Source organism: Salvelinus fontinalis, chromosome 9, assembly GCF_029448725.1.
Source record: "Salvelinus fontinalis isolate EN_2023a chromosome 9, ASM2944872v1, whole genome shotgun sequence".
Taxonomy (NCBI): Eukaryota; Metazoa; Chordata; class Actinopteri; order Salmoniformes; family Salmonidae; genus Salvelinus; species Salvelinus fontinalis.
The window spans coordinates 5,761,132-5,904,938 of record NC_074673.1 but is presented as its reverse complement, the minus strand read 5'-3'; the positions used below and the strand labels follow the sequence as shown (position 1 = coordinate 5,904,938).

Sequence of the window (143,807 nt, the reverse complement as noted above, 5' to 3'; positions counted from 1 at the left end):
TTGTGTGTGAAATATGTAAGTTGAAAACGTTTGTTAACAGCACTGTGTGTTTCACTAGCCTTGATTTTCTCGAGCTTGCAGCTTGGGCCCACTAAAAGTTGAGTGAACTAAAAATGTTAAGTTCAGGTAACACTTTGACTGAAAAGTTGAGTAAACTAAAAAATGGCTGTGGAACCAGTTACTAAATATATATATATATATATATATATTTTCTTTTTTACAGTGTAACCTAACGTAGCATATAATACTAAAGCAGTCAAACGTAATATATCATACTAGGTGGTTGTGTTGTACTGACCAGTACACAGTGTTCGCGGGGTCCGACATGTCAATCAACCTGCTATCTGCCAATCACGGGAATGCCTGGAATGTTCTGATGCCGGGCATCGTGGTGGTTGGCGGAGTGGCGTGGAGGGGGGTTGGGCAGGGGGGTGGAGCATTGGAAGTTAAGACCAGGTTCACCCTTTGTTCTCCCTCTTTCGTCTGGGCTTCACAAGAGAAGGTCACGGTTGTTTTGTGGGTTAGCTTTCATTTATTTGGCGTGGGCTACGGCCAAACAGTAGCCTGTGTAAAGTTAGGTCAATAAACCGTCAATTCGTAAACTCAAACCTCTGTCTGGATAATTGTTCCTTTATGATCTAGTCAGGTCATTACATTGGTGTCAGAAGTAAAAACGTCGATAAAAGTTAGCCAGCTAGCTAGCTGACTTCTGTGGCTAGCTACCGTAGGTGAGAACGGGGTTGAAAATGCTTCGAGGGAATCCGAAAGTGAAGGTGGAGGTAGGGGACGATTATGGCCAATGAGGTACGTGTGAATGGACGTCGGTGGGTCTGGCTGAGGAGATCGCCAGGGCGTCGGAGCCCAGAGGCCGCTTGAGGGAGGACATTAGAGTGATGGCGGCTGAAGCGGGCATGAGCGCTTTGTCGACTGCTTCGCGCCGATTCTGGTGGGCGGACCGAAGGTGTGACGTCGATGAGGAATCTGGGGCTCAGGATGTAAACAAACATTACATTTACATTTACATTTAAGTCATTTAGCAGACGCTCTTATCCAGAGCGACTTACAAATTGGTGCATTCACCTAATGACATCCAGTGGAACAGCCACTTTACAATAGTGCATCTAAATCTTTTAAGGGGGGGGGGGGGGGCAGAAGGATTGCTTTATCCTATCCTAGGTATTCCTTGAAGAGGTGGGGTTTCAGGTGTCTCCGGAAGGTGGTGATTGACTCCGCTGTCCTGGCGTCGTGAGGGAGTTTGTTCCACCATTGGGGTGCCAGAGCAGCGAACAGTTTTGACTGGGCTGAGCGGGAACTGTACTTCCTCAGTGGTAGGGAGGCGAGCAGGCCAGAGGTGGATGAACGCAGTGCCCTTGTTTGGGTGTAGGGCCTGATCAGAGCCTGAAGGTACTGAGGTGCCGTTCCCCTCACAGCTCCGTAGGCAAGCACCATGGTCTTGTAGCGGATGCGAGCTTCAACTGGAAGCCAGTGGAGAGAGCGGAGGAGCGGGGTGACGTGAGAGAACTTGGGAAGGTTGAACACCAGACGGGCTGCGGCGTTCTGGATGAGTTGTAGGGGTTTGATGGCACAGGCAGGGAGCCCAGCCAACAGCGAGTTGCAGTAATCCAGACGGGAGATGACAAGTGCCTGGATTAGGACCTGCGCCGCTTCCTGTGTGAGGCAGGGTCGTACTCTGCGGATGTTGTAGAGCATGAACCTACAGGAACGGGCCACCGCCTTGATGTTAGTTGAGAACGACAGGGTGTTGTCCAGGATCACGCCAAGGTTCTTAGCGCTCTGGGAGGAGGACACAATGGAGTTGTCAACCGTGATGGCGAGATCATGGAACGGGCAGTCCTTCCCCGGGAGGAAGAGCAGCTCCGTCTTGCCGAGGTTCAGCTTGAGGTGGTGATCCGTCATCCACACTGATATGTCTGCCAGACATGCAGAGATGCGATTCGCCACCTGGTCATCAGAAGGGGGAAAGGAGAAGATTAGTTGTGTGTCGTCTGCATAGCAATGATAGGAGAGACCATGTGAGGTTATGACAGAGCCAAGTGACTTGGTGTATAGCGAGAATAGGAGAGGGCCTAGAACAGAGCCCTGGGGGACACCAGTGGTGAGAGCGCGTGGTGAGGAGACAGATTCTCGCCACGCCACCTGGTAGGAGCGACCTGTCAGGTAGGACGCAATCCAAGCGTGGGCCGCGCCGGAGATGCCCAACTCGGAGAGGGTGGAGAGGAGGATCTGATGGTTCACAGTATCGAAGGCAGCCGATAGGTCTAGAAGGATGAGAGCAGAGGAAAGAGAGTTAGCTTTAGCAGTGCGGAGCGCCTCCGTGATACAGAGAAGAGCAGTCTCAGTTGAGTGACTAGTCTTGAAACCTGACTGATTTGGATCAAGAAGGTCATTCTGAGAGAGATAGCAGGAGAGCTGGCCAAGGACGGCACGTTCAAGAGTTTTGGAGAGAAAAGAAAGAAGGGATACTGGTCTGTAGTTGTTGACATCGGAGGGATCGAGTGTAGGTTTTTTCAGAAGGGGTGCAACTCTCGCTCTCTTGAAGACGGAAGGGACGTAGCCAGCGGTCAGGGATGAGTTGATGAGCGAGGTGAGGTAAGGGAGAAGGTCTCCGGAAATGGTCTGGAGAAGAGAGGAGGGGATAGGGTCAAGCGGGCAGGTTGTTGGGCGGCCGGCCGTCACAAGACGCGAGATTTCATCTGGAGAGAGAGGAGAGAAAGAGGTCAAAGCACAGGGTAGGGCAGTGTGAGCAGAACCAGCGGTGTCGTTTGACTTAGCAAACGAGGATCGGATGTCGTCGACCTTCTTTTCAAAATGGTTGACGAAGTCGTCTGCAGAGAGGGAGGAGGGGGGGGGGGAGGGGGAGGAGGATTCAGGAGGGAGGAGAAGGTGGCAAAGAGCTTCCTAGGGTTAGAGGCAGATGCTTGGAATTTAGAGTGGTAGAAAGTGGCTTTAGCAGCAGAGACAGAAGAGGAAAATGTAGAGAGGAGGGAGTGAAAGGATGCCAGGTCCGCAGGGAGGCGAGTTTTCCTCCATTTCCGCTCGGCTGCCCGGAGCCCTGTTCTGTGAGCTCGCAATGAGTCGTCGAGCCACGGAGCGGGAGGGGAGGACCGAGCCGGCCTGGAGGATAGGGGACATAGAGAGTCAAAGGATGCAGAAAGGGAGGAGAGGAGGGTTGAGGAGGCAGAATCAGGAGATAGGTTGGAGAAGGTTTGGGCAGAGGGAAGAGATGATAGGATGGAAGAGGAGAGAGTAGCGGGGGAGAGAGAGCGAAGGTTGGGACGGCGCGATACCATCCGAGTAGGGGCAGTGTGGGAAGTGTTGGATGAGAGCGAGAGGGAAAAGGATACAAGGTAGTGGTCGGAGACTTGGAGGGGAGTTGCAATGAGGTTAGTGGAAGAACAGCATCTAGTAAAGATGAGGTCAAGCGTATTGCCTGCCTTGTGAGTAGGGGGGGAAGGTGAGAGGGTGAGGTCAAAAGAGGAGAGGAGTGGAAAGAAGGAGGCGGAGAGGAATGAGTCAAAGGTAGACATGGGGAGGTTAAAGTCACCCAGAACTGTGAGAGGTGAGCCGTCCTCAGGAAAGGAGCTTATCAAGGCATCAAGCTCATTGATGAACTCTCCAAGGGAACCTGGAGGGCGATAAATGATAAGGATGTTAAGCTTGAAAGGGCTGGTAACTGTGACAGCATGGAATTCAAAGGAGGCGATAGACAGATGGGTAAGGGGAGAAAGAGAGAATGACCACTTGGGAGAGATGAGGATCCCGGTGCCACCACCCCGCTGACCAGAAGCTCTCGGGGTGTGCGAGAACACGTGGGCAGACGAAGAGAGAGCAGTAGGAGTAGCAGTGTTATCTGTGGTGAGCCATGTTTCCGTCAGTGCCAAGAAGTCGAGGGACTGGAGGGACGCATAGGCTGAGATGAGCTCTGCCTTGTTGGCCGCGGATCGGCAGTTCCAGAGGCTACCGGAGACCTGGAACTCCACGTGGGTCGTGCGGGCTGGGACCACCAGGTTAGGGTGGGCGCGGCCACGCGGTGTGAGGCGTTTGTATGGTCTGTGCAGAGAGGAGAGAACAGGGATAGACAGACACATATTTGACAGGCTACAGAAGAGGCTACGCTAAAGCAAAGGAGATTAGAATGACAAGTGGGCTACACGTCTCGAATGTTCAGAAAGTTAAGCTTACGTAGCAAAAAATCAATAAAATTAAAAATCTTATTGACTAAAATGATATAGTACTGCTGGCTGGTGAAGTAGCCTGGCTAGCAGTAGCTGCGTTGTTGAAAGTGAAGCTGGCTAGGTGACCTCGACAGTTTCTCTAAGTTTCTCTAAACTACACAATTATCATGGATACAAGGACAGCAAAGACAACTAGCTAACACTACGCTAATCAAGTCGTTCCGTTGTAATGTAAGTTCCTACAGTGCTGCTATTCGGTAGAAGTTGGCCAGCTAGCAGTGTTAGCTAGCAGTGTTGGCTAGGTAGGAGGACGGCAGCGCGGCAGGCGAAACTAGCTGGCTAGCTAACCGATAATTACTCAAAGTTACACAATTATCTTAGATACAAAGCTAGCAAAGAAAACTATGTAGCTAGCTAACACTACACAAAACAAGTCGTTCCGTTGTATTGTAATCGTTTCTACAATGCTCTTCGGTGGCAAGCTGGCTAGCTAGCAGTGTTGGCTACGTTGCGTTAATTTCGAACGAAAATAGCTCGCTAGCGAACCTCAATAACGACGCAATTATGTTTGATAAAAGACGGCTATGTAGCTAGCTAAGATCAAACAAATCAAACCGTTGTACTGTAATGAAAATGAAAATCAGACCGTTGTACTATAATGAAATGTAATGAAAAGTTATACTACTATTCGGTAGACGGTGGGCGTTTGCTAGCTGCTGGGCAGATAGCAGTGGACAACGAGACGACGAAATACGATAATTACGCAGTTATCTTTGATACACAGACGGCTATGTAGCTAGTTAAGAAGAAATTGCTAAGGTTGGACAAATTAAATCGTTGTACTATAATGAAATGTAATGAAAAGTTATAAAAGTTATACTACCTGCAGAGCGAATGCAGAGCGAATGCAAAATGGCGGCGCCCGGTTCCCAGCTGCGTCCCTAGCTGTTAAGACCCCGAAGTATTCCGGTAAGGCGGATTGGGAAGCTTTTCATGCTCAGTTTGAACTGTTAGCTCATTTTAGTGGCTACTGGCAGGTGCCCCTCTCCCCAGAGGCCAGAGCCAAAACTGTGTTCTCCACTAACAGAGGACACTGGCAGTTCAAGGTCCTGTGTTTTGGCCTGTGCAACGCTCCAGCTACTTTTGAGCGTTTGATGGACAGGGTGCTGGATGGCATCCCCGACAGCAGTGTCTGGTATAACATATATAAAGGCCTCCTCACAATGGCCTTATCATACAAGGCTCTACAGACAGATTAAAAAATACATAGGCTATTTTTGCGTTGATGATGTATGTATTGAAGTCAAGTGGTTCAACATTCAAGTGTATTTTATTGACAACATAGAACTGCTTGTACAAGGCGACGGTCGGTGGAAGTCTGGCGCCACCAAGTGGACAATTTGTTTTGTTCCCTTGTGGCATCAACGCTTCCTGAGATATTTTATAAAAGATAAAATGTTATGTCAATATTATTATCTGCAAATTGTTTCTCCCACCCGTATTTGATAGATTATTCCAATTTAGCTGTAAATCTGGTTTTAACTCAATAAGGATTTGTCTAGTTTCCGATTGGAGGGCGGATGAACGCGTGACTTTGTATCCTACCAATGTGTTACATTGTATCAGTGAAAAGTGTCTTTTCCCGACGTTGATCAAATCCCGATCTATGCCACCATTTTTTAACAGCATCATAATCTTTGATATTTGATGTAAAGTTTACAGAGCTCATTTTGCTGTAAGCGTTTCCAGATTTGACGTGTCTGAGAACGGCACCTTCCTCCCGAAAGCATTGCGGTATCGCTTCTCGGCCTTTTGGCTAAGATCAAGAAAAAGATCGCGAGAAGTACCCGCGGGATCCACAAGGAGGTGCGATGTCGACATCGGCCACATCACAGTCAGCAGCCGCTGGACTGAAGAACACGTTGCGTTTTCAATGGACCGGAAATGATAGTTTGATGGAGAGATTTCGTTTTGGGAAAGAAGTTCTTTTTGGACCGCTACGCCTGACAGCAGACGACGTTCACTGCCTGCAACAGAACACACCGGAGAAGTTTTACGACGTGTCGTTCTACACCATCACCAGGCTGGAGGAGGTGAGAGGGCTTTTCCGCGCGAACGCGACAGCACCCGCCCTCAGTGCGTTTCAAGTGGAGTCCCTGTGCAGGCACAACATGAGGGTGCTAACGGTGCACATGTTCAACCCATGGGTCACAGAAGAAACATTAGTGTGCTACCTCAGCCGGTACGTGACCATCTTGCCAGGAGTGAGAGACATTAAGGACGCCCTGGGCATCTGGACAGGGAAGAGGCAGTTTCGTGTGCTGCTAAAGGAGGACGAGAGCGGCCATGATGGCTACCGCCATCCACCCGCTTCTTTTTCCATCGGAGCAGACAGGGGCTACCTTATGTATGCTGGTCAGCCTCGTTTCTGCAGGAAGTGCAGCACCTACGGGCACCTCGCTGATGCCTGCACCCAGACAAGGTGCAGAAACTGTGGGACTCTGGGCCATATAATGAGAGATTGCACCGTGCCCAAGCGCTGCAGTCTGTGCAACTCAGAGGACCACCTGTTCCGTCACTGCCCGAAGGCAGCCCCCTCTTACGCCAGAGCGGTGAGCGGGAAAAGAGCGGAGAGCGACAAAAGACCAGAGAGCGGGAAAATACCAGACAAGGGAGAAGGAATGGAACTACGCGCCATTGAGGAGGTGGTGGAGGAGCTGGTGATGGAGAGAGAACTGCGAGGGTCCGAGGAGAGCGGGAGTGAGACGTGGAGGGGGAGAAGGGAGAGCCCACCGCGCCCTCGGCTCAGGAGAGCTGGACAACGGTGAGAGAGAGGAGGAAGTGCTCGGTGAAGAGGAAGCAGATGAGCCCTGTTTCCCCACTCATCAGCATGGAGGCGACGGAGAAGTCTGCTCTGGGGGGAAACCGTTTCAGTGTTTTGGAAAGCGGGAGGTCTGAGGAGAAAGGCGAGGGAAACCCGGGCAGCGCAGAGGAGACTCTGCTTTCCCCGTCAGGCAGCTCCATCGACAGCAGCGGTCTGGCACCCAGCGGTGTTCCAGCGCCCACACAGATGGAGGAGGAAAGGGTTTTCCCAACCAAGATCCTTGTGGACAGTCCTCCCGCTGGAGACCACCGTTTCCCGGATAGGCCTCCTAACGAGGAGATGTATTTAAAGTGAGTATGGAAAAATGTCATATTTTAGATAGTAGTCCGTTTCCCTCCTTATCCCATGTCGTCTTTTGTAAACCTAGCTAGCATAAATGTTAGAGGGCTTAGGAACCCAGTTAAAAGGGCGACTGTTTTTTCCCATTTGTCCTCCATTTGCTTCTCTGTGTGTTTTTTACAAGAAGTACATTTAAAAGATCAAAATGACGTGGAGAGGTTTACGCAGGAATGGGTTCAGGGAGAGTCGAGGTGGAGTGTAGGCGGGGTGCATTCTACAGGGGTTGGGGTGCTATGTGGGAATAGGGATTTAAAAATAGTAGGGAGTTTTTCGGCTGTACACGGGAGGGTTTTAATAGTAGATATCGATTGGAGGGGTAAATGTTTTAGATTTATTAACGTGTATGCACCATCGACACCCAAGGAAAGGAGGGAAATGCTTAACGACCTAGACGCTATTTTTATGACAAACAGACAGGTGTTTATGGGGGGAGATTTTAATGTATCATACGACCGAGGTAATCTAGGAGGGCATCTTGTAAAAAGTTTAATAGGTAAATATAATTTGGTTGATACGTATAGAGTGGAGCACGCGGATGCTACAGGTTTCACTTGGGAAAACAGCAGGGGCGCGAGGAGCCGAATAGATTATCTGTTTGCTCCGCGTGGACTCGGTGTGTCCTCTGCGCGCGTCACTCCGGTATTCTATTCGGACCACAGCTGCCTGTCCGTGACAGTAGAATTAAAAACAATTGAATTTGGAAAAGGGTATTGGAAAATTAATAACGGCATTTTACATGACACAACTTTTGAGACAAGATTTAGGTATTTTTTCCAGGGCTGTGTAACTATGAAACCGTTTTATTCTACTGTCATAGAGTGGTGGGAGAGCACAAAATTAAGAATCAAGATTTTTATTCAGAACTTTTGCAAAGACAAAGTACGTAATACCCACAAAGATTTTTATGAATTGCAGAATGAACTAAAAGATCTACACATCCAAGGTAATTTGAATGGTGGTGGATTAGATAAAGACAAATTATGTATCCTACAGAAAAAGCAGCATGCTTTTTTTGAAAAGAAAGCTCGAGACTTCATGTTTAAAAGTCAGCAGGATAAATGGGAAAATGATGAGAAGTGCTCTGCATATTTTTTCAAACAAATTAAATCACGGGGAAAGAGGAGGACTATTTCGGCTTTATTGGACCAAGATGGGGAGATGGTTGAGGATGGAGATGGCATGCTTGGTGTCGCTACACATCACTTTTCTCAGCTATTTCAAAAACAAACAATTGATTATGAGAAGGGGACTAAATTTTTAAAATGCGTGGATGTGCAGATACCTTTAGATATTAGAGACCAATTAGAAGGGGAATTGAAATTAGATGAAATTTATATGGCACTGAAGAGCATGAAAGATAACAAAGTACCAGGAGTGGATGGGCTCTCTAAAGAGTTTTACATCGTTTTTTGGGATTTAATTGGATGTCATCTGTTGGAAGTGTTTAGAAGTATATTTGGTTTGGAGCATATGGGAGGTTCGATGTGCGAGGGGGTAATCTCTCTACTTTACAAAAAGGGAGACCCCAAGACATTAGCAAATTGGAGACCTTTAACAATGTTGTGTGTTGACTATAAATTATTAAGCAAAGCCATAACTAATCGCCTATCATCTGCCATGGCATATGTTGTTGGTTTAGACCAAACATGCGGTGTGGTGGGGAGAAAAATAACCTGGAACTTGCAATTGCACAGAGACGTTCAAGCATATTTAGAGGAAAGGCACTTGCCAGCTATTACTGTGAATTTGGACCAGGAAAAAGCCTTTGACATGGTAAGCCATGAGTTTTTATTTAGAGTTATGGGAAAATTTGGGTTTGGAAATAATTTTATGAAATGGGTAAAAATTCTTTATAGTAATGTGGGTAGCAGGGTAAATATTAATGGGAATATGGGAACGGTCATCAAGCAATTACGAGGTGTCAGGCAGGGGGACCCTCTATCTGCTCTATTGTATGTTTTATATATCGAACCTTTTGCATGCGCAATTAGGACAAATTACAACATCAAAGGCATCCGTTTACCCGGAGGGGATATCCTAAAAATTTCGCAGTATGCGGACGACACAGTTTTATATTTACAGGACGACCTGAGCTTGAAAGAGTCTATCAGAGTCATTGATGAATTCTCTGTTGCCTCTGGGTCAAAGATAAACAAGAATAAAACAGAAATAAAATATATGGGACCGTGGAAATGGAGAACTGATCAGTTATGTGGTTTGACTGTGTGCACAGGACCAATGGTAGTGCTCGGCATATCTTTCGGAAATGAAATTAAAGATGACATGTTTAATTGGAAAGAAAAACTAGTATCTCTTAATAAAAGATTGGGACTGTGGAAAGTGAGGCGACTATCCTTTAGTGGGAAGGTGTTAGTGCTGAAGGCGGACATTCTGCCTTCATTACTTCACCTTGCCTATGTGTTTCCCATGCCGGTGTCTCTCAGGAAAACTTTCATACGGGCACTGTTTAATTTCTTTTGGGGGGGATATGAGTACATCCGTAGAGATCGGATGTACCAGCCTATAGAGGCTGGTGGAAGGGATTTCCCTCATATTCCTCTCAAACTAGATGCGTTGTTCTATTCAAACCTTTGTTGTATTTTGCCGTCTTCTGTACACAAATGTCATATTTTAATCAAATTCTGGCTGTCTGTACCGTTAAGGTTCATGGTGGAATGGGATAATAGTAAGCCAAAAGCTGAAAGTATCCCATTACATTTTAAGAAAATAGTGGAATGGGCAAAGAAAACCCCTGTCTGCAGAGTAAAAGAAAACGTAATCAACCACAGATTGCTATACGAAAAATTAATAGAAAATTGTCGTCCTAGAGACCGATTACCAATATCGCCTTCCACCTGGCTACGGACACAATTAAAAGGTTTAGATAACAGACTGAAAGATTTTAATTGGCTTGTTTTACACAGACGTCTTCCGGTCAGATCAACATTATATGATCATAATTTGACCCTGAATAAATTTTGTCCCAGGGACAATTGTTTTGCAATTGAAACAATTCCCCATGTTTTATGGGAATGTTCTTTTGCCAAATTGGTTTGGAGAAAAATTAAACAATTTTTTGAGATTTAAAAAAACATTGATTATGAAGGGGTAGCCAAACTTGAACTAAAAAATGTGGAAAGGGTACAATTATTAGCATTAGTGACTCTGGTGTCCCTTATCAAGACCAAACTTTGGGAGGCCAGATGTGGTGCGGTCAATGACACCCTCAAGTGGTCACCGACGGGATTAGTTGAATTTATAAAACAGGACATTTGGAAAAGAATACAATTCGAAATAGATAAGTGGGGCATTGTATCAGTGAAACAGAAATGGAAAGGGGTTTACCCTTCACTTTAAATGTTTTTAGAGCCAATTGAAATGTAGGCTAAGCCTTTGTACATATTTGATATACACTGAGGTTTATTCAGAATTCACTTTGGTATATGTATATGTTTGTATTTATAGAATTCTTTGTATTGTTTTTTAGAGATTGTTAGAGGCAAGTTAAACTTGAATGTAATAATACTGGTCAGGTTCTGCAGAACTGCACTTTTTTGAGTAGTTTTGCTATTGTTATATTGTTACACTATTTTTGGATACTGTTTTTATGAATCGATGTTATGTAATGCACTGATTATGTAATTGTATTTCAATGAGAAATGTAAATAAAATTCTTATTCCAAAAAAAAAAAAAATCTGTTCTTATCAGTTTAATATCTGATACGTCCCCTATCTGGGGACCATATATTAAATTGATTTTTGGAATAGGGAGATGGAATAGGGGCTTGCTCCGTCCACTCCACGCATCGACCTGGTATTGCAGTACCTCCAGGAACGGTGCACCCCCTGCCGTTGTAAAGAAAAAGCAGACGAAGCCAACCGGATGGTTCGTTTATTATAGTCATGATGGATATTGCTTTTAATTAAGCAAGTCTATGTCACTAGATAGTGTTCAGTCACCCATTTAATCAAAACAAATTCAAATAGTTTTTGATGCTTTAATGCCGTTTTTATGTGTATAATATGATGTACAAAAATATATATGAGCTGTTTTCAAAGAAAATGCAACAATAACATTTTTTCCATAAGAAAATATATGTTCTCTGGGAGACCCGCCAGGGACCTGTGGAAGAAAACAGGCCCTGATCTCATGTCCGCCAGCAGGGGAAGACCTAACGCCCCAGCTCGTGCTGTTATGGGGTGGGCCGAAGGCCTCCACAAAGCTCTGGCCCACCCTCACGTGTCTGAAGGACGCACTGTGGTCCTCCCGCAACCTGCTGGTAGAGAAACGAGTCCCTCGTGGTGTACTCTTGTACTATTTCAATCAGGAAACAACTGTCTTTACCTACTAGTTTTTTTGGAACAAGGTTGTCGAGTTTCAAAACAGCGTCCATAAGACCTACAGAGCTGTTGCAAAACAGGAAATGGATTTTCAAAATGTAGTTGTCTTTTTAAAACATAAATACATTCATCAAAAGAACACGACTGCTTGCAACAACAAAAAAGATTAACGCGACTATACTTGTCTCTTGTGTCCACAGGAAGTTAGTTTTGTATTTTAAAAATCCCAGTAGATCTATACATTTTCTTTGCAGTCACTAAAATCATGATGATCAAAATTGGAAGTGCAACTATCCAAAGGTACAGAATTATGGGAAATGACTCATTTTAAGCATATTTCACCAACCAATATTAAAAATCAAATTTGATACCTGATTTCAAAAAAATATTTCAAAAATAAGCAGATTGTGTGCCTGATTCATTCATCAGTACCATCCCAATCCAATTCCATGTATTCAATATATGGCTGGTTTGCTCTTTGTTTTGTCGACTTTCCATTGGCGTACAGAAACACAATCCACAACAGAGCTAAGGAAAGGTGGAGGAACACAAGTTCAAGTGCTTAAATTGAGCCGAATCCTGTCGGGACAAGATCCGGCACCTCTACGCTTTGGACTGTTTCGTTCCGAACCCTATTTGGCCGGATCTGGTACCTCTCGTGGCATGAAAAATAAGTGTCACTTTTTACAATGTAAAGTTCTAATAAAAACGAACAAAGTTCATTTGAGTTGCCTCATCCTTAATCCCCCCCCCCCTGTGTATCTCTCACCAAACTAGAATGAGATTCCCTTTCTAAAATCTCTCTCTCTGCTCTGATAGACATGAGCCTGCAACTCTCATCTCTCCAGCGTCGCACTTCATCATTCCCCTTATAGAATCATACGAAGGGTTCTGGAGGAGCTGAAGCACGCATGAGAAATTGAAATAAATGTGCCAAAGTTATAGAGTTACTGCTGTCTGTTCAGAAATACATTTAATAATTCAGAATAGCCTACTACACCATGAGAACGCCTAAACGTTTGCCACAGAGGATAAATATCCTATTGGAGTGTACAATACAAGGCATAGTCTACAGTCGGGGACGCGCGCATAGGCCATCACCAGTGAGTGAGCCGCACATCTTTGGGTGAATCAGTGAAACTGGAAAGCATTTTTAGGACTATAATTTCCTATAGTCTCCACACAACTAGGCGTTGGCTATTGATGGACTCAAGAAGAGGTGGTTTTCATTGATCTCAGATTCTCAGTTTGTCAGTGTCAAAGTAGCCTGTCATTTCGCTCATTTCTGAGCTATTATGGTGCTTTCGAGATGAATCGGGAAGTCGGAGCTCTAGAAAGAGGCCAGTAGAAATAGTAAAAATAAAGAAAAACCCTTGAATGAGTAGGTGTTCTAAAACTTTTGACAAGTAGTGTACACACACTGTATATTCCGGACTATGACATTGCTCGTTCTGATATTTCTTAATATCTTTCTATTACTTTTTGGTTTATATGTGTATTACTGCACTGTTGGAGCAAGATAAAAGCATCTTTTTTTATATATATATATATCTGTGTACGTGACCAATTAACTCTGATTTGATTTGTGTGTCCATCATAAAGGGTGGCAGGTAGCCTAGTGGTTAGTGTTGGGCCAGTAACCGAAAGGTTGACGGTTTGAATACCCGAGCCGACAAGGTGAATAATCTGTTAATGTGCCCTTGCGCAAGGCACTTATAACCCTAATTTGCTCCAGGGGTGCTGTACTATGGCTGACCCTGTAAACTGCACCTTTCCGGTGTATGTGACAAATTGTTTATTATTTTACATTATTTATAAACACATTGTTATGCTCAGCGGTCTAAGGCACTGCACCTCAGTGCTAGAGGCATCACTACAGACCCTGGTTCGATCCTGGGCTGTATCACAACCGGCCGTGATCGGGAGTCCCATAAGGCGGTGCACAATTGCCCCAGGTCAAAAGGTCATAAACAACAGTCATCTGACAACTTTATTTCAACAAAATGACATTGGCGTGACTTCATGCACCTCAAAGTGGCAAGAGCCTTTGAAGCACTAGGTGGGTATAGGAAGAAGAAACCTCAAGTATAAAAAGCAAGGCAGGTATAAATGCAATACTTCCAAGTGCACAATAACACCTGCTGGTTCAGGCTCTCTTCCCATTTCCTTCTGAGATCTGCAGAGTTATCATCGTGGACAGGTACGCCCCAGTGGATGACAGATCTGCAGAGTTATCATCGTGGACAGGTACGCCCCAGTGGATGACAGATCTGCAGTTATCATCGTGGACAGGTACGCCCCAGTGGATGACAGATCTGCAGAGTTATCATCGTGGACAGGTACGCCCCAGTGGATGACAGATCTGCAGAGTTATCATCGTGGACAGGTACGCCCCAGTGGATGACAGATCTGCAGAGTTATCATCGTGGACAGGTACGCCCCAGTGGATGACAGATCTGCAGAGTTATCATCGTGGACAGGTACGCCCCAGTGGATGACAGATCTGCAGAGTTATCATCGTGGACAGGTACGCCCCAGTGGATGACAGATCTGCAGAGTTATCATCGTGGACAGGTACGCCCCAGTGGATGACAGATCTGCAGAGTTATCATCGTGGACAGGTACGCCCCAGTGGATGACAGATCTGCAGGTATCATCGTGGACAGGTACGCCCCAGTGGATGACAGGGTTGGGGTCAATTCTATTTAAATTCAGAAAGTAAATCCCCCAAAAAAATTCCTCATTGAAAAGCATTGCAGATAATTGTAATTTCAGTGTACTTCCTGAACTGAAATGGACCGAAACCTGGTGAATAACGGTAGTCCTATTACCATCCTGACAACAGACTGCATACCCAAGAAAGAACATTGTGACACCGGTGTATGTTTGGATAAAATAATTCCTGGAACATTGTCATGACAACAATATTACTGAACAGGTTGAAATGAGAGGAAAAAAAGAAGAAATATTCATGCATAAAAAAAACACTTTCATCAGGCTTTCACGACTCAAACTTCTTACCTCATTTAAAATATAGCATTTTCTTCATACATTACAAACCAATACAACGTGTAGCAAATAACTTATATTGCACAGACATATGAAAATCAAACACTAAAGTGAAGTCAACTGAATAGTGCTGGTGCGGGAACTCTAAAACATTCATCAGTAGCTATGGGAAACGTAGTTCTTTTCACACTGATCTACAATAGAAAAGTCAACTGAATAGTGCTGGTGCGGGAACTCTAAAACGTTCACATGTGGTTCATCAGTAGCTATGGGAAACGTAGTTCTTTTCACACTGATCTACAATAGAAAAGTCAACTGAATAGTGCTGGTGCGGGAACTCTAAAACGTTCACATGTGGTTCATCAGTAGCTATGGGAAACGTAGTTCTTTTCACACTGATCTACAATAGAAAATGACATTTGAATCATCTAGGCCTATTTTGAACAGTAAAAAGGACTTTGTTGCATAAAATAATTTTAGAAGGAAAATATACTATACAGTAAATAGATCACAAGAATATTCCTCAAAGTTCAAAATGTCTGAAACAATTGCAAAAGAAGTAAGCGCCATGGTGTTAAAGCTGGCAAAGTGGAAATGGCTGAGAGAAAGAAAGGCGAGAGGACAAAGAGAACACAAAGAGAGAGAGTTCACTGCAAAACGCCTGGTACAGTTTATCGATGTAGTGTGAGAGCATATTTCCTCTGAGTGTTTATATTCTATTCATAGCTACGCCACCCTGTCTGTTCTAAAGCTCCATTGGCTGGCTTGCATATTCTCTTGTATATCTTGGCATTAAGGGAGGCATGTCCTGTGATTCACACGGCCAACATTGGGCAGCAGAATCTTTTATTTATTTATTTTACCAGCGTCGAAGCCCGGCAAACTATCCTACGAAGTTGAGAGATGCAGACACACAATCGCCTCTAAAAAAAGCTTGCATTTAAAAATAAAAAATCTAGTATAAGGGCTGATATTTAAAAAAAAAAAAAAAAAAGCCTTTAAGTCAACTGGTACCATCTTCATGTTGTTAGCTGAACCTCAGTCTACATTGAAACGTCCAGGATCTCTCCATGTCTATCTTTAGCCTACCTGCCACTACAAAACAGAAGAAAACATGGTATTAAAGGATGGAATAGACACAGCTCACGCATCTCCTCAAAAAGGGGAAAAGCATACTCGTAGACAAATAAATGACCTGTTGAGAGAAACAGGAAACATTCGAACAACAAGTGGGACGTGGCATAAATAAAGCAGATTCAGTCATTCATGTAGTCGGAGACATTAAAACGCCTTTATGTTTTGGCCTACATCCTTTAACTATTCTAGCTCAAAACAAATGACCTATATGATTCATTCATTATTTAAAAAGGAATATATATAAGCCAGCAAAGAATACAAGGTTAGGCCGTCTTGCCTTTCTCAAAGGTGTGCTGATTCGTTAAGAGACTTACCTCCTGAAGTTGCAGGCAGACTGTGACATGACATAATCTGTGTTGAAAATATGAGGACTAACCTTCAGCCCTCCTCCTCCTCCTTCTTCTCCAGGCGGAGACGGTCTCATCTCTTGTTTCTCCATCTCCTTATTCTTTTTATTTCTCTCAACTGCTTGGGGGTTTTTGACACCCCTGTAGGTTGTCTAAGAGGAGATGGAGAGGTCAGAATGGCAGCTACAGACACACGGCTCTGTCCCCACTGGCACTCTATTCCCTATATAGTGCACTACTTTAGACCAGGGCCCATAGTGTTGACTACACTGTTACAAGTCTAACGTCTCTTATGTGTTCAGTTGAAACTCATCATCTTCAGTTCACTTTATTGATCTTTTCAGAAATGGGTCTCGTATAATTGAGAGAATTTACAGACAAGAGTTTTACTAGAATACAGGCCTACATGTGCATGTCATGATCTGACTAGAAATATTATGTTGAACGTAATTCTATTTGTACGGTTAAACGCTAGATACAGAAGGGTTGCAAATCAAACTGAGCTTCCTGAGAGAGGATAGTGCTCGCCATTGGGCAGGGCAGCCAGTTGTCAGACTTCCTGAAAGAGGATAGTGCTCGCCATTGGGCAGGGCAGCCAGTTATCAGACTTCCTGAGAGAGGATAGTGCTCGCCATTGGGCAGGGCAGCCAGTTATCAGACTTCCTGAGAGAGGATAGTGCTCGCCATTGGGCAGGGCAGCCAGTTGTCAGACTTCCTGAAAGAGGATAGTGCTCGCCATTGGGCAGGGCAGCCAGTTGTCAGACTTCCTGAGAGACAGCATACCACCCTGCATACCACTACTGGCTTGCTTCTGAAGCTAAGCAGGGTTGGTCCTGGTCAGTCCCTGGATGGGAGACCAGATGCTGCTGGAAGTGGTGTTGGAGGGCCAGTAGGAGGCACTCTTTCCTCTGGTCTAAAAAATATCCCAATGCCCCAGGGCAGTGATTGGGGACACTGCCCTGTGTAGGGTGAGGTCTTTTGGATGGGATGTTAAACGGGTGTCCTGACTCTCTGAGGTCATTAAAGACCCCATGGCACTTATCGTAAGAGTAGGGGTGTTAACCCCGGTGTCCTGGCTAAATTCCCAATCTGGCCCTCAAACCATCATGGTCACCTAATAATCCCCAGTTTACAATTGGCTCATTCATCCCCCTCCTCCCCCCTGTAACTATTCCCCAGGTCGTTGCTGCAAATGAGAACGTGTTCTCAGTCAACTTACCTGGTAAAATAACGGTAAAATAAAAAAATAAATAAAAAAACATTCAGTACAGTTCATGCAGACAGATAGCCGTTGCCATGTCGTCACTAGTTACCACAAGCACAAAGTCATAAACACCACGTATTTCTACAATTTATCTTCTTAAAATATTATTTTAAACCTAACCATAACCACAATGCTAACCTTATGCCTTACCTTAAATTAAGACAACAAAAATTAGATTTTTTTCCCTTTCATGAATTTTACAATTTAGCCAATTTTGACTTTGTGGCTGTGCTATCTAGTGGGAAACCAGTTGCCAGCTGTTTGACACATGCTGGATTATATGACCTCCAATGTGGCAAGAGGCCTGGTCCCAGATCTGTTTGAGGCATTAAGCTCCAGTATATAGTGTTGTTGTGTCGGGGAAAAGCATAAGTTATATCCTGGTTCCAGATCTGTTTGTGCCGTCTTGCCAAATCCTGTGGTCAACGGAGTGACAATAACCATTGGAGCTGGCAAGACAGCACAAACAGATCTGGAACTAGGGTAAGGAACGTTTAAAATAAAGTTAAGACAGAATGACAAAGTGTGCAGCACCAGAAGTGAGAGGTGGGTCGTGTGGGTGGTGGGAGGAAATACCAGCCGAGTCAAAACATGGAGCTTAAGAACACGGTCTTCATACTCACCTCGATGCTTTAGTAGGATGACATGTTTTATGGGTTGGATACAATTGGCTTTGACTGAAGAATTTCTGTATAACAGTAAAAAAATAAAAAATACCCAACAGTCTTATGAGGAGCTACTAAACATTATGATTGAAGAGACTTTAGTAGCCTTGCAACAAAGGGTACAAAACACCATAGATTGAATTTCTAGATTGGATTTCTTGGTTCAAGGCTCGTTATATTCGGCTAACCTTTTCACACTACGGAGCCGAAATCAAGCCGAGCTGCAGTGTGCTGACCTGGTTACACGGCACATCTACCGTACAGATGTAGGATCTAAATTTGAGCCAGTTTGCTACAGCCTGAACATTATCACGCAGCAACAGAAAAAGTGAATTATTATGTGTATTATAATTAAATTGATTTTTTTTTTTTGTAGGAGTTGATACTTTTTTCGTAAGGGGAAAATCGAGTCTGAAATATCACAGTGGAAATTACAAACTTCAGAAGACTTTTTAAATCTCAAATATACAGCAAGTTCTGGGTGATCACATTAAGATCCTACATCTGTAGCTGCTGGAACCGTACTGGGAAGGGATTGGAGCCAGCGCAGTAGGGGTTTTCGGTCAGTTAACACGATAGTGGTAAAAGGGAAAGGTAATGAGATGCCTTCTCTCTTCTCCCAGCAGACTCCACTCTGTCTCAGGAAGCTCTTCTATACGAATAACAAGACTGGGAGAGTGGCTGGCTGCTGAGATGAACTGGTAGAGTCGGGACAAATAAACCATACCGATCACTTATCACAGGCATTTTGGCGGATATCGTTCATTACGATAAGTAGCCTATAACTAGAGAAATGTGTTTTGAAATTAAATGTTTTCTAATATGACTGATTGTTCATGGAACAATAGATGGCTACAACCATACAACTAGTAGTAGTTTAAAGGATAACATTTTTTTTGTACAAATGGTGGACATTAAATGTTATAAACTTTATCGCATAAATTCAGGCAATTTATCACAATATGGATTTGTGTCCGTATCGCCCAGCTCTACTGACTGTTCAGTGGTTGTCTACAGTACGCCACTTAGAAGACCCTCATCCCAGCTAAATGACTCATGGTACAGTGGTGTACAGGATCCCTGCGGGAACTGACCCCACAACCTCACCACACCCTAATCCAATTGAGCCACACAGGACCACCATGTGTGGGCTATATAGGGCTGGTTTCCTGGACACAAATTAATCCTAGTCCTGGACTGAAAAAAAAGAAGAATAATTTAACAGTGAATCTCCATGGAAAATGCTTTTCAATCCTGGACTAGGCTTAATCTGTGTCCGGGAAACCAGCCCTTTGCTGTACCAGTGTAAACCACCGTATATGGTTGTCATAACAACTTGTCCAAAACAGTCATACCTCTTTCTGTCTCTTCTCAGCGGCCTCTGCCAGCTCACGTCTCCTTGTCTCCTGGGAAGGAAGCAGAACATGTTGAGTGGGAGGAAAATTTAAATTAAAAAAGTATAATGTTAAATGAAATTAATGAGGAAAAAAAAAATATTAAAGCAATGAGAAATGAAGAGCAGAAATCTGAATGGGAACGTATAATTCTTAATGTTTTGGTGTTTATTGGTTATGCTGTTTTATGTTACATTGTTTCATTTTGGAATCCAAATATATGTACAATTTGTTTACGATGTTGACCTGAAACAGACAATTGTGTGTGTGTGTGTGTGTGTATATACATACACAGCTGGCAATATATATAAAGTGTAGCTCGCTAGTTACCGGCAGCAACCAAGCTAATAATGAACCTAGCTACTGTAACAAGCTACTTACTCGATCTGGTGTGGTGGACAAGTCGTTTCCAGGTCCACCAAGGCACGGTAAGCACATCCCCATACTTGAGCAAGGAAATCAACTTTTTAGTTTCAGTGTTGAATGTTTGTTGGCTACTTGACTAGATTGAGCTAGTTAACGTCAGTTCGCTAAATCTAGAAGAACCCACCAGGCAAGGTTAGCAAAAGTGCCAAGTTAGTTACTCTTGTGCACATCGACAAAGTGGCTACCCACTCTGCTTTTGCTAAATCTACGAGCTAACTAACTATAACCATGGAGGAACAGACCTTAATCACCACGGAAGGGCCAACCTCCAACCACTCTCATCAGCAAGTTTTTCCAACTGTCCAACCAAAACCACTGCCTTGTCTACTTGTATATTCCCAACAGTCATCTAGAACAGTAGCAGTGGGATGCTCAATTTAACAGCCTTTCAGCCTAACCCAATAAATTAATGTTGTTTTTTACGCCGTATATCCAAAGGCATCTCACCACTCGGACAGGCTGCACACAACACTGAGGTATACAGACCGGCTGCATAGTGTGTTCTGAATATATTTGTGAACCGCTTTGCGAGCTGAAACACAACCCTTTTGTCGTCTGCCATGTGCGATCGAAGCTGCCGCCCTGTAACTAGGAGTCACCAGCTTGTCGTCAGCAACACAAAAAAAAAAAAAGTACTTCCGTGTTGCGGAATTTGAGAAACTTTCAAAATAAAAGTCCCCCACGTAATATTATATAAAGTGTGAAAAACTTGTATTTATTCATGATATATGAACAACTATTGTCTAAACATTAACAATGATTCATATTTGTTCATATTTAAGTTGCATTTGCATTACATTTGTAAAAAAAAATATATATATATATGTTCTAAGGTCAAATAAATGTTCCCAATGCAAATCAACGCAAATGGAATACCTTTTTGCCTATAGAGCAACACATATTCTGGGTGCCACAGTAAAAGTATTATAGGAAATACTCAGGGGTGTCTGTAGAATGTATATATGGAGTCATTTAATGGTGTTCTGAATAATACAGAGTGTTGCCAATATGTATTACATATACAGTGATTTGCATTGTGATCAATGGAATGGGTGGAGAAAGGCCAGCATCATTCTAGGTGTTATTCCGTATGAATCGTTTTTCCTGTAAAGTGCTATATTTGTACCGTATAGTTTCCAAGCACCACATTTAAGCTGTTTGACCACAGTAAAAGTCCAGCAACATTTCCTATGACCTAGCATTTTGTTTAAACCGATTTGTATTCTAGGGACTCTAGTGAGTAGACTGGACGAGGGACTCTAGTGAGTAGACTGGACGAGGGACTCTAGTGAGTAGACTGGACGAGGGACTCTAGTGGGTAGACTGGACTAGGGACTCTAGTGGGTAGACTGGACTAGGGACTCTAGTGAGTAGACTGGACTAGGGACTCTAGTGAGTAGACTGGACGAGGGACTCTAGTGAGTAGACTGGACGAGGGACTCTAGTGAGTAGACTGGACGAGGGACTCTAGTGAGTAGACTGGACTAGGGACTCTAGTGAGTAGACTGGACTAGTGAGTAGACTGGACTAGGGACTCTAGGGAGTAGACTGGACTAGGGACTCTAGGGAGTAGACTGGACGAGGGACTCTAGTGAGTAGACTGGACGAGGGACTCTAGTGAGTAGGCTGGACGAGGGACTCTAGTGAGTAGGCTGGACGAGGGACTCTAGTGAGTAGGCTGGACGAGGGACTCTAGGGAGTAGACTGGACTAGGGACTCTAGTGAGTAGACTGGACTAGGGACTCTAGTGAGTAGACTGGACGAGGGACTCTAGTGAGTAGGCTGGACTAGGGATTCTATGGAGTAGACTGGACTAGGGACTCTATGGAGTAGACTGGACTAGGGACTCTAGTGAGTAGACTGGACTAGGGACTCTAGTGAGTAGACTGGACTAGGGACTAGTGAGTAGACTGGACGAGGGACTCTAGTGAGTAGACTGGACTAGGGACTCTAGTGAGTAGACTGGACGAGGGACTCTAGTGAGTAGACTGGACGAGGGACTCTAGTGAGTAGACTGGACGAGGGACTCTAGTGAGTAGACTGGACTAGGGACTCTAGTGAGTAGACTGGACTAGGGACTCTAGTGAGTAGACTGGACTAGGGACTCTAGTGAGTAGACTGGACTAGGGACTCTAGTGAGTAGACTGGACTAGGGACTCTAGTGAGTAGACTGGACTAGGGACTCTAGTGAGTAGACTGGACTAGGGACTCTAGTGAGTAGACTGGACTAGGGACTCTAGTGAGTAGACTGGACTAGGGACTCTAGTGAGTAGACTGGACTAGGGACTCTAGTGAGTAGGCTGGACGAGGGACTCTAGTGAGTAGGCTGGACGAGGGACTCTAGTGAGTAGGCTGGACGAGGGACTCTAGGGAGTAGACTGGACTAGGGACTCTAGTGAGTAGACTGGACTAGGGACTCTAGTGAGTAGACTGGACGAGGGACTCTAGTGAGTAGGCTGGACTAGGGATTCTATGGAGTAGACTGGACTAGGGACTCTATGGAGTAGACTGGACTAGGGACTCTAGTGAGTAGACTGGACTAGGGACTCTAGTGAGTAGACTGGACTAGGGACTAGTGAGTAGACTGGACGAGGGACTCTAGTGAGTAGACTGGACTAGGGACTCTAGTGAGTAGACTGGACGAGGGACTCTAGTGAGTAGACTGGACGAGGGACTCTAGTGAGTAGACTGGACGAGGGACTCTAGTGAGTAGACTGGACTAGGGACTCTAGTGAGTAGACTGGACTAGGGACTCTAGTGAGTAGACTGGACTAGGGACTCTAGTGAGTAGACTGGACTAGGGACTCTAGTGAGTAGACTGGACTAGGGACTCTAGTGAGTAGACTGGACTAGGGACTCTAGTGAGTAGACTGGACTAGGGACTCTAGTGAGTAGACTGGACTAGGGACTCTAGTGTGTAGGCTGAACCCTGGTTTTATGGACACACAATCAATAATTTTTCCTGTACAGTGCATTTTGTTTGTGCAGTAGAACAAAAATAGTGACTTTTCTTAAACATTACATTTCAAAATTGCATCCCTTGAACAATAGCACCAGTAAATAAACAATAATCTTACAGTCAGAATAAAATGTTTTTTTATTATTTAAATTTGTATGTATTTGTATTTTTTTTTTTTACCAGTAGGCTATTATTATGTTCTTGACATTAATTTACTTAAACTCCAACCTTTCCTCAATGTGCTAAACCTTATAATATTATCTATCTTATATAATGTAGTCTGTGTCTTTCGTTTAGAATTTACACACATGTAGTTATATTTTTTACATCATTTTAACATCATGCACTATTCAAAGCTGAAAAAAATAAAAAATCGTTTACACATAGCGTCATACCGCCGACTTTTATTTTGAAGGCAAAATGCCGGGCGTCTATGCAGGTGTTGTGAGATCTGACAATCTGTGTCGAACTGCAAAAAGAAGACTTGGAACACCAGCGTTTTCATGCAGCTGGGATGGTTGTCCAGTAAATGGAATATTATTGATTTCATTATCATAGCCAAAAAAAACGACTCCACTGTCCGTTTTTTTTTTATGTATAGGAAATGTAAACAAATAATGTCTAGTTTCCATAGTTTCTCTCATGGGATGTCATTCCTTTGCTGCATGATTTGGGGTTTAAGAGAGCATAGGAGGGGAATGTGACGTGTTCCTTCAAAATCAATAAAAAGGACATGTATAAATGAAAAAAGTACACTCTTCTCTACTACTGTCGCCTACATGTTATTTACAAAAGTATATCCTGGACAAGATCACTTCAGATGGATAGACTTCACAGCTATGCATCTTTATGTATGTAATCCACTGACATGCAATCAAGAGATCTGTACAGACTTGTGTATGTAAATATTCCAGTATATTAGATTATTTGAAATCTAGCCTATGATCATCTCTTTGTCATCTTGGATTAGACCTGTTCAGTTAAATAGGCGAGCATTTTTTCCCCCACAGATTTGATTTCACCACTCCACCAATCAATAATCAATAGGCGTTTTATTATGTAATGCTGTCTTACTCATAACCAATCGAATTTCAAAACCCCACCCACGAATACCGCTATGATGAACATGTCAAAGGACAGTGCGTCAGTGTCTATTGGAAGACCATGGTCCGACTCCGTTTCGGGGAACCATATTTAATTTAATGTGTATCAGTTAGCCTAATGACATAGTTTCTCCGAGGTTAGGCTACCGGAATCGCACCATGAATACTCAAATTCCGTTTCATTCGGTGGATCCCGGACTCGAACTCTCCTCAACGCAGACAGGTAGGGCTACCACCAACTTCACTTTTAAAGACTTTCTTTTTGGAATAATTATAAAGGGGTTATCTTCCGTTCATTGGCACGGGGATAGCGTTGTTTGTCTGACATACATTTTCCTAATAAAGCGAAGCGACTCTCGGTAGAGTCAACACGTTTCCATTTCTCATGAATTAGATTTCAACCGCTATAATTTCTATGATCATAAATTATTCCGGAGGCACAATGGAGCGCCATGCTATGAATTTGACATTTTACGCACTAGCCTAATAATATACAGTACCAGTCAAAAGTTTGGACACACCTACTCATTCATGGGTTTCTCTTGTTTTCTACATTGTAGAATATTAGTGAAGACATCAACACTATGAAATCCCACAAATGGAATTATGTCGTAACCAAAAAAAGTGTTAAACACATCAAAATATATTTTACATTTGAGATTCTTCTAAATAGCCACCCTTTGCCTTGATGACAACTTTGCACACTCAGCATTCTCTTAACCAACTTCATGAGGGAGTCACCTGGAATGCATTCCAATTAACAGGTGTGCCTTCTTAAAAGTTAATTTGTGGAATTTCTTTCCTTCTTAATGTGTTTGAGCCAATCAGTTGTGTTGTGACAAGGTAGGGGTGGTATACAGAAGCTAGCCCTTTTTGGTAAGAGACCAAGTCCATATTATGTCAAGAAAAGTTCAAATAAGCAAAGAGAAACGACAGTCCATCATTACTTTAAGACATGAAGGTCAGTCAATCTGGAAAATTTGTACAGTCGCAAAAACCATCAAGTGCTATGATGAAACTGTCTCTCATGAGGACCGCCACAGGAAAGGAAGACCCAGAGATAACTCTGCTGCAGAGAATAATTTCATTAAAGTTAACTGCACCTCTGAAATTGCAGCCCAAATAACTGCTTCACAGAGTTCAAGAAACAGAAACATCTCAACATCAACTGTTCAGAGGAGACTGCTTGAATCAGGCCTTCATGATCAAATTGCTGCAAAGAAACCACTACTAAAGGACACCAATAAGAAGACTAGATTGAGCCAAGAAACACGAGTAATGGACATTAGAGCGGTGGAAATCTGTCCTTTGGTCTGATAAATCCAAATGTGAGATTTTTGGTTCCAAACAACATGTCTTTGTGAGACGCATAGAAGGTGTACGGATGATCTCTGCACGTGTAGCGATACGCCATCCCATATGGTTTACGCTTAGTGGGACTATCATTTGTTTTTCAACAGGACAATGACCCAACACACCTCCAGACTGTGTAAGTGTAACAGTTCAGTAACTACAGACGCTGGGAGATGGGATGCAAGTACAAGGTGCTGATTTAATAAATAATAGACATGAAACAAAGCAAGAACAGCATCTGGACAAGAGAAACAAAAACAACATCAATGCAGACATGGGAATGAAACTGAGGAAGTGACGGATATTTGACCAAGAAGGAGGGTGATGGAGTGCTGCATCAGATGACCTGGCCTCCACAGTCACCCAACCTCAACCCAATTGGGATGAGTTGGACCGCAGTGTGAAGGAAAAGCAGCCAACAAGTGCTCAGCATATGTGGGAACTCCTTCAAGACTGTAGAAAAAGCATTACAGGTGAAGCTGGTTGAGAGAATGCAAAGAGTGGTTACTTTGATTTGTTTAACACTTTTCTGGTTACTACATGATTCCATATGTGTTATTTCATAGTTGTGATGTCTTCACTACTAACCTACAATGTAGAAATATAGTAAAAATAAAGAAAAACCCTGGAATGAGTAGGTGTGTCCAAATGTTTGACTGGTACTGTACATGCATGTCAATCTATTTCCAATAATAAAAAAATATATAATTTGCCCCTTATTTGACCATGCAAACAGTAATTGGGAAATTGTGTAGACTACATATTTAACCTGTATTTCTCCCCTTAAATATATTCATATGCACTACATTACACTACACAAAATGCAGGGTTGTTTGGATGACTGGTGGTGGCAGGTATTGGGTCAGTCAGTTGGGTTGCTTTCTTCACAAAGAGCATGGTTGGGTTGTTAACGCTAGGTTATTGATGCTGCGTTAATTCTCCCGCCAAATCCAGAAGGTCAAAGTGATGAGGTAAGCTTGTCAATGAGGATGGTTGCAGCTGTTTAGCAAGTCTAGCGTACCGTGCAGCCAGCGCTGAATGGAATTACTTTTTGCTGGACAAATGGGAAAGGCGTTGTGGCTGACCAAAAACGGTGAGTAAAAAGCTAGCTAGCTAACATGACTAATGATCCATTCAGGTTAAATAGACCTAGCTATCATAATTACATATTTTCTCAGTCATTGAGTCATTAAAACTCGTTTTTCAACCACTCCACAAATTTCTTGTTAACAAACTATAGTTTTGGCAAGTTGGTTAGGACATCTACTTTGTGCATGACACAAGTCATTTTTCCAACAACTGTTTACAGACAGATTATTTCATTTATAATTCACTGTATCGCAATTCCAGTGGGTCAGAAGTTCACATACACTAAATTGACTGTGGTTTTTTTAACAGCTAGGAAAATTCCAGAAAATTATGTCATGGCTTTAGAAGCTTCTGATAGGCTAATTGACATCATTTGAGTCAATTAGAGGTGTACTTGTGGATGTATTTCAAGGCCTACCTTCAAACTCGGTGCCTCTTTGCTTGACTTCATGGGAAAATCAAAAGGCATCAGCCAAGACCTCAGGAAAAAAAAATTGTAGACCTCCACAAGTCTGGTTCATCCTTGGGATCAATTTCCAAATGCCCGACGGTACCGCGTTCATCTGTACAAACAATAGTACGCAAGTATAAACACCATGGGACCACGCAGCCGTCATACCGCTCAGGAAGGAGACGCATTCTGTCTCCAAGAGAGGAACGTACTTTGGTGCGAAAAGTGCAAATCAATCCCAGAACAACAGTAAAGGACCTTGTGAAGATGCTGGAGGAAACGGGTACAAAAGTATCTATATCCACAGTAAAACGAGTCCTATATCGACATAACCTGAAAGGCCGCTCAACAAGGAAGAAGCCACTGCTCCAAAACCGCCATAAAAAAGCCAGACTACCGCTTGCAACTGCACATGGGGACAAAGATCATACTTTTTGGAAAAATGTCCTCTGGTTTGATGATACAAAAATAGAACTGTTTGGCCATAATGACCATCATTATGTTTGGAGGAAGAAGGGGGAGGCTTACAAGCCAAAGAACACCATCCCAACCGTGAAGCACGGGGGTGGCAGCATCATGTTGTGGGTGTGCTTTGCTGCAGGAGGGACTGGTGCACTTCTCAAAATAGATGGCATCATGAGGGTGGAAATTTATGTCAATATATTGAAGCAACATCTCAAGACATCAGTCAGGAAGTTAAAGCTTGGTCACAAATGTTAGTTTTATTGATTTTACCTTTTTATTTAACTACGCAAGTCAGTTAAGAACAAATTCTTATTTTCAATGGCCTAGGAACAGGGGGTTAACTGCCTTGTTCAGGGGCAGAATGATTGATTTTCACCTTGTCAGCTCAGGGATTTGATCTTTCAACCTTTTGGTTACTAGTCCAATGCTCTAACCACTAGGCTACCTGCTGCAAATTGGTCTTCCAAATGGACAATGACTCCAAGCATACTTCCAAAGTTGTGGCAAAATGGCTTAAGGAAAACAAAGTCAAGGTATTGGAGTGGCCATCACAAAGCCCTGACCTCAATCCCATAGAAAATTTGTGGGCAGAACTGAAAAAGCGTGTGTGAGCAAGAAGGCCTACAAACCTGACTCAGTTACACCTGCTCTGAATGGGAATGGGCCAAAATTCACCCAACTTATTGTGGGAAGCTTGTGGAAGGCTACCCAAAACGTTTGACCCAAGTTAAACAATTTAAAGGCAATGCTACCAAATACTAATTGAGTGTATGTACATTTCTGACCCACTGGGAATGTGATGAAAGAAATTAAAGCTGAAATAAATCATTCTCTCTACTATTATTCTAACATTTCACATTCTTAAAATAAAGTGGTTATCCAACTGACCTAAAACAGGTAATTTTTACTAGGATTAAATGTCAGGAATTGTGAAAAACTGAGTATAAATGTATTTGGCTAAAGTGTATGTAAACTTCCGACTTCAACTGTACATATTGAACTGAAGGTAGTGTCTCAAATGACCCCTAAAACCTTGGTACGTCTTTGTCCCCCAGATACTAAAGACAACATTGTCCTGAGAGTTTCTCCCACCACCAGTAACGAGTTGGAAAGAAGACTGCCTTTACAAGCATTGATCAGGCCCAGGAGTCATATTGTAGCGTAAGTATACATGTTAAATTATTGTATACAATTTAATATGTAATACTTTTAACCAGAGGAATTAACTAATTACAAATACACTTGTTACTGTAATTGAGTAGCTTTTCCAAGTACTTGTACTTAAAAAAATAAATTAAAATACATATTACCCCCCTTTCTCCCCAATTTCCGTGGTATCCAATCTCTAGTAATTACTATCTTGTATCATCGCTACAACTCCCGTACAGGCTCGGGAGAGACCAAGGTCGAAAGCCATGTGTCCTCCGAAGCACAACCCAACCAAGCCGCACTGCTTCTTAACACAGCGCGCCTCCAACCCGGAAGAAATGCAAATTAATTAGTTAAAAATCATACAATGTGATTTTCTGAATATTTGTTTTAGATTCTGTCTCTCACAGTTGAAGTGTACCTATGATACAAATTACAGACCTCTACATGCTTTGCAAGTAGGAAAACCTGCAAAATCGGCAGTGTATCAAATACTTGTTCTCCCCACTGTATTTCCACCGGTCTAATGTTCATAGCTTGTGTTTCTTGACCCAATTAAATCTCTTCTTATTGGTGTCCTTTAGCCGTGGTTTCTTTGCAACAATTCAACCATGAAGGCCTGATTCACGCAGTCTCCTCTGAACAGTTGATGTTGAGATGTCTGTTACTTGAACTCTGAAGCATCTATTTGGGCTATAATCTGAGGCTGGTAACTCTAATGAATTTATCCTCTGCAGCAGAGGTAACTCTGGGGTTCCATTCCTGTGACGGTCTTCATGAGAGCCAGTTTCATCATAGTGTTTTATGGTGTTTGCGACTTCACTTGAAGAAACTTTCAAAGTTCTTGAAATGTTTCATATTTATTGATCTTCATGTCTTAAAGTAATGATGGAGTGTCATTTCTCTTTACTTATTTGAGCTGTTCTTGCCATAATATGGACTTGGTCGTGTACCAAATAGGTCTCTCTTTTATATACCACCCCTAGGTTGTCACAACACAACTGATTGGCTCAAATGCTTTAATTTGTGGACTTTCTTTCCTTAACTTTTAAGAAGGCACACCTGTTAATTGAAATGCATTCCAGGTGACTACCTCATGAAGCTGGTTGAGAGTGTGCAAAGAATGGCTACTTTGAAGAATCTCATATTTTTTAATTTTAATTTTTTTTGTGTTATTAAAAGTAAAATAAAGAAACCCTTGAATGAGTAGGTGTGTCCATATCCTATATTAAGAAAGAGAAGCTTAGGCCTAACCCCAGAGAGCGATACTGTATGCCAATGGCATGCTACAACACAGAAATGCATTTCTTTATGTCAGATGGCTACTGCGTCTTCTATATAGATGTACAGAAGGTGTAATTGATACATTTTCGATTCAAATGTTTTGTATAAAGATGAGCATTATACCGTTTGATTTATAGGAGTAACTCTGGTCGACCTGAAACAGTCGTCCTCACCTGAATTTCAACCGTCGGAGTCCATTGGCGCGTCGGAGGCGCACTGCCTTCATATCGTAGGCCTGCAGTAGCTAAAGCTTTATAATAGCATCAAATGTTTCTCAACTTTATTAGGGTAATATCAAAAGTAAGTCAAGCCGTTGTTAATAGGGGAAATACGAGCAGAAGAGCGAAATGTAAACCAAGGGGAAAAATGCACTACCCTCCCGTGTGCCTAATAAAAAAATAACATAAACACAACGTTCCCCAAAGCAAAAATATAAGTTTGACAACCCTCCCCTATTTTGGACCACCCCTCCCACCCAGTAAATGTAGGTACTTTGGGTGAGTTTCTCAAAAACGTAAAGATTAACTTTCAGCAATAATATCATCATGTTGATAGTTGTGGCCCGTTATTGAAAACCAGTGGAATGGTCAATCATCTGTTGGTAACCACAAAGGGACCCGTGTTACCCATCAGGTCTGTTACCCATCAGGTCTGTTACCCATCAGGTCTGTTACCCATCAGGTCTGTTACCCAACAGGTCTGTTACCCAACAGGTCTGTTACCCATCAGGTCTGTTTGCTGCAGTGCTTTGTTAATTGAGACTCGTCTTGAGAAAGGCCTCTGTTTAACGGGGAGGTTTGAGCATAGTCTCAACTATATCCCCTGGTCTTGAGAAATGCCTCTGTTTTAACGGGGAGGTTTGAGCATAGTCTCAACTATATCCCCTGGTCTTGAGAAAGGCCTCTGTTTTAAAGGGGTAGGTTTGAGCATAGTCTCAACTATATCCCCTGGTCTTGAGAAAGGCCTCTGTTTAACGTGGAGGTTTGAGCATAGTCTCAACTATATCCCCTGGTCTTGAGAAAGGCCTCTGTTTAACGGGGAGGTTTGAGCATAGTCTCAACTATATCCCCTGGTCTTGAGAAAGGCCTCTGTTTAACGTGGAGGTTTGAGCACAGTCTCAACTATATCCCCTGGTCTTGAGAAAGGCCTCTGTTTAACATGGAGGTTTGAGCATAGTCTCAACTATATCCCCTGGTCTTGAGAAAGGCCTCTGTTTAACGGGGAGGTTTGAGCATAGTCTCAACTATATCCCCTGGTCTTGAGAAAGGCCTCTGTTTAACATGGAGGTTTGAGCATAGTCTCAACTATATCCCCTGGTCTTGAGAAAGGCCTCTGTTTAACGGGGAGGTTTGAGCATAGTCTCAACTATATCCCCTGGTCTTGAGAAAGGCCTCTGTTTAACATGGAGGTTTGAGCATAGTCTCAACTATATCCCCTGGTCTTGAGAAAGGCCTCTGTTTAACATGGAGGTTTGAGCATAGTCTCAACTATATCCCCTGGTCTTGAGAAAGGCCTCTGTGCTCAAACATCCACGTTAAACAGTCTCAACTATATCCCCTTATCTTGGTTTGTAACGTAACAAACTGTGGAAAAGGGTCTGAATGTACTGTATAGTATGAAGCCCAATAGGGCTTATATAATGTATAATATATATATATATATATATATGTTTCACTATGTAGCACTGCTCTTTATTCTTTTAATTTGTTATTTTCTGTCATCAGTTGATTTATAGGAATAAACTGAACAAATACTTCTGATATTGAGTTTGATTTTGTTATTTCATTTTATTGGGCCTTAACATTTCCACACACACAAAAGCTGGAAACAATTTTTAAGCAATGAAAGTTTTTACTCTGGTAAAAAAAAACACATCATTATTCAATTAAATTTATAAACCTTATTTTTAAATCACCAAAATTCAAAAAAAGTCACACATACATCTTGTTGCAGGTTCATGGTCTCATTGAGAACTTGAAAGAAAAGCAAAAACCCGTACATTGCTCTTGCTAGTGTTACTGTTTTTTTATTAAAGATAATTAGCAGTTGTCACAAGGTGCTTTACAATAACCTGCTCTAGACCCCAAAGAGCTAAAGCATTCTTCTTCTTCATGTACATACTATTAGAGGCAGGAGCTAAGACATTATGGTCCCGTTTTAAGTTATGTGGAAATGTGTCTCTTATTAAGAGGGTTTTGTTTGAATAACTTCATCAATATTCCAGGAAGTAAGTACCTGTACCGCTTTCCAATCAATCAGCTTATCGTACTGTCTACCAGCTCATCAATACATTCTCAACAGATTTCACAACATATTAAAGGAAGTACCGGTACTCGCTAAGCAAGCAACATGTCACCTTTTACACATCCGTTTAACCACCGGGCCCGTATTTTGGTCGTAGGATCTGGACTAATAGCCATGATGGGGTAGACGTTCCTTTTTACTTGAACACGTTAATAACAAGGCACATCAATTACCGAACTTCACTTCGACGGCTAAGTCTTGATATAATCTAACTCCTCTCAGGAGCTCGAAACACTTGAATGCGTCAGCATGTATGACTGATTAGTAGAGATGCACTGAGCCTACAGAAATACCCATTTTAATCACAGAAAGAACACTGATAGCCAGACGGAACACTGATAGCCAGACAGGCAAAACACTGACAGTCAGACTGTCTGTGCCCTTGAGTAAAATCACCCATTCTGTTTGCAACAAGGCCGTTACTGCAAGACAACATGGCTAACACATCAACTTTTTGGCCTAAATTTAAAAAACTACAGGTTTGGGTCCTATCCAATACAACAGTGTGAAACCCTCCTGTATTTTCAAGTACTGTGGTGGCAGCCATAGGCGGAAATCCCAGGGGGGACGGGGGGGGACACGACCCCCCCCATCCTGGGGAAAATATGATTTGTCCCCCCCAATATATCACTGTAAACATAACTATGTAATTTCAATAATATTAATAATACGCAATGAAAGCACTTGTACTGATTATAGACACTTAATAGCATGTTTTTAAATTTCACAAGATTGCGACCCCCCCGCCCTTTGCCTCACAATGGTTTGATCCACTGCCAGTTCTTTAGCTGGCAAGGTAATAGAGGGCTCGTATCTACTGTCCGAAAGGCACTCAATGTACGTAACTGACGTGAGGTAATCCAGTCAATCGCGCCTTAGCAATGTATATATTTTTTTCATGTTGCAGGGTTCACACACTAGCTGAATTTGCAGAGCTAGCGCGCAAACTAAAGCAAACATTAACTATCAAGCTAGCTAGTACCTATTCCATTTATGTGGCGTCGTCAAAGATGGAATATTTGCTATCGTCAGTTTATTCCAAGATTAGCATGCAGCTGTAGTGCTTCAAAGTCCGTGTGATAAGGTTAGCGATAAACTGAAGTCCAAACTGAACAAAACTACACTCTCTTATACCATTGTCTTAAATATATTTAATGGTCTCGTTGCAAAAGCTAAATTGTCGCTAGTGAATTTATTTTTTTCACCTTTAACCAGGTAGCAAAGATTATAGCAAACACCACAGAAACGGAATTGGTGCTCGCTAGCTTTGCAAATTCAGCTATTGTTGGAAGCCTGCCAATATGAAACAAACTATGTTAAAATTTCAAAACGTTGCAGCATGTGTTGTGTAAATGTGTGTGTGCAGCTAGACCGGTCAGCCAGCCAGCCAGGTAGAAAAATGTCAGAAAAAAGTAAAAAGACGGACATCAGAGTATTTTTCAGTACACCAAAACGCAAAGTAAGAACTCTAGTAGCCTAATATCTCAAAGACCAGTTGATAAAATGTTCATAAGAAAGAAGTGAAATGCTAATGGAAATATTTCACAATGATGTCATTAGGCAGAGCAGGCAACAGATGGCACACAGACAGCAGAGCTGGGGACAGATATGCAGGGACAGACTGGCAGAGACAGGGAGTCTCAGGTAAGTTTGTTGAGTCTTTGTTTGGCAACATTATGAAAGGTTCTCAATTTTTTTGATTTGTAAAATAGGGACATAATTGGAAAATGCCATGAATACCCCCACTCTCAATTTAAACTGGTGACTGAACCAAGATTTGTTTAAGGCAATGGTATTGCTGTTGTGATTAATTGTGTAGTTTTGGGTACCGGTAGTTAGGAGTACAGCAAACACCTTATTTCTTTTCTAGGAGACAGACTGTGAGTCAGTGAGGGTGGTGAAAGGGAAAGAGCCAAGGAGAGAGACTTGAGGACAGTGTCACAGCCACGGCAGGACCAGGTGTCACCCTTGTTGCCAGCAGCACCAGTATAGGGGACAGTGGCACAGCATCGTCCAGTTCCCTCAGTGATGACACAAAACCATATCAGCCACACCCACAATTTATAGAACTGCAAACTCTTGCAAACGTTTTAAGAGAGAGGAACACTGCACTGATAAGGAACATTGTTATAACTATTATTATTAGTAGTATTATAATGATTTAAACAAGTTGGGACAACCCTTCAGTTAACTACTGTACCTAACAATTATCCAGTAGTAGTGATTATGGTCCCTCAATATACATTTAACATATTACAACATAGTCTATGTGTTACAGCACTACTTTTGGTGTCCCCCTCAGGAATTGCTCCTGAGAAAATTTCATGTAATTGTCCCCTCCAAGGTTGATATCAGATTTTCGCCCCTGGTGGCAGCATCATGTTATGGGTATGCTTGTCACCGGCAGAGACTGGGGAGTTTGTCAAGATTTTAAATAAATACGAAAGGAGCAAAGTCAAGGTAAAAAGTTAAAGGAAAACCTGCCTCAAGTCTTCTGAAAACCTAACCTTGGGATACAGTTTATTTTTCAGAGAGATATTTACACATTTTTATGCCAAAGATACACCCGAATGACTTTCCAAGATGTGTTGAGTGATCCTGAATGGTCCAGTCTCCGTCCTGATTTTAAATCTGCTTTAAAAAAAATAAATAAGACGATGTTTGAATATTGCTTTCCATCGGCGATTCCAAATGTACTGAGTTTGAGCAATTTTGACAAAAACAATGGATATATGTTGCCCTAAGAGTTTGGTAAAATCTTCATAAAAATGATTCACAGCTGTAACCAAGTATTCACTCAGGGGGGGGGGGGGTGGAGACTTATGGTTCTTCCACCAAGTATTCACTCAGGGGGGTGGAGACTTATGGTTCTTCCACCAAGTATTCACTCAGGGGGGTGGAGACTTATGGTTCTTCCACCAAGTATTCACTCAGGGGGGGTGGAGACTTATGGTTCTTCCACCAAGTATTCACTCAGGGGAGTGGGAGACATGGTTCTTACACCAAGTATTCACTCAGGGGGGAGGGGGGGGGGCTTATGGTTCTTCCACCAAGTATTCACTCAGGGGGGGGGGGGTGGAGACTTGTGGTGCTTCCACCAAGTATTCACTCAGGGGGGTGGAGACTTATGGTGCTTCCACCAAGTATTAATTTAGGGGGGTGGAGACATACTCGATGCAATTCATCACCCCTTTAAAATGTAATACTTGGTGGAAGCATTCAAATCTAAAAATGATTACATTAAAAGTCATTTGAAAATGTTCTGTGACTTTTATGGTAATCCTTTTTAGATTTGAATTTTAAGGCAGAAAAATGTGAAGACTGTGCAAAGGGGTGTGTAGACTTTCACTAGCCAGATTCCATCCCATACGTCCAGGTACATCCAGATTCCATCCCATACGTCCAGATTCCATCCCATACGTCCAGGTACATCCCATACGTCCAGATTCCATCCCATACGTCCAGATTCCATCCCATACGTCCAGATTCCATCCCATACGTCCAGATTCCATCCCATACGTCCAGATTCCATCCCATACGTCCAGATTCCATCTCATACGTCCAGGTACATCCAGATTCCATCCCATACGTCCAGGTACATCCAAATTCCATCCCATACGTCCAGGTACGTCCAGATTCCATCCCATACATTCAGATTCCATCCCATACGTCCAGGTACATCCAGATTCCATCCCATACGTCCAGGTACATCCAGATTCCATCCCATACGTCCAGGTACATCCAGATTCCATCCCATACGTCCAGATTCCATCCCATACATTCAGATTCCATCCCATATGTCCAGGTACGTCCAGATTCCATCCCATACATCCAGATTCCATCCCATATGTCCAGGTACATCCAGATTCCATCCCATATGTCCAGGTACATCCAGATTCCATCCCATACGTCCAGGTACATCCAGATTCCATCCCATACGTCCAGGTACGTCCAGATTCCATCCCATACATCCAGATTCCATCCCATACGTCCAGATTCCATCTCATACGTCCAGGTACATCCAGATTCCATCTCATACGTCCAGGTACATCCAGATTCCATCCCATACGTCCAGGTACATCTAGATTCCATCCCATACGTCCAGGTACATCCAGATTCTATCCCATACGTCCAGATTCAATCCCATACGTCCAGGTACGTCCAGATTCCATCCCATACGTCCAGATTCCATCTCATTAGTCCGGGTACATCCAGATTCCATCCCATATGTCCAGGTACATCCAGATTCCATCCCATACGTCCAGATTCCATCTCATACGTCCAGGTACATTCAGATTCCATCCCATACGTCCAGGTACATCCAGATTCCATCCCATATGTCCAGGTACATCCAGATTCCATCCCATACGTCCAGATTCCATCTCATACGTCCAGGTACATTCAGATTCCATCCCATACGTCCAGGTACATCCAGATTCCATCCCATACGTCCAGATCCCATCCCATATGTCCAGGTACATCCAGATTCCATCCCATATGTCCAGGTACATCCAGATTCCATCCCATATGTCCAGGTACATCCAGATTCCATCCCATATGTCCAGGTACATCCAGATTCCATCCCATATGTCCAGGTACATCCAGATTCCATCCCATACGTCCAGGTACATCCAGATTCCATCCCATACGTCCAGGTACATCCAGATTCCATCCCATACGTCCAGGTACATCCAGATTCCATCCCATACGTCCAGATCCCATCCCATATGTCCAGGTACATCCAGATTCCATCCCATATGTCCAGGTACATCCAGATTCCATCCCATACGTCCAGGTACGTCCAGATTCCATCTCATACATCCAGGTACATCCAGATTCCATCCCATATGTCCAGGTACGTCCAGATTCCATCCCATACGTCCAGATTCCATCCCATACGTCCAGGTACATCCAGATTCCATCCCATACGTCCAGGTACATTCAGATTCCATCTCATACGTCCAGGTACGTCCAGATTCCATCCCATACGTCTAGGTACATCCAGATTCCATCCCATACGTCCAGGTACATCCAGATTCCATCCCATATGTCCAGGTACATCCAGATTCCATCCCATACATTCAGATACAGTAAGATCAGACTTCACGTGACCTAATATCTTGATGGATGGCATTTCCCCCCACAGTACAGCGGAGAGGTGTGTGTATGTGTGGTAACTGGTGAGTGTGCCTGTGTGATTGACTATTTAATTTGGGACTGAAATGACCTAACAAACTAGAACAGGAGCCAAGGACACAGACAAAGATTAAATCAATGCTTCTATTTAGGTCTGTGGGAGACGGAATGCTATGTTGCCAGAGAGGGTGATCTCTGAGGTGGCCTGGTTTGTCAAATCAAATCAAATTTATTTATATAGCCCTTCGTACATCAGCTGATATCTCAAAGTGCTGTACAGAAACCCAGCCTAAAACCCCAAACAGCAAGCAATGCAGGTGTAGAAGCACGGTGGCTAGGAAAAACTCCCTAGAAAGGCCAAAACCTAGGAAGAAACCTAGAAAGGAACCAGGCTATGAGGGGTGGCCAGTCCTCTTCTGGCTGTTTCGGGTGGAGATTATAACAGAACATGGCCAAGATGTTCAAAATGTTCATAAGGGACAAGCATGGTCAAATAATAATAATCACAGTAGTTGTCGAGAGTGCAGCAAGTCAGCACCTCAGGAGTAAATGTCAGTTGGCTTTTCATAGCCGATCATTAAGAGTATCTCTACCACTCCTGCGGTCTCTAGAGAGTTGAAAACAGCAGGTCTGGGACAGGTAGCACGTCCGGTGAACAGGTCAGGGTTCCATAGCCGCAGGCAGAACAGTTGAAACTGGAGCAGCAGCATGGCCAGGTGGACTGGGGACAGCAAGGAGTCATCATGCCAGGTAGTCCTGACGCATGGTCCTAGGGCTCAGGTCCTCCGAGAGAGAGAAAAAAAGAGAGAATTAGAGAGAGCATACTTAAATTCACACAGGACACCGGATAAGACAGGAGAAGTACCCAGCTATAACGATATGGCTTCTCAGTCTATTAGTATACTGTAAATCTTGTCTCCAAATTGTACCACTTATACTGCAATCACACGCCTTACAGCAACACCACCACCACCATCTTGATTAGCCGACCCAGGCAGTTTAGGAAGTAGTTATTAGAAGTGGCTAATTGATTTAATTGTAAGCCTTCTAAATATTTGATCAGCGGGAAAGATTGCTGTACTTATTTATTCATGTATCCCATAAAGAATTGCTTTTGGAAGCCTGATAAAAGCAACTCCTCGTACTGGAGATCCTCTCTGGCTAGCAGCCTTCACACTGGAGACACTGAGACAGATCACGACTCTGGTGAGTGAGATCTATGACAGCAAGTCTTTTACATAAACCTCTCTCTGTAGTCAACACATATAGTCAAAGTACAAGTTAACATTGTACAGAGACAGGTTCTGTTGAGTGAGTTGCGTAGGTACTCACAGGTGAACACAGTACTCATAGTTTAACTCCTAGATTAAATGGGTTAACACAGTACTCATGGGTTAACACAGTACTCATGGGTTAACACAGTACTCACGGGTTAACACAGTACTCACGGGTTAACACAGTACTCACGGGTTAACACAGTACTCACGGGCTAACTCATAGATTAACGCAGGACTCACAGGGTTAACGCAGGACTCACGGGGTTAACACAGGACTCACGGGGTTAACTCTGATGACAGTGAGACTGTGTATGTGTGTGTTTGCGCGTGCATAGAATCAACCCTATATAAACACAAGTCCCCTCAGCAGCTGTAGCCTCCTGTTTGGTCTAGCTGTCTAAAAGGGCATTTATTGCGAAATGATCTGTCATCCTGTTCCATGTTTTCTCTGAGCTGCCGGTAAAATAACCACATCAGCAAATTACTGCTGTGTCGGTAGCTGCTGCTGAGTGTATGAAGGAGGTAGGACGTCGACTGTAATGTACACTGCTCAAAAAAATAAAGGGAACACTAAAATAACACATCCTAGATCTGAATGAATGAAATATTCTTATTAAATACTTTTTTCTTTACATAGTTGAATGTGCTGACAACAAAATCCCACAAAAATTATAAATGGAAATCAAATTTATCAACCCATGGAGGTCTGGATTTGGAGTCACACTCAAAATTAAAGTGGAAAACCACACTACAGGCTGATCCAACTTTGATGTAATGTCCTTAAAACAAGTCAAAATGAGGCTCAGTAGTGTGTGTGGCCTCCATGTGCCTGTATGACCTCCCTACAACGCCTGGGCATGCTCCTGATGAGGTGGCGGATGGTCTCCTGAGGCATCTCCTCCCAGACCTGGACTAAAGCATCCGCCAACTCCTGGACAGTCTGTGGTGCAACGTGGCGTTGGTGGATGGAGCGAGACATGATGTCCCAGATGTGCTCAATTGGATTCAGGTCTGGGGAACGGGCGGGCCAGTCCATAGCATCAATGCCTTCCTCTTGCAGGAACTGCTGACACACTCCAGCCACATGAGGTCTAGCATTGTCTTGCATTAGGAGGAACCCAGGGCCAACCGCACCTGCATATGGTCTCACAAGGGGTCTGAGGATCTCATCTCGGTACCTAATGGCAGTCAGGCTACCTCTGGCGAGCACATGGAGGGCTGTGCGGCCCTCCAAAGAAATGCCATCCCACACCATGACTGACCCACCGCCAAACCGGTCATGCTGGAGGATGTTGCAGGCAGCAGAACGTTCTCCACGGCGTCTCCAGACGCTGTCACGTCTGTCACATGTGCTCATGTGCTCAGTGTGAACCTGCTTTCATCTGTGAAGAGCATAGGGCGCCAGTGGCGAATTTGCCAATCTTGGTGTTCTCTGGCAAATGCCAAACGTTCTGCACGGTGTTGGGCTGTAAGCACAACCCCCACCTGTGGACGTCGGGCCCTCATATCACCCTCATGGAGTTTGTTTCTGACCGTTTGAGCAGACACATGCACATTTGTGGCCTGCTGGAGGTCATTTTGCAGGGCTCTGGCAGTGCTCCTCCTGCTCCTCCTTGCACAAAGGCGGAGGTAGCGGTCCTGCTGCTGGGTTGTTGCCCTCCTACGGCCTCCTCCACGTCTCCTGATGTACTGGCCTGTCTCCTGGTAGCGCCTCCATGCTCTGGACACTACGCTGACAGACACAGCAAACCTTCTTGCCACAGCTCACATTGATGTGCCATCCTGGATGAGCTGCACTACCAGAGCCACTTGTGTGGGTTGTAGACTCCGTCTGATGCTACCACTAGAGTGAAAGCACCGCCAGCATTCAAAAGTGACCAAAACATCAGCCAGGAAGCATAGGAACTGAGAAGTGGTCTGTGGTCACCACCTGCAGAACCACTCCTTTATTGGGGGTGTCTTGCTAATTGCCTATAATTTCCACCTTTTGTCTATTCCATTTGCACAACAGCATGTGAAATTTATTGTCAATCAGTGTTGCTTCCTAAGTGGACAGTTTGATTTCACAGAAGTGTGATTGACTTGGAGTTACATTGTGTTGTTTAAGTGTTCCCCTCACACTGACACTCCAACACACACACACACAAACACTCACTACATAATTTGATGACACACATATGCACATGAATTTATACTGACTACACAGACGCACACTCACAAGCTGCTGCTACTGTGTTTATGTTTGGGCTCCTGAGTGGCGCAGCGGTCTAAGGCACTGCATCTCAGTGCAAGAGGTGTCACTACAGTACTTGATTCAAATCCAGGCTGTATCACATCTGGCCATGATTGGGCGTTCCATAGTGGGGCGCACAATTGGCCCAGCGTCGTTTGGCCGGTGTAGGCCGTCATTGTAAATAAGAATTTATTCTTAACTGACTTGCCTAGTTGAATTAAATACAAATCATATATCCTGATGCCTAGTCACATTACCCCTGTACATACAGTGCATTCGGGATTATTACGTTACAGCCTTATTCTAAAATGGGAAAAATTAAATCCTCATCAATCTACACACAATACTCATAATGACAAAGTGAAAAACATTTTTTTTTGCAAATATATATACCGGTATATAAAAAAACATAAGTATTCAGACCCTTTGCTATAAGACTCGAAATTGAGCTCAAGTGCATCCTGTTTCCATTGATCATCCAGGTTGTAAGGCAACAGAATAGGAAAAACGCCAAGAGGGGTGAATACTTTTGCACGCCACTGTGTAGCTGCAAAGTGGTAATCCTCTGAGACAGTCTGCTACACCTGCAAAGTGGTACTCTCCCCTGAGACAGTCTGCTACACCTGCAAAGTGGTACTCTCCCCTGACACAGTCTGTGACACCTGCAAAGTGGTACTCTCCTCTGAGACAGTCTGCTACACCTGCAAAGTGGTACTCTCCTCTGAGACAGTCTGTTACACCTGCAAAGTGGTACTCTCCTCTGAGACAGTCTGCTACACCTGCAAAGTGGTACTCTCCTCTGAGACAGTCTGCTACACCTGCAAAGTTGTACTCTCCTCAGACAGTCTGCTACACCTGCAAAGTGGTACTCTCCTCAGACAGTCTGCTACACCTGCAAAGTGGTACTCTCCTCTGACAGTCTGCTACACCTGCAAAGTGGTACTCTCCTCTGAGACAGTCTGTTACACCTGCAAAGTGGTACTCTCCTCAGACAGTCTGCTACACCTGCAAAGTGGTACTCTCCTCAGACAGTCTGCTACACCTGCAAAGTGGTACTCTCCTCTGAGACAGTCTGCTACACCTGCAAAGTGGTACTCTCCTCTGACAGTCTGTTACACCTGCAAAGTGGTACTCTCCTCAGACAGTCTGCTACACCTGCAAAGTGGTACTCTCCCCTGAGACAGTCTGCTACACCTGCAAAGTGGTACTCTCCTCTGAGACAGTCTGCTACACCTGCAAAGTGGTACTCTCCTCTGAGACAGTCTGTTACACCTGCAAAGTGGTACTCTCCTCAGACAGTCTGCTACACCTGCAAAGTGGTACTCTCCTCTGAGACAGTCTGTTACACCTGCAAAGTGGTACTCTCCTCTGAGACAGTCTGCTACACCTGCAAAGTGGTACTCTCCTCAGACAGTCTGCTACACCTGCAAAGTGGTACTCTCCTCAGACAGTCTGCTACACCTGACAAGTGGTACTCTCCTCTGAGACAGTCTGCTACACCTGCAAAGTGGTACTCTCCTCTGAGACAGTCTGTTACACTTGCAAAGTGGTACTCTCCTCTGAGACAGTCTGTTACACCTGCAAAGTGGTACTCTCCTCAGACAGTCTGTTACACCTGCAAAGTGGTACTCTCCTCTGAGACAGTCTGTTGCACCTGCAAAGTGGTACTCTCCTCTGAGACAGTCTGCTACACCTGCAAAGTGGTACTCTCCTCTGACAGTCTGTTACACCTGCAAAGTGGTACTCTCCTCAGACAGTCTGCTACACCTGCAAAGTGGTACTCTCCCCTGAGACAGTCTGCTACACCTGCAAAGTGGTACTCTCCTCTGAGACAGTCTGCTACACCTGCAAAGTGGTACTCTCCTCTGAGACAGTCTGTTACACCTGCAAAGTGGTACTCTCCTCTGAGACAGTCTGCTACACCTGCAAAGTGGTACTCTCCTCTGAGACAGTCTGCTACACCTGCAAAGTTGTACTCTCCTCAGACAGTCTGCTACACCTGCAAAGTGGTACTCTCCTCAGACAGTCTGCTACACCTGCAAAGTGGTACTCTCCTCTGACAGTCTGCTACACCTGCAAAGTGGTACTCTCCTCTGAGACAGTCTGTTACACCTGCAAAGTGGTACTCTCCTCAGACAGTCTGCTACACCTGCAAAGTGGTACTCTCCTCAGACAGTCTGCTACACCTGAAAAGTGGTACTCTCCTCTGAGACAGTCTGCTACACCTGCAAAGTGGTACTCTCCTCTGAGACAGTCTGTTACACTTGCAAAGTGGTACTCTCCTCTGAGACAGTCTGTTACACCTGCAAAGTGGTACTCTCCTCAGACAGTCTGTTACACCTGCAAAGTGGTACTCTCCTCTGAGACAGTCTGTTGCACCTGCAAAGTGGTACTCTCCTCTGAGACAGTCTGCTACACCTGCAAAGTGGTACTCTCCTCTGAGACAGTCTGTTACACCTGCAAAGTGGTACTCTCCTCTGAGACAGTCTGCTACACCTGCAAAGTGGTACTCTCCTCTGAGACAGTCTGCTACACCTGCAAAGTTGTACTCTCCTCAGACAGTCTGCTACACCTGCAAAGTGGTACTCTCCTCTGAGACAGTCTGCTACACCTGCAAAGTGGTACTCTCCTCAGACAGTCTGCTACACCTGCAAAGTGGTACTCTCCTCTGAGACAGTCTGTTACACCTGTAAAGTGGTACTCTCCTCAGACAGTCTGCTACACCTGCAAAGTGGTACTCTCCACTGAGACAGTCTGCTACACCTGCAAAGTGGTACTCTCCTCTGAGACAGTCTGTTACACCTGCAACGTGGTACTCTCCTCTGAGACAGTCTGCTACACCTGCAAAGTGGTACTCTCCTCAGACAGTCTACTACACCTGCAAAGTGGTACTCTCCTCAGACAGTCTGTTTCACCTGCAAAGTGGTACTCTCCTCAGACGGTCTGCTACACCTGCAAAGTGGTACTCTCCTCTGAGACAGTCTGCTACACCTGCAAAGTGGTACTCTCCTCAGACAGTCTGCTACACCTGCAAAGTGGTACTCTCCTCTGACAGTCTGCTACACCTGGCGGTTCCTGAATAACAGTCTTTATGAACCCATCATAACAGAACCAGTAGAAAGGGAGAATACAGCCTGGTCCAACAATGGGCTGGTTGTTCTCTGAACGTCCCTCTGTAAAAGAAATTGTGAAGAAATAGTTCTTCGAGTAAGATTTTTTTTTAATTCACAAGCACTTGTGGTAATCTTAGTACAGTAAAACAATGTTTGTCTTCATTGAGTAGCCAAGCTATCGGTCAATCCACAGACATCTTGGATATCTCAGTTACAATCACATGCTTCTGAAACTTCACACGAGATAAAACTAAGGTGATAAAAATCAAGAGGATTTAGGCTGCTTCTCCATTCAATTAGAATTCTAAAAGTTATTAGTAAGACAAGAGAGATTCAATATCTCCCAGATAAAGCAGAGTTTTGCAGGACACAGCCTGTCTGAAAGCATAATATCTATTATCCACCTTTATGTTTGGATGTTCAGGGAATACAAGATAAATGATACTTAAAGGTTGATTTAAATTGGTAGATAAGTGATTTGGCATTGTTGGGCTCCCGAGCGGCACAGTGGTCTAAGGCACTGCATCTCAGTGCTAGAGGCGTCACTACAGACACCCTGGATTGATTCCAGTCTGTATCACAACCGGCCGTGATTGGGAGTCCCGTAGTGCGGTGCACAATTGGCTCAGTGTCGTCCGGGTTTGGCCCGGTCGGTAGGCTGTCGTTGTAAATAAGAATTTGTTCTTAACTGACTTGCCTAGTTAAATAAATGAGTTGAGAGGAGGAAACAAAAAAAGATGAGGAAGAGGAGAAAGTTGGATATGATATGATATGTTACCTTTGGCATAACAGTAGGTTACTTAAGGCAAAAACTAAAAGACGGTGGTTGTTCGGGATGGATGTGTTTCCGTATAACGCGAATGTCAATCCAAAGGTTGCATGTTTTGAATCTCATCACGGACAACTTTAGCAACTTTGAAACGACTTACTACTTAGCATGTTAGCTAACACCAACCTTAACCCTATAACTTAGCATGTTAGCTAACACCAACCATAACCTTAACCCTATAACTTAGCATGTTAGCTAACACCAACCTTAACCCTATAACTTAGCATGTTAGCTAACACCAACCGTAACCTTAACCCTATAACTTAGCATGTTAGCTAACACCAACCGTAACCTTAACCGTATAACTTAGCATGTTAGCTAACACCAACCATAACCTTAGCCCTATAACTTAGCATGTTAGCTAACACCAACCGTAACCTTAACCGTATAACTTAGCATGTTAGCTAACACCAACCATAACCTTAGCCCTATAACTTAGCATGTTAGCTAACACCAACCGTAACCCTATAACTTAGCATGTTAGCTAACGCCAACCGTAACCTTAACCCTATAACTTAGCATGTTAGCTAACACCAACCTTAACCCTATAATTTAGCATGTTAGCTAACACCAACCGTAACCTTAACCCTATAACTTAGCATGTTAGCTAACACCAACCGTAACCTTAACCGTATAACTTAGCATGTTAGCTAACACCAACCATAACCTTAGCCCTATAACTTAGCATGTTAGCTAACACCAACCGTAACCCTATAACTTAGCATGTTAGCTAACGCCAACCGTAACCTTAACCCTATAACTTAGCATGTTAGCTAACACCAACCTTAACCCTATAACTTAGCATGTTAGCTAACACCAACTGTAACCTTAACCCTATAACTTAGCATGTTAGCTAACACCAACCGTAACCTTAACCCTATAACTTAGCATGTTAGCTAACACCAACCGTAACCTTAACCGTATAACTTAGCATGTTAGCTAACACCAACCATAACCTTAGCCCTATAACTTAGCATGTTAGCTAACACCAACCATAACCTTAACCCTATAACTTAGCATGTTAGCTAACACCAACCATAACCTTAACCCTATAACTTAGCATGTTAGCTAACACCAACCATAACCTTAACCCTATAACCTAACTTAACAACTCCTAACCCTTTTTTATATATATATTTAATTCAACTTATTATTAAGTAACTGGTTTCACAGCATTTTTTTTGTTTACTCAACTTTTTGATCAAAGTGTTTACAGAACTTAAAGTTTTAAGTTGGTCCAAACTTGAGAACTTAGGCTAGGGACACCCACACATTCAAATAGATATTTTAAATACAAAGTTTTCAACTCACGTTGACATTGTGCATGTTCATAGTAATTATTATTCAACATGTCCTCACCTGGGATTTGAACTCACAACCTCTTGGTTCACAGTATTACTATATTCCTGCTACGCCACCATGTCTGAGTCAATGACTGATTTCACCTGTCAAAGGACACTCCAAAAAAAACATTTTTGATTTATTATAGTGATTTAAGGAGTAACAATAAAACAAAAAAAACTGAAATAATAATAAGTCAATAGGTAAATCAAACCAATGATGAGAGAATAGTCAGATTACTTGATAATTGACTAAGACCTGATGGCGTTGGAGGAAGATCATAATACTGAGAACCAAGAGGTTGTGAGTTCAAATCCCAGATGAGGACATGTTGAATATCATTTACTGCATCAACAAACATCCACAATGTTGTTGTGTGTGAAATATGTAAGTTGAAAACGTTTGTTAACAGCACTGTGTGTTTCACTAGCCTTGATTTTCTCGAGCTTGCAGCTTGGGCCCACTAAAAGTTGAGTGAACTAAAAATGTTAAGTTCAGGTAACACTTTGACTGAAAAGTTGAGTAAACTAAAAAATGGCTGTGGAACCAGTTACTAAATATATATATATATATATATATATTTTCTTTTTTACAGTGTAACCTAACGTAGCATATAATACTAAAGCAGTCAAACGTAATATATCATACTAGGTGGTTGTGTTGTACTGACCAGTACACAGTGTTCGCGGGGTCCGACATGTCAATCAACCTGCTATCTGCCAATCACGGGAATGCCTGGAATGTTCTGATGCCGGGCATCGTGGTGGTTGGCGGAGTGGCGTGGAGGGGGGTTGGGCAGGGGGGTGGAGCATCGGAAGTTAAGACCAGGTTCACCCTTTGTTCTCCCTCTTTCGTCTGGGCTTCACAAGAGAAGGTCACGGTTGGCTTGTGGGTTATTTTTCATTTATTTGGCGTGGGCTACGGCCAAACAGTAGCCTGTGTAAAGTTAGGTCAATAAACCGTCAATTCGTAAACTCAAACCTCTGTCTGGATAATTGTTCCTTTATGATCTAGTCAGGTCATTACATTGGTGTCAGAAGTAAAAACGTCGATAAAAGTTAGCCAGCTAGCTAGCTGACTTCTGTGGCTAGCTACCGTAGGTGAGAACGGGGTTGAAAATGCTTCGAGGGAATCCGAAAGTGAAGGTGGAGGTAGGGGACGATTATGGCCAATGAGGTACTTGTGAATGGACGTCGGTGGGTCTGGCTGAGGAGATCGCCAGGGCGTAGGAGCCCAGAGGCCGCTTGAGGGAGGACATTAGAGTGATGGCGGCTGAAGCGGGCATGAGCGCTTTGTCGACTGCTTCGCGCCGATTCTGGTGGGCGGACCGAAGGTGTGACGTCGATGAGGAATCTGGGGCTCAGGATGTAAACAAACATGGCGGCGCCCGGTTCCCAGCTGCGTCCCTAGCTGTTAAGACCCCGAAGTATTCCGGTAAGGCGGATTGGGAAGCTTTTCATGCTCAGTTTGAACTGTTAGCTCATTTTAGTGGCTACTGGCAGGTGCCCCTCTCCCCAGAGGCCAGAGCCAAAACTGTGTTCTCCACTAACAGAGGACACTGGCAGTTCAAGGTCCTGTGTTTTGGCCTGTGCAACGCTCCAGCTACTTTTGAGCGTTTGATGGACAGGGTGCTGGATGGCATCCCCGACAGCAGTGTCTGGTATAACATATATAAAGGCCTCCTCACAATGGCCTTATCATACAAGGCTCTACAGACAGATTAAAAAATACATAGGCTATTTTTGCGTTGATGATGTATGTATTGAAGTCAAGTGGTTCAACATTCAAGTGTATTTTATTGACAACATAGAACTGCTTGTACAAGGCGACGGTCGGTGGAAGTCTGGCGCCACCAAGTGGACAATTTGTTTTGTTCCCTTGTGGCATCAACGCTTCCTGAGATATTTTATAAAAGATAAAATGTTATGTCAATATTATTATCTGCAAATTGTTTCTCCCACCCGTATTTGATAGATTATTCCAATTTAGCTGTAAATCTGGTTTTAACTCAATAAGGATTTGTCTAGTTTCCGATTGGAGGGCGGATGAACGCGTGACTTTGTATCCTACCAATGTGTTACATTGTATCAGTGAAAAGTGTCTTTTCCCGACGTTGATCAAATCCCGATCTATGCCACCATTTTTTAACAGCATCATAATCTTTGATATTTGATGTAAAGTTTACAGAGCTCATTTTGCTGTAAGCGTTTCCGGATTTGACGTGTCTGAGAACGGCACCTTCCTCCCGAAAGCATTGCGGTATCGCTTCTCGGCCTTTTGGCTAAGATCAAGTGTAGTATCTGTTCTTATCAGTTTAATATCTGATACGTCCCCTATCTGGGGACCATATATTAAATTGATTTTTGGAATAGGGAGATGGAATAGGGGCTTGCTCCGTCCACTCCACGCATCGACCTGGTATTGCAGTACCTCCAGGAACGGTGCACCCCCTGCCGTTGTAAAGAAAAAATATAGTATGTCTACGAATTGCAGAAGGTGTGAATTGGGGGAGGGTGTGTGTGTGGGGGGGGAACACTATAAGAAATCCTGAGATACCTTAAAACCTTGCAGATATACAGCCTGTTTTTCATCATTTATTTCACACAAGTAAGTTTATGAATAAACCTTTATTCATTCATTGATTAAATACATTATGCAAGTAAAAGTGATGCAGCACACAATATAGTTATTGACTGTTTTATGGTGGTGAAAAGTGAAAACATTACTAATCGTTTCCTCCTGTAACTGCAGTTCTAGAATGGCCACTGGAGGGCAGTCTAAATCAAAGGGTTATGAAAGCCACAGATAGGCCCAAACCCACACTTTGAGTTGTACATGGAAATATTGTTAATGAGAAACTTGTGTAACGCTTTTCATTCCTCACAGTGATTTTACCGGCCCTTTGTGAGAATCAGGAAATCTGTTTTTGACTTGACTGCTTGTATTCTTCTCACCAAGCTGTCAGAACATCACAACATGTCACCAAGGAAAAAGTGGAAGGAGCTCCTTGTGACCTTGTATCCCAGTGGGAATGAAGAGCTCCTTGTGTCCCAGTGGGAATGAAGAGCTCCTTGTGACCCAGTGGGAATGAAGAGCTCCATGTGACCCAGTGGGAATGAAGAGCTCCTTGTGTCCCAGTGGGAATGAAAAGCTCCTTGTGTCCCAGTGGGAATGAAGAGCTCCTTGTGTCCCAGTGGGAATGAAGAGCTCCTTGTGTCCCAGTGGGAATGAAGAGCTCCTTGTGTCCCAGTGGGAATGAAGAGCTCCTTGTGTCCCAGTGGGAATGAAGAGCTCCTTGTGTCCCAGTGGGAATGAAGAGCTCCTTGTGTCCCAGTGGGAATGAAGAGCTCCTTGTGTCCCAGTGGGAATGAAGAGCTCCTTGTGTCCCAGTGGGAATGAAGAGCTCCTTGTGTCCCAGTGGGAATGAAGAGCTCCTTGTGTCCCAGTGGGAATGAAGAGCTCCTTGTGTCCCAGTGGGAATGAAGAGCTCCTTGTGTCCCAGTGGGAATGAAGAGCTCCTTGTGTCCCAGTGGGAATGAAGAGCTCCTTGTGTCCCAGTGGGAATGAAGAGCTCCTTGTGTCCCAGTGGGAATGAAGAGCTCCTTGTGACCCAGTGGGAATGCGTCAGTAAGTTAGTGCATCTTTCAGTCAGAGTTGATGTCATCGTCACAGACAGTATCATCCTTCTCGATCATCAGGAGCGGGGATGATTTCTGTTGCTTACGCCTGGGGGGGACACATTTCCGTAGAAGCATTATATATAGCGACAATAATAAAGGATACAAAAACAGATAGATACCAACACACTGTTGTATTTAACTCACCTCATCTCTGAGCGCAGGGCGTTGAGCTGGCTGAGGATCTGATCGTTGGTCTCTATCTGTTCGTCCAGATCTCTTTGTAACTTCCTCTTGGAGTTCTCCAGACGTTCTATCTCCTCCTCGGCCCCATCCATCTGTCTCTTCGCTGTCTTCAGCTTCTGGTTCAGCTAGGAGAGGAGAGGGGGTTATACAGCTATATATACACTATATATAGTTTCAACAATGCATTGATGTGTCGAACCTGAGACCCTCTGAACACACCGACAACTGTCACCCATCAAGCATCATTACCTATCGCTCCACTAAAGCCGCGGTTCTGGCAGAGCGAGGGAATCAATTACTTCAAGGTCTCAAATTGATTGAACGCTACTAGTGCGCGCCACTAACTAGCTAGCCCATTAAGTACTTGTCCGTCTTCAGCTTCTGGGTTAGCTAGAAGAGAGGTGTACATTAGGTAGGATCTCTGTGAATTGGCCAATAAAAAGTCCTCAATGGATGTGAACTACTTTGACTCGCCTGTGTCTTCCTGTAACTATGGCAACACTATTGTAACGACCCTGGGTTTATAAGCGCGGATATCGACTCTGCTTTTGCGGCACAGTCGATAGGGCGCCGGACTTCGGGCTAGAAGGTCGAGGGTTCGAGACCCGCTCCCTGCCTGTTTCATAACAATATCTAAATTTGCCACTTGGCGTTCAGAGAGACAAAAGATGTCATGACCAATCTTAAAACATTTGTAATGTCACGTTTATGACAGTATTACAGACACTGTTATGACGTACAGTTCAAATAAAGCGTTAAAAGTAACTATTTTAATTAACTGTAGGTTGTTATGCTTACAGACTTTGGTTTTTCCATTTAGGAGGTTGGACGTTGGCACATTAGGTGCACCGAATGGTGTCACCTCGTTAGTCAGAAGGTTAGTGCTGGCCCAGGTGCTCAATAAGAGTGGCTGGCCCAGGTGCTCAATAAGAGTGGCTGGCCCAGGTGCTCAATAAGAGTGGCTGGCCCAGGTGCTCAATAAGAGTGGCTGGCCCAGGTGCTCAATAAGAGTGGCTGGCCCAGGTGCTCAATAAGAGTGGCTGGCCCAGGTGCTCAATAAGAGTGGCTGGCCCAGGTGCTCAATAAGAGTGGCTGGCCCAGGTGCTCAATAAGAGTGGCTGGCCCAGGTGCTCAATAAGAGTGGCTGGCCCAGGTGCTAAATAAGAGTGGCTGGCCCAGGTGCTAAATAAGAGTGGCTGGCCCAGGTGCTAAATAAGAGTGGCTGGCCCAGGTGCTAAATAAGAGTGGCTGGCCCAGGTGCTAAATAAGAGTGGCTGGCCCAGGTGCTAAATAAGAGTGGCTGGCCCAGGTGCTAAATAAGAGTGGCTGGCCCAGGTGCTAAATAAGAGTGGCTGGCCCAGGTGCTAAATAAGAGTGGCTGGCCCAGGTGCTAAATAAGAGTGGCTGGCCCAGGTGCTAAATAAGAGTGGCTGGCCCAGGTGCTAAATAAGAGTGGCTGGCCCAGGTGCTAAATAAGAGTGGCTGGCCCAGGTGCTAAATAAGAGTGGCTGGCCCAGGTGCTAAATAAGAGTGGCTGGCCCAGGTGCTAAATAAGAGTGGCTGGCCCAGGTGCTAAATAAGAGTGGCTGGCCCAGGTGCTAAATAAGAGTGGCTGGCCCAGGTGCTAAATAAGAGTGGCTGGCCCAGGTGCTAAATAAGAGTGGCTGGCCCAGGTGCTAAATAAGAGTGGCTGGCCCAGGTGCTAAATAAGAGTGGCTGGCCCAGGTGCTAAATAAGAGTGGCTGGCCCAGGTGCTACATAAGAGTGGCAACCCAGGTGCTACATAAGAGTGGCTGGCCCAGGTGCTAAATAAGAGTGGCTGGCCCAGGTGCTAAATAAGAGTGGCTGGCCCAGGTGCTAAATAAGAGTGGCTGGCCCAGGTGCTAAATAAGAGTGGCTGGCCCAGGTGCTAAATAAGAGTGGCTGGCCCAGGTGCTAAATAAGAGTGGCTGGCCCAGGTGCTAAATAAGAGTGGCTGGCCCAGGTGCTACATAAGAGTGGCTGGCCCAGGTGCTACATAAGAGTGGCTGGCCCAGGTGCTACATAAGAGTGGCTGGCCCAGGTGCTACATAAGAGTGGCTGGCCCAGGTGCTACATAAGAGTGGCTGGCCCAGGTGCTACATAAGAGTGGCTGGCCCAGGTGCTTCATAAGAGTGGCTGGCCCAGGTGCTACATAAGAGTGGCTGGCCCAGTGTTCCAGTTGTCTTGAGATGTGGAAGGTCAACACCTTGAGTTGTCTCGCCCCATTTGAGTTCTAGAAAAACATTCCTTTGTGTGTTTACGCTCAACCTTTTGGTTTTCTTCCTGTCTTTAAGTTCGGTCTGGGTTTTTCTTTCGTTTGCCTTTTCTAGGGCAAATTTAGTGGGCGCTCATTGTTGGGTGTCATTTAGGTTACAGTTGTTGTTACTGGTCAACTTTCAGTGGACAACCCCATGAGTGTCTTTCAGAGCCCCTCCTAAAACCTGTTTCCTTTTGGTTGTTGGTCAGTGACACTTTGTAAGTTCCTTCTGTTTGGTTTTCTTGCTGGGAAACGTAACACTGGTCTTTCTGGTTCTGCATAGATATGTGCTCATTGTCCACGTTACCTGGTCTTTCTGGTTCTGCATAGATATGTGCTCATCGTCCACGTTACCTGGTCTTTCTGGTTCTGCATAGATATGTGCTCATCGTCCACGTTACCTGGTCTTTCTGGTTCTGCATAGATATGTGCTCATCGTCCACGTTACCTGGTCTTTCTGGTTCTGCATAGATATGTGCTCATCGTCCACGTTACCTGGTCTTTCTGGTTCTGCATAGATATGTGCTCATCGTCCACGTTACCTGGTCTTTCTGGTTCTGCATAGATATGTGCTCATCGTCCACGTTACCTGGTCTTTCTGGTTCTGCATAGATATGTGCTCATCGTCCACGTTACCTGGTCTTTCTGGTTCTGCATAGATATGTGCTCATCGTCCACGTTACCTGGTCTTTCTGGTTCTGCATAGATATGTGCTCATCGTCCACTTGCATCATCATCTCCTTCACTTTTCTCTCTAGTTTCCGGTTGGCTTGTTGCAGGTTGATGTTGTCTCTGAGAAGAAAATATGAAACCCTGTCAGACACTCATGATCAACAGTCATAGCCCTCTCCTCTGCTCTCCCCTCGACCTCACCTCTCCTCTGCTCTCCTCTCCCCTCCACCTCACCTCAGCCTCACCTCTGCTCTCCTCTCCCCTCCACCTCACCTCAGCCTCACCTCTGCTCTCCTCTCCCCTCCACCTCACCTCTCCTCTGCTCTCCTCTCCCCTCCACCTCACCTCAGCCTCACCTCCCCTCCACCTCACCTCTGCTCTCCACCTCACCTCTGCTCTCCCCTCCACCTCACCTCTGCTCTCCCCTCCACCTCACCTCTGCTCTCCCCTCCACCTCACCTCTGCTCTCCCCTCCACCTCACCTCTGCTCTCCCCTCCACCTCACCTCTGCTCTCCCCTCCACCTCACCTCTGCTCTCCCCTCCACCTCACCTCTGCTCTCCCCTCCACCTCACCTCTGCTCTCCCCTCCACCTCACCTCTGCTCTCCCCTCCACCTCACCTCTGCTCTCCCCTCCACCTCACCTCTGCTCTCCCCTCCACCTCACCTCTGCTCTCCCCTCCACCTCACCTCTGCTCTCCCCTCCACCTCACCTCTGCTCTCCCCTCCACCTCACCTCTGCTCTCCCCTCCACCTCACCTCTGCTCTCCCCTCCACCTCACCTCTGCTCTCCCCTCCACCTCACCTCTGCTCTCCACCTCACCTCTGCTCTCCACCTCACCTCACCTCTGCTCTCCCCTCCACCTCACCTCTGCTCTCCCCTCCACCTCACCTCTGCTCTCAACTCCACCTCACCTCTGCTCTCAACTCCACCTCACCTCTGCTCTCAACTCCACCTCACCTCTGCTCTCAACTCCACCTCACCTCTGCTCTCAACTCCACCTCACCTCAGCTCTCCCCTCCACCTCATCTCTCCTTTGCTCTCCCCTCCACCTCTCCTCTCCCTTCCGCTCCAACTCACCTTTCATCTCCTCTCCACCACTCATCACCTCTCGCCCTCACCTCTCCTCTCCCTCCAGCTCCTGGATCCTCCCCTCCATCTCACCTCTCCTCTCCCTCCAGCCTCCCCTCCAGCTCCTGGATCCTCCCCTCCATCTCACCTCTCCTCTCCCTCCAGCCTCCCCTCCAGCTCCTGGATCCTCCCCTCCAGTCTGGAGACCACCACATCCTGGTTGGACCTCTGGGAGCCCTCTAGATGAGACACCCTGCTCTTCAGGTCCTTATTCTGGAGGAGAACAATACAGGGTGAGCAGGACATGTTATATAAAGAGGGGTCATGAAGCCCATTGGGTCATCTATCGCAGGTTCAACCATCAACTGTAGAGAGATTGGTGATGTCACAGGGGTTAGAAGTATACCTGTCTCTCCAGAGTGATCTTGTCACACTCCAGGTCCTGTCTGACTGCTCTCTCCTGCAGCAGCTCACCTCTTATCTGCTCCATCTGTCAGCAGAGAGAAAGAGACATGAATAGGCCTTCACTTTACACACTGCAGAATACATTATGAAACTATTATGGAAATGATGTCTGGTCTGTCTGTTTGCATTTCATTCTAGATCAGACAGCAAATGAGCAGGATCCCAAAGACTATTCTCTACTGACAGTCAGTGACCCCGGCCGAGAGGAGGACACTACTGACAGTTAGCCAGAGGCCCCGGCCGAGAGGAGGACACTACTGACAGTTAGCCAGAGGCCCCGGCCGAGAGGAGGACACTACTGACAGTTAGCCAGAGGCCCCGGCCGAGAGGAGGACACTACTGACAGTTAGCCAGAGGCCCCGGCCGAGAGGAGGACACTACTGACAGTTAGCCAGAGGCCCCGGCCGAGAGGAGGACACTACTGACAGTTAGCCAGAGGCCCCGGCCGAGAGGAGGACACTACTGACAGTTAGCCAGAGGCCCCGGCCGAGAGGAGGACACTACTGACAGTTAGCCAGAGGCCCCGGCCGAGAGGAGGACACTACTGACAGTTAGCCAGAGGCCCCGGCCGAGAGGAGGACACTACTGACAGTTAGTCAGAGAGTAAAGGCAGTGTAAAGGGACAGTAAAGGCAGTGTAAAGGGAGTGTAAAGGGACAGTAACAGATTCATGTTGTGTTTTAATTAGTCTGGCCTACTTTACCAGCATACACACCCACACACACTTATAGCTGCATCAGCGTTTCACAAACATAAACACGTGTGTTGGGAGGCAGTTGCTGACAGAAGGATCGTATCCTGGAAACAAAGGATCTCAGTCTGACCGTCCTCTTACTTCAGCGACGGTCAGTGTTGGAAGAGGACGACATCTAAGAACTCAGACCTAAATGTGCTCATGTCTGCCGTTAGCGGGGGAAGACCCCTGATTGGGCACTATCTAGTGTGTGTGTGTGTGTGTGTGTGTGTGTACTGGCCTGTTGTTTTCCTTGATCCACTCTGTTCATCAGGAGATCTGTACTGTTCCTCTCGTCCTGCAGATCCTGCTCCAGCTGGCCCATCTGACCCTGAAAGAGGAAACACAGGATATATAACCTGTGGTTATGTGTAATACGGGGGCGGCAGGTAGCCTAGTGGTTAGAGCGTTGGGCCAGTGACCCGGGAAAGGTTGCTAGATCATATCCCCCGAGCTGACAAGGTAAAAAATCTGTCGTTCTGCCCCCTGAACAAGGCAGTTCACCCACTGTTCCCCGGTAGGCCGTCATTGTAAATAAAAATATGTTCTTAACAGACTTGCCTAGTTAAATAATAACACTGTCAAGACATATCTTATACCTATTCATATTGTTTTATATATTTTACATATTCTATTAGCTATGACTTGTATAGACTGGTCTGTAGAGTCTACCTGCCACGGGTACAGGTGACAACATGTTTTGCCATCGGCGACACAAAACGGCAGATATCCTAAGTCTCAGTGGTAATCAGCAACTGCCGCGATTTTCCACTTCCCTCTCATCTCTACAAGGACATGCAGGTGGAAATAGAGGGATTTTCCACTCCCCTATCCTCAAGGACATGCAGGTGGAAATAGGGATTTGAAGAGGTAAACATGTCAAAGAGTCAGAGTGGGAAACATCCAATCCAACAGTGTATTTTGTCTTGCAGTACAGTTGGGATGCCCCGAGGATGGCTTTTAAAAACCCGATGGGTGGTTGTGGTACAATGCAGTAAAATCTGGAAGCAAACCGTACTGATAGTTTATTTTTTTACACAATCCTTTCCAGCACAGTTCCTGCTACTATGGTGGATGTGTAAAAGGTCTGCACAGGTCAGCGTGGCTCAGTAGTGTGAACAGGACATATGGCCCACGGTAACAGTAACCACGGTAACGGTAACCACGGTAACGGTACCTCCAAGACTTTGACCTGTCAGACTGTGCCACTCCTCCACACTAGAGCTAAACAATTAGATTGGTTTGGTATCAAAATCGCAATATTGACATGTGCAAGATCCATATCGTAAAAGATCCATATCACACGGGATCCATATCACAAGAGATCCATATCACAAGAGATCCATATCGTAAAAGATCCATATCACACGGGATCCATATCACAGGAGATCCATGTCGTAAGAGATCCATGTCGTAAGATATCCATGTCGTAAGAGATCCATATCGTAAGAGATCCATATCGTAAGAGATCCATATCGCAAGAGATCCATATCGCAAGAGATCCATATCGTAAGAGATCCATATCGCAAGAGATCCATATCGTAAGAGATACATATCGCAAGAGATCCATATCGCAAGAGATCCATACCGCAAGAGATCCATACCACAAGAGATCCATATCGTAATAGATCTATATCGTAAAATATACATATCGCAAGAGGTACATATCACAAAGAGATCCATATCGTAATAGATCTATATCGTAAAATATACATATCGCAAGAGATACATATCACAAAGAGATCCATATCACAAGAGATCCATATCACAAGAGATCCATATCGTAATAGATCTATATCGTAAAATATACATATCGCAAGAGATACATATCACAAAGAGATCCATATCACAAGAGATAGATATCACATGCAATATTTTGAAATGCATCTCAGACGTGTGTAAGGTACGTTTTTATAGTTTGTCAGGTTGTGTGCGCCTCTCCTCCACACACACAATAACAGTACCTCAATGAGTTTGACCTGTCGGGCGTGGTCCTCGTGGGCGTGTGCGTTCCTCTCCTCCAGCTCCTCCACCTTCCTCTCCAGCTGCCTGCCTCTCTGCTGGGCCTCCTCCCACTCCCTACGACTCCGCTCTAGACCCTGCTCCAGGGGAAGCAGCTGAACACACACGTAACGGAGTTAAGAACTCCACAGCTAACTTGAAAAGTCGCCAAGGGAGCTATCAAATAGGACTCGTTTTCTATAGCTCAATCGGCTCCTCTCTGAAGCATGAGAGAGAGAGATATAATGAGATAGAGAGAGAGATAGATATATATAGAGAGAGAATTAGAAAGAGAGGAGCAGAGAAAGAAACAAACAGAGAGAGTATAATCAGACAGACTATGGGGGGTTGGGGAGATTTATTTTGTGTGAAGAGATTTATTTTGTTCCCCCTATTGAGTCATCCATTGGTGACTCAATAGGGGGAAAATGTCCCACCACACCTCTTCCTGTAGTTTTCTGGTCGTCTGTTGTGATTTCTCCAGGTCCAGTCCCTTTTCCTGCAGCTGTTGTTGGAGCTCAGTCAGCTCTGTGTGGCTCTTATTTCTGACTTCATCAACCTGCAGCTGGAGCTTCTCAGTGGACGCCTCACACTCCTCCACCTTAGCACTCATCTGGAGCAGAGAGAGAGGGGGGGGGGGGGGAGAGGGGGAGACAGCGAGTGGAAGGAGTAAGACAGACTGAATGATGTTCATTGAACATTCCCCCCCACGATAGATGATGTTTTTCATGCAACGCCTATCATTTGCACTGGTGAGAACTCTAGTGTAATTCATGAGTATCATAACTTCTAAACCCAACAGCACTCAAGGTTGGAGACAAGAAAATAAATATTGAAGTTACACTGGTCCTCTTCATAGAAACACAATGTTCTTCTCAGTGGCCTATGACCTACAGTACACCTCACTCCCTATCCCCCCACTCCTCTCACCTCCCTCTGCAGTTTCTCCACAGTGCTGTTCTGCAGTCTCCTCTCCTCGTCCAGATCACTCTTCACCCTCCTCAGCTCCTCTGTTCTCCTCCTCTCCTCCTTCAGCCTCTCCTTCACCTCCCTGTGCTGGTGGTTCAGCTGGGTCAACTCGCTCTGTGAGAGGGAAGCACCACAGACAAAAAGGACTGTGTTAGTGTGTGGCGAAACTACGGAGAAAAATTACAACTCCTACAACTACAGGTTGTCCGAGTTGGATTTTTTTGTTTTTGTAGAGTTGTTTACCTGTATAAAAGCTGTAATCTTACGACAGAGCCTACTATGTATTTCCAGCATTTTTTGCTGACCTGTACATTCTCCAGCTTTATTAGTTGGTCTTTGTTTGCCTGGCTGATCTCGTCTTCCTTCTCCCTCACCTCCGCCAGCGTTCCCTCCACCTGCTGCTTCTCTCGCTGTGGAAACACGTTTATTATTCATTTATTACTGTAGGAGATACATTCTATCTAAAACCTCAGTTCATGATGAATTTTGTAGAATGTTCTACTTCATTGAGAGTCTATATTTCCCCTCCAGGTGCTTCCTTCCTTCCTTCCTTCCTTCCTTCCTTCCTTCCTTACCTTGAGTTGCTCTATGCATTTCACCAGCTGTCTCTGTAGAGTTTTGGACTCCTTGACGACGAGGTTGAGCTGGTCCACCTTGCTCTCCAGCTCCTCTACCTGGGTAAGTGTAGAGATGGGAAACAATTGTTAGCTTCAGGACAACCTGGTCTCAGAGCAAAACGTACTATATTTACTGAAGTCGGTGCCCCACCAATGAGTATGACATGTTACTTTACGTTAAGCTACCAGTGTAATAGCGGTTGCACAATATAGAATGTTTAGTAATCCTACGTCTTGATCGTTTAGTATGATATATTACGTTTGACTGCTTTAGTATTATATGCTACGTTACACAAAAAAAAAAATATATATATATCTATATTTAGTAACTGGTTCCACAGCCATTTTTTTAGTTTACTCAACTTTTCAGTCAAAGTGTTAACTGAACTTAACATTTTTAGTTCACTCAACTTTTAGTGGGCCCAAGCTGAAAGCTCGAGAAAATCAAGGCTAGTGAAACACACACAGTGCTGTTAACAAACGTTTTCAACTTACATATTTCACACACAACAACATTGTGGATGTTTGTTGATACAGTAAATGATATTCAACATGTCCTCATCTGGGATTTGAACTCATAACCTCTTGGTTCACAGTATTCTGATCTTCCTCCAACGCCATCAGGTCTTAGTCAATAATCAAGTAATCTGACTATTCTCTCGTCATTGGTTTGATTTACCTATTGACTTATTATTTCAGGGTTTTTTGTTTTAATGTTACTCCTTAAATCACTATAATAAATCAAAAATGTTTTTTTTGGAGTGTCCTTTGACAGGTGAAATCAGTCATTGACTCAGACATGGTGGCGTAGCAGGAATATAGCAATACTGTGAACCAAGAGGTTGTGAGTTCAAATCCCAGGTGAGGACATGTTGAATAATAATGACTATGAACATGCACAATGTCAACGTGAGTTGAAAAGTTTCTATTTAAAATATCTATTTGAATGTGTAGGTGTCCCTAGCCTAAGTTCTCAAGTTTGGGCCAACTAAAAACTTTAAGTTCTGTAAACACTTTGATCAAAAAGTTGAGTAAACTAAAAAAAAGGCTGTGAAACCAGTTACTTAATAATAAGTTGAATTAAATATATATATAAAAAAGGGTTAGGAGTTGTTAAGCTAGGTTATAGGGTTAAGGTTATGGTTGGTGTTAGCTAACATGCTAAGTTATAGGGTTAAGGTTACGGTTGGTGTTAGCTAACATGCTAAATTATAGGGTTAAGGTTACGGTTGGTGTTAGCTAACATGCTAAGTTATAGGGTTAAGGTTACGGTTGGTGTTAGCTAACATGCTAAGTTATAGGGTTAAGGTTACGGTTGGTGTTAGCTAACATGCTAAGTTATAGGGTTAAGGTTACGGTTGGTGTTAGCTAACATGCTAAGTAGTCGTTTCAAAGTTGCCCGTGTTGAGATTCAAAACATGCAACCTTTGGATTGACATTCGCGTTATACGGAAACACATCCATCCCGAACAACCACCGTCTTTTAGTTTTTGCCTTAAGTAACCTACTGTTATGCCAAAGGTAACATATCAGACTAATTTGAGTGTCCCGGATTTACGTAGGCCAATGTAATGTAACCCAACAAAGTAACATATCATACTAAATGGAGTGGCATGGATTTTCGTCAAATATAATATGTTTTGTCTGAGACCAAGTTTATTTAGTTTAATTAAGTACACTACTGACGATGCGCTCCCCAAATTTCACCAGTCTCACTGTTCATGAACTCTTGGAAGTGCTTGCACAAAGGATAGTAACATCTCATCCTGTGTTCTTGGAATCTGAATATCTGGACTAGTCCAGTGACTGCTGAGAGAGATCAGCTGACAACAGGGGAAAGTCCTTGTGGCGGCACGGAGAGACGGATGACAGGAGGGAATAGACCCCACTGGGACAGTCATGGGGTAGCTTCCCATTTCTGTAGTTTCCCATGCTTCGCAGTATGTTGGAAACACCCGCTTTTAGCTACAGAAAGTCAACATACGAGAATATCCCTAGAGTCTGCGAGAGCGGGTGCGGAAGATGACTCATTGGCTGACAACATGGTAACGACTGGACCGGAAACGACTACGGGTAATGAGAGCACAGCACAAGAGAACACCACAGCAACTGTCACAAGTTCCGCTGCAACAGCGGGCCACAAACAGATGCAGGTATGTGTCTGTGGTTGGAGGAAAGTTACATCACACCATGGGTTGAGGATCCACCAGGGGAAGAAGGGGTGTTTGGGTAAAGAGAGACAGAGGCCTCGCATTGATCACTTTCTGCAAAAGCGATCAAATCAGTCGAATGAAGCACAGCAACTGGACGCAAACCATAGTTTGCAGTGCATCAGTACCACTGTCATGGAGGACGTAAACTCAAGCACCGAAGTAACAACTGAGGTGGAACCAACAACAGGAGTGGAACTCACCCAGCCTCCCAGACCTGCAGTCGAGAGGAGACTACCAGGGCACAGACCGTATGTGAAGTGGCCTGGCGCCAGTGACAAGAAGTTGTGGGAAGCAGTGAATACTGACCTTATCTTGACCCTCGAGAAACTTCGAGGCACAGTGGAGAAGAAGTTGGAGAGGATGGGGGACATCATCAATGAGTATGGGGCAGAAAGCTTTGGAGTGCAAGAGGAAAAAGGCGGGAGAAAGGTTCCAACCCCACCAGTTTCCAGGAGGCAACAAGAAATCAAGCGCCTCGTTCAAGAAAGGAGACAGCTTAAGAAACTGTGGAAGAAGGCCTCGGAAGTGGAAAAGGAGGGCATAGAGGCACTTCAGGCTGACATTAAAACCCGGTTGGCATCCCTCCGTAGAGCAGAGAACCTACGGAAACGCAGAAGGAAGAAAGAACAAACTAGAACTCGATTCTATAAAGATCCCTTCAAGTTCCTTAAAAAGTCTCTTCACGAAGGAAAAAAGTGGAGCTCTAAAAACAACAAAGAAAGACCTAGAGGAGCACCTGATAACAACAAACTTTGACTCAAAGCGACATGAACATCTGGCCATCCCATCAGATATCCCACCCATTGAACCCTCGGAACATCATATTGAGACCAGCCCTCCGACATGGAAATAGGTGGAAAACACAGTTCGACGGGCAAGAACAGCATCAGCCCCGGGGCCAAATGGAGTCCCGTACAAAGTGTATAAGAACGCACCAGACGTCCTGAGGGTCCTCTGGAGGCTTATGAGAACAGCTTGGCAAAAGAAGATAATACCCAAAGTGTGGCGTAGGGCAGGCGGGGTCCTGATCCCTAAGGAGAAGGATGCAGTGAACATCAGCCAATTCCGCCCAATCTCCTTACTGAATGTCAAGGGTAAAATCTTCTTTAGGGTCATTGCCCAGAGGATGTCCGAGTACCTGCAAAGGAATGCGTACGTCGATACATCTGTACAGAAGGCAGGCATATCAGGGTTCTCTGGCTGCTTGGAACACTCCAGCATGATCTGGCACCAGATCCAAATGGCCAAGGTGGAGAAAAGGGACCTCCACGTAGTCTTCCTCGACCTCGCCAATGCATTTGGCTCTGTGCCCCATGAACTCCTGTGGTCTGCCTTCAGATTTTTCCACATACCGGACACCATCACAACGCTGGTGAAGTCGTACTTCCAGGATCTGCAGTTCTGCTTCACCACCTCAGAGTTCACCACCTCATGGCAGTGCCTGAATGTAGGTATAATGGCGGGATGTACCATTTCTCCGTTGGCATTCATAATGGCAATGGAGGTTATCATCAGATCCTCAAAATGGGTTGCTGGTGGACAGCGAGTCGACTCTGGTTTCTGCCTCCCTCCACTCAGAGCCTACATGGACGACATTACAACATTGACCACCACTGTCCCATGCACCAGGAGACTGCTCAGAAAACTCGAGGAGAACATCAGCTGGGCCCGTATGAAAATTAAACCATCCAAGTCACGCAGCATCTCGATTGTGAAGGGAGTACTCTCTGACCTGAAATTCTTCATCGGAGATGACCAAATCCCAACAGTGTCTGAGCAGCCGGTAAAAAGCCTTGGAAGGTGGGATGATGCAAGCCTGAAGGACAAAGACCAGGTGCAACAGCTGCGCAAAGACATCAGTAGTAGCCTACAGTCCATCGACAACACCCAGCTACCTGGGAAGTTAAAGGCCTGGTGTCTGCAGTTTGGTCTCCTACCCCGGGTGTTGTGGCCCCTAGCAGTGTATGAGGTTCCAATCTCAACAGTGGAGAAGATGGAAAGAGGAGTCACAGGCTACTTAAAGAAGTGGCTCGGAGTTCCACGATGCCTTACCACCATAGGCCTCTATGGAGATGGTGTCCTCAAGCTGCCCCTCACCAGTCTAACAGAGGAATTCAAGTGTGCAAAAACCAGGCTCCAGATGACACTGAAGGAATCTCGAGACCCAGTGGTGAGCAACAACGCGCCGACCTTGGCAACTGGGCGCAAATGGAGGCCAGGAAAAGCAGTCCAGGAGGCAACAGCAGCCCTCAGACATGCTGACATTGTGGGTCATGTTCAGCAAGGGAGAGGAGGCCTTGGGCTAACTAGCCGTGCTGCTTGGAGTAAGGCCACTGCACCAGAGCGGCGGAAGATGGTAGTGCAGGAAGTACGCCATCAGGAGGAGGCTGCAAAGTGGGCCAAGGCAGTCTCTCTTGCCAAACAGGGACAGTGGACTCGATGGGACAGTGTGGAGAAGAGGAAAATCACCTGGAAGGATCTGTGGGCCATGGAAGCGAGGTGGTTGAGCTTTTCCATCAGAGCAACATATGACGTCCTTCCAACACCAGTTAATCTTCACCAATGGTATGGTGAAGATCCGGACTGTGCCCTCTGTTCCATGCCAGCCAACCTCAGGCACATTCTCACAGGGTGTAAAACAAGCCTCACCGAAGGACGCTACACTTGGCGTCAAAACCAAGTCCTTAAAAACCTTGCGTCCGCCCTGGAGGACAAGCGAGCTGCCACCAACTCCCTACCACCCCCAGCAGCATCACACCCCTTACGGACGACCTTTGTCCGCGAAGGGGCTAAACCACCGAAGAGCGGCTCTACACCATTAGAGCGAGACCAGCTGCGCTTGGCCCGCGACTGGAAAATGCTAGCTGACATTGCCCGGCAACTTGTGTTTCCTCCGGAGATCGCAACCACCACCCTAAGACCTGACATGGTGCTCTGGTCCCATTCGCTCAAGAAGGTCTTCATCATTGAGCTCACAGTACCCTGGGAGGACTCAGTAGATGAGGCTTATGAGCGAAAACATCTGCGCTATGCCGATCTAGCTGCCGAAGCACGGCATCATGGCTGGAACACAGAAGTCCGACCAGTGGAGGTGGGCTGCAGAGGTTTTGTGGCAACATCTACAACCAGACTGCTTAGAGACCTGGGAATTAAGGGCCAGAGCCAGCGTTCGGCAATCAAAGCTGTATCAGAGGCAGCAGAAGGCAGCAGTCAATGGCTCTGGATGAAGAGGAAAGACCCCAGCTGGGCCCCGAAGTGAGAGGGCCAGGAGGTATGCGGTCAACAATGCTTGACTCAGGGAGGAGGACGCCCCTGCCATGCATAGTCCCGTGGTATGTTGGCTATCAACAACAAGGCAACTCCTATGACTAATTGGGAATGGGACGCAAGCGTAGGATTGATCACCCTGTCGCTGGCCGCCTTTGGGGAGGGTGTATAGTGTGAAAGGCCGAAACACCCTAGGAACCAAAGGTACACTACTGATGCTCTCCCCAAATTTCACCAGTCTCACTGTTCATGAACTCTTGGAAGTGCTTGCACAAAGGATAGTAACATCCCATCCTGTGTTCTTGGAATCTTAGTTAACTAAGTCAGTAAAGAACAAATTCTTATTAACAATGACAGCCTACCAAAAGGCAAAAGGCCTCCTACGGGGGCCTGGGATTAAAATAAATCAATACAATATAAATATAGGACAAAACACACATCACAACAAGAGAGACAACACAACATAAAGAGAGACCTAAGACAATAATACAGCATGGCAGCAACACCTGACAACACAGCATGGTAGCAACACATGGCAACAACATGGTAGCAACACAACATGACAGCAACACAACATGGCAGCAACACAAAACATGGTACAAACGTTATTGGGCACAGACAACAACACAAAGGGCAAGAAGGTAGAGACAACAATACATCACACAAAGCAGCCACAACTGTCAGTAAGAGTGTCCATGATTGAGTCTATGAAGAGATGGAGATAAAACTGTCCAGTTTGAGTGTTTGTTGCAGCTCGTTCCAGTCGCTAGCTGCAGCGAACTGAAAAGAGGAGCGACCCGGGGATGTGTGTGCTTTGGGGACCTTTAACAGAATGGGACTGGCAGAACAGGTGTTGTATGTGGAGGATGAGGGCTGCAGTGGGTATCTCAGATAGGGGGGAGTGAGGCCTAAGAGTTTTTTTTTTTAATAAGCATCAACCAGTGGGTCTTGCGACGGGTATACAGAGATGACCAGTTTACAGAGGAGTATAGAGTGCAGTGATGTGTCCTATAAGGAGCCTTGGTGGCAAATCTGATGGACGAATGGTAAAGAACATCTAGCCGCTCGAGAGCACCCTTACCTGCCGATCTATAAATTATGTCTCTGTAATCTAGCATGGATAGGATGGTCATCTGAATCAGGGTTAGTGACTTAGTAGGACTGCTGATCTAGGATCAGTTTTTCCATTTATATCCGAATTAATGAGATGAAATGGGACCTGATCCTAGATCAGCAGTCATACTCTGAGGTATTTTATGAATACGGGCCCTGATATGTTATCTGGACACGTTGTACAGAGCATTATGGGGACTGTAGTACATCATTATGGGTAATGTAGTATAGTGCATTATGGGTATTGTATTACATCATTATGGGTATTGTAGTATAGTGCATTATGGGTGCTGTAGTACATCATTATGGGTACTGTAGTATAGTGCATTATGGGTGCTGTAGTACATCATTATGGGTACTGTAGTATAGTGCATTATGGGTGCTGTAGTACAGCATTACAGGTATTGTATTACATCATTATCGGTATTATAGTATAGTGCATTATGGGTGCTGTAGTACAGCATTACGGGTATTGTATTACATCATTATGGGTACTGTAGTACATAATTCCCCAGTACCTGTCCCCTAAGCTCCTCTCTCTCCTGGATCCGCTCCTTCACCTGGCCCCGGGCCTCCCCTCTCTCCTCCTCCAACTCCCTCTTCTCCTGGCCCAGCACTGTGTTACTCTGACAGGGAGACAGAGGGAGTTAGAACACACACACAAGATACAATATGTTGAGTGGAAAATTAAGTTATGCTATTGAGCTACTGGGATATTCACTTCAACTCATCAATTACCTCTTTCACCTCCTCCATCTCCTCTCGTAGCTTCTGCGCCTCCTTGTCGTACACCTCCTTCATAATGCCCAGCTCCTTGTCATGACTCTCCACCTCCTCCTTCAGCGCTCCCTTCAGGGCGGTCAGCTCCCTCTCCCTCCAGTGTAGCACCTCCTCCTGCTCCTCCTGCACCTGAATGAGCTCCTGGAAGTCCAACCGCAGTTGGGCCAGATCCTAAAAACAGACACATCCACTCGGTGAACTTCTGGAATCCAGTAGTTCAGACTCCAACTCTGTGCTTCAGAGCTAATCCTAATAGCAGGCCTAGGTTTTTACTTCCTCTGTGCGTCTCAGAGAGGGTTTGAACGAAACAGAATATTCATTACCGTTTCCCTGTGACAAATGGACAATAAAGTGACCTTCTTCCTCTCTTCTAGAGTAGAAAACACGTCTAATATGTGGAAGAATATACGCAGTATACACTCTATATGGACTATACAAATCAAATCCAACTTTATTTGTCACATGCGACGAATACAACAAGTGTAGACTTTACCGTGAAATGCTTACTTACAAGCCCTTAAACCAACAGTGCAGTTCAAGAAGAGTTAAGAAAATATTTACCAAGTACACTAAAATAAAAAGTAACACAATAAGAATAACGAGGCTATATACAGGGTATTACTGTACCGAGTCAGAGTGGAGACTATATACAGGGTGTTACGGTACAGAGTCAATGTGGAGGCTATATACAGGGTATTACTGTACCGAGTCAGTGTGGAGGCTATATACAGGGGGCACCGGTACCGAGTCAGTGTGGAGGCTATATACAGGGGGTACCGGTGCAGAGTCAATGTGGAGGCTATATACAGGGTATTACGGTACCGAGTCAGTGTGGAGGCTATATACAGGGTGTTACGGTACAGAGTCAGTGTGGAGGCTATATACAGGGTGTTACGGTACAGAGTCAATGTGGAGGTTATATACAGGGGGCACTGGTACAGAGTCAATGTGGAGGCTATATACAGGGTGTTACGGTACAGAGTCAATGTGGAGGCTATATGCAGTGTGTTAAGGTACAGAGTCAATGTGGAGGCTATATACAGGGTGTTACAGTACAGAGTCAATGTGGAGGCTATATACAGGGCGTTACGGTACAGAGTCAATGTGGAGGCTATATACAGGGTGTTACAGTACAGAGTCAATGTGGAGGCTATATACAGGGGGCACCGGTACAGAGTAGGTGTGCGGCGGTACAGGTTATTTGAGGTCATCTGTACATGTAGGATGGGGGTGAAGTGACTATGCATAGATAATAAACCGCGAGAAGCAGAAGTGTACAAAAAAGGGGGAATCATGGGAATATTCTGAATTCAAAATATTGTGGAAGAATGTGAATGAACCAAGTTCTCTCACAACCTGTTCCTTACCTTCAGAAGGAGCTGTTTCTCTGCGCTTTCTGCCCGTGTTGTGTTCTTAGCCTGGTCCAGCTCATCATGCATCTCCGACAGCTGCAGCTGGAGGTCCTTCATCTCTGTACGGCCATGTTCTCTCTCTGCCTTCACCTGGACTAGCCTGAGGAACATACACCTTTTGTCTTGAGAAAAGGTCACTAGGCTGAATCCTGGACTCAAATATACAGACCACCTCACATTCTGACCTGCACTAGTAACATAAGCCTGAGAAATCAGAGAGAACCAGACCAGAGAAAACAGAAATTGTTCTTCGAGGTCATTTCACAATTCACAACGACAGGTTCAGAGATCCCCTCAAATCTCCACATAAGGTGTAAGGTCTTGCCGGGGTCCATTTAGGATTGGGCCTTACTCGTCTATGGCAACTTCAAGCTCCGCCTCCATCCCAGCCAGCCTATCCCGTAGCGTGGAGAGTTCCTCCTGAACAGTCTTCACGTCCCTCTGAGCCTTCTCACATGCCTCCGCCAGGGTCCTACCATTCTACAGGACACAAATAGTCCCCAATGTTATCATTTAGCCATGAAGGATTTACACCGTATGATGTGAATTACAAGTTTTATATCGGTTATGTTCAATTAGCCACCAAACGGAAAGAAAAATGAATTACAAGTTTGTAAATGGTTTGAAACAGAAACACTCATAAGAATCACTCATTTTTGGTTTATGTATCATTGTCCGTTGCGTGCCCTGATGAAAACGACCATGGTGGAACTACTTTACCTTGGTCTTATGCTCCAACTGTGTCTTCAGCTTTGACACCTCTCTCTCCAGTTCTGCTCCTTTCTGCTGTAGCTCCTTGGTCTCTGCAGTATAATCCTGCAGGGTTGGGACACACGCGCACACACGCCCAATAACATTCACTCATTAGAAACCCTTCAGTTTTACAAAGGTTACTTTAACAATGTGTGTTTCAGGGTGGAAAGAGCCGACCATCTGAGCATTGTCATCCCAAACAAGCCTCACCCTGATCTCCTCCTCCACATTCTCCGCAGTCTTCCACTTCAGTTGGTTGATTCTGTCAAACACCAGGTTCACCTTCTTCTGAGTGGTGGAGGTTAAATCAGTGGTCCTGAGGGAATAACAACAACCAATCACACGGAGTTCACCAGCATACCGCAGTCATATAACTACAGAACAACATACCAGTCATATAACTACCATACAACATACCAGTCATATAACTACCGTACAACATACCAGTCATATAACTACCATACCAGTCATATAACTACCGTACAACATACCAGTCATATAACTACAGAACAACATACCAGTCATATAATTACAGAACAACATACCAGTCATATAACTACTATACAACATACCAGTCATATAACTACCGTACAACATACCAGTCATATAACTACCATACAACATACCAGTCATATAACTACCATACCAGTCATATAACTACCATACCAGTCATATAAATACCATACAACGTACCAGTCATATAACTACCATACAACGTACCAGTCATATAACTACCATACAACATACCAGTCATATAACTACCATACCAGTCATATAACTACCATACCAGTCATATAACTACCATACAACGTACCAGTCATATAACTACCATACAACGTACCAGTCATATAACTACCATACAACATACCAGTCATATAACTACCATACAACGTACCAGTCATATAACTACCGTACAACATACCAGTCATATAACTACCGTACAACATACCAGTCATATAACTACCGTACAACATACCAGTCATATAACTACCGTACAACATACCAGTCATATAACTACCGTACAACATACCAGTCATATAACTACCATACAACATACCAGTCATATAACTACAGAACAACATACCAGTCATATAACTACCATACAACATACCAGTCATATAACTACCATACCAGTCATATAACTACCATACCAGTCATATAACTACCATACAACATACCAGTCATATAACTACCGTACAACATACCAGTCATATAACTACCGTACAACATACCAGTCATATAACTACCGTACAACATACCAGTCATGTAACTACCGTACAACATACCAGTCATGTAACTACCGTACAACATACCAGTCATATAACTACCGTACAACATACCAGTCATATAACTACCATACAACATACCAGTCATATAACTACCATACAACATACCAGTCATATAACTACCGTACAACATACCAGTCATATAACTACCGTACAACATACCAGTCATATAACTACCGTACAACATACCAGTCATATAACTACCGTACAACATACCAGTCATATAACTACCATACAACATACCAGTCATATAACTACCATACAACATACCAGTCATATAACTACCATACAACATACCAGTCATATAACTACCATACCAGTCATATAACTACAGAACAACATACCAGTCATATAACTACCATACAACATACCAGTCATATAACTACCATACAACATACCAGTCATATAACTACCATACAGAACAACATACCAGTCATATAACTACCATACAACATACCAGTCATATAACTACCATACAACATACCAGTCATATAACTACCATACAACGTACCAGTCATATAACTACCGTACAACGTACCAGTCATATAACTACCGTACAACATACCAGTCATATAACTACCGTACAACATACCAGTCATATAACTACCGTACAACATACCAGTCATATAACTACCGTACAACATACCAGTCATATAACTACCGTACAACATACCAGTCATATAACTACAGAACAACATACCAGTCATATAACTACCATACAACATACCAGTCATATAACTACCGTACAACATACCAGTCATATAACTACCGTACAACATACCAGTCATATAACTACAGAACAACATACCAGTCATATAACTACCGTACAACATACCAGTCATATAACTACCATACAACATACCAGTCATATAACTACCATACAACATACCAGTCATATAACTACCATACAACATACCAGTCATATAACTACCATACAACATACCAGTCATATAACTACCATACAACATACCAGTCATATAACTACCATACCAGTCATATAACTACCATACAACATACCAGTCATATAACTACCGTACAACATACCAGTCATATAACTACCGTACAACATACCAGTCATATAACTACCGTACAACATACCAGTCATATAACTACCATACCAGTCATATAACTACCATACAACATACCAGTCATAGAACTACCGTACAACATACCAGTCATATAACTACCGTACAACATACCAGTCATATAACTACCATACAACATACCAGTCATATAACTACCATACAACATACCAGTCATATAACTACCATACAACATACCAGTCATATAACTACCGTACAACATACCAGTCATATAACTACCATACAACATACCAGTCATATAACTACCATACAACATACCAGTCAAATAACTACCATACAACATACCAGTCATATAACTACCGTACAACATACCAGTCATATAACTACCATAAAACATACCAGTCATATAACTACCATACAACATACCAGTCATATAACTACCATACAACATACCAGTCATATAACTACCGTACAACATACCAGTCATATAACTACCGTACAACATACCAGTCATATAACTACCATACAACATACCAGTCATATAACTACAGAACAACATACCAGTCATATAACTACCATACAACATACCAGTCATATAACTACCATACAACATACCAGTCATATAACTACCATACAACGTACCAGTCATATAACTACAGAACAACATACCAGTCATATAACTACCATACAACATACCAGTCATATAACTACCATACAACATACCAGTCATATAACTACCGTACAACATACCAGTCATATAACTACCGTACAACATACCAGTCATATAACTACCGTACAACATACCAGTCATATAACTACCATACAACATACCAGTCATATAACTACAGAACAACATACCAGTCATATAACTACCGTACAACATACCAGTCATATAACTACCATACAACATACCAGTCATATAACTACAGAACAACATACCAGTCATATAACTACCATACAACATACCAGTCATAAAACTACCGTACAACTACAGAACAACATACCAGTCATATAACTACCATACAACATACCAGTCATAAAACTACCGTACAACATACCAGTTAAATAACTACCGTACAACATACCAGTCGTATAACTACCATACAACATACCAGTCATATAACTACCGTACAACATACCAGTCATATAACTACCATACAACATACCAGTCATATAACTACCATACAACATACCAGTCATATAACTACCATACAACATACCAGTCATATAACTACCGTACAACATACCAGTCATATAACTACCATACCAGTCATATAACTACCATACAACATACCAGTCATATAACTACCATACCAGTCATGTAACTACCATACAACATACCAGTCATATGCCTACCATACAACATACCAGTCATATAACTACCATACAACATACCAGTCATATAACTACCGTACAACATACCAGTCGTATAACTACCATACAACATACCAGTCATATAACTATCATACCAGTCATATAACTACCGTACAACATACCAGTCGTATAACTACCGTACAACATACCAGTCATATACCTACCGTACAACATACCAGTCATATAACTACCATACAACATACCAGTCATATAACTACCGTACAACATACCAGTCATATAACTACCATACAACATACCAGTCATATAACTACCATACCAGTCATATAACTACCATATAACATACCAGTCATATACCTACCGTACAACATACCAGTCATATAACTACCATACAACATACCAGTCATATGCCTACCATACAACATACCAGTCATATAACTACCATACAACATACCAGTCATATAACTACCATATAACATACCAGTCATATACCTACCGTACAACATACCAGTCATATAACTACCGTACAACATACCAGTCATATAACTACCGTACAACATACCAGTCATATAACTACCATACAACATACCAGTCATATAACTACCATACCAGTCATATAACTACCATACCAGTCATATAACTACCATACCAGTCATATAACTACCATACCAGTCATATAACTACCATACCAGTCATATAACTACCGTACAACATACCAGTCATATAACTACCGTACAACATACCAGTCATATAACTACCGTACAACATACCAGTCATATAACTACCGTACAACATACCAGTCATATAACTACCGTACAACATACCAGTCATATAACTACCATACCAGTCATTTAACTACCGTACAACATACCAGTCATATAACTACCGTACAACATACCAGTCATATAACTACCGTACAACATACCACTCATATAACTACCATACAACATACCAGTCATATAACTACCATACAACATACCAGTCATATAACTACCATACCAGTCATATAACTACCATACCAGTCATATAACTACCATACCAGTCATATAACTACCATACCAGTCATATAACTACCATACCAGTCATATAACTACCATACCAGTCATATAACTACCATACAACATACCAGCCATATAACTACAGAACAACATACCAGTCATATAACTACCATACCAGTCATATAACTACAGAACAACATACCAGTCATATAACTACCGTACAACATACCAGTCATATAACTACCATACCAGTCATATAACTACAGAACAACATACCAGTCATATAACTACCATACCAGTCATATAACTACCATACCAGTCATATAACTACCATACAACATACCAGCCATATAACTACAGAACAACATACCAGTCATATAACTACCATACCAGTCATATAACTACAGAACAACATACCAGTCATATAACTACAGAACAACATACCAGTCATATAACTACCGTACAACATACCAGTCATATAACTACCATACCAGTCATATAACTACCATATAACATACCAGTCATATACCTACCGTACAACATACCAGTCATATAACTACCATACAACATACCAGACATATAACTACCGTACAACATACCAGTCATATAACTACCGTACAACATACCAGTCATATAACTACCATACCAGTCATATAACTACCGTACAACATACCAGTCATATAACTACCGTACAACATACCAGTCATATAACTACCATACCAGTCATATAACTACTATACAACATACCAGTCATATAACTACCGTACAACATACCAGTCATATAACTACCGTACAACATACCAGTCATATAACTACCGTACAACATACCAGTCATATAACTACCATACCAGTCATATAACTACCATACCAGTCATATAACTACCATACCAGTCATATAACTACCATACCAGTCATATAACTACCATACCAGTCATATAACTACCATACCAGTCATATAACTACCATACCAGTCATATAACTACCGTACAACATACCAGTCATATAACTACCGTACAACATACCAGTCATATAACTACCGTACAACATACCAGTCATATAACTACCGTACAACATACCAGTCATATAACTACCGTACAACATACCAGTCATATAACTACCATACCAGTCATTTAACTACCGTACAACATACCAGTCATATAACTACCGTACAACATACCAGTCATATAACTACCGTACAACATACCACTCATATAACTACCATACAACATACCAGTCATATAACTACCATACAACATACCAGTCATATAACTACCATACCAGTCATATAACTACCATACCAGTCATATAACTACCATACCAGTCATATAACTACCATACCAGTCATATAACTACCATACCAGTCATATAACTACCATACCAGTCATATAACTACCATACAACATACCAGCCATATAACTACAGAACAACATACCAGTCATATAACTACCATACCAGTCATATAACTACAGAACAACATACCAGTCATATAACTACCATACCAGTCATATAACTACCATACCAGTCATATAACTACCATACAACATACCAGCCATATAACTACAGAACAACATACCAGTCATATAACTACCATACCAGTCATATAACTACAGAACAACATACCAGTCATATAACTACCGTACAACATACCAGTCATATAACTACCATACCAGTCATATAACTACAGAACAACATACCAGTCATATAACTACAGAACAACATACCAGTCATATAACTACCGTACAACATACCAGTCATATAACTACCATACCAGTCATATAACTACCATATAACATACCAGTCATATACCTACCGTACAACATACCAGTCATATAACTACCATACAACATACCAGACATATAACTACCGTACAACATACCAGTCATATAACTACCGTACAACATACCAGTCATATAACTACCATACCAGTCATATAACTACCGTACAACATACCAGTCATATAACTACCGTACAACATACCAGTCATATAACTACCATACCAGTCATATAACTACTATACAACATACCAGTCATATAACTACCGTACAACATACCAGTCATATAACTACAGAACAACATACCAGTCATATAACTACCATACAACATACCAGTCATATAACTACCATACCAGTCATATAACTACCGTACAACATACCAGTCATATAACTACCGTACAACATACCAGTCATATAACTACCGTACAACATACCAGTCATATAACTACCGTACAACATACCAGTCATATAACTACCATACCAGTCATTTAACTACCATACAACATACCAGTCATATAACTACCATACAACATACCAGTCATATAACTACCATACAACATACCAGTCATATAACTACCGTACAACATACCAGTCATATAACTACCATACATATAACTACCATACAACATACCAGTCATATAACTACAGAACAACATACCAGTCATATAACTACCATACAACATACCAGTCATATAACTACCATACAACATACCAGTCATATAACTACCATACAACATACCAGTCACATAACTACCGTACAACATACCAGTCACATAACTACCGTACAACATACCAGTCATATAACTACCATACAACATACCAGTCATATAACTACCATACAACATACCAGTCATATAACTACCATACAACATACCAGTCATATAACTACCGTACAACATACCAGTCATATAACTACCGTACAACATACCAGTCATATAACTACCGTACAACATACCAGTCATATAACTACCGTACAACATACCAGTCATATAACTACCATACCAGTCATATAACTACCGTACAACATACCAGTCATATAACTACCATACCAGTCATATAACTACCATACAACATACCAGTCATATAACTACCGTACAACATACCAGTCATATAACTACCGTACAACATACCAGTCATATAACTACCGTACAACATACCAGTCATATAACTACCATACCAGTCATATAACTACCATACAACATACCAGTCATATAACTACCGTACAACATACCAGTCATATAACTACCATACAACATACCAGTCATATAACTACAGAACAACATACCAGTCATATAACTACCATACAACATACCAGTCATATAACTACCATACAACATACCAGTCATATAACTACCATACAACATACCAGTCATATAACTACCATACAACATACCAGTCATATAACTACCATACAACATACCAGTCATATAACTACCATACAACATACCAGTCATATAACTACCATACAACATACCAGTCATATAACTACCATACAACATACCAGTCATATAACTACCATACCAGTCATATAACTACCATACAACATACCAGTCATATAACTACCGTACAACATACCAGTCATAACTACCGTACAACATACCAGTCATATAACTACAGAACAACATACCAGTCATATAACTACCATACAACATACCAGTCATATAACTACCATACAACATACCAGTCATATAACTACCATACAACATACCAGTCATATAACTACCATACAACATAGCAGTCATATAACTACCATACCAGTCATATAACTACAGAACAACATACCAGTCATATAACTACCGTACAACATACCAGTCATATAACTACCATACAACATACCAGTCATATAACTACAGAACAACATACCAGTCATATAACTACCATACAACATACCAGTCATATAACTACCGTACAACATACCAGTCATATAACTACCATACAACATACCAGTCATATAACTACAGAACAACATAGCAGTCATATAACTACCATACAACATACCAGTCATAAAACTACCGTACAACATACCAGTTATATAACTACCGTACAACATACCAGTCGTATAACTACCGTACAACATACCAGTCATATAACTACCGTACAACATACCAGTCATATAACTAACGTACAACATACCAGTCATATAACTACCATACAACATACCAGTCATATAACTACCATACAACATACCAGTCATATAACAACATACCAGTCATATAACTACCATACAACATACCAGTCATATAACTACCATACCAGTCATATAACTACCATACAACATACCAGTCATATAACTACAGAACAACATACCAGTCATATAACTACCATACAACATACCAGTCATATAACTACCATACAACATACCAGTCATATAACTACCGTACAACATACCAGTCATATAACTACCATACCAGTCATATAACTACCATACAACATACCAGTCATATAACTACCATACAACATACCAGTCATATGCCTACCATACAACATACCAGTCATATAACTACCATACAACATACCAATCATATAACTACAGAACAACATACCAGTCATATAACTACCATACAACATACCAGTCATGTAACTACCATACAACATACCAGTCATATGCCTACCATACAACATACCAGTCATATAACTACCATACAACATACCAATCATATAACTACCGTACAACATACCAGTCGTATAACTACCGTACAACATACCAGTCATATAACTACCATACCAGTCATATAACTACCATACAACATACCAGTCATATGCCTACCATACAACATACCAGTCATATAACTACCATACAACATACCAGTCATATAACTACCATATAACATACCAGTCATATACCTACCGTACAACATACCAGTCATATACCTACCGTACAACATACCAGTCATATAACTACCATATAACATACCAGTCATATACCTACCGTACAACATACCAGTCATAAAACTACCATACAATATACCAGTCATATAACTACCATATAACATACCAGTCATATACCTACCGTACAACATACCAGTCATATACCTACCGTACAACATACCAGTCATATAACTACCGTACAACATACCAGTCATAACTACCGTACAACATACCAGTCATATAACTACCGTACAACATACCAGTCATATAACTACCATACCAGTCATATAACTACCGTACAACATACCAGTCATATAACTACCGTACAACATACCAGTCATATAACTACCATACCAGTCATATAACTACCGTACAACATACCAGTCATATAACTACCATACCAGTCATATAACTACCGTACAACATACCAGTCAAATAACTACCGTACAACATACCAGTCATATAACTACCATACCAGTCATATAACTACTATACAACATACCAGTCATATAACTACAGAACAACATACCAGTCATATAACTACCATACCAGTCATATAACTACCATACCAGTCATATAACTACCATACCAGTCATATAACTACCATACCAGTCATATAACTACCATACCAGTCATATAACTACCATACCAGTCATATAACTACCATACCAGTCATATAACTACCATACCAGTCATATAACTACCATACCAGTCATATAACTACCATACCAGTCATATAACTACCATACCAGTCATATAACTACCATACCAGTCATATAACTACCATACCAGTCATATAACTTACCATACCAGTCATATAACTTACCATACCAGTCATATAACTTACCATACCAGTCATATAACTTACCATACCAGTCATATAACTTACCATACCAGTCATATAACTTACCATACCAGTCATATAACTACCATACCAGTCATATAACTACCATACCAGTCATATAACTACCCTACCAGTCATATAACTACCCTACCAGTCATATAACTACCATACCAGTCATATAACTACCATACCAGTCATATAACTACATACCAGTCATATAACTACCCTACCAGTCATATAACTACCATACCAGTCATATAACTACCATACCAGTCATATAACAACATACCAGTCATATAACAACATACCAGTCATATAACTACCATACCAGTCATATAACTACCGTACAACATACCAGTCATATAACTACCGTACAACATACCAGTCATATAACTACCATACCAGTCATATAACTACCATACAACATACCAGTCATATAACTACAGAACAACATACCAGTCATATAACTACCATACACCATACCAGTCATATAACTACAGAACAACATACCAGTCATATAACTACCATACAACATACCAGTCATATAACTACCGTACAACATACCAGTCATATAACTACCATACAACATACCAGTCATATAACTACAGAACAACATACCAGTCATATAACTACCGTACAACATACCAGTCATATAACTACCATACAACATACCAGTCATATAACTACCATACAACATACCAGTCATATAACTACCATACAACATACCAGTCATATAACTACCATACAACATACCAGTCATATAACTACCATACAACATACCAGTCATATAACTACCATACCAGTCATATAACTACCATACCAGTCATATAACTACCATACCAGTCATATAACTACCATACAACATACCAGTCATATAACTACCATACCAGTCATATAACTACCATACCAGTCATATAACTACCATACCAGTCATATAACTACCGTACAACATACCAGTCATATAACTACCATACCAGTCATATAACTACCGTACAACATACCAGTCATATAACTACCGTACAACATACCAGTCATATAACTACCGTACAACATACCAGTCATATAACTACCATACCAGTCATATAACTACCGTACAACATACCAGTCATATAACTACCGTACAACATACCAGTCATATAACTACCATACCAGTCATATAACTACCATACCAGTCATATAACTACCATACCAGTCATATAACTACCGTACAACATACCAGTCATATAACTACCGTACAACATACCAGTCATATAACTACCGTACAACATACCAGTCATATAACTACCATACCAGTCATATAACTACCATACCAGTCATATAACTACCATACCAGTCATATAACTACCATACCAGTCATATAACTACCATACCAGTCATATAACTACCATACCAGTCATATAACTACCATACCAGTCATATAACTACCATACCAGTCATATAACTACCGTACAACATACCAGTCATATAACTACCGTACAACATACCAGTCATATAACTACCGTACAACATACCAGTCATATAACTACCGTACAACATACCAGTCATATAACTACCGTACAACATACCAGTCATATAACTACCGTACAACATACCAGTCATATAACTACCGTACAACATACCAGTCATATAACTACCGTACAACATACCAGTCATATAACTACCATACAGAACAACATACCAGTCATATAACTACCGTACAACATACCAGTCATATAACTACCATACAACATACCAGTCATATAACTACCATACCAGTCATATAACTACCATACCAGTCATATAACTACCATACCAGTCATATAACTACCGTACAACATACCAGTCATATAACTACCGTACAACATACCAGTCATATAACTACCGTACAACATACCAGTCATATAACTACCATACCAGTCATATAACTACCATACCAGTCATATAACTACCATACCAGTCATATAACTACCATACCAGTCATATAACTACCATACCAGTCATATAACTACCATACCAGTCATATAACTACCATACCAGTCATATAACTACCATACCAGTCATATAACTACCGTACAACATACCAGTCATATAACTACCGTACAACATACCAGTCATATAACTACCATACCAGTCATATAACTACCATACAACATACCAGTCATATAACTACCATACCAGTCATATAACTACCATACAACATACCAGTCATATAACTACCGTACAACATACCAGTCATATAACTACCATACCAGTCATATAACTACCATACAACATACCAGTCATATAACTACCATACAACATACCAGTCATATAACTACCGTACAACATACCAGTCATATAACTACCGTACAACATACCAGTCATATAACTACCGTACAACATACCAGTCATATAACTACCGTACAACATACCAGTCGTATAACTACCATACAACATACCAGTCATATAACTACCGTACAACATACCAGTCATATAACTATCATACCAGTCATATAACTACCATACAACGTACCAGTCATATAACTACCATACAACATACCAGTCATATAACTATCATACCAGTCATATAACTACCATACAACATACCAGTCATATAACTACCGTACAACATACCAGTCATATAACTACCGTACAACATACCAGTCATATAACTACCGTACAACATACCAGTCATATAACTACCGTACAACATACCAGTCATATAACTACCATACAACATACCAGTCATATAACAACATACCAGTCATATAACTACCATAACAGTCATATAACTACCGTACAACATACCAGTCATATAACTACCATACAACATACCAGTCATATAACTACCATACAACATACCAGTCATATAACTACCATACAACATACCAGTCATATAACTACCGTACAACATACCAGTCATATAACTACCGTACAACATACCAGTCATATAACTACCGTACAACATACCAGTCATATAACTACCGTACAACATACCAGTCATGTAACTACCATACAACATACCAGTCATATAACTACCATACAACATACCAGTCATATAACTACCATACAACATACCAGTCATATAACTACCATACAACATACCAGTCATATAACTACCATACAACATACCAGTCATATAACTACCATACAACATACCAGTCATTTTACTACCATACCAGTCATATAACTACCATACAACATACCAGTCATATAACTACCGTACAACATACCAGTCATATAACTACCATACAACATACCAGTCATATAACTACCATACAACATACCAGTCATATAACTACCATACAACATACCAGTCATATAACTACCATACAACATACCAGTCATATAACTACCGTACAACATACCAGTCATATAACTACCGTACAACATACCAGTCATAACTACCATACAACATACGAGTCATATAACTACAGAACATACCAGTCATATAACTACCATACAACATACCAGTCATATAACTATCATACCAGTCATATAACTACCATACAACATACCAGTCATATAACTACCGTACAACATACCAGTCATATAACTACCGTACAACATACCAGTCATATAACTACCGTACAACATACCAGTCATATAACTACCGTACAACATACCAGTCGTATAACTACCGTACAACATACCAGTCATATAACTACCATACAACATACCAGTCATATAACTACCGTACAACATACCAGTCATATAACTACCATACAACATACCAGTCATATAACAACATACCAGTCATATAACTACCATAACAGTCATATAACAACATACCAGTCATTTAACTACCATACCAGTCATATAACTACCATACAACATACCAGTCATATAACTACCGTACAACATACCAGTCATATAACTACCGTACAACATACCAGTTATATAACTACCATACCAGTCATATAACTACCATACAACATACCAGTCATATAACTACCATACAGAACAACATACCAGTCATATTACTACCATACAACATACCAGTCATATTACTACCATACCAGTCATATAACTACCATACAACATACCAGTCATATTACTACCATACCAGTCATATAACTACCATACAGAACAACATACCAGTCATATAACTACCATACAACATATCAGTCGTATAACTACCATACAACATACCAGTCATATAACTACCGTACAACATACCAGTCATATAACTACCATACCAGTCATATAACTACCATACAACATACCAGTCATATAACTACCATACAACATACCAGTCATATAACTACCGTACAACATACCAGTCATATAACTACCATACCAGTCATATAACTACCATACCAGTCATATAACTACCATACCAGTCATATAACTACCATACAACATACCAGTCATATAACTACCATACCAGTCATATAACTACCATACCAGTCATATAACTACCGTACAACATACCAGTCATATAACTACCATACCAGTCATATAACTACCGTACAACATACCAGTCATATAACTACCGTACAACATACCAGTCATATAACTACCATACCAGTCATATAACTACCATACCAGTCATATAACTACCATACCAGTCATATAACTACCATACCAGTCATATAACTACCGTACAACATACCAGTCATATAACTACCGTACAACATGCCAGTCATATAACTACCGTACAACATACCAGTCATATAACTACCATACCAGTCATATAACTACCATACCAGTCATATAACTACCATACCAGTCATATAACTACCATACCAGTCATATAACTACCATACCAGTCATATAACTACCATACCAGTCATATAACTACCATACCAGTCATATAACTACCATACCAGTCATATAACTACCATACCAGTCATATAACTACCATACCAGTCATATAACTACCATACCAGTCATATAACTACCATACCAGTCATATAACTACCATACCAGTCATATAACTACCATACCAGTCATATAACTACCATACCAGTCATATAACTACCATACCAGTCATATAACTACCATACCAGTCATATAACTACCATACCAGTCATATAACTACCATACCAGTCATATAACTACCATACCAGTCATATAACTACCATACCAGTCATATAACTACCGTACAACATACCAGTCATATAACTACCGTACAACATACCAGTCATATAACTACCGTACAACATACCAGTCATATAACTACCGTACAACATACCAGTCATATAACTACCGTACAACATACCAGTCATATAACTACCATACCAGTCATATAACTACCATACAACATACCAGTCATATAACTACCGTACAACATACCAGTCGTATAACTACCATACAACATACCAGTCGTATAACTACCATACAACATACCAGTCATATAACTACCGTACAACATACCAGTCATATAACTACCATACAACATACCAGTCATATAACTACCGTACAACATACCAGTCATATAACTATCATACCAGTCATATAACTACCATACAACGTACCAGTCATATAACTACCATACAACATACCAGTCATATAACTACCATACCAGTCATATAACTACCGTACAACATACCAGTCATATAACTACCGTACAACATACCAGTCATATAACTACCGTACAACATACCAGTCATATAACTACCATACCAGTCATATAACTACCATACCAGTCATATAACTACCATACCAGTCATATAACTACCATACCAGTCATATAACTACCATACCAGTCATATAACTACCGTACAACATACCAGTCATATAACTACCGTACAACATACCAGTCATATAACTACCATACCAGTCATATAACTACCATACCAGTCATATAACTACCATACCAGTCATATAACTACCATACCAGTCATATAACTACCATACCAGTCATATAACTACCATACCAGTCATATAACTACCATACCAGTCATATAACTACCATACCAGTCATATAACTACCATACCAGTCATATAACTACCATACCAGTCATATAACTACCGTACAACATACCAGTCATATAACTACCATACCAGTCATATAACTACCGTACAACATACCAGTCATATAACTACCGTACAACATACCAGTCATATAACTACCATACCAGTCATATAACTACCATACCAGTCATATAACTACCATACCAGTCATATAACTACCATACCAGTCATATAACTACCGTACAACATACCAGTCATATAACTACCGTACAACATGCCAGTCATATAACTACCGTACAACATACCAGTCATATAACTACCATACCAGTCATATAACTACCATACCAGTCATATAACTACCATACCAGTCATATAACTACCATACCAGTCATATAACTACCATACCAGTCATATAACTACCATACCAGTCATATAACTACCATACCAGTCATATAACTACCGTACAACATACCAGTCATATAACTACCGTACAACATACCAGTCATATAACTACCATACCAGTCATATAACTACCATACCAGTCATATAACTACCATACCAGTCATATAACTACCATACCAGTCATATAACTACCGTACAACATACCAGTCATATAACTACCGTACAACATGCCAGTCATATAACTACCGTACAACATACCAGTCATATAACTACCATACCAGTCATATAACTACCATACCAGTCATATAACTACCATACCAGTCATATAACTACCATACCAGTCATATAACTACCATACCAGTCATATAACTACCATACCAGTCATATAACTACCATACCAGTCATATAACTACCATACCAGTCATATAACTACCATACCAGTCATATAACTACCGTACCAGTCATATAACTACCATACCAGTCATATAACTACCATACCAGTCATATAACTACCATACCAGTCATATAACTACCATACCAGTCATATAACTACCATACCAGTCATATAACTACCATACCAGTCATATAACTACCATACCAGTCATATAACTACCATACCAGTCATATAACTACCATACCAGTCATATAACTACCATACCAGTCATATAACTACCATACCAGTCATATAACTACCATACCAGTCATATAACTACCGTACAACATACCAGTCATATAACTACCGTACAACATACCAGTCATATAACTACCGTACAACATACCAGTCATATAACTACCGTACAACATACCAGTCATATAACTACCGTACAACATACCAGTCATATAACTACCATACCAGTCATATAACTACCATACAACATACCAGTCATATAACTACCGTACAACATACCAGTCGTATAACTACCATACAACATACCAGTCGTATAACTACCATACAACATACCAGTCATATAACTACCGTACAACATACCAGTCATATAACTACCATACAACATACCAGTCATATAACTACCGTACAACATACCAGTCATATAACTATCATACCAGTCATATAACTACCATACAACGTACCAGTCATATAACTACCATACAACATACCAGTCATATAACTACCATACCAGTCATATAACTACCGTACAACATACCAGTCATATAACTACCGTACAACATACCAGTCATATAACTACCGTACAACATACCAGTCATATAACTACCATACCAGTCATATAACTACCATACCAGTCATATAACTACCATACCAGTCATATAACTACCATACCAGTCATATAACTACCATACCAGTCATATAACTACCGTACAACATACCAGTCATATAACTACCGTACAACATACCAGTCATATAACTACCATACCAGTCATATAACTACCATACCAGTCATATAACTACCATACCAGTCATATAACTACCATACCAGTCATATAACTACCATACCAGTCATATAACTACCATACCAGTCATATAACTACCATACCAGTCATATAACTACCATACCAGTCATATAACTACCATACCAGTCATATAACTACCGTACAACATACCAGTCATATAACTACCATACAACATACCAGTCATATAACTACCGTACAACATACCAGTCATATAACTACCGTACAACATACCAGTCATATAACTACCATACCAGTCATATAACTACCATACAACATACCAGTCATATAACTACCGTACAACATACCAGTCATATAACTACCGTACAACATACCAGTCATATAACTACCGTACAACATACCAGTCATATAACTACCATACCAGTCATATAACTACCATACAACATACCAGTCATATAACTACCATACAACATACCAGTCATATAACTACCATACAACATACCAGTCATATAACTACCGTACAACATACCAGTCATATAACTACCGTACAACATACCAGTCATATAACTACCGTACAACATACCAGTCATATAACTACCGTACAACATACCAGTCATATAACTACCGTACAACATACCAGTCATATAACTACCATACAACATACCAGTCATATAACTACCATACCAGTCATATAACTACCATACAACATACCAGTCATATAACTACCGTACAACATACCAGTCATATAACTACCATACCAGTCATATAACTACCATACAACATACCAGTCATATAACTACCGTACAACATACCAGTCATATAACTACCGTACAACATACCAGTCATATAACTACCGTACAACATACCAGTCATATAACTACCATACCAGTCATATAACTACCATACAACATACCAGTCATATAACTACCATACAACATACCAGTCATATAACTACCGTACAACATACCAGTCGTATAACTACCGTACAACATACCAGTCATATAACTACCATACAACATACCAGTCATATAACTACCGTACAACATACCAGTCATATAACTATCATACCAGTCATATAACTACCATACAACATACCAGTCATATAACTACCGTACAACATACCAGTCATATAACTATCATACCAGTCATATAACTACCGTACAACATACCAGTCATATAACTATCATACCAGTCATATAACTACCGTACAACATACCAGTCATATAACTACCGTACAACATACCAGTCATATAACTACCATACAACATACCAGTCATATAACTACCATACCAGTCATATAACTACCATACAACATACCAGTCATATAACTACCGTACAACATACCAGTCATATAACTACCGTACAACATACCAGTCATATAACTACCGTACAACATACCAGTCATATAACTACCATACCAGTCATATAACTACCATACCAGTCATATAACTACCATACAACATACCAGTCATATAACTACCGTACAACATACCAGTCATATAACTACCATACCAGTCATATAACTACCATACAACATACCAGTCATATAACTACCATACAACATACCAGTCATATAACTACCATACAACATACCAGTCATATAACTACCGTACAACATACCAGTCATATAACTACCGTACAACATACCAGTCATATAACTACCATACAACATACCAGTCATATAACTACCGTACAACATACCAGTCATATAACTACCATACAACATACCAGTCATATAACTACCATACAACATACCAGTCATATAACTACCATACAACATACCAGTCATATAACTACCGTACAACATACCAGTCATATAACTACCATACAGAACAACATACCAGTCATATAACTACCATACCAGCGTGGTATATCAAATAGTTTTTTGGGGGTTTGTGTCTTCAAAGTATTCAACATTTCTGCCAGTTTGTATTACTGGTGAGGAGATGAAAGTGATATTCTACTGTTGGCACTGTGGAAATGTGTTCATCATACCCTGCTTTCCTGAACTGGTGTGTGTGTGCGTGTGCGTGTGCGTGTGCGTGTGCGTGCGTGCGGTAACAGCAATCCTTTCCCAGAATGTAACAGATCTCGGTCACATTCTCTCCGTCATATCATTAAAGGCAAAATATGAGAAATGTGTAATAGTCACTTGGGATCAGAATAGAAGTCATTCAAATGTGAAGTGAAAATTCAAATTTTCCTAAATGGAATCAGAATTGATGCCGACCCCTAGTCTCTCGGGCATCTTGCCAGAGGTTCTGTCACAGCTCAAGGTTAAACGAGTAGAGAATCATGAAACTAATCGTGATTGAGATATTACAAGTGTAATTTACCCATCATTGAGGTAAGTGAACAGTATCTGTTTAGTGGTGTCTTCATTTGGTCGTTGTGTTTCAGTTGAGACCTGCTGCAGACCCCTCTGACCTTTCAAAAGATCTGGAGTGATGACCTGGTAACACAACACAATATCAAGGTGTATCCACAGACGGGCAGTGTTTCATGTTACATTTATTTTAAAATACATTTACATTTTGGTTGAGGGTTTAATTAAAAGGGAAAAAATAATAAACCTGCAGACACTAGGCCCTCCATGGAATGAGTTTGACACCCCTCTTGTAAAACCACACATTTCACTGCACCTATCCGGTGTACGTGACAATACAACATATATATTTTCTACTAAAATATACACCTACTACTGTAGTACTATAATATACATCAACTACTTTAATAATACTATAATATACACCTACTACTGTAGTAGTACTATAATATACACCTACTACTGTAGTAGTACTATAATATACACCTACTACTTTAATAATACTATAATATACACCTACTGTAGTAGTACTATAATATACACCTCCTACTGTAGTAGTACTATAATATACACCTACTGTAGTAGTACTATAATATACACCTACTACTGTAGTAGTACTATAATATACACCTACTACTTTAATAATACTATAATATACACCTACTGTAGTAGTACTATAATATACACCTCCTACTGTAGTAGTACTATAATACACACCTCCTACTGTAGTAGTACTATAATATACACCTACTACTGTAGTAGTACTATAATATACACCTACTACTGTAGTAGTACTATAATATACACCTACTACTGTAGCACAATAATATAAAATGCGCAACTTCACTTTTATGCTGATGATTCTGTTATTTATTGTTGTGCCTCGTCTCTCACAAAAGCTTTCCAAAACTTGCAAACTGCGTTATATACTGTTCAACATACCTTGTGTCAATTGAAGCTTATCCTCAATACTGACAAAACTAAACTAATGGTGTTTTCTAAAGCAAGAAATAGACCTCTGAACCTTTCACCTATTACTACCTGTCAGGGCAAGGAGATTGAGGTTGTAACCTCATAAATATCTTGGAATTTTAATTGATTACGGCCCCTCTTTTAAATTGCATATTCAACAACTTACAAAATAATTTAAGCCGAAGTTGGGATTTTATTTTAGGATTTATTTTTATTTTTTTTATTTCACCTTTATTTAACCAGGTAGGCTAGTTGAGAACAAGTTCTCATTTGCAACTGCGACCTGGCCAAGATAAAGCATAGCAGTGTGAACAGACAACAACACAGAGTTACACATGGAGTAAACAATAAACAAGTCAATAACATGGTAGAAAAAAAGAGAATCTATATACAAAGTGTGCAAAAGGCATGAGGTAGGCAATAAATCGAGTAATTACAATTTAGCAGATTAACACTGGAGTGATAAATCATCAGATGATCATGTGCAAGAAGAGATACTGGTGTGCAAAAGAGCAGAAAAGTAAATAAATAAAAGCAGTATGGGGGGTGAGGTAGGTAAATTGGGTGGGTAGTTTACAGATGGACTATGTACAGCTGCAGCGATCGGTTAGCTGCTCGGATAGCAGATTTTTAAAGTTGTTGAGGGAGATAAGTCTCCAACTTCAGAGATTTTTGCAATTCGTTCCAGTCGCAGGCAGCAGAGAACTGGAAGGAAAGGCGTCCAAATGAGGTTTTGGCTTTAGGGATAAGGCCTGTTTTTCTTTTGAAGCCAGAAGGCGGCTAGTATCAGCCTCATTTATGCCTTTACTAGACTATGGGGATATTTTATATATGAATGCTTCCGCTCAGTGTTTGAGATCAATTGACACTCTTAACCATGGCACTGAGATTTATTTTATACTGCAATACCCTTGCGCACCACTGCACTTTGTATACCAGGGTTGGCTGGCCTTCTCTAGTCACTCGTAGGCTCAGTCATTGGTATACTTTTATTTACAAAGCCATTTTGAGTTTACTACCATTTTATTTGTGCATTTTTATTGTTCAGAAATGTGGTGGGTTCTCTATTCGTTCGCAAGACGAATTTTCCTACTAATGTTCCAAATGTCCGAACTGAATTTGGTAAAAGGGCTTTTATGTACTCTGCGCCATCGTCTTGGAACGCCTTACAAAATACTTTTAAACTGGAAGAACTTGTCCCGATTTGGTGTTTTTAAATCACTGATGAAGGATTTTGAGGCTGATTCCCTGACCTGTCAATGTTTTTAATTTGCTGTTTTATGATTTTGTTATACTCTTGTGAATTCTATGGTTTTTACTAGATTACTTGTAGTTTTTCATGATGTTTGTCTGTAGTCTTTGTAATGACTTGGTGCTGCCTATCTTGGCGAGGACGCTCTTGAAAAAGAGATTTCAAATCTCAATGAGCCCCTCCTGGTTAAATAAAGGTTAAATACAAATAAATACAATAAACTATAATATACACTATTAAAATCTTTTTACCTGGGTTTCTCTCTTTGACTCCACCTCTGTGTGGTTGAGAGATCTGGATCTGCTCAGGGAGGTCTTCTCCACTCTGTACCGTACCTTCACCGCTTTAGGTGACACAACGCTAGGCCCCTCCTTCTCCCACTGGAGCTTATTAAACATCAGAGTGGAGGGTCCGTTGGCCCCTCTCCCCTTAGGTGATCCGGGAGCGCTGGTTGCTCCCCCTGGAGTCTCTCCCCTGGTACCTCTGACGGCCGAGGCAGAGCTGGAGGGGTCCGATGGGTCTGAGTTTCGCTGTCGCCTACTGTCCACGCTGCGTGACCTCCTCCGGTCCTCAGGGGCTATCCTCCCTCTCCTAGGCCCAGCTCGGCCCATCTGCTGGGGGCCGTCGAACTGGTTGATAAGGCTACCTATGGAGGAGATGGGTTCTGTGTCCACTGTATTTGGGGACCTCCTGGGGATGTTGGTAACCTCGCTTGGGGGACTTAGTAAGGTGGTAAAAGAATGGTGGTGGGGACCTGGGGCTGAGACAAAGGCAGGGCCCGGGCCTTGGGTCTGGGTGGGAGCTGGGACAAGGGCAGGGCCCGGGCCTTGGGTCTGGGTGGGAGCTGGGACAAGGGCAGGGCCCGGGCCTTGGGTCTGGGTGGGAGCTGGGACAGGGGCAGGGCCCAGGCCTTGGGTCTGGGTGGGAGCTGGAACAAGGGCAGGGCCCGGGCCTTGGGTCTGGGTGGGAGCTGGGACAAGGGCAGGGCCCGGGCCTTGGGTCTGGGTGGGAGCTGGGACAAGGGCAGGGCCTTGGGTCTGGGTGGGAGCTGGGACAGGGCCTGGGCCTTGGCTCTGGGTGGGGGCTCTCTCTATACCCTCAGCAGGCAGAGGGATCCTGGCTGGTCCTAGTCTAGACCCTGGTCCCTGGGTCAGGGAGGCCCCTGCCCCACTCTGGAGACCTCTGGTGAGATGTCCCGGCCTAGGTACAGAGGTTGTCTGAGTGGGGGGAACAGAGAGTCTTCGGGTGGAGGAGAGGCGGGGGCTGAGGGGGCTAACGCTGTTCCAGTCTGGGTTGTAAGGTTTCAGCAGCTCTGGGTGTCTCTGGAAGTTCAACACCATATTAGATGCCGGCATGGTCCTCTGTAACTGCTGTAACTGTGGCTCCTGGAAGTCGAACATGGACACGGTGGACGCCAGCGTCCTCTGTGATTCCCTAACTTCAGTCAGAGAACCTCCACGAGCATACTCCCCCTGGTGGTTGGGAATACTGTGCTCCATATAGGGACTTCCTAGTGGAGATCGTTCCATATAGGGACTTCCTAACGGAGATCGTTCCATGTAGGGACTTCCTAGTGGAGATCGTTCCATATAGGGACTTCCTAGTGGAGATCGTTCCATATAGGGACTTCCTAGTGGAGATCGTCCCATATAGGGACTTCCTAGTGGAGATCGCCTATCATTCACCATGGAGGTGTAATCAGACTGGCTGTGGGCGTTGTCAGACTCTTCCTGGTGGTCCCAGTTCCTGCTGTAGCTCTCCAGGCCACCAGACGGCAGAGCTGCTCTACTATCCCCGTTGTTCAATACAACGTAAGGATGACCCTCAATCCCCTGGACTTGTATCCTCACCCCGAACTTGCTGCTGCTGTCGCCCTGAGGGCGAGGGCCACCTCTGGGACCAGGTCCAGGCTGCTGCATGTTGTAGCCCTGTGGTATTCTACTGAAGTCTGGAGAAGAGCCACTCGCTTCGTTTCTGTGAGACTCCATTTACGAAGTCAACTTAGAGACAACGTTAAGACAACGTTGTGTGTTGGCTGGGTCCACACTAGTCCTGAATGAACAAGAGGACTTCCCTCAGAACTGAAGAGATTCACAGCTGTAAAGAAGCAAATACAAAACACGTAGGAGGCTGATTATTGGTTAACTAAGCATTACCACGGCTCCTCTTAACCCGTAGGCTCCAATAACCACCCCTTGTCTTTACAGCAGTTTACCCCATGGAAAAATACATCACTTTCTATGTAATCAGGCGACTGTTTACAAAACAGAGAAGAAGTCATGTGGCCCAACTAACAACAATGACATCCCAAGAGCCTCTGGTGTCACTCCAACAGCTGCACCAACCAGCAAGCCACAGACAGAGAGAGAGAAACACCACCATCAACAGCACATTGAAATAGAAAACAGTTTATTCAGTGTGCTAACAGTGTAACTATTGTTTACAGGACACTAGTGCTGCATGACGACTACCACTGGCCGTGGTGGCTCCAACCAGGTTGTCACACACACACACACACACACACACACACACACACACACACACACACACACACACACAGTTTTCATCTACAGTTGATGATATGATGAGATGGCACTTGAGGGAAAATCAGTTGTGGACGGAAACAAAGACACACACACACACACACACACTTGTTTGTTTTCGAACAATGTATATTGTTGTTGAAATAATCAACATGTAAAAGCTCAGTATTGAAATATACAGCAGGTAACTGTTACCGTATTCCAGTAGTTCCATCTCTTTGGTAGTGTTTTACAGCAAGTAACTTTGTTACCGTATTCCAGTAGTTCCATCTCTTTGGTAGTGTTTTACAGCAAGTAACTTTGTTACCATATTTCAGTAGTTCCATCTCTTTGGTAGTGTTTTACAGCAAGTCACTTTGTTAGTGTTTTACAGCAAGTCACTTTGTTACTGTATTCCAGTAGTTCCATCTCTTTGGTAGTGTTTTACAGCAAGTAACTTTGTTACCGTATTCCAGTAGTTCCATCTCTTTGGTAGTGTTTTACAGCAAGTAACTTTGTTACCGTATTCCAGTAGTTCCATCTCTTTGGTAGTGTTTTACAGCAAGTAACTTTGTTACCGTATTTCAGTAGTTCCATCTCTTTGGTAGTGTTTTACAGCAAGTAACTTTGTTACCATATTTCAGTAGTTCCATCTCTTTGGTAGTGTTTTACAGCAAGTCACTTTGTTAGTGTTTTACAGCAAGTCACTTTGTTACTGTATTCCAGTAGTTCCATCTCTTTGGTAGTGTTTTACAGCAAGTAACTTTGTTACCGTATTCCAGTAGTTCCATCTCTTTGGTAGTGTTTTACAGCAAGTAACTTTGTTACCGTATTCCAGTAGTTCCATCTCTTTGGTAGTGTTTTACAGTAAGTAACTTTGTTACTGTATTCCAGTAGTTCCATCTCTTTGGTAGTGTTTTACAGCAAGTAACTTTGTTACCGTATTCCAGTAGTTCCATCTCTTTGGTAGTGTTTTACAGCAAGTAACTTTGTTACCGTATTCCAGTAGTTCCATCTCTTTGGTAGTGTTTTACAGCAAGTAACTTTGTTACCATATTTCAGTAGTTCCATCTCTTTGGTAGTGTTTTACAGCAAGTCACTTTGTTACTGTATTCCAGTAGTTCCATCTCTTTGGTAGTGTTTTACAGCAAGTAACTTTGTTACCGTATTCCAGTAGTTCCATCTCTTTGGTAGTGTTTTACAGCAAGTAACTTTGTTACCGTATTCCAGTAGTTCCATCTCTTTGGTAGTGTTTTACAGTAAGTAACTTTGTTACTGTATTCCAGTAGTTCCATCTCTTTGGTAGTGTTTTACAGCAAGTAACTTTGTTACCGTATTCCAGTAGTTCCATCTCTTTGGTAGTGTTTTACAGCAAGTCACTTTGTTACTGTATTCCAGTAGTTCCATCTCTTTGGTAGTGTTTTCACATACTGTATGCGGTCCATTTTCTAAACTCCAAACTGGTAAGATGTGTAACGCAGCCAGTCTTACATTCAAAAACCTTTCATTGAGCATTCATTTTGTTTGTAGAAATCTTTACCACACTAACATTGCCCATTGCCTTGTTAAAAATATAAGTTTACTATGAAATATAATGAGGACATTGGTTTAATAACAAAAACAAAATTATATATTCTCTTTAGTTATTTTAACTATCAGCAAAAACTTTAAGATACATGTTTGAAAATTGCCCTTTTAATGTAGTGTGCTGCAGTACTGTAAATTACAGTATATTACACATTAGGCAATACACTTGCACTACCCATTAAAATTTACTGAACATGAAATGTTCAAAAGGTATGATCATTGAAGACATATTTCACAATGTATTTAAATTAAAGACATTAAAGAAACCTAATGTTTAGCAGGCACTAGTTTGCGTCAAACCTGTCTGGAGCATTTGGCCACAGGTTCTCATCCACATCGCTGTAAATATCCTCATTGTTCATGCAGCTGAGGAATACCCTTTTTCTTTGGCATGGCGAATCCAAGCCTGACATAGGTCTCAATTGAAATCATTTCCTGTCTCCTCCATGACCTGAAGTACTGTGATACATTCATGGGGATGGCAATCATACACATCTTTGACCTGTATTATATTATAGTATTGTAGTGGTCTGTGTGGCTCAGTTCCTAAGAGCATGGCCCAAACAGCTGTGTGTTCGATTCTCACTGGGGTCGCATACCAAAATGTGTGGACTGTTGTCACTTTGGATAAAAGTGTCCGCAACGTAAATTACGGTATTGATAAAGACTCTACCCACGAGTAGGTTTACCAAACGTTTAAGTGATCATCAATTAAGAGCAGTCGAATTAAGTCATAGTAAAATGTCTCTTAATAACGAGAAGAGAATCCGATCAAAAAGCAACGTGAGCTTTTGCATCGTGAAAGGCGAGTACTTCATATGTACGAAAGGCGAGTACTTTATGTGAACATGTATTGCAATGTGAAGCATGTACAGTATTTCTAGATAAAACACTGATTACATTTGATGAAAAAAAGTGCTTCGTTTTTAAAACAACTTCCTTTGTGATCATCTTTTTTGAGTTTTGCACAAAAGAGCTATGAAAATGTACTACGTGCTTGTGAAAATGGCACCAAAGCGATAAAAAAAACTCTACTTGTTACAGTATAAAATAGGTCTACACTTCTTTAATGAAAATAAATAGGACAAAACGTTTTTATTAACCAATAGCGAAAGACTCTCTCCTTCACAAGCACTTTATCTATATTTGTACGATTGTGATTAAAGACAAAGGATAGATGCGTGAGTAATCCTCTGCAATTTTACCAGCAGATAATGAAACGCTACCTTTACTAGCGGATCAATCGATGTTCTTGAACGATAAGATAGCCTACCAGGCAATGCCAAAAACTAGAATCACATCGTAAAGCACTAAACTGTTCAAGTAACAGCTAGCTAGACAGTTTAGAAAAGTGTTCCTGTGCGCAAATCCGTGTAATGGACTTACCTAAATTGGCGTAGTTCTGTCAGTAGTGCAACATGCGCTGGTTGAAGTGACAGTCTCTTGTGGGAGTTGCTGTATGGAGCTCTGGATTCTCCCTCCCGGTTCCATACAGTCTCTATTTAAAAGTATGCCTACGTGTTCCCCCTAGCGGATCTGTCCAGCTATTCAACAAATGACAGGTTGTACAATTTAATGGTTTTGATATAATAATTTATTTCAGAAATTCTAACAGTGATAAAGATGTAGTAATATTTAATTGAACTGCTAATAATATTAGGTTATTTTCATATTCACAAATGCAAATGGTCTAATTCAAAACCGAACTTTTTTCCACTTTATAAAATAATTTAAACAATATGGCACTACTTTAACTAAAATGAAAAACAAATAGGCTATTCAAACCTGTTGTATTAATAATTAATATGATTTGTTTGTTTAGGATTCCTGGCAATGTAAATAGTTTGTGTATGCTTCTTTGCATGTTTGTTGATATTTGTTAATAAAAAATATAAAAAAAGAAAAAAATATTCAGCAAATTTTGCAGGTGTTCATCATCCTCATCTTCGTCATCATCATCATCGTCATCATCATCATTATTAACGCCTCGAATAATACATACTATATGTCTTGTCTGATACTTTTTTTAAGGGAGAAATAAGAAATACATCTGATATCTGAAAAAACAACAACATTTATTTCATTATATGAGCAGAACTCCTGTACACATTACTGTACATTTTATGGTGAACATTTACTGAAGATGACATAGGTGACAACATAACTGTACATAACTGGAAGGTAATAAGTGTTACGAAGACGTCCCTCATTCCGGAACTCTCCAATATACAGAAAATTGTGGATTGCTCAGGGAATTAAAGATAAATATTTACAATGTCTAGTAAAATATGTGACAAAAAAACACTTCTGAAGAAACACTTACTTAGTTTACAATTAAAGATCTGTATTTCAGATATTTACTTATTAGTAATTGTAGAAAAGATAAACAATAAAAAGCTAGTAAAAAGTAATCAATATTTTCAATAAAATCTCTGAACAATTAAGTATTAGTCCATTTGTAGCCTAACCAAAAAAGCACACTTAGATCCCAAAAAATCTGACTTGGCCAAGCGCACACATGAGCGTACAGCTAAGCTTGTACCACCCTAAGAGGTTGAATACTGACATAGGAGAATATAATAAAAAGATGAATTAAACACTGAATTATTTTTTTCTTCACTGTACAACAAATATAAAACATACAAAACATTTGCTGGTTAAAATGCATTTGTCAGTAACAAGTTATAAGTGTAGGCACAGGTCAAATTCCAACAGGAGGATCAGGAAATGTCCCTATCGTGACTATTGAGCTGCTACAACACTTTTTCTGTCTCTTCCCTACTTGGTCTCATAGCTTACTTTACAGAGAAACAATTGAATGTCCTTGGGTGGTCTTGGATGTCCTTGGATGGTCTTGGGTGGTCTTGGATGTCCTTGGATGTCCTTGGATGGTCTTGGGTGGTCTTGGATGTCCTTGGAGGGTCTTGGATGTTCTTGGATGGTCTTGGATGGTCTTGGGTGGTCTTGGATGTCCTTGGAGGGTCTTGGATGGTCTTGGATGGTCTTGGGTGGTCTTGGATGTCCTTGGATGGTCTTGGGTGGTCTTGGATGTCCTTGGATGTCCTTGGAGGGTCTTGGATGTCCTTGGAGGGTCTTGGATGTCCTTGGATGGTCTTGATCGTCTTGGATGTCCTTGGATGGTCTTGGATGGTCTTGGATGGTCTTGGGTGGTCTTTAACCGTCTCAGGATGATCCTCCTCCCCACTTCATATGTAGAAAGAAAGAATACATTATTTAACTTGGATCGACAGCAGATCAACACATGCTACCAAAGAAGAAGAAGTCCTGAGAGATGTTAGCACCATAGATGCCTGAGTCATGGAGAAAGCAGAGCATGTGCATCCTCACTATTAAAATAAGGGGTGGTGTAACAGTTTAACTTTAGACCGTCCTCTCGCCCCGACGCGACCCAGGGACCCTCTGCACACATCAACAACAGTCACCCACGAAGCGTTGTTACCCAACGCTCCACAAAGGCCGCGGCCCTTGCAGAGCAAGGGGAACCACTACTTCAAGGTCTCAAAGCGAGTGACGTAACCGATTGAAACGCTATTAGCGCGCACCACAGCTAACTAGCTAGCCATTTCACATCCGTTACAGTGGCAAACTTGTGTTTTTGCACCTCCTTTTTTGTACCGCAAAAGTATTATAATCCATTAGGTAATTTGTCAATTTTCTAAACATTTTTGCTAGTCTGTATTAAAAATAGATATATCTGACCATTTTTATAAATTATATAATAATTACCATCTGAGCATGCTTGTCAATTACAGAGCAGAAAGCCGCATGTCTCTAGCCGAAACCATTCAAAAGATAAGCAAAGACCCAGATTACCATCTTATTCTTCCTATCAGGTTTCACAGCAGCAATTTATCAAATCTAATTGTATTGGTCACATTTACATGTTTAGCAGATGTTATTGCGGGTGTAGTGAAATGCCTGTAGAGGTATAGTACCGGTCAAAAGTTTGGACACGCCTACTCACGCCAAGAGTGTGCAAAGCTGTCGTCAATGCAAAGGGTGGCTACTTTGAAGAATCTCAAATCTGAAAGAATTTTATTTTAAATGTAAACCCTTTTTTGGTTACTACATGATTCCATATGTGCTATTTAATAGTTTTGATGTCTTCACTATTATTCTACAATGTAGAAAATAGTACAAATAAAGAAAAAACCTTCGAATGAGTAGGTATGTCCAAACTTTTGACTTGTACAGATGCCAATTAGAACAAATATATGGAGTTATATAAACGACAAAACCTTAAAATGCAAAGCTGATAACGGCAAATAAATAATACCTTTGCAATTTATTTGACCATTTATGTACGCATAATCTGTGACCAAATTAAAATGTAAAACTCCAGCGTATACTTTCAAATTCAAGTAAGTTGAAAAGACAAAAGCAAAGTACATTTGAGAGTTATTTTTCAATTCCCTATAAAGATTAACACTGACATAAGTTTTCTTCACCTTCCAAAAAGCAAATCTTTATTGTGTAAAGCAATAGCAATCATCCCATTTTTTTTTAAATTTAATTTTATTTGGCAACGAAAACAAGAGTTTCAATTTAACAAATGCAGGTAGGTCCCTCCTATTTCCATTCTGTTTGCTTCCGTTTGGTTCTGTGTGGTTGGTAGGAGTTGGTAGGGTTTCAGACCTGTCAATCAATCACTGTGGGTGGGATTGTCAGGGGAGGGGGGAGGAATGTTTGTGAGTCACAGAGTTGGTAGGGTTTCAGACCTGTCAATCAATCACTGTGGGTGGGACTTTAAGGGTAGATTAGAAATCTAGTTTGAAAACCATCTTTTAATGCTATTTATTGCAGCAAAAACCTGAGAAAAATGTTGTGTTCTGTCAAGTAAACATGGATTCTCCTTGTTGAGAAACAATATAGAATTGTTGGAAAATGGTTAAAAATATAATAATCTAAAATCTAAAATGCCGCAGATTGAGCACCCCCAATTTTTATACAAAGTCAGGTGCCCATTCCCATACCTGTCAAATGTTTACAGATGTCCCATGGGCTTGGCAGCATCTAGTCCAGGATGTAGTGATGCCTGGTGTTGCTGCAGGCCCTGGGCATCTGTTAACCCAGCTAACATCTTCTCCTGCTCCCTCCTCCTCAGACAGGCTGCCTTAGGGTTCAGGTTACGCTCTAGAGGTAGCAGATCACACGGACAGCAACGTTAGGACTGTCCCATAGACCAGACAATGAACCAGGACATCAAAACCGAAAGGTTGCAAGATCGAATCCCCGAGCTGACAAGGTAAAAACCTGTCGTTCTACCCCTGAACAAGGCAGTTAACCCACTGTTCCTAGACTGTCATTGAAAATAAGAATTTGTTCTTTACTGACTTGCCTAGTTAAATAAAGGTTAAAAAAACAGGGAACATCAACATTAGGACTGTCCTATAGACCAGACAGGGAACCAGGATCAGACACGGTATGACTGTTTCGTTCTCTCTCTCTTTCTCTCCTTTAATGTCTCGTTCTCTCTCTCTTTCTCTCATTTAATCTCTCGTCCCCTTTGTCTTTCTCTCCTTTAATCTCTCGTTCCCTTTCTCTTTCTCTCCTTTAATCTCTCGTTCCCTCTGTCTTTCTCTCCTTTAATCTCTCGTTCCCTCTGTCTTTCTCTCCTTTAATGTCTCGTTCTCTCTCTCTTTCTCTCATTTAATCTCTCGTCCCCTTTCTCTTTCTCTCCTTTAATCTCTCGTCCCCTTTCTCTTTCTCTCCTTTAATCTCTCGTTCCCTCTGTCTTTCTCTCCTTTAATGTCTCGTTCTCTCTCTCTTTCTCTCCTTTAATCTCTCGTTCCCTTTCTCTTTCTCTCCTTTAATCTCTCGTCCCCTTTCTCTTTCTCTCCTTTAATCTCTCGTCCCCTTTCTCTTTCTCTCCTTTAATCTCTCGTTCCCTTTGTCTTTCTCTCCTTTAATCTCTCGTTCCCTTTCTCTTTCTCTCCTTTAATCTCTCGTCCCCTTTCTCTTTCTCTCCTTTAATCTCTCGTTCTCTTTCTCTCTGGCATTACTCCTTGTTTTTGCCTCTAACTTTCTCTCTCTCTTTCATGCTTTCTCCCCAACTCTCTCTCTATCTCTCTCGCACACCCACCTCTTTCTCTGTCTCACACACCACCACCTCTCTCTCTTTTCTCCATCTCTCTCTTTCTCAATCTGTGACCTTAATGGAGGAGAGAGGGAAGAGGTCGTGCCCACACCATCCCGTAGAAAGAGAGGAGGATACGTAGCTTCATGTTCCACTGTAGTGAAGTGCTTATTCATTCAGCCTTTATATACAGGGCATTCAGAAAGTATTCAGACCCCTTTCCCTTTTGTCCACATTGTTACGTTACTTCTTTATTCTAAAATGGATTAAATACAAAAAATGTCCTCATCAATCTACACACAATATCCCATAGTGACAAAGTGAAAACAGGTTTGTGGTAATTTTTGCAAATTTATAAAAAAGAAAAAACAGAAATACCTTATTTACATAAGTATTCAGACCCTTTGCTATGATACTCGAAATTGAGCTCAGGTACATCCTGTTACCATTGATCATCCTTGAGATGTTTCTACAACTTCATTGGACTCCAACTATGGTAAATTCAATTGATTGGACATGATTTGGAAAGGCACACACCTGTATATGTAAGGTCCCACAGTTGACAGTGCATGTCAGAGCAAAAATCAAGCCATGAGGTCGAAGGAATTGTCTCTAGAGCTCCGAGATAGGATTGTGGCGAGGCACAGATCTGGGGAAGGGTACCAAAACATTTATGCAGCATTGAAGGTCTCCAAGAACCTCCATCATTCTTAAATGGAAGAAGTTTGGAACCACCAAGACTCTTCCTAGAGCTGGCCGCCTGGCCAAACTGAGCAATCGGGGGAGAAGGGCCTTGGTCAGGGAGGTGACCAAGAACCCGATGGTCACTCTGACAGAGCTCCAGAGTTCCTATGCAGAGATAGGAGAACCTTCCAGAAGGATAGCCATCTCTGCAGTACTCCACCAATCAGGCCTTATTGGTAGAGTGACCAAACTAAGCCACTCCTCAGTAAAAGGCACATCACAGCCCGTTTGGAGTTTGCCAAAAGGCACCTAAAGGATTCTCAGTCCATGAGAAACAAGATTATCTGGTCTGATGAAACCAAGATTGAACTCTTTGGCCTGAATGCCAAGCGTCACGTCTGGAGGAAACCTGGCACCAACCCTACGGTGAAGCATGGTGGTGGCAGCATCATGATGTGGGGATGTTTTTCAGAGACTAGTCAGGAGTCAGGAGCAAAGTACAGTCAGGAGCAAAGTACAGAGAGATCCTTTATGAAAACCTGCTCCTGAGCTCTCAGGACTTCAGACTGGGGTGAAGGTTCACCTTCCAATATAACAACGACCCTAAGCACACAGTCAAGATAACGCTGGAATGGCTTCGGGACAAGTCTCTGAATGTCCTTGAGTGGCCCAGCCAGAGTCCGGACTTCAACCAGATCGAACATCTCTGGAGAGACCTGAAAATAGCTGTGCAGCGACGCTCCACATCCAACCTGACATGGCTTGAGAGAATCTGCAGAGAAGAATGGGAGAAATTCCCCAAATACAGGTGTGCCAAGCTTGTAGCGTCATACCCAAGAAGACTCAAGGCTGTAATTGCTGCCAAAGGTGCTTCAACAAAGTACAGAGTAAAGGGTCTGAATACTGATGTAAATGTGATATTTCATTTTTTTTTTTTTTTATAAATTTGCAAAACATTCTAAAAACCTGTTTTTTTTTGTTGCTATTATGGGGTATTGTGTGTCGATTCATGAGGGGGAGGAAACTATTTAATACATTTTAGAATAAGGCTGTAACGTAATAAAATGTGGAAAAAGTCAAGGTGCACGTTATTTTTTTAATTTTTTTAAACTAAGCGAGTCAGTTAAGAACAAATTGTTATTTACATTGACATCCTACTGGGGAACAGTGGGGTTAACTGCCTTGTTCTGGGGCAGATTTTTACCTTGTCAGCTCGGGGATTCGATCGAGCAACCTTTCGGTTACTGGTCTAACACTCTAACCACTAGGCTACCTGCCGCCCATATATACAGTGGGGCAAAAAAGTATTTAGTCAGCCACCAATTGTGCAAGTTCTTTGGAGGGAGTTCAAAATCTTTGGAGGGAGTTGAAAGTCCGTGTTGCCCAGCAACAGCCCCAAAACATCACTGCTCTAGAGGAGATCTGCATGGAGGAATGGGCCAAAATACCAGCAACAGTGTGTGAAAACCTTGTGAAGACTTACAGAAAACGTTTGACCTCTGTCATTGCCAACAAAGGGTATATAACAAAGTATTGAGATAAACTTTTGTTATTGACCAAATACTTATTTTCCACCATAATTTGCTAATAAATTCATAAAAAATCCTACAATGTGATTTTCTGGATTTTTTTTCTCCTTTTGTCTGTCATAGTTGAAGTGTACCTATGATGAAAATTACAGGCCTCTCATCTTTTTAAGTGGGAGAACTTGCACAATTGGTGGCTGACTAAATACTTTTTTGCCCCACTGTATATATTATATTATATTATATATATATATATAGGTTAGTCATTGAGATAACAGATATATGTATCTTTCTGAGTTTTCCTAATCTCCTTTTCGATCGTATTGGAAGATAAGGTACGAGGTCATCCTTTAGACCTTCTCCCCCAATGTGTTTTTGAAAAGGAGGCGAGGAGAGAGGACGTGAGGAATCGAGGAAAGATTAATTGAGAAATAGCCATCATCTCTTTCGCAAGAGAGATCTGTTCGGGATGGCAGGAGTACTGACCTCTGACTTGTTGTTCTAGACTAAGTATTACAGCCACGGCCTGGTGAAGAACCAGCAGCTTGGTCTGGGGCTTCTCGCTCTTCAGGTGCAGCTGTGTCATGTGACCCAACTCCTTGAACGCTTCGTTGATGTCACGGACACGAAGGCGCTCGCGGGCGTTGTTGGTCATCCGCCGCTCTCGTTCCCGCTCAGCCTTTTGCTCCGGGCTCAAGTTGTCCTCATCCTCATGGATGCTGCTGTAAAACGGGAGAGAGAAAGCAGGAGGTTTCAGGATTGGTACATGGCGCCCTCTGGTGGGCATTTGTATGTTTAAACAAAAAAAAGTAGAATCTCTCAATCTGATATCCAGATAAAAATCGAGTTGAATCTTTGAGCCATTACCAGCTTTTAATCAACTCAACAGACAGATAGGCATCCACCCAGCCAGCGGGCTTAAATGGCTGAAATGACGTCATTACCAACTAGGTTTCCTCTGCTGTGTAGAGAGAGACTACTCTGCTCTAGAACCTCTCCCAGAGCCTTCGCAGCATTAAGGTCGTCGTTAGAACCATCTGACGACGTATCTTTAGTAGCCGAGCTGTTTCCCAAAAACCATCGTTACTAAAGTTGCACTTGAAATCATTCGTTATTTACGGACTGCATCAGAACACTCGTAGAACAGCTAAGTGCGTCGTTAGATGCTTTTTTGTTTTTTTTTGCCCTTCCACATCCTTTTATACACAGAAGGTGTCTGCTAAACACAGAATCAGGAGTTTTATCTGTCTCTCTGACCACTGAAAACTCCAGAATTAAGTTGTCTAATAATAATGATAATAATAATAATAATAATAATAATAATGAATAATAATGATAATAATGATAATAATAATAATAATGATAATAATGATAATAATAACGATAATAAAAATGATAATAATGATAGTAATAATAATGATGATAATAATGATAATGATACTACTAATAATGATAATAATGATAATGATAATAATAATGATAATAATAATAATGTTAATGACAATAATGATAATAATAATGATAATAATAATAACGATGATAATGATAATAATAATAACGATGATAATGATAATAATGATAATAATAATAATGATAATGATAATACTAATAATGATAATAATGTGGAGCTGAAGGGTGGGACTAATAACAAGATAAACAATGTAGGGCATACGGGATCTGTGAAATGTGTATAGGTGCGGAGTTTTTGTGAAATAGCCCAGTTACAAGTTGAAATCAAACTGGATGGACAACAGAAATAGAGGAAGGACTAAGAACAAACAATAGAGAACTATTATAAAGTAGACTGTGTCTGTAAAATGTGTATAAGATGTATAAATTTAAGGTAAAAACAGAAATGTTTATCAGTTTACTCCAATTGGGGGATCGGTGGTAGGGTTTGCGGGGAATAATAATAAAGGTATATTCTTTAAAAAAGTATGTATGTCTATATAGGTATGTGTATGTATATATGTGTATATGTATGCATACGTGTATGGATATATATATTTACCCCAAAAAATATGGGGGATTGGAAATTATGCAGACGATTACATTGGAAGCAATTCTTTCCGCAATATTAAGCTGATCCACCCCTGAAAAAAAAAGAAATAACAAAAATAGAATAAAAATAAAAATAATAATAAAAAATAATGTAAAAATATATATTTTTTTTAAATTATGATAATAATGATAATGATAATGATAATAATAATAATGATAATAATAATAATAATAATGATAATAAATGATAAAATGATAATAATAACGATAATAATGATAATGATAATAATGATAATAATAATAATGATAATAATAATAATGATAATAAATGATAATAATGATAATAATAACGATAATAATGATAATAATAATAATAATAATTGTCTAATGACTAATAGCCTACAAAGTTGCCAATGTCTTTTCAATTGTTAAAACAACAAAAAAGAAAAGTATAAAATGATGCTTCAAATGAAACCCTGCAAAAGATGAATAGATTATAGGTTACGTAGGCCTATATATATTTAAATTCTATTTTATTTTATGTTCTTTCAACTGAATTCTATTTGACTAATTATAGACAGATGTTTTGTTGTCACAGTGAAGTGTTGTTTTACAGCGTCAGCCATAGCAATGGGGCACCCCTGGAGCAAATGAGGGTTAAAGTGCCTTGCTCAACGGGCACATACAAAATCTCCATTTAGTGCCTTAGCCTATTATAGGGTAAGCATTTAGAATAACACCAACTTTGATATTTGCAGCCGTAAGTGGTAATATCTCTCTGGGAGCTGATCCGTCGTCATTATTGTTAAATGATTCTAATTCTAAGGGAATATTTGAATGGAGAAAGCTAATCAGAGAGCATCGCTGAGTTTATTTTTCGATCCTATCAGTATCGACACGTAGTCACGACACACTTCGCGAATGTTCCCTCTACCTGCTTGTTTGGGAAACATTCTTAAAAGTTGTTCATAAACAAAGATGCATCTGATATGATCATTGTAATGCTCAAAGAGGCATTATGCCGAAATCGCCATTTCCTGGTTGCTAAAATTCGAATAGTTTGCCTAATTTCAGTTCATGTGACAAAACAATTACACAAATGAACCTTTAACAAGATACACCTGTTAATTGAAATACATTCCAGGTGACTACTTCGTGATGCTGGTTGAGAGAATGCCTAGCTTGTGCAAAGCTGTCATCAAGGCAAAGGGTGGCTACTTTGAAGAATCTTAAATTTAAAATATATTTTGATTTGTTGAACACTTTTTTGGTTACTACATGATTCCATTTGTGTTATTCCATAGTGTTGATGTCTTCACTATTATTCTACAATGTAGAAAATAGTTAAAAAAAATAAAGAAAAACCCTGGAATAAGTATGTGTGTCCAAACTTTTGACTGGTAGCGTATGTGTTTAAAAAAAACAGCACAAAACAGAACTGGAGAGAAAGCTGATATGGGACCAGGCTAGAGTTAGCTAGAGAGCGCATATAGCTGATCTGGGATGAGTCTAGAGGTAGAGAGAGAGAGAGAGGCAGAGAGAGAGAGGCAGAGGGGCAGAGAGAGAGAGAGAGAAAGAGAGAGAATATAGCTGATCTGGGACGAGTCTATATGCTGAGAGAGAGAGCATATAGCTGATCTGGGACCAGTCTAGAGGCAGAGAGAGAGAGCATTTAGCTGATCTGGGACCAGTCTAGCGGCAGAGAGAGAGCATATAGCTGATGTTGCTCTCTTCACCTGGTCATGCTATCTCCTTGTGTCTTGTGGGACTCGCTCTCCTCGTCGGAGCGCTGGCTGTGGGTGTCAGAGCTGTGTCTGTGTCTGTGACCCTGGTTGTGATGGCTGTGATGTAGCTCATACTGCTCATCTCTCTCCAGACCCTCCGACTTCAGCTCCAAGCCACCTAGTCCTGCCGGGAAGGAGTGGCCATTTTGATTCTGTGAACGTCTCTGCAGTGCAGTGTGGGAGTTGTTGTTCAGATTGACAGTGTCTACCTGCAATACACACACACACGTTAAGAGGTTACATAGAGACCATCTACAAGTTCAGTATTTCATTTACAGAATCATATATTAACTATTAATAAATAAATTACACATTTACCACATTTCTTGATGAGGTATAATTTTTTATTTAACCTTTATTTAACTAGGCAAGTCAGTTAAGAACAAATTCTTATTTTCAATGATGGCCTAAGAACAGTGGGTTAAAGTGCCCTTTTCAGGGGGCAGAACGACAGGTTTGTACCTTGTCAGCTCGGGGATTCGAACGTGCAACCTTCCAGGTTACTAGTCCAACGCTCTAACCACTAGCCTACCCTGCCTCTCCCACATAATGACAAATAGGTCACCAAATTCTGTATCCCTGAACAGATCCCTGTTTATCTCACAGAATGAATTTAATCACAGAGGATGTTATAATCCCCATAGCCCCTAATTCTGTTCAGGAATCATTCATTTTAATGGACACACATATCCCTGGAAAACTGAATGAATGTAATACCCCAAATAGGGATTAGACAGTTCTATATCCTCTAAAATGTAATGTAGACCTATTTCCATCACTGTCCTCTAAATGTAATGTAGACCAATTTCCATCACTCTGTCCTCTAAATGTAACGTAGACCAATTTCCATCACTCTGTCCTCTAAATGTAACGTAGACCAATTTCCATCACTCTGTCCTCTAAATGTAATGTAGACCAATTTCCATCACTCTGTCCTCTAAATGTAATGTAGACCAATTTCCATCACTCTGTCCTCTAAATGTAATGTAGACCAATTTCCATCACTCTGTCCTCTAAATGTAATGTAGACCAATTTCCATCACTCTGTCCTCTAAATGTAACATAGACCTATTTCCATCACTCTGTCCTCTAAATGTAATGTAGACCAATTTCCATCACTCTGTCCTCTAAATGTAACGTAGACCAATTTCCATCACTCTGTCCTCTAAATGTAACGTAGACCAATTTCCATCACTCTGTCCTCTAAATGTAATGTAGACCAATTTCCATCACTCTGTCCTCTAAATGTAATGTAGACCAATTTCCATCACTCTGTCCTCTAAATGTAACGTAGACCTATTTCCATCACTCTGTCCTCTAAATGTAATGTAGACCAATTTCCATCACTCTGTCCTCTAAATGTAATGTAGACCTATTTCCATCACTCTGTCCTCTAAATGTAACGTAGACCAATTTCCATCACTCTGTCCTCTAAATGTAATGTAGACCAATTTCCATCACTCTGTCCTCTAAATGTAATGTAGACCAATTTCCATCACTCTGTCCTCTAAATGTAACGTAGACCAATTTCCATCACTCTGTCCTCTAAATGTAATGTAGACCAATTTCCATCACTCTGTCCTCTAAATGTAACGTAGACCAATTTCCATCACTCTGTCCTCTAAATGTAACGTAGACCAATTTCCATCACTCTGTCCTCTGTCTGGACTTACACCACTACAGCTGGGCTCAATCCCCAGGAAGGAAAGAGACACTGATATGTAAGTGGTGTAGGATTTGTAGCCTGGTTCCAGATCTGTTTGTGCTGTCTTGCTTACTCCATTGCTGTGCCATGACAGTGAGAGCAATGGAGTGGCAAGACAGCACTAACCGTTCTGGGACCAGGCTATGTATTCCCTGTCCATGTCGTTAACTGGTCCTTGACAGAATAGTATCCACACATAGATAGACTTTCCAGACCCACGGCAAATTAAATTAAACATGTTCCTCTCTGTTCTTTATTTCCAGAAAAACACTCCTCCCGTTATGGAAAATATGTTGAAATGACATGTGGAAAATATGTTGAAATGACATGTGGAAAATATGTTGACACGACATGTGGAAAATATGTTGAAATGACACGTGGAAAATATGTTGAAATGACATGTGGAAAATATGTTGAAATCACACGTGGAAAATATGTTGACACATGTGGAAAATATGTTGAAATGACACGTGGAAAATATGTTGAAATGACACGTGGAAAATATGTTGAAATGACACGTGGAAAATATGTTGAAATGACACGTGGAAAATATGTTGAAATGACACGTGGAAAATATGTTGAAATGACACGTGGAAAATATGTTGAAATGACACGTGGAAAATATGTTGAAATGACAAGTGGAAAATACTTTGAAAATGACAAGTGGAAAATATGTTGAAATGACATGTGGAAAATATGTTGAAATCACATGTGGAAAATATGTTGAAATGACAAGTGGAAAATATGTTGAAAATGACGTGGAAAATATCCATACCATATCTAGAGCGTGACTGGTGACTGGTAGAGCAGTGGGTGGGCACACACACACACAGTGGCCAATAGCCTTTCGAGACACATTATCATACACAAAACAGCCACAACCTGAAAGACTTTCACAGAGTAAGGAATGTGTCTCACCATGGCTGTGCCATGTGCCGTGGTGGCTCTGTGTCTGTGGTGTGTCCCTGGTAGAGGGGTGTTGTGGATGTGTCCATGGTTGGCCTGGTTCAACAGGCTGTGGATGTCAGAGGGCAGGCTGTGGATGGGTCCCACCGCATGGTCATGCAGAACATAGACCACGTCATCCAGTCTATCTAGACGATCCTCCAACTGAGACTAGAGCGAGAAGGGGGGGGGGAGGGCAGGGAGAGAGAGAGAGAGAGAAGGGGTAGGGGAGCGAGAGAGAGAGAAGGGGTAGGGGAGCAAGAGAGCGAGAGAGAGAGAAGGGGTAGGGGAGCGAGAGAGAGAGAGAAGGGGTAGGGGAGTGAGAGAGAGAGAGAGAGAGAGAGAAGGGGTAGGGGAGTGAGAGAGAGAGAGAAGGGGCAGGGGAGCGAGAGAGAGAGAGAAGGGGTAGGGGAGTGAGTGAGAGAGAGAGAAGGGGTAGGGGAGCGAGCGAGAAAGAGAGAGGTGGAGAGAGACGGTGTGTTATTGTCATGAGAGAATATAAACGATTACATCGATTGAGGTTGGTTATACATTTTTTCTTTATTTAACTAGGCAACTATAACCCCAAAAATAATTGTTTAGTTATAGTTATATCAATTCAAATTAAAACTCGAGCTACCGTATGTGTAGATTGTCTTGTATGACAAGTGAGTGTCACAGAGCTCCATGTCCTTACCAGAGATATAGGAGAACACTGGTAACTGGGGGAAGGAGAGGCCTGAGCAGATGTGTGCCACGGGTTAGCTGTGGGGCCAGTTGCAGAGCCTGTGTGCCACGGGTTAGCTGTGGGGCCAGTTGCAGAGCCTGTGTGCCGCGGGTTAGCTGTGGGGCCAGTTGCAGAGCCTGTGTGCCACGGGTTAGCTGTGGGGCCAGTTGCAGAGCCTGTGTGCCACGGGTTAGCTGGGGGGCCAGAGCCTGTGTGTGGAGATGGAGATGGAGACGGAGACCTGTCTGATGTGGAGGAGTTTTCACTGCTACTGGTGTGGTCAGGAGAATAAATCTGAAGACAGACAGACAGACAGAGGAGAAGGGGTAGAGGAGGAGGGGTAGAGGAGGAGAGGTAGAGGAGAAGAGAGGGTAAAGAAGGAAGAGATGGTGAGGGGCAGAGGATGAGTATGATGGGGAGGTAGAGGGTAAGATAAAGAAGAGGGGTAGAGGAGGAGGGGTAGAAGAGGAGGGAGAAAAGGGAGAGGGGTAGTGGAGGGGTAGAGGTGGGGTAGAGGAGGAGTGGTAGAGGAGGAGGGGTAGAGAAGGAGGGAGAAAGAGGAGGAGGGGTAGAGGAGGAGGGAGAAAAAGGAGAGGGGTAGAGGAGGAGGGAGAAAAAGGAGAGGGGTAGAGGAGGACGGAGAATGAGGAGGAGGGAGAATGAGGAGGAGGGAGAATGAGGAGGAGGGAGAATGAGGAGGAGGGAGAATGAGGAGGAGGGAGAATGAGGAGGAGGGAGAAAGAGGAGGAGGGGTAGAGGTAGAGGTAGAGGAGGAGGGGTAGAGAAGGAGGGAGAAAGAGGAGGAGGGGTAGAGGAGGAGGGGTAGAGGAGGAGGGAGAAAAAGGAGAGGGGTAGAGGAGGAGGGGTAGAGGAGGAGGAGGGGTAGAGGAGGAGGGAGAAAAAGGAGAGGGGTAGTAGAGGGGTAGATGTGGGGTAGAGGAGGAGGAGGGGTAGATGAGGAGGGAGAAAAAAGAGAGGGGTAGTGGAGGGGTAGAGGAGGAGGGATAGAGGAGAAGGGATAGAGGAGGAGGGAGAAAGAGGAGGAAGGGTAGAGGAGGAGGGGTAGAGGAGGGAGAAAGAGGAGGAAGGGTAGAGGAGGAGGGATAGAGGAGGAGGGGTAGAGGAGGAGGGGTAGAGGAGGAGGGAGAAAGAGGAGGAAGGGTAGAGGAGGAAAGATTGAGGAGGAGGGGTGGAGGGGTAGAGGTGGAGGGGTAGAGGAGGAGGGGTGAAGAGGTGGGGTATAAAGAGGTGGGGTAAACATGTGGGGTGAAGAGGTGGGGTATAAAGAGGTGGGGTATAAAGAGGTGGGGTATAAAGAGGTGGGGTTAAGAGGTGGGGTAAAGAGGTGGGGTAAAGAGGTGGGGTAAAGAGGTGGGGTTTAAAGAGGTGGGGTAAAGAGATGGGGTAAAGAGGTGGGGTTTAAAGAGGTGGGGTTTAAAGAGGTGGGGTATAAAGAGGTGGGGTGAAGAGGTGGGGTGAAGAGGTGGGGTAAAGAGGTGGGGTAAAGAGGTGGGGTAAAGAGGTGGGGTAAAGAGGTGGGGTAAAGAGGTGGGGTAAAGAGGTGGGGTTTAAAGAGGTGGGGTATAAAGAGGTGGGGTATAAAGAGATGGGGTAAAGAGGTGGGGTAAAGAGGTGGGGTAAAGAGGTGGGGTAAAGAGGTGGGGTAAAGAGGTGGGGTTTAAAGAGGTGGGGTATAAAGAGATGGGGTATAAAGAGATGGGGTAAAGAGATGGGGTAAAGAGATGGGGTAAAGAGATGGGGTAAAGAGGTGGGGTAAAGAGATGGGGTAAAGAGATGGGGTAAAGAGGTGGGGTAAAGAGGTGGGGTAAAGAGGTGGAGTATAAAGAGGTGGAGTAAAGAGGTGGGGTTTAAAGAGGTGGGGTGAAGAGGTGGGTTATAAAGAGATGGGTTATAAAGAGGTGGGGTTTAAAGAGGTGGAGTATAAAGAGGTGGAGTATAAAGAGGTGGGGTATAAAGAGATGGGGTAAAGAGATGGGGTAAAGAGATGGGGTAAAGAGGTGGGGTTTAAAGAGGTGGGGTTTAAAGAGGTGGGGTATAAAGAGGTGGGGTAAAGAGGTGGGGTAAAGAGGTGGGGTAAAGAGATGGGGTAAAGAGATGGGGTAAAGAGGTGGGGTTAAGAGGTGGGGTTAAGAGGTGGGGTTAAGAGGTGGGGTTAAGAGGTGGGGTTTAAAGAGGTGGGGTAAAGAGATGGGGTAAAGAGGTGGGGTAAAGAGGAGGGGTATAAAGAGGAGGGGTATAAAGAGATGGGGTAAAGAGGTGGGGTTAAGAGGTGGGGTGAAGAGGGGTATAAAGAGGTGGGTTAAAGAGGAGGGGTATAAAGAGGTGGGGTACGGAGGTGGGGTAAAGAGGTGGGGTGAAGAGGGGTATAAAGAGGTGGGGTTAAGAGGGGTATAAAGAGGTGGGGTAAAGAGGTGGGGTAAAGAGGTGGGGTAAAGAGGTGGGGTATAAAGAGGTGGGGTGAAGAGGTGGGGTAAAGAGGTGGGGTAAAGAGGAGGGGTATAAAGAGGAGGGGTATAAAGAGGTGGGGTAAAGAGGTGGGGTGAAGAGGGGTATAAAGAGGAGGGGTATAAAGAGGAGGGGTATAAAGAGGTGGGGTAAAGAGGTGGGGTGAAGAGGGGTATAAAGAGGTGGGGTAAAGAGGTGGGGTATATAGAGGTGGGGTGAAGAGGGGTATAAAAAGGTGGGGTATAAAGAGGTGGGGTGAAGAGGGGTATAAAGAGGTGGGGTAAAGAGGTGGGGTAAAGAGGTGGGGTTTAAAGAGGTGGGGTTTAAAGAGGTGGGGTAAGGAGACGGTTAGAGGACTGTGAGGAGCAACTCCATGCATCATTTAAAAAGCACAACCTGTAATTTCTCTGTGTGGTTTTTACAACCTCCGCCTCGGGCTTTGCAGCGGGGCTCGTAAACCGAGCTGACTCGTCAATCCTGGTTATTTTACTGGTCAGACAGCATGCCATAAACACACCAGCAGCACGAGCACGGCCCAGGGCAGGGTTAATAATGAAACACAGTCCCTTGTTATACTAGGAACCAAATACCATGGGTCATTTCCCAAGTAGTCATCGTGGATAGAGGATATTGTTCTATTTGGAACCAAATACCATGGGTCATTTCCCTAGTAGTCATCGTGGACAGAGGATATTGTTCTATTTGGAACCAAATACCATGGGTCATTTCCCTAGCAGTCATCGTGGATAGAGGATATTGTTCTCTGGCTTTGTAATCTGTCTGGCTAGCAGGATTGGGGTCAATTCCATTTCAATTCAGTCCATTCAGGAAGTAAACTGACATTCCAAATCCAATCCAAATTCTCAGGAAAAGCCATAGAATATTAGAGAAACAGAGTATGATAGGACAGCAGACAGGAAGTTCCAGTACTTACAGAAGCTAGTGCTTTCCCCAGGGCTGCTCCAGTCTGTGACCTTCCTGTAGAGTGGTTTCCTGTGGTGTTCTCTGAGCTGTTGGCTGACGGGGTGTGAGATGCAGCAGGGTTGTTATGGTGGAAGGTAGACATAGGAGGAAGACCCCTGTTCACCTCTACAGGTGAGACTGAATGGGGAGAATAGTCCTGCGAAACAATAAACAACATACACATGATTTGGCAGCGGACCAGAGTACAGTACCAGTCAAAAGTTTGTACACAGCTACTCATTCCAGGGTTTTTCTTTACTTTTACTATTTCCTACATTGTAGAATAATAGTGAAGACATCAAAACTATGAAATAACACATATGGAATCATGTAGTAACCAAAAAAAAGTGTTAAACAAATCAAAATATATTTTATGTTAGAAATTCTTCAAAGTAGCCACCCTTTGCCTTGATGACAGCTTTGCACACTCTTGGCATACTCTCAACCAGCTTCATGAGGTAGACACCTGGAATGCATTTCACTGAACAGGTGTGCCTTGTTAAAAGTTAATTTGTGGAATTTCTTTCCTTCTTAATGCGTTTCAGACAATCAGTTGTGTCGTGACAAGGTAGGGCTGGTATACAGAAGATAGCCCTCTTTGGTTAAAGACCAAGTCAATATTATAGCAAGAACAGCTCAAATAAGCAAAGATAAATCCATCCAAGTCCATCATTACTTTAAGACATGAAGGTCAGTCAATGCAGAAAATTTCAAGTGTAGTCGCAAAAACCGTCGAGCACTATGATGAAACTGGCTCTCACGAGGACCACATCAGCAAAGGAAGACCCAGAGTTACCTCTGCTGCAGACGATAAGTTCATTAGAGTTACCAGCCTCAGAAATTACAGCCCAAATAAATGCTTCACAGAGTTTAAGAAACAGACATCTCAAAATGAACTGTTCAGAGGAGACTGAGTGAATCAGGCCTTCATGGTCAAATTGCTGCAAAGAAACCACTACTAAAGTACACTAATAATAAGAAGAGACTTGCTTGGGCCGAGAAACACGAGCAATGGACATTAGACCGGTGTAAATCTGTGCTTTGGTCTGATGAGTCCAAATTTGAGATTTTTGGTTCCAACCGCCGTGTCTTTTTGAGACACAGAGTAGTTGAACGGATGATCTCTGCATTGTGTGATTCCCACATGAAGCATGGAGGAGGAGGTGTGATGGTGCTTTGCTGGAGACACTTTCTGTGAATTATTTAGAATTCAAGGCACACTTAACCAGCATGGCTTCCATAGCATTCTGCAGCGATACACCATCCCGTCTGGTTTGCACTTAGTGGGACTATCATTGTTTTTCAACAGGACAATGACCCAACACACCTCCAGGCTGTGTAAGTGCTATTTTACCAAGAAGGAGAGTGATGGAGTGCTGCATCAGATGATCTGGCCTCCACAATCACTCGACCTCAACCCAATTGAGATGGTTTGGGAGGAGTTGGACCTCAGAGTGAAGGAAAAGCATCCAACAAGTGCTCAGCATATGTGGGAACTCCTTCAAGACTATTGGAAAAACATTCCAGGTGAAGCTGGTTGAGAGAATGCCAAGAGTGTGCAAAGCTGTCATCAAGGCAAAGGGTGGCTACTTTGAACAATATAAAATAAATGTTGATTTGTTTAACATTTTTTTTGCTTACTACATGATTCCATGTGTGTTATTTCATAGTTTTGATGTCTTCACTATTAATCTACAATGTAAAAAATAGCAAAAATAAAGAAAAACCCTTGAATGAGTAGGTGTGTCCAATCCTTTTGACTGGTACTGTACATGTGCTGGGTTAGTATCTACATCTGTGTGAGCCCATCAACATTTAAAACTATAAGTAGAACATTATTCATTTAAAACTATCTCTTTGTGTGAGTACAGTCAGTTCTTTACCAGGTGATTATGTGCTGGTTGCATGTTGTTGTAGCTTCCTGATTGGTGAGCTGAGGCCCCTCCCACCATGCCTCCGTATCCAGGCTGGTTCATTCCATTGGGGTTCCACATGTCAGGTGAACTGTTGTTCCCCTGTCGCTCACTGAAAAAGGTTCCTGCGAACACGTTGCCGGGAGCTTTGGAGGAGGGGTGTGAGGATGAGTCAGAGTTGAGGAGGTCGTCGTGATTTGGAGATTGAGTATAGACCTGAGAAGAACAGGGGGGGGGAAAAACAGCTCAATTAAATATTGTGATGAACTAAACATCTATAACACTGAAACAATGACTTCATTAAGCTACTCTTCCTAGTTACTCTTCCTAGTTACTGGAAGAGATGTCAGTGGCATAGTAGAAACCAGAGACCAAAATAATGTAAATAAACACATGTTTATTTAACCTTATTATTTAATTATTTATTATTTATTATTTTTATTTTAACCTGGCAAGTCAGTTAAGAACTAATTCTTATTTTCAATGACGGCCTACCGGGGAACAGTGGGGTTAACTGCCTTGTTCAGGGGGCAGAACGACAGATTTTTACCTTGTCAGCTCAGGGATTCGATGGAGCAACCTTTCAGTTACTAGTCCAACGCTCTAACCACTAGGCTACCTGCCGTCCCCCTCTAACCACTAGGCTACCTGCCGTCCCTACCATCTAACCACTAGACTACCTGCCGCCCCTCCCAGCTAACCACTAGACTACCTGCCGCCCATATACAGTATGTGAATATATAAAGTATAGCCTATATGTGAATATATACAGAATAGCCTATATGTGAATATATACAGTATAGCCTATATGTGAATATATTCAGTATAGCCTATATGTGAATATATACAGTATAGCCTATATGTGAATATATAAAGTATAGCCTATATGTGAATATATACAGTATAGCCTATATGTGAATATATACAGTATAGCCTATATGTGAATATATACAGTATAGCCTATATGTGAATATATACAGTATAGCCTATATGTGAATATATACAGTATAGCCTATATGTGAATATATACAGTATAGCCTATATGTGAATATATACAGTATAGCCTATATGTGAATATATACAGTATAGCCTATATATGAATATATACAGTATAGCCTATATGTGAATATATACAGTATAGCCTATATGTGAATATATACAGTATAGCCTATATGTGAATATATACAGTATAGCCTATATGTGAATATATACAGTATAGCCTATATGTGAATATATAAAGTATAGCCTATATGTGAATATATACAGTATAGCCTATATGTGAATATATACAGTATAGCCTATATGTGAATATATACAGTATAGCCTATATGTGAATATATACAGTATAGCCTATATGTGAATATATACAGAATAGCCTATATGTGAATATATACAGAATAGCCTATATGTGAATATATACAGTATAGCCTATATGTGAATATATACAGTATAGCCTATATGTGAATATATACAGTATAGCCTATATGTGAATATATACAGTATAGCCTATATGTGAATATATACAGTATAGCCTATATGTGAATATATACAGTATAGCCTATATGTGAATATATACAGTATAGCCTATATGTGAATATATACAGTATAGCCTATATGTGGTGAATATATACAGTATAGCCTATATGTGAATATATACAGTATAGCCTATATGTGGTGAATATATACAGTATAGCCTATATGTGGTGAATATATACAGTATAGCCTATATGTGGTGAATATATACAGTATAGCCTATATGTGGTGAATATATACAGTATAGCCTATATGTGGTGAATATATACAGTATAGCCTATATGTGGTGAATATATACAGTATAGCCTATATGTGGTGAATATATACAGTATAGCCTATATGTGGTGAATATATACAGTATAGCCTATATGTGAATATATACAGTATAGCCTATATGTGAATATATACAGTATAGCCTATATGTGAATATATACAGTATAGCCTATATGTGAATATATACAGTATAGCCTATATGTGAATATATACAGTATAGCCTATATGTGAATATATACAGTATAGCCTATATGTGAATATATACAGTACAGCCTATATGTGAATATATACAGTATAGCCTATATGTGAATATATACAGTATAGCCTATATGTGAATATATACAGTATAGCCTATATGTGACTATATACAGAATAGCCTATATGTGAATATATACAGTATAGCCTATATGAATACATTTGTAAATATATGTCTATGGAGTACACTACAGTATAAAACAGTATAAAACAGTACACTACAGTACACTACAGAATAATACAGTAGACTACAGTATAGTACAGTACACTACAGTATACTACAGCATACTACACCATACTACAGTACTCCACAATATAATACAGTATACTACTGTATAATACAGTATCCTACAGTGCACTACAGCATAATACAGTACACTACAGTACACTACAGTATAATACAGTACACTACAGTGTAACACAGTACACTACAGTACACTACAGTATAATACAGTACACTACAGTGTAACACAGTACACTACAGTATAATACAGTACACTACAGTGTAACACAGTACACTACAGTACAATACACAACATTATACTACAGTATAATACAGTACACTACAGTATACTACAGTACTCTATAGTAGACTACAGTGTAATACAGTAAACTTCACTATAATACAGTACACTACAGTATAATACGGAATAATACAGTACACTACAGTACACTACAGTATAATACAGTACACTACAGTATAATACAGTATACTACTGTGCACTACAGTACACAACAGTATAATACAGTACAATATAGTACACTACAGTATAATACAGTACACTACAGTATACTACAGTACAGTACACTACAGTATAATACAGTACACTACAGTACACAACAGTATAATACAGTACAATATAGTACACTACAGTATAATACAGTACACTACAGTATAATACAGTATAATACAGTACAATATAGTACACTACAGTATAATACAGTACACTACAGTATAATACAGTATACTACAATATAATACAGTATAATACAGTACACTACAGTATAATACAGTATACTACAGAATAATACAGTACACTACAGTATACTACAGTACAGTACACTACAGTACACTACAGTATGATACAGTACACTACAGTACACTACAGTACACTACAGAATAATACAGTACACTACAGTATAATACAGTACACTACAGTATAATACAGTACACTACAGTATAATACAGTACACTACAGTGTAATACAGTATAATACAGTACAATATAGTACACCACAGTATAATACAGTACACTACAGTATACTACAGTACAGTACACTACAGTACACTACAGTATAATACAGTACACTACAGAATAATACAGTACACTACAGTACACTACAGTATAATACAGTACACTACAGTATAATGCAGTACACTACAGTATAATACAGTACACTACAGTACACTACAGTATAATACAGTACACTACAGTATAATGCAGTATAATACAGTATAATACAGTACACTACAGTATAATACAGTATAATACAGTACACTACAGTATACTACAAAGGTCTAAATAAAACCAAGCGGTGTGCTGAAAGGAGCAGACTCAGAGCTATTGTGTTAATCCCTAAACTGGGTGATCCATGCACCTCCTCATCCGGATTAAGGGAACAGCATTCCCTCCCCATCACCGCCTGCCCTGGAGGGAGGGAGGGAGGGAGGGAGGGAGAGAGGGTGAGAGAGAGAGAGAGAATTCCCTGCTGCACTAATCGTAATCAGGTTTAGGGCTAGTTTGGAAGATTGGGATAGAAAGAATTTCATTTGGAAAAAGCTGCAGAATAACATGGGATAAATCCTCTTCAGACAGCAGGATCACACCACAGGACCACACCACAGGACCACACCACCGGATCACACCACAGGATCACACCACAGGACCACACCACAGGACCACACCACAGGACCACACCACCGGATCACACCACCGGATCACACCACAGGACCACACCACAGGACCACACCACCGGACCACACCACAGGACCACACCACCGGACCACACCACAGGACCACACCACCGGACCACACCACCGGACCACACCACAGGACCACACCACCGGATCACACCACAGGACCACACCACCGGATCACACCACCGGACCACACCACCGGACCACACCACAGGACAACACCACAGGATCACACCACAAGACCACACCACAGGACCACACCACAAGACCACACCAAAGGACCACACCACAGGACCACACCACAGGACCACACCACCGGATCACACCACAGGACCACACCACAGGACCACACCACAGGACCACACCACCGGATCACACCACCGGACCACACCACCGGACCACACCACAGGACCACACCACAGGACCACACCACAGGATCACACCACAGGATCACACCACCGGATTACACCACAAGACCACACCACAGGATCACACCACAAGACCACACCACAGGATCACACCACCGGATTACACCACAAGACCACACCACAGGATCACACCACAAGACCACACCACAGGATCACACCACAAGACCACACCACCGGATTACACCACAGGACCACACCACAGGACCACACCACCGGATTACACCACAGGACCACACCACAGGACCACACCACAAGACCACACCACCGGATTACACCACAGGACCACACCACAGGATCACACCACAGGACCACACCACCGGATTACACCACAGGACCACACCACCGGATCACACCACAGGACCACACCACCGGATTACACCACAGGACCACACCACCGGATCACACCACAGGACCACACCACAGGACCACACCACCGGACCACACCACAGGACCACACCACCGGACCACACCACAGGACCACACCACAGGACCACACCACCGGACCACACCACAGGACCACACCACCGGATCACACCACAAGACCACACCACAGGACCACACCACCGGATCACACCACAGGACCACACCACCGGATCACACCACAGGACCACACCACAGGACCACACCACCGGACCACACCACCGGACCACACCACAGGACCACACCACCGGACCACACCACCGGATTACACCACAGGAACACACCACCGGACCACACCACCGGACCACACCACAGGACCACACCACAGGACCACACCACAGGACCACACCACCGAATCACACCACAGGACCACACCACAGGACCACACCACCGGACCACACCACAGGACCACACCACAGGACCACACCACCGGACCACACCACAGGACCACACCACAGGACCACACCACCGGACCACACCACAGGACCACACCACCGGACCACACCACCGGACCACACCACCGGACCACACCACAGGACCACACCACCGGACCACACCACAGGACCACAGTTGTAATAGGGTATGAGACTATTGTCTCACCTAGAAAATAACTAAATGTTGAAACAGTGACAGTTTTCTATTTTATTACAATAAAAAATGAAAATGAACTATTGTATCATCGAATGAGGTTTTACAAATGAAACACCTACCCACACTGAGAGGTCTGTGCTGCACCTGCACCCCCCCCCCCCCCCCATCTCTTTGATCTGATTCAGGAAATGAAAATCAACCTCCCTGAGGAACATCAATGGGGTGTCAGTTACCCCGACAACAGGCACTGTTACCCCGGTGACAAACGCCTGTAAAGCAGACCAGCTCTCTATTTAAAGACCCTCTTGAGCATGCTCACACACACACGCACGCACACACACACACACACACACACACACACACACACACACACACACACACACACACACACACACACACACACACAACCCCCTCCCCTCACCACACACACACACACAAACCCCCCCACACAGCTCTAGCCGTGTCTGGCACAAGTTCCATGGTGATAGTGGGACCAGGCCAACCACAGGAGCCCCTGCTGTCACTAGCCCTGTCTGAGTCTCCGTGGGTAGCATATGGTGCAGGATAATGCCAATTGTCCTCCTTACCATGGGACGGAGCAGGCGACCCGTTAATAACACACACACACACACACACACACACACACACACACACACACACACACACACACACACACACACACACACACACACACACACACACACTACGGGACGTAGCAGGCGACCCGTTAATAATGGTCACACCCCCGCCCCAGCACACCCCCCCCTGGCCCCCAATAACAACCCCCGAACACACAGCCTGGCACACACACACACACACACACACACACACACACACACACACACACACACACACACACACACACACACACACACACACACACACATGAACCGTCGCCATGACATTTTCTTTTAGTAGCGCATTGATTTATAAACCATCAGTCATGGCATCACAAATGATGGGAGACTTTTCACCATGTGTGAAGAACATAACTACAGGAAGATAGAGATGTAATATATTGCACTTTAACATTTTCCACATGTCCTCACAGTTGTGATACATTAGCACCTCTGATAGCAACAAAAATTTGACTGATAGCATCTCTGATAGCAACAACAATTTGACTGATAGCATCTCTGATAGCAACAAAAATTTGACTGATAGCATCTCTGATAGCAACAAAAACTTTACTGACAGCATCGCTGATAGCAACAAAAACTTAAATGAAGAAATGAAAGAAGACAAGACCCCATTTTGCACTCAAAAATGTATACTAGACCTTACAGTGAAATGCTTACTCACGAGCCCCCAACCAACAATGCAGTTTAAAAAAATATGCATGACAATAAGAAAAAAAAGTAACAAGTAATTAAAGAGCAGCAGTAAAATAAAAATAGCAAGACTATATATGGGGGGTACCGGTACAGAGTCAACGTGTGGGGGCACCGGTTAGTTTAAGTAATATGTACATGTAGGTAGAGTTATTAAAGTGACAATGCATCGATGATAACAACAGGGAGTAGCATCGGTGTAAATGTGGGGGGGGGGGGGCAATGCAAATAGTTTGGGGAGCCATTTGATTAGATGTTCAGGAGTCTTATGGCTTGGGGGTAGAAACTGTTTAGAAACCTCTTGGACCTAGACTTGGCACTCCGGTACCGCTTGCCGTGCGGTAGCAGAGAGAACAGTCTTTGACTAGGGTGGCTGAAGTCTTTGACCATTTTTAGGGCCTTCCACTGACACCGCCTGGTATAGAGGTCCTGGATGGCAGGAAGCTTGGCCCCAGTGATATACTGGGCCGTTCGCACTACCCTCTGCAGTGCCTTGTGGTCGGAGGCCGAGCAGTTGCCATACCGGGCAGTGATGCAACCAGTCAGGATGCTCTTGATGGTGCAGCTGTAGAACCTTTTGAAGGTCTGAGGACCCATGCCAAATCTTTTCAGTCTCCTGAGGGGGAATAGGTTTTGTCGTACACTCTTCACCACTGTCTGGTTCTAGTTAGTTACTCTCTAACGTCTGGTTCTAGTTAGTTACTCTCTAACGTCTGGTTCTAGTTAGTTACTCTCTAACGTCTGGTTCTAGCTAGTTACTCTCTAACGTCTGGTTCAGGTTAGTTGCTCTCTAACGTCTGGTTCTAGTTAGTTGCTCTCTAACGTCTGGTTCTAGTTAGTTACTCTCTAACGTCTGGTTCTAGTTAGTTACTCTCTAACGTCTGGTTCAGGTTAGTTACTCTCTAACGTCTGGTTCTAGTTAACGTCTGGTTCTAGTTAGTTACTCTCTAACGTCTGGTTCTAGTTAGTTAGTCTCTAACGTCTGGTTCTAGTTAGTTACTCTCTAACGTCTGGTTTCTAGTTAGTTAGTCTCTAACGTCTGGTTCTAGTTAGTTACTCTCTAACGTCTGGTTCAGGTTAGTTGCTCTCTAACGTCTGGTTCTAGTTAGTTGCTCTCTAACGTCTGGTTCTAGTTAGTTACTCTCTAACGTCTGGTTCTAGTTAGTTACTCTCTAACGTCTGGTTCAGGTTAGTTACTCTCTAACGTCTGGTTCTAGTTAACGTCTGGTTTCTAGTTAGTTACTCTCTAACGTCTGGTTCTAGTTAGTTACTCTCTAACGTCTGGTTCAGGTTAGTTACTCTCTAACGTCTGGTTTCTAGTTAGTTAGTCTCTAACGTCTGGTTTCTAGTTAGTTAGTCTCTAACGTCTGGTTCTAGATAGTTAGTCTCTAACGTCTGGTTTCTAGTTAGTTACTCTCTAACGTCTGGTTCTAGTTAACGTCTGGTTCTAGTTAGTTACTCTCTAACGTCTGGTTCTAGTTAGTTACTCTCTAACGTCTGGTTCAGGTTAGTTACTCTCTAACGTCTGGTTTCTAGTTAGTTAGTCTCTAACGTCTGGTTCTAGTTAGTTACTCTCTAACGTCTGGTTCTAGTTAGTTAGTCTCTAACGTCTGGTTCAGGTTAGTTACTCTCTAACGTCTGGTTCAGGTTAGTTACTCTCTAACGTCTGGTTTCTAGTTAGTTAGTCTCTAACGTCTGGTTCTAGTTAGTTACTCTCTAACGTCTGGTTTCTAGTTAGTTACTCTCTAACGTCTGGTTCTAGTTAGTTACTCTCTAACGTCTGGTTCAGGTTAGTTAGTCTCTAACGTCTGGTTCAGGTTAGTTACTCTCTAACGTCTGGTTTCTAGTTAGTTACTCTCTAACGTCTGGTTCTAGTTAACGTCTGGTTTCTAGTTAGTTACTCTCTAACGTCTGGTTCAGGTTAGTTACTGTCTAAAGTCTGGTTCAGGTTAGTTACTCTCTAACGTCTGGTTTAGGTTAGTTAGTCTCTAACGTCTGGTTCTAGTTAGTTGCTCTCTAACGTCTGGTTTCTAGTTAGTTACTCTCTAACGTCTGGTTCAGGTTAGTTACTCTCTAACGTCTGGTTCTAGTTAGTTACTCTCTAACGTCTGGTTTCTAGTTAGTTAGTCTCTAACGTCTGGTTCTAGTTAGTTACTCTCTAACGTCTGGTTCTAGTTAGTTACTCTCTCCCGTCTGGTTCAGGTTAGTTACTCTCTCACGTCTGGTTTCTAGTTAGTTGGTCTCTAACGTCTGGTTTCTAGTTAGTTAGTCTCTAACGTCTGGTTCTAGTTAGTTACTCTCTAACGTCTGGTTCTAGTTAGTTACTCTCTAACGTCTGGTTCAGGTTAGTTACTCTCTAACGTCTGGTTCTAGTTAGTTACTCTCTAACGTCTTATTCTAGTTAGTTACTCTCCCAGAGATTAAAGCAGTCCCTATGGACAGTATAGGGACCAGTGCTTAAACAGACCACGGATAAATCAAATAGAGATCACAGCAATCTGCTTCACATCAGAGAAATGGTAGGCGGTAAATATAGACTAATACGTTATATGTTGTGTTCTGAAAGCTGAAAGAGGGACATTTGTACATTGACAATTGTTGATATGTTGCAAAACTCACCGATCATATAAATGGTCAATTACATTTCCAGAAGTTTTAAAGAACTACATAATACAATTGTAAAATTTAAGTGTAATTATGTGCTGCAAATGTCGTAATTTTCTATCACAATGAAACCACATTGATTCTGAACTTTGAATACGTTTACACCAACATCACTGACTGAACGGAACACTCAGTCCCAGTTCCAGTGCCATTGAACATTCACACATACATATCCCTTCCAGATACAGCCATAGCTGCATATACCTAGCCCCCATGACACATGTTCACTGCAATGACCTTTGGTGAGAGGTATATGAAAGGGTCTGTTCTTCTAATGGTATAATCTGTGTTGGACTCCCTGTAGTGATGAATGATATAGAATGTTGGGACTCCCTGTTGTGATGATGATATAGAATGTTGGACTCCCTGTTGTGATGAATGATATAGAATGTTAGACTCCCTGTTGTGATGAATGATATAGAATGTTAGACTCCCTGTAGTGATGAATGATATAGAATGTTGGGACTCCCTGTTGTGATGATGATATAGAATGTTGGGACTCCCTGTTGTGATGAATGATATAGAATGTTGGACTCCCTGTTGTGATGAATGATATAGAATGTTGGGACTCCCTGTTGTGATGAATGATATAGAATGCTGCACTCCCTGTAGTGATGAATGATATAGAATGTTAGACTCCCTGTTGTGATGAATGATGTAGAATGTTAGACTCCCTGTAGTGATGAATGATATAGAATGTTGGACTCCCTGTTGTGATGAATGGCAGTTATATTGAAACGGATGAGACACCTGCAACGCTAGTGAATAGAGTAGGCTTACTTTGAGGTGTCAATTCTGTACTATACCAGAACATATTATTACACTATAGTAGTGATAGTGATATTGTCTGACAGTATTATCCCTGCCTTATTAGTATATGAGGATAATGTTAATAACAAGTGATAGACACAAATGACAAATGTTGGACAAACTGAGAAAATAGAGGATGAAGTGTTATAATGTTTTATATACTTAATAATGTGTTACTTCGTCAATAGTAGAATATAACAGAGAAATACACACTATGCACCCTTTCAGTGGCGGCAGGTAGTCTAGTGGTTAGAGCGTTGGACTAGTAACTGAAAGGTTGCTAGATCGAATCCCTGCGCTGACGAGGTACAAATCTGTCGTTCTGCCCCCTGAACAAGGCAGTTAACCCACTGTTCCTAGGCTGTCATTGTAAATAACAATTTGTTCTTAACTGACTTGCCTAGTTAAATAAAGGTTAAATAAACATTTTTAAAAAGTAAAAACAATTCTAAATAGATAATAAACACACTCACCGATTTGACATTATAGCAATACAGCAGGTTATTGCTGGTGGTCCCTGTAGAGACGGGATAAGAAGCGCAGTACATCACGCTGTTTAGTTTCAGTTTCAGGTCAACAGCCCAGTAGTTTCAGCAGTGTGTCCGTAAGTCCTGTAGTATAGACTCCAGTAGTCAGTAGTGTCTCAGTATAGCCCTGTCAGTCCACGGCTCCTGTCTCTGTTCATATGCTCTATAGTCCTCGCACACTACCTCTCTTTACCCTAACCCTGCAGCTCACCCGGCTTACTCTGTCACAGACAATTTATGCAAAAGAGGGCTGGTCCATTCAACGGATTGGTGAGGGGGTGGTTTAAGGAGGGATAGGGGAGGTTCTAATTTAAACTACCTACGTATCTAGAATGATGTTGGTTTACTACTAGGAACGTTTAACTGAAATCTAATACAGTGTTGATTTGGCTGTAATCTAATACAGTGTTGATTTGGCTGTAATCTAATATAGTGTTGATTTGGCTGTAATCTAATACAGTGTTGATTTGGCTGTAATCTAATACAGTGTTGTTTTGGCTGTAATCTAATATAGTGTTGTTTTGGCTGTAATCTAATATAGTGTTGTTTTGGCTGTAATCTAATACAGTGTTGATTTGGCTGTAATCTAATACAGTGCTGATTTGGCTGTAATCTAATACAGTGTTGTTTTGGCTGTAATCTAATACAGTGTTATTTTGGCTGTAATCTAATACAGTGTTGATTTGGCTGTAATCTAATACAGTGTTGATTTAGCAGACTATTATATAATAGGATTTCTTTCAAACAGTAGGAGATGGAGTTTTTAAAAACATATTTTAAGAAACAGAAGAGGGACTTTGGGTAACAATTTACTGAAAGCATGCAGGTATAATGCTTATATCTTTCCCCCCCCCCCCCCCCCCCCCCAAACACACCCAGATCCAAGGCAACCGACAACAACAAAAATCGACTATACACGAATATAGTCTACCACCACGGCACAACCATTGCATTCCAATCAATATTACCGCAGTAAACTGATCACATTCAAATCCTTGAAAACAACAACTGAATATACAGAAAAAAAAGAAAAAAAAATAGAACAGAACAAAACAGAATGGAATAAACAGAGGATAATTTCAATCACTTCCTGGATGTGGACACTCTGACCTTTCTCAAAATCAAGGTTAGTCTCCAACTACTGAGGTAATAGTTCCGAGTAAACATTAGAGTCTTCCCTTCTCTCCCTCCCCTGACTGTCTGACCCATATCCCCAAAGCAGACCTGACCTGACCTGGGCTTCTTAACTTCTAGGCACGTGTGACTGGGTAGGTTCCACCCGGGAGACGCTGGGGGCTGCCTGGAGTAAGGTTATTTATAAAGTCGCTGTCTGGGTCAGGTGCTAAAGCACTGAGTAAACGCCACACAACAAAGTGGTTTTTCCTGTGATCTCTAATCCGTTTTTGGCTCTTACCCACTGACCACAGACTGTCAGCTCAACGTCTAGTTTTAGTTAACATTTCATTGAGTTGTCAACTAATGTGAATTCATTGTGAAATCAGCAATAATGTTAACATTTTAATTTAGGTTCAAAGTTGGGTGGAAAAAGACAACAATTCCTGAAATGTCTTTACGTCGACGACTTTTTATGTTAATGACTTTTTTGTAAATCCAATCAATTTTTCACATTGAATGTCATCACATCAACACCAAAAAAATGTTGAAATGACGTGGAAACTATGTTGATTCATCCAATTTGTGCCCAGTGGGTACTGTCTGCATGTTAGCCTGGGCTGGCAGGCAGGTTGACTTACTGAAGAGGAAAAGGAGGAGGAAGAGGAGAGGGAGGGGGAGGAGGAAGAGGGGGAATAGGAGGAGGAGGAGGAGGAGGAGGAAGGTGTCTCCTCTGTAACACTGACCTAATAGAAGAGCCTAAGAGGAGGGAGAGGAAGACGAGGAGGAGGAAGGAGCCTAAGAGGCTCTCTGACCTGTCCCGACCTGTCCTGTCATGACCTGTCCTGCGCGCTAACCACCAAAGCTTGGTTTGGCTCCCACTCAGCTTATACTTACCTGCACAAGCACAGCCCGTAGCCACATAGCAGGCTATTATTACTGTAATGCCCATTTAACATGTAGTTTAGAAGTAAATACCTGGGCATATTTGTACTGTCATATATAAAGACAACATCACTTGTGATATAAAGTGTTAACAACTACATACTACCAACTACCAACTACATACTACCAACTACATACTACCAACTACATACTACCAACTACATACTACTAACTACATACTACCAACTACATACTACCAACTACCAACTACATACTACCAACTACATACTACCAACTACATACTACTAACTACATACTACCAACTACATACTACCAACTACATACTACCAACTACATACTACCAACTACATACTACCAACTACATACTACCAACTACATACTACCAACAACATACTACCAACTACATACTACTAACTACATACTACCAACTACATACTACATACTACTAACTACATACTACCAACTACATACTACCAACTACATACTACCAACTACATACTACCAACTACATACTACCAACTACATACTACTAACTACATACTACCAACTACATACTACTAACTACATACTACCAACTACATACTACATACTACTAACTACATACTACCAACTACATACTACCAACTACATACTACCAACTACATACTACCAACTACATACTACCAACTACATACTACTAACTACATACTACCAACTACATACTACCAACTACCAACTACATACTACCAACTACATACTACTAACTACATACTACTAACTACATACTACCAACTACCAACTACATACTACCAACTACATACTACCAACTACATACTACCAACTACATACTACATACTACTAACTACATACTACCAACTACATACTACCAACTACCAACTACATACTACCAACTACATACTACCAACTACATACTACCAACTACATACTACCAACTACATACTACCAACTACCAACTACATACTACCAACTACATACTACCAACTACATACTACCAACTACATACTACCAACTACCAACTACATACTACCAACTACATACTACCAACTACATACTACCAACTACATACTACCAACTACATACTACCAACTACATACTACCAACTACATACTACATACTACTAACTACATACTACCAACTACATACTACATACTACTAACTACATACTACTAACTACATACTACATACTACTAACTACATACTACTAACTACATACTACCAACTACATACTACATACTACTAACTACATACTACCAACTACATACTACATACTACTAACTACATACTACCAACTACATACTACCAACTACATACTACCAACAACATACTACTAACTACATACTACCAACTACATACTACCAACAACATACTACCAACAACATACTACTAACTACATACTACCAACTACATACTACTAACTACATACTACCAACTACATACTACATACTACTAACTACATACTACTAACTACATACTACCAACTACATACTACCAACTACATACTACATACTACTAACTACATACTACCAACTACATACTACATACTACTAACTACATACTACTAACTACATACTACTAACTACATACTACCAACTACATACTACATACTACTAACTACATACTACTAACTACATACTACTAACTACATACTACCAACTACATACTACATACTACTAACTACATACTACCAACTACATACTACCAACTACATACTACATACTACTAACTACATACTACATACTACTAACTACATACTACCAACTACATACTACATACTACTAACTACATACTACTAACTACATACTACATACTACTAACTACATACTACTAACTACATACTACTAACTACATACTACCAACTACATACTACATACTACTAACTACATACTACCAACTACATACTACCAACTACATACTACCAACTACATACTACCAACTACATACTACCAACAACATACTACCAACTACATACTACCAACTACATACTACCAACTACACACTACCAACTACCAACTACATACTACCAACTACATACTACCAACTACATACTACTAAATACATACTACATACTACTAACTACATACTACCAACTACATACTACCAACTACACACTACCAACTACCAACTACATACTACCAACTACATACTACCAACTACATACTACTAAATACATACTACATACTACCAACTACATACTACCAACTACATACTACCAACTACATACTACCAACTACATACTACCAACTACATACTACCAACAACATACTACTAACTACATACTACCAACTACATACTACCAACAACATACTACTAACTACATACTACTAACTACATACTACCAACTACATACTACCAACTACACACTACCAACTACCAACTACATACTACCAACTACATACTACCAACTACATACTACTAAATACATACTACATACTACCAACTACATACTACCAACTACATACTACCAACTACATACTACCAACTACATACTACTAACTACATACTACTAACTACATACTACCAACTACATACTACCAACTACATACTACTAAATACATACTACATACTACCAACTACATACTACCAACTACATACTACCAACTACATACTACCAATTACCAACTACATACTACCAACTACATACTAATAACTATGTACCACCAACTACATACTACCATGTGTATTTTACTAAGTATGTTATACATTAGAGAGGGACACTGTTTTAGTTGTCAGGACAAATTGTACATACATGTACATTACCAGTCAAAGGGTTGGACATACCTACTCATTCCAGGGTTTTTCTTTATTTTTGCTATTTTTTACATTGTAGATTAATAGTGAAGACATCAAAACTATGAAATGACACACATGGAATCACATAGTAACCACAAAAGTTTTAAACAAATCAAAACATATTTTATATGTGAGATTCTTCAAAGTAGCCACCCTTTGCCTTGATGACAGCTATTCACACTCTTGGCATTCTCTCAACCAGCTTCACCTGGAATGCTTTTCCTACAGTCTTGAAGGAGTTCCCACATATGCTGAGCACTTGTTGGCTGCTTTTCCTTCACTCAGGTCATCTGATGCAGCACACCATCACACCTCCTGTTTCCTAGGTCTCCTGTCTCCTGAGTCTCCGAAGTCACCTGTCTCCTGGGTCTCCTGTCTCCTGAGTCTCCTGTCTCCTGAGTCTCCTGTCTCCTGAGTCTCCTGTCTCCTGAATCTCCTGTCTCCTGAATCTCCTGTCTCCTGTCTCCTGTCTCTTGAGTCTCCTGAGTCTCGAGTCTCCTGAGTCTCCTGAGTCTCCTGTCTCCCGAGTCTCCTGGGTCTGCTGTCTCTTGAGTCTCCTGAGTCTCCTGTCTCCCGAGTCTCCTATCTCCTAGGTCTCCTATATCTTGCATCTCATGTCTCCTGAATTTCCTGTCTCCTGCATCTCATGTCTCCTGAGTCTCCTGTCTCTCGAGTCTCCTGTCTCCTGGGTATCTTGTCTCCTGAGTCTCCTGTCTCCTGAGTCTCCTGTCTCCTAGGTCTCCTGTCTCCTGAGTCTCCTGTCTCTTGAGTCGCCTGTCTCCTTGGTCTCCTGTCCCTGAGTCTCCTGGGTGTGCTGTCTCCTGAGTCTCCTGTCTCCTAGGTCTACTGTCTCCTGAGTCTCCTGAGTCTCCTGTCTCCTAGGTCTCCTGTCTCCTGAGTCTCCTGTCTCCTAGGTCTCCTGTCTCCTGAGTCTACTGTCTCCTAGGTCTCCTGTCTCCTGAGTCTCCTGTCTCCTGAATCTCCTGTCTCCTGAGTCTCCCGTCTCTTGAGTCTCCTGAGTCTCGAGTCTCCTGAGTCTCTTGTCTCCTGAGTCTCCTGTCTCCTGAGTCTCCTGTCTCCCGAGACTCCTGGGTCTGCTGTTACTTGAGTCTCCTGAGTCTCATGTCTCCCGAGTCTCCTATCTCCTAGGTCTCCTGTCTCCTGGGTCTCTTGTCTCCTGAGTCTCCTGTCTCCTGAGTCTCCTGTCTCCTAGGTCTCCTGTCTCCTGAGTCTCCTGTCTCCTGAGTCTCCTGTCTCTTGAGTCGCCTGTCTCCTTGGTCTCCTGTCCCTGAGTCTCCTGGGTGTGCTGTCTCCTGAGTCTCCTGTCTCCTAGGTCTACTGTCTCCTGAATCTCCTGAGTCTTCTGTCTCCTAGGTCTCCTGTCTCCTGAGTCTACTGTCTCCTAGGTCTCCTGTCTCCTGAGTCTCCTGTCTCCTGAATCTCCTGTCTCCTGAGTCTCCCGTCTCTTGAGTCTCCTGAGTCTCGAGTCTCCTGAGTCTCTTGTCTCCTGAGTCTCCTGTCTCCTGAGTCTCCCGTCTCCCGAGTCTCCTGGGTCTGCTGTTACTTGAGTCTCCTGAGTCTCCTGTCTCCCGAGACTCCTGGGTCTGCTGTTACTTGAGTCTCCTGAGTCTCATGTCTCCCGAGTCTCCTATCTCCTAGGTCTCCTGTATCTTGCATCTCATGTCTCCTGAATTTCCTGTCTCCTGCATCTCCTGTCTCATGAGTCTCCTGTCTCCTAGGTCTCCTGTCTCCTGAGTCTCCTGTCTCTTGAGTCGCCTGTCTCCTTGGTCTCCTGTCCCTGAGTCTCCTGGGTGTGCTGTCTCCTGAGTCTCCTGTCTCCTAGGTCTACTGTCTCCTGAGTCTCCTGTCTCCTAGGTCTCCTGTCTCCTGAGTCTACTGTCTCCTAGGTCTCCTGTCTCCTGAGTGTCCTGTCTCCTGAGTCTCCTGTCTCTTGAGTCTCATGTCTCTTGAGTCTCCTGTCTCCTATGTCTCCTGTCTCCTGGGTCTCCTTAGTCTCCTGTCTCCGTAGTCTCCTGTCTCCGTAGTCTCCTGTCTCCTGAGTCTCCTGTTTCCTAGGTCTCCTGTCTCCTGAGTCTCCGAAGTCGCCTGTCTCCTTGGGTCTCCTGTCTCCTGTCTCCTGAGTCTCCTGTCTCCTGAGTCTCCTGTCTCCTAAGTCTCTTGTCTCTTGAGTCTCCGGTCTCTTGAGTCTCCTGTCTCCTGAGTCTCCTGTCTCCTGAGTCTCCTGAGTCTCCTGTCTCCTGAGTCTCCTGAGTCTCCTGTCTCCTGAGTCTCCTGAGTCTCCTGTCTCTTAAATCTCTATGCAACATATGTACTCTGCTGCTGTAAACTGGGTCACTGGGTCAGTGCATGTCTCTGACTGTCAACATTATCTTTAACTAACTGGAGATTAAAGGAGAGGGATTGACTGTGAATAGGGATATTCTGGTGTCATTGGCCATTGGTTCAGGGTGGAGGACAAGTGCTTGTTTCCATTCAAAAGGGTTCCAGAAAGGGGAAAGAAATGATATGCCATGTACCAAAACAGACTGACACACTCTCCTCTATGAAGTAAAGTGTGTGTGTCTGTCGTTCTGTCTGTGTACAGTATGTGTCTGTGTGTGTGTCTGTCGTTCTGTCTGTGTACAGTATGTGTGTCTGTCGTTCTGTGTGTGTACAGTATGTGTCTGTGTGTGTGTCTGTCGAGTCTCCTGTCTCCTGAGTCTCCTGTCTCCTAGGTCTCCTGTCTCCTGAGTCTCCTGTCTCCTGAGTCTCCTGTCTCTTGAGTCGCCTGTCTCCTTGGTCTCCTGTCCCTGAGTCTCCTGGGTGTGCTGTCTCCTGAGTCTCCTGTCTCCTAGGTCTACTGTATCCTGAGTCTCCTGAGTCTTCTGTCTCCTAGGTCTCCTGTCTCCTGAGTCTACTGTCTCCTAGGTCTCCTGTCTCCTGAGTCTCCTGTCTCCTGAATCTCCTGTCTCCTGAGTCTCCCGTCTCTTGAGTCTCCTGAGTCTCGAGTCTCCTGAGTCTCTTGTCTCCTGAGTCTCCTGTCTCCTGAGTCTCCCGTCTCCTGAGTCTCCTGGGTCTGCTGTTACTTGAGTCTCCTGAGTCTCATGTCTCCCGAGTCTCCTATCTCCTAGGTCTCCTGTATCTTGCATCTCATGTCTCCTGAATTTCCTGTCTCCTGCATCTCCTGTCTCCTGAGTCTCCTGTCTCCTAGGTCTCCTGTCTCTTGAGTCTCCTGTCTCTTGAGTCGCCTGTCTCCTTGGTCTCCTGTCCCTGAGTCTCCTGGGTGTGCTGTCTCCTGAGTCTCCTGTCTCCTAGGTCTACTGTATCCTGAGTCTCCTGAGTCTTCTGTCTCTTAGGTCTCCTGTCTCCTGAGTCTACTGTCTCCTAGGTCTCCTGTCTCCTGAGTCTCCTGTCTCCTGAATCTCCTGTCTCCTGAGTCTCCCGTCTCTTGAGTCTCCTGAGTCTCGAGTCTCCTGAGTCTCTTGTCTCCTGAGTCTCCTGTCTCCTGAGTCTCCCGTCTCCTGAGTCTCCTGGGTCTGCTGTTACTTGAGTCTCCTGAGTCTCATGTCTCCCGAGTCTCCTATCTCCTAGGTCTCCTGTATCTTGCATCTCATGTCTCCTGAATTTCCTGTCTCCTGCATCTCCTGTCTCCTGAGTCTCCTGTCTCCTAGGTCTCCTGTCTCCTGAGTCTCCTGTCTCTTGAGTCGCCTGTCTCCTTGGTCTCCTGTCCCTGAGTCTCCTGGGTGTGCTGTCTCCTGAGTCTCCTGTCTCCTAGGTCTACTGTCTCCTGAGTCTCCTGTCTCCTAGGTCTCCTGTCTCCTGAGTCTACTGTCTCCTAGGTCTCCTGTCTCCTGAGTCTCCTGTCTCCTGAGTCTCCTGTCTCTTGAGTCTCATGTCTCTTGAGTCTCCTGTCTCCTATGTCTCCTGTCTCCTGGGTCTCCTAGGTCTCCTGTCTCCGTAGTCTCCTGTCTCCGTAGTCTCCTGTCTCCTGAGTCTCCTGTTTCCTAGGTCTCCTGTCTCCTGAGTCTCCGAAGTCGCCTGTCTCCTTGGGTCTCCTGTCTCCTGTCTCCTGAGTCTCCTGTCTCCTGAGTCTCCTGTCTCCTGAGTCTCTTGTCTCTTGAGTCTCCGGTCTCTTGAGTCTCCTGTCTCCTGAGTCTCCTGTCTCCTGAGTCTCCTGAGTCTCCTGTCTCCTGAGTCTCCTGAGTCTCCTGTCTCCTGAGTCTCCTGAGTCTCCTGTCTCTTAAATCTCTATGCAACATATGTACTCTGCTGCTGTAAACTGGGTCACTGGGTCAGTGCATGTCTCTGACTGTCAACATTATCTTTAACTAACTGGAGATTAAAGGAGAGGGATTGACTGTGAATAGGGATATTCTGGTGTCATTGGCCATTGGTTCAGGGTGGAGGATAAGTGCTTGTTTCCATTCAAAAGGGTTCCAGAAAGGGGAAAGAAATGATATGCCATGTACCAAAACAGACTGACACACTCTCCTCTATGAAGTAAAGTGTGTGTGTCTGTCGTTCTGTCTGTGTACAGTATGTGTCTGTGTGTGTGTCTGTCGTTCTGTCTGTGTACAGTATGTGTGTCTGTCGTTCTGTGTGTGTACAGTATGTGTCTGTGTGTGTGTCTGTCGAGTCTCCTGTCTCCTGAGTCTCCTGTCTCCTAGGTCTCCTGTCTCCTGAGTCTCCTGTCTCCTGAGTCTCCTGTCTCTTGAGTCGCCTGTCTCCTTGGTCTCCTGTCCCTGAGTCTCCTGGGTGTGCTGTCTCCTGAGTCTCCTGTCTCCTAGGTCTACTGTATCCTGAGTCTCCTGAGTCTTCTGTCTCCTAGGTCTCCTGTCTCCTGAGTCTACTGTCTCCTAGGTCTCCTGTCTCCTGAGTCTCCTGTCTCCTGAATCTCCTGTCTCCTGAGTCTCCCGTCTCTTGAGTCTCCTGAGTCTCGAGTCTCCTGAGTCTCTTGTCTCCTGAGTCTCCTGTCTCCTGAGTCTCCCGTCTCCTGAGTCTCCTGGGTCTGCTGTTACTTGAGTCTCCTGAGTCTCATGTCTCCCGAGTCTCCTATCTCCTAGGTCTCCTGTATCTTGCATCTCATGTCTCCTGAATTTCCTGTCTCCTGCATCTCCTGTCTCCTGAGTCTCCTGTCTCCTAGGTCTCCTGTCTCCTGAGTCTCCTGTCTCTTGAGTCGCCTGTCTCCTTGGTCTCCTGTCCCTGAGTCTCCTGGGTGTGCTGTCTCCTGAGTCTCCTGTCTCCTAGGTCTACTGTATCCTGAGTCTCCTGAGTCTCCTGTCTCCTGAGTCTCCCGTCTCCTGAGTCTCCTGGGTCTGCTGTTACTTGAGTCTCCTGAGTCTCATGTCTCCCGAGTCTCCTATCTCCTAGGTCTCCTGTATCTTGCATCTCATGTCTCCTGAATTTCCTGTCTCCTGCATCTCCTGTCTCCTGAGTCTCCTGTCTCCTAGGTCTCCTGTCTCCTGAGTCTCCTGTCTCTTGAGTCGCCTGTCTCCTTGGTCTCCTGTCCCTGAGTCTCCTGGGTGTGCTGTCTCCTGAGTCTCCTGTCTCCTAGGTCTACTGTATCCTGAGTCTCCTGAGTCTCCTGTCTCCTAGGTCTCCTGTCTCCTGAGTCTACTGTCTCCTAGGTCTCCTGTCTCCTGAGTCTCCTGTCTCCTGAGTCTCCTGTCTCTTGAGTCTCATGTCTCTTGAGTCTCCTGTCTCCTATGTCTCCTGTCTCCTGGGTCTCCTTAGTCTCCTGTCTCCGTAGTCTCCTGTCTCCGTAGTCTCCTGTCTCCTGAGTCTCCTGTTTCCTAGGTCTCCTGTCTCCTGAGTCTCCGAAGTCGCCTGTCTCCTTGGGTCTCCTGTCTCCTGTCTCCTGAGTCTCCTGTCTCCTGAGTCTCCTGTCTCCTGAGTCTCTTGTCTCTTGAGTCTCCGGTCTCTTGAGTCTCCTGTCTCCTGAGTCTCCTGTCTCCTGAGTCTCCTGTCTCCTGAGTCTCCTGAGTCTCCTGTCTCCTGAGACTCCTGAGTCTCCTGTCTCTTAAATCTCTATGCAACATATGTACTCTGCTGCTGTAAACTGGGTCACTGGGTCAGTGCATGTCTCTGACTGTCAACATTATCTTTAACTAACTGGAGATTAAAGGAGAGGGATTGACTGTGAATAGGGATATTCTGGTGTCATTGGCCATTGGTTCAGGGTGGAGGACAAGTGCTTGTTTCCATTCAAAAGGGTTCCAGAAAGGGGAAAGAAATGATATGCCATGTACCAAAACAGACTGACACACTCTCCTCTATGAAGTAAAGTGTGTGTGTCTGTCGTTCTGTCTGTGTACAGTATGTGTCTGTGTGTGTGTCTGTCGTTCTGTCTGTGTACAGTATGTGTGTCTGTCGTTCTGTGTGTGTACAGTATGTGTCTGTGTGTGTGTCTGTCGTTCTGTCTGTGTACAGTATGTGTGTCTGTCGTTCTGTGTGTGTACAGTATGTGTCAATGTGTGTGTCTGTCGTTCTGTCTGTGTACAGTATGTGTCTGTGTGTGTGTGTGTGTGTCTGTCGTTCTGTCTGTGTACAGTATGTGTGTGTGTGTGTGTGTCTGTCGTTCTGTCTGTGTACAGTATGTGTCTGTGTGTGTGTCTGTCGTTCTGTCTGTGTACAGTATGTGTGTGTGTGTGTGTGTGTCTGTCGTTCTGTCTGTGTACAGTATGTGTCAATGTGTGTGTGCGTGTGTGTGTCGCTCTGTCTATGTACAGTGTGTGTGTGTGTGTGTGTGTGTGTGTGTGTGTGTGTGTGTGTGTGTCGCTCTGTCTATGTACAGTGTGTGTGTGTGTGTGTGTGTGTGTGTGTGTGTGTGTGTGTGTGTGTGTGTGTGTGTGTGTGTGTGTGTGTGTGTGCGTGGCTGTGTGTGTGTGTGTGTGTGTGTGTGTGTGTGTGTGTGTGTGTGTCTGTCGCTCTGTCTATGTACAGCATGTGTCAGTGTGTGTGTGTGTGTGTGTGTGTGTGTGTACAGCATGTGTCAGTGTGTGTGTGTGTGTCTGTCGCTCTGCCTATGTACAGCATGTGTTAGTGTGTGTCTGTGCGTGGTGTGTGTGTGTGTGTCTGTGCGTGTGTGTGGTGTGTGCATGGCTGTGTGTGTGTGTGTCTGTGCGTGTGTGTGGTGTGTGCATGGCTGTGTGTGTGTGTGTGTGTGTGTGTGTGTGTGTGTGTGTGTGTGTGTGTGTGTGTGTGTGTGTGTGTGTGTGTGTGTGTGTGTGTGTGTGTCTGTACGTGTGCATGGCTGTGTGTGTGTGTGTGTGTGTTATTATATTTTTATGGGAGACCCTGGCTCTGACGTAGTTCCATAGTGCTGCCCTTCTGTTCTAGTGGCGTTTCATACGCTGTGCTTGTTGCTCTCTGGTGGGTAACTTTGATGTCATCAGCCACGGCACTGCAGGACACACACACGCACGCACGCACGCACGCACACACGCACACACACACACTCTCTCACACACACACACGCACACACACACACACACACACACACACACACACACACACACATACACACACACACACACACACACACACACACACACACACACACACACACACACACACACACACACACACACACAGAGCCACGTGGCAAACGTAGTGTCCAGGGTTCCATTATTAGTGGTGCGGTGCCCATGTGTTAGTACCCAGGGGTGGGGGCTGGGGGGGGGGGGGGGGGGGGGTCTCGGGGGGACTGCACCTGGGTCCCAGCAGGCTGATTGATTAGTTTGGTCATGTGGAATGTCACCATCTGGTCACCATGTAGTCCTGTCTACTCTCTCTTCTCTTTCTCTCTCTCTGTCTCTCTCTCTGTCTCTCTGTCTCTCTCTCTGTCTCTCTCTCTCTCTCTCTCTCTCTCTCTCTGTCTCTCTCTCTCTCTCTCTCTCTCTCTCTCTCTTTCTTTCTTTCTTTCTTTCTTCTTCTTGTAGGCCTGTCTAATCTCTCTCTCTCTCTCAATTCAATTCAATTTGCTTTATTGGCATGATGTAACAATGTACATATTGCCAAACGCTTATTTTGGATATTTACAATATAAAAATACAAATGAGGATCAAAATGGTCAATGGGACAACAGTAACAACAATAACTAAGTGTCAAAATAACCATCACATTCAACAATAACAATAAACTTACAGTAGAGGACATGTGCAGGTTGATTGGTCTGTCAGACACTGTCCCTCATCTTATGGCAGGCAGCAATGTAGTGCGCTGCCAACCCACAGCTCTCTGCGTCCTCCCCCAACAGAACGGGTAGCCTACTCTCATCAGAGAGGTCTTTGAAACCTTGAATAAGGGTTTCAAATTTGGGGAAATGACACTCTCTAATTGTTTTATATTTTTGACATTTTGTCAGGAAATGCAGCTCCGTCTCAGGTTCTGCTATTGTGCAGTCGTTGCACAGCCTTTCCTCTACAGGGAGCCAGGTTTTCCTGTGTCTACCCTTCTCAACCCTTCTCTCTCTCTCTCTCTCTCTCTCTCTCTCTCTCTCTCTCTCTTCTTCTCCTGGTCCCCATGTAGTCCTGGCTACTCCCTCTCTCTACTCCCTCTCTCTTCTCTCTCTCTCTCTCTCTCTCTGTCTCTCTCTCTCTCTCTCTCTACTCTTTCTCTCTCTCTCTCTCTACTCCCTCTCTCTCTCTCTCTCTCTACTCTTTGTCTCTCTCTCTCTCTCTCTACTCCCTCTCTCTCTCTCTACTCCCTCTCTCTCTCTCTACTCCCTCTCTCTCTCTCTCTCTAATCTCTCTCTCTCTCTCTCTCTCTACTCCCTCTCTCTCTCTCTCTCTCTCTCTCTCTACTCCCTCTTCTTCTCCTGGTCCTGTACATTGCTCGCTGCAGCCAGGAAGATAGGCTAGTTAGGCCTTGTCAAATCACACATGATCATGAAGATGAAAGGTTTGTTTAATATTTAAAGGGCATATCTTATTATTCTTCACTTTTTCATTTTAGAGGCCACCTTTTCTAGTTACCTCTCTTCTCCTCATCTCTCTCTTCCCTCTCTCCTCTCCTGCCTCTCTTCTCCTCATCTCTCTCTTCCCTCTCTCCTCTCCTGCCTCTCTTCTCCTCATCTCTCTCTTCCCTCTCTCCTCTCCTGCCTCTCTTCCCCTCCCTCTTAATGGTTAATTATACATATCAGAGTGCACCAAGAGTGGCATTCATCATTGTAGACTGTCATAATCAATGACATTTCAACAAAAGGAAAACACAGATATGCAAATAGGAAACCATTAACATTTGCATTGCTTGATTGAATAATCACCTGGTTGTCAAAATACTGTAATGAACAAAGACTGATGCAAAGGCCAGGGTGAGGAGAGTGTATATATTTCCTCCTGGGTCCTTCAGCTCAGATGTGTGTGTGCACATGCGTGTGTGTGTGTGTTTGTGCGCATGCGTGTGTGTGTGCGTGTGTGTGTATGTTTGTGCGTGTGTGTGTGTGTTTGTGCACGTGCGTGTGTGTGTGCGTGCGTGTGTGTGTTTCTGTGTGTGTTTCTGTGTGTGTGTGTGTGTGTGTGTGTGCGTGCATGCGTGTGTGCGTGCGTGTGTGTGTGTGTGCGCATCGGTCTCTTGCCCGGGACATTTTATATTCTGCCCTGATAATACGTTTCTGAAATAGTTTTGTTGTTGTTAGATGCTGAACCAGATATTTGTAATAAAAAACACGCTGTAACAGTCAGATACATCTCAATTACAATTATAAATGAACATGTAGGAGTGTGAGAAGAAATAGCCCTCGTCAAAGTTGGTGTTTGATACCTGGCGTGGCTCTAGTGAATCTACAGTGTGTGGCTCAATCTAAGTCCTCGGCAACAACAAGCTAATCCGTGGTCTGTGTCCCAAAAGGCACCCTATTCCCTACCTGGTGCCCTACTTTTCCATTGAGCCCAGGTCAAAAGTAGTGCACTATATTAGGGAATAGGGTTCTATAGGGCTCTGGTCTAAAGAAGTGCACTATATTAGGGAATAGGGTTCTATAGGGCTCTGGTCTAAAGTAGTGCACTATAATAGGGAATAGGGTTCTATAGGGCCCTGGTCTAAAGTAGTGCACTATATTAGGGAATAGGGTTCTATAGAGCTCTGGTCAAAAGTAGTGCACTATATTAGGGAATAGGGTTCTATAGGGCTCTGGTCTAAAGTAGTGCACTATATAGGGAATAGGGTTGTATAGGGTCCTGGTCTAAAGTAGTGCACTATAATAGGGAATAGGGTTCTATAGGGCTCTGGTCTAAAGTAGTGCACTATATTAGGGAATAGGGTTCTATAGAGCTCTGGTCAAAAGTAGTGCACTATATTAGGGAATAGGGTTCTATAGGGCTCTGGTCTAAAGTAGTGCACTATATTAGGGAATAGGGTTCTATAGGGCTCTGGTCTAAAGTAGTGCACTATATTAGGGAATAGGGTTCCCTTTGGGCCAGTACCAGAGGATGAGGATGTGGTGGGGGTAGTAGGTAAGACGATCAGAGAAGCAGGACTAGAAGTAGTGTGTCAGCAGCACATTGACCCCTGCACCGTGTTGCCCTCAGCCTTGCCTCAGATACACCTAGTTAGATAGATCTCTCTAGAAGAAAACAACATGAAGGAAAACAGCCATTCGGGTTGGCTGAGCAGCCATGGACACGTCCATTACCAGTTGCTAGGCAACATTAATTAGATGTGTGACGGAGATGCCCCTCTTCACTTTTCTCCAAAATGTCAAAGTTGTAGTGAAAAATGACAAGATTATAGCAAAACATTTTTACATTACATTTTAGTCATTTAGCAGACGCTCTTATCCAGAGCGACTTACAGTAGAGTGCATACATTTTATTACATTTTACATACTGAGACAAGGATATCCCTACCGGCCAAACCCTCCCTAACCCGGACGACGCTATGCCAATTGTGCGTCGCCCCACGGACCTCCCGTTTGCGGCCGGCTGCGACAGAGCCTGGGCGCGAACCAAGCCCAGCCTGGGCGCGAACCCAGAGACTCTGGTGGCGCAGCGCCCTAGACCACTGCGCCACCCGGGAGGCGAGTAAAACATTATTTCCTCAAGCTTCCTGTAAAGACATTTTATGGCTGAACTATTCTTCTTTCAGGCTTCCCAAGAGACCAAGAAATATTTTCATTAAGTTGCTGCGTGTGAACTAAGGTTACAGATCTACCAGAGTTAGAATAACCACTGAGAAACACAGCTCCAGCCGTTCAGGGGTGGCTAAGCTAGCCATTAGCATGAGCCCCATACCCGATGCAGCACTTTGACCTGGTTTACTTTGTAAATATTTTCTTCACTCTTCTTGAACTGCACTGTTGGTTTAAGGGCTTGTAAAGTAAGCATTTCACGGTAAGGTCTACACGTGTTGTATTCGGCTCATGTGACAAATAAAGTTTGATTTGCTTTTTTTGGTTTTTGGTTCCTTTACCGGTTACCAAGGTTACAAATGGAATGTGTCCCAAATGGAACCCTATTCCCTATAGGGTTCTATTCCCTGGTCAAAAGTAGTGCACTACATAGGGAATACAATGTAGGGTGCCATTTTGGACGAAGACACAGTCACACTATCGATTGGTTTGTTTCACGTGTTCACGACTCTTTATACATAATGAATAAGATAATCAATAAACAGAAAGACAAAAAAAAGTGATTGGTTAAATAAATGAAAACATGTTAATTGATAAGCCGTTGGTAAGTGCTTATAAATGTTTATAACGGTGTTATGAACCATTATACATGTTATCAATACTTATTTACGTACACTATTTATAAATAGTGTATGGGTCTTTCAAAGATATGATGTATGTTATGGGATTGTCAGAGGTGCTGTGCATGAATGGAAGCATGCAGATTGCCCTGAGGAAGAGGATTCTGGAACGTTACAAATGAAATAACCAAAATAACCTGAAGGACAAATGGACAAAACAAACAGTCAGATGACATTCTCTCCTCTCTGCTTTGACTCAGATGAGAAGTGACAGGAGATTGATGACAGGGAAGTCAATACATAGAGAATACCCATGAAGGAACAGGGAAGTCAATACATAGAGAATACCCATGAAGGAACAGGAAAGTCAATACATAGAGAATACCCATGAAGGAACAGGAAAGTCAATACATAGAGAATACCCATGAAGGAACAGGGAATCAGAAAGAGAGTGAGAAAACGACTAGAAAACAACCTTTTGGAAGATTTTATATAAATAAACGTCGGTTGACTGAAAACACAGGATATTCTCATTTCCATGAACAACCTGGGGGGGACAGGGGAGAAGAGAGGCGATGAACGAGCTAATTGGAGGATTAGGTCTTAGGTGGCCATGGTTGTACGAGGGTCAGTTGAGGAATTTAGCCACGACACCGGGTTAACACCCCTACTCTTGAAACAAGTTCTATGTGACCACAGAGTCATCCTACACAGAGCAACGTCAATGTCTCCAATCACAGCCCTTTGGGCACTAGGGTCTAATTTGAAGGAATAGTGCCCCCTACCGGCCAACTATAATATTCACAATAAAGGAAGAAACTGCAACACCAGAGTTGACCAAAAGATGGCAATATTGGACCAATAAAATATGTAATTAGCTCAGCCTGCCTAGCTACATCTATTGACAGTAAAGTTAGTAATACTTGAATTTCAGTGTGAATAAAACGTATGTATTTTTTGCATGTGCCGTTATGTATACTGAGTTGAATCGATTACAATATAACTCCCGT

The 143,807-nt window shown here is 42.7% G+C and overlaps 3 protein-coding genes, 1 non-coding gene and 1 pseudogene across 9 annotated transcripts; 2 read left to right on the top strand and 3 right to left on the bottom strand.

Annotated features, from left to right (window-relative positions):
* Window positions 1-11,089: 11,089 nt before the first annotated feature.
* LOC129863074 (U2 spliceosomal RNA) lies at window positions 11,090-11,267 on the top strand (annotated as a pseudogene).
* Window positions 11,268-13,732: 2,465 nt separating this feature from the next.
* Window positions 13,733-20,613, bottom strand: LOC129861964 (small VCP/p97-interacting protein-like). 4 transcript variants are annotated; one of them, XM_055933196.1, is made up of 5 exons: window positions 20,245-20,613; window positions 19,958-20,021; window positions 19,538-19,588; window positions 16,221-16,405; window positions 13,733-15,864 (listed from the first exon to the last, which is right to left on the bottom strand). In XM_055933196.1, the coding sequence occupies exons 2-5, from the start codon at window positions 20,018-20,020 to the stop codon at window positions 15,855-15,857; spliced, it is 309 nt and encodes a 102-aa protein (XP_055789171.1). In that variant the 5' UTR covers window position 20,021; window positions 20,245-20,613; the 3' UTR covers window positions 13,733-15,854. The 4 variants fall into 4 exon arrangements, with proteins under 4 accessions (XP_055789171.1, XP_055789172.1, XP_055789174.1 ...); XM_055933197.1 differs by having other exon boundaries at window positions 20,450-20,613; XM_055933199.1 differs by having other exon boundaries at window positions 16,283-16,405; window positions 19,958-20,613.
* A 27,736-nt stretch (window positions 20,614-48,349) lies between these two features.
* On the top strand, window positions 48,350-48,540 carry LOC129863009 (U2 spliceosomal RNA). Its single transcript, XR_008760880.1, has one exon. It is a non-coding gene; the product is annotated as a U2 spliceosomal RNA (small nuclear RNA).
* A 156-nt stretch (window positions 48,541-48,696) lies between these two features.
* On the bottom strand, window positions 48,697-96,234 carry LOC129861962 (cingulin-like protein 1). Of its 2 annotated transcripts, XM_055933192.1 has the most exons (20): window positions 96,148-96,234; window positions 90,904-92,749; window positions 88,439-88,554; window positions 68,505-68,610; window positions 68,262-68,357; window positions 67,894-68,021; window positions 67,497-67,641; window positions 66,088-66,300; window positions 65,868-65,975; window positions 58,715-58,813; window positions 58,445-58,549; window positions 58,101-58,253; window positions 57,613-57,783; window positions 57,134-57,286; window positions 55,411-55,500; window positions 54,379-54,462; window positions 54,121-54,245; window positions 52,913-53,021; window positions 49,913-50,076; window positions 48,697-49,814 (listed from the first exon to the last, which is right to left on the bottom strand). In XM_055933192.1, exons 2-20 carry the CDS (start codon window positions 92,638-92,640, stop codon window positions 49,733-49,735), a joined length of 3,984 nt encoding a protein of 1,327 aa, XP_055789167.1. In that variant the 5' UTR covers window positions 92,641-92,749; window positions 96,148-96,234; the 3' UTR covers window positions 48,697-49,732. The 2 variants fall into 2 exon arrangements, 1 of the variants encoding a protein (XP_055789167.1); XR_008760687.1 differs by lacking the exon at window positions 48,697-49,814 and having other exon boundaries at window positions 49,988-50,076; window positions 52,537-53,021.
* Window positions 96,235-96,817: 583 nt separating this feature from the next.
* LOC129861963 (transcription factor 12-like) lies at window positions 96,818-126,528 on the bottom strand. Of its 2 annotated transcripts, XM_055933194.1 has the most exons (9): window positions 126,247-126,528; window positions 115,522-115,767; window positions 113,610-113,795; window positions 110,180-110,503; window positions 109,477-109,674; window positions 106,806-107,062; window positions 103,555-103,790; window positions 99,756-99,915; window positions 96,818-97,965 (listed from the first exon to the last, which is right to left on the bottom strand). In XM_055933194.1, exons 1-8 carry the CDS (start codon window positions 126,319-126,321, stop codon window positions 99,767-99,769), a joined length of 1,671 nt encoding a protein of 556 aa, XP_055789169.1. In that variant the 5' UTR covers window positions 126,322-126,528; the 3' UTR covers window positions 96,818-97,965; window positions 99,756-99,766. The 2 variants fall into 2 exon arrangements, with proteins under 2 accessions (XP_055789169.1, XP_055789170.1); XM_055933195.1 differs by lacking the exon at window positions 115,522-115,767.
* Window positions 126,529-143,807: the final 17,279 nt, after the last annotated feature.

What these genes read in the sequence shown, in the direction of transcription:
- LOC129861964 (XM_055933196.1), bottom strand. Translation starts at nt 20,020, where the DNA reads ATGGGGATGTGCTTACCGTGCCTTGGTGGACCTGGAAACGACTTGTCC. An exon ending in TGTCCACCACACCAGATCGA is followed by an intron (nt 19,589 to 19,957) that starts GTAAGTAGCTTG and finishes CTTCCTTCCCAG; the next exon opens with GAGACAAGGAGACGTGAGCT. An exon ending in CTGAGAAGAGACAGAAAGAG is followed by an intron (nt 16,406 to 19,537) that starts GTATGACTGTTT and finishes ATCTCCTCTTAG; the next exon opens with ACAACCTACAGGGGTGTCAA.
- LOC129861962 (XM_055933192.1), bottom strand. Translation starts at nt 92,640, where the DNA reads ATGGAGTCTCACAGAAACGAAGCGAGTGGCTCTTCTCCAGACTTCAGT. An exon ending in AGAAACAGCTCCTTCTGAAG is followed by an intron (nt 66,301 to 67,496) that starts GTAAGGAACAGG and finishes GTCTGTTTTTAG; the next exon opens with GATCTGGCCCAACTGCGGTT. An exon ending in GAGAGGAGCTTAGGGGACAG is followed by an intron (nt 58,814 to 65,867) that starts GTACTGGGGAAT and finishes ACACTTACCCAG; the next exon opens with GTAGAGGAGCTGGAGAGCAA.
- LOC129861963 (XM_055933194.1), bottom strand. Translation starts at nt 126,321, where the DNA reads ATGTACTGCGCTTCTTATCCCGTCTCTACAGGGACCACCAGCAATAAC. An exon ending in ATTGCTATAATGTCAAATCG is followed by an intron (nt 115,768 to 126,246) that starts GTGAGTGTGTTT and finishes TGTTCTTCTCAG; the next exon opens with GTCTATACTCAATCTCCAAA. An exon ending in CAAGGAGATAGCATGACCAG is followed by an intron (nt 103,791 to 106,805) that starts GTGAAGAGAGCA and finishes CCCGTTTTACAG; the next exon opens with CAGCATCCATGAGGATGAGG.